General features: G+C 42.5%; 4 protein-coding genes and 3 non-coding genes across 15 annotated transcripts; 2 read left to right on the forward strand and 5 right to left on the reverse strand.

The window, feature by feature from the left end:
- Positions 1–5,347: 5,347 nt before the first annotated feature.
- plekhg5b (pleckstrin homology domain containing, family G (with RhoGef domain) member 5b) lies at positions 5,348–70,399 on the reverse strand. 4 transcript variants are annotated; one of them, XM_046397460.1, is made up of 22 exons: positions 70,157–70,399; positions 69,282–70,014; positions 53,824–53,900; positions 30,769–30,910; positions 29,703–29,802; positions 29,406–29,466; positions 28,757–28,848; positions 28,531–28,667; positions 26,598–26,764; positions 14,512–14,703; positions 12,829–12,999; positions 11,530–11,625; positions 11,112–11,312; positions 10,580–10,690; positions 10,316–10,465; positions 10,089–10,226; positions 9,856–9,975; positions 9,563–9,695; positions 9,199–9,314; positions 8,921–9,081; positions 7,241–8,302; positions 5,348–7,012 (listed from the first exon to the last, which is right to left on the reverse strand). In XM_046397460.1, exons 2-22 carry the CDS (start codon positions 69,361–69,363, stop codon positions 7,003–7,005), a joined length of 3,519 nt encoding a protein of 1,172 aa, XP_046253416.1. In that variant the 5' UTR covers positions 69,364–70,014; positions 70,157–70,399; the 3' UTR covers positions 5,348–7,002. The 4 variants fall into 4 exon arrangements, with proteins under 4 accessions (XP_046253416.1, XP_046253415.1, XP_046253417.1 ...); XM_046397459.1 differs by lacking the exon at positions 70,157–70,399 and having other exon boundaries at positions 69,282–70,062; XM_046397461.1 differs by lacking the exons at positions 53,824–53,900; positions 69,282–70,014; positions 70,157–70,399 and adding exons at positions 40,870–40,970; positions 41,552–41,829.
- A 1,648-nt stretch (positions 70,400–72,047) lies between these two features.
- On the reverse strand, positions 72,048–78,138 carry nol9 (nucleolar protein 9). Of its 2 annotated transcripts, none has more exons than XM_046397466.1 (13): positions 77,969–78,138; positions 77,026–77,553; positions 76,710–76,920; positions 76,463–76,593; positions 76,221–76,356; positions 75,888–75,984; positions 75,654–75,751; positions 74,946–75,113; positions 74,597–74,849; positions 74,392–74,506; positions 73,851–74,025; positions 73,296–73,429; positions 72,048–73,198 (listed from the first exon to the last, which is right to left on the reverse strand). In XM_046397466.1, exons 2-13 carry the CDS (start codon positions 77,491–77,493, stop codon positions 73,082–73,084), a joined length of 2,103 nt encoding a protein of 700 aa, XP_046253422.1. In that variant the 5' UTR covers positions 77,494–77,553; positions 77,969–78,138; the 3' UTR covers positions 72,048–73,081. The 2 variants fall into 2 exon arrangements, with proteins under 2 accessions (XP_046253422.1, XP_046253423.1); XM_046397467.1 differs by having other exon boundaries at positions 77,026–77,550; positions 77,967–78,138.
- A 129-nt stretch (positions 78,139–78,267) lies between these two features.
- zbtb48 (zinc finger and BTB domain containing 48) lies at positions 78,268–84,661 on the forward strand. 2 transcript variants are annotated; one of them, XM_046397464.1, is made up of 11 exons: positions 78,268–78,426; positions 79,560–80,302; positions 80,426–80,733; positions 80,804–80,909; positions 81,003–81,095; positions 81,207–81,293; positions 81,475–81,629; positions 81,747–81,883; positions 82,038–82,202; positions 82,297–82,385; positions 83,669–84,661. In XM_046397464.1, exons 1-11 carry the CDS (start codon positions 78,390–78,392, stop codon positions 84,098–84,100), a joined length of 2,352 nt encoding a protein of 783 aa, XP_046253420.1. In that variant the 5' UTR covers positions 78,268–78,389; the 3' UTR covers positions 84,101–84,661. The 2 variants fall into 2 exon arrangements, with proteins under 2 accessions (XP_046253420.1, XP_046253421.1); XM_046397465.1 differs by having other exon boundaries at positions 78,298–78,561.
- trnam-cau lies at positions 82,841–82,912 on the reverse strand. Its single transcript has one exon. It is a non-coding gene; the product is annotated as a tRNA-Met (tRNA).
- On the reverse strand, positions 83,247–83,319 carry trnar-ccu. The gene has a single exon. It is a non-coding gene; the product is annotated as a tRNA-Arg (tRNA).
- A 263-nt stretch (positions 84,662–84,924) lies between the features above and the next one.
- klhl21 (kelch-like family member 21) lies at positions 84,925–97,446 on the reverse strand. Of its 4 annotated transcripts, none has more exons than XM_046397468.1 (5): positions 97,290–97,446; positions 90,163–91,245; positions 88,907–89,312; positions 88,461–88,533; positions 84,925–87,435 (listed from the first exon to the last, which is right to left on the reverse strand). In XM_046397468.1, exons 2-5 carry the CDS (start codon positions 91,187–91,189, stop codon positions 87,100–87,102), a joined length of 1,842 nt encoding a protein of 613 aa, XP_046253424.1. In that variant the 5' UTR covers positions 91,190–91,245; positions 97,290–97,446; the 3' UTR covers positions 84,925–87,099. The 4 variants fall into 4 exon arrangements, with proteins under 4 accessions (XP_046253424.1, XP_046253427.1, XP_046253425.1 ...); XM_046397471.1 differs by lacking the exon at positions 97,290–97,446 and adding an exon at positions 94,272–94,296; XM_046397469.1 differs by lacking the exon at positions 97,290–97,446 and adding an exon at positions 92,368–92,478.
- Positions 97,447–98,904: 1,458 nt separating this feature from the next.
- On the forward strand, positions 98,905–98,976 carry trnad-guc. Its single transcript has one exon. It is a non-coding gene; the product is annotated as a tRNA-Asp (tRNA).
- Positions 98,977–111,970: the final 12,994 nt, after the last annotated feature.

Genomic DNA, 111,970 nt, shown 5'->3' on the forward strand with positions numbered 1-111,970 from the left:
TGGAGATGGTGATGGAAGTCAGACAGTTACAGAGTCTTCTTCTTCTTCTCTCCACCGTATGAAGGTGGTGGGTAATTTGATATCAATATTCCATCACGGTTATCTTCAGTACTTCTGACACATGTAATTGGAAACATTTAGTGCAGCCCCCTTTGGGGTCTTTTTTGCACTTCTGTGAACCACACAAGACTCAAACTGCTCTGAAAAGTGAACGTTGTTTCGGGTTTAAGTGCACATGTTCCGATGATGGCTTGCATTTGGATCACGGGCCTGTAAACGGGCCCTCACTGGACTCGGCACTGATGGAGGTGGAGGGCCAGTCAGTGCAGGTATTAGACACAGAACACATTGTCAGATTAATTGTGCGATTGTGCTGTAAATATTAAATGTGCCGGACTTACACGTTAATCCTTCTGTCCTCCTCTGGTATAGCTTCTCTTTGAACGAGTTTCCATTTAATTTAGAAATGGGTGATTTGTATTTCATGTTTTAGGCTGCTGCTCTGAGAAGACAATATTGTAATTACAGTAAGCTTCTTATGAGCTGATACAATTATTGAGGTGAGGAGTTTATATTGTCACGTGAAAGTGGGACCTTATGCTCTTTCAATTTAGAAAACAACACAACTTTTTCGAGGATCAAGAAATTTGATCCTCGAGCATATGCTACGTCTTTGTGGAATGAATTTATGCCAGACAGCAGCTGGTGATGCATTATCACCTTTCTGCTGCTGCCAGGGATTGTGTGGAAAGCATCATTCATTTTAGTCAAGGCATAAACACACACCTGTGTAAAAATGTAAAGTCAACATCCCGCATTTTAAAGCCTAAAAAGAAGTTTTATCAGCTAAATTTACCCAGGCTACTGCAAGCAACAGGACCAATTCTGCAGAAATTCATGTCCGATATGTTATTATACATTATATGGACAAAAGTATTGAAACCTCTGTATTATTGAATTCGGGTGTGCTATGGGGCCAAGACATACCAATCTTTATTGGTATGTCTACCACATTTTGGACAATGCTATGCTTCCAGCTTTGTGGCAACAGTTTGTTGAAGGCCCTTTTCTATTCCAGCATGACTGTGCCCCAGTGCACAAAGCAAAGCTCCATAAAGACATGTTGGATGAGTTTGGTGTGGAAGAACTTGACTGGCCCACACAGAGTCCTGACCTCAACCCCATCCAACACCTTTGGGATGAACTGGAACGGAGATTGTGAGCCAGGCCTTTTGGTCCAACATCAGTGTGTGACCTCACAAATGCTCTACTGCATGAATGGGCACAAATTCCCACAGAAACACTCCAACATGTTGTGGAAAGCCTTCACAGAAGAGTGGAAACTGCCACCAAAGTCCCCATTGATGTAATGGTCAGGTGTCCCAATACTTTTGTTTATACAGTGTATTACATTATTAGATAGATAGATAGATACTTTATTGATTCTGAAGGAAATTCAAGCATCCAGTAGCCCGTTACAGCAGTGCAGGTTAGTCAAAAAGTAAGCAAACAAACAAACAAGACCTAACTGTTAGTTGGAAAAATAGACTAAACATAAATGAACTAACATATGCTAGTCGCTACCCAAAAATGAGTTATAAATATACAGTTTATAGGTTGTTGATAATAATGTATCAAAACCATTTTGCTGTTGTAGTTGGCTGAGGTGGAGCTAGTGTTTCTGTTTTAGGTACAGTCAGATAGTTTAATGCCTTTTTTGTGAATTTCCCCAGTGTGGGACTAATAAAGGCCAATCTTTTGGCCCCTAAGCAGTTTATTAATTATTATTAATTAGACTGAGACCTTGTGTGGAGTTTAGAGGGTAAATGTCTCATGTTTGACTTTAACTACGTGGATATTCTGTATTGTTTTGCCGCCCCATGAATACGTCAACGCAAGATTCGTACTCATCATTGTTCTCGGTGTCACTGGTCGGATGGACTTCTTTAGAGTCGAGAAGAAAAAAAGTTGTTTCTCGTTATTTAAACAAATCTGAGAGATCCTTGTCAAGACTGTTAATTTACAGTTATCAGATTTACAAAAGTAAAAGTACTCCTGCAGCACGGCCTGCCTCAGGACCATGTGTGCTGTGACTGCTGGTGCATTAATGTGCACATGACTTGAACGTTGCAGTTGGTAAAAGTGGAACTGAGTTTAGTTACTGCATAAACTGCTGAAATGCTCTTCTTATTCCAACCCGTCATAAAACATTCTAATGTATTTGTTGATTGTAGTTGATGACCATAACTAATACAACTTCACCTGGAACTCTCCATCATCACCGCGTCAGTAAAGTTTTACAAATCCCTTGCTGATTGCGAGGCTAACTTGTGTGCTAAATGCTCCTGTCAGGGGTCCTCGGGAGCAGAGGGGGGCCAGATGTTGCTGTGCACCATGTGAAGGTCATGTGCTGATCGAGGGCAGATGTTCACAGGGTTATCCATTCCATATGGCTGCCACTTGTCCATGGACCTTTTCACAGCACAGCTCTTGTAAACACGCTTTAGTTCGCTGTTCTTTTTTTTTCCTGCCCCTGTAAAACATGTCCTAAATCCAATCACCTAGTCCCTCTAAAGGGGATGATGTTGATGAATGGGAATGTGTAGTGGTTGTAGTGACCTATAAGCCCCGACTGAGATTACAGGCAGGCGACCAGCCAGCCAGCCAGCCAGCCAGCCAGCCAGGCCCGTCCGGGGCACCAGGAAACGGCGAGAGCTTAAAGAGGGATTGTTTAGATAGACAATGGTGTCTACCTGGTTTTAATCCCCGCTCTAAAAGAGTACAGGGGATTGGCAGAGTTTAATAAATGAAAGTGCTCCTATAATCAGGATTTGCCAAAGTGCCCCTTTGTGTTAATCGGACATTTTTTACAGCATGGTTTTTGACATCTGCCACAGCAGGTGGTGTTAACCCCTCGGCTGCCCCAGCTGCATGTACGGTACGTTTCTCATGCAGAACATGTGACGTAAATGTCAACAGACCGTGTGCAAAGTGTGTACATTTTCGCATTTTACTTGTGCACACAAATCAAGCATTTCTGCACACTGAACTTTTGTAATTAAAATTACACTTTTGGGGTTAATTAAACATTTTTTGACATTTTGTTTTATTTGAGGGTCTGTATGGGAGGGAGAGCAAGGAGTGCTGAAACGCACCAGCCTGCTCTGCCTCATCATAACATCACATGAAATAAGCGACGGGATGCAGTCGGCCTGCAGCCAGCGTGCAGCCTCACAACCTCATTACTCACTTAGTCAAGGCTAATAGTGCGACGACGTGTAATTACTTCATTGCTAAAATAGAAAGCTGCATTTTAATAATTAAAGTCCAGCGTATCAGCGATAAAGCATAATAAAATTGTTTCAGAATCAAGGATTACAAGAGTAAATCCTGACGGGCCAGATGTGAGCGCGGGAGGGGCCGCTACATTCTGGGACCAGATTAAACAGAAAATCCCACAGGACAGCACTGTCTTTTCTCTGCAGCTTAGAGGCTTGTGTGGACTCAACATGCTGTAATCCACCGATTAGCTGATATAATCACCTGTAAATACACCTTGGCCACGATGTTACTGCGGGACATCAGGCCCTGCTCTGCCCTGCATGTGTGCTGGACCCTTTGCTACCCAGGCGGGTCAGATCTGAGCCCAGACAGACAGCTGGACAAGATGTGTGATCTGACTGAGTTCCCAGAAACTAAACTGAACAGATGAATGCTGTTTAACTCCGAGTAACCCGAAATAATTCTGCCACGAGTGCTCTGAACTTGTAACAGAGTGCATTTTACAGTGTTGTACTTCTACATTTACTGAAGGATGTGAGTGCTTCCTTCACCACTACAGGATGGGACCCACAGTTGGAAGAAGATGCCAAAAGTATTGGGACACCTGGCCATCACACCAACAGGGACTTTCATGACAGCTTTGCAGCTGTAACAGCTTCCACTCTTCTGTGAAGGCTTTCCACATGATTTTGGAGTTTTTTCTGTGGGAATTTGTGCCCATTCATGCAGTAGAGCATTTGTGAGGTCACACACTGATGTTGGACCAAAAGGCCTGGCTCACAATCTCCGTTCCAGTTCATCCCAAAGGTGTTGGATGGGGTTGAGGTCAGGGCTCTGTGTGGGCCAGTCAAGTTCTTCCACACCAAACTCATCCAACCATGTCTTTATGGAGCTTTGCTTTGTGCACTGGGGCACAGTCATGCTGGAATAGAAAAGGGCCTTCAACAAACTGTTGCCACAAAGTTGGAAGCATAGCATTGTCCAAAATGTCTTGGTGTGCTGAAGCATTAAGATTTCCCTTCACTGGAAGTCAGGGGCCGAGCCCAAACCCAGAGAAACAGCTCCATCCCGATTTTTACCACTAAAATGTAAATTTGAAGTGATGGATGACAGATTAAGTTAAACTTGAAATGCAACTCAGTAAAAATACTCTGTTACTTGTCCTGCATTCGTAGTATGTAAGCTAAAGTATTAGCTATAAAATGTATGGCGAACGAATGTTACGGTGCAGAACAGATTATTTATCTGATCTTTTTCTCTGTACAAATGTGAACTGCAAAGTAACCAGTACAAGTTACAGTACAAAATACTGTAGAGGTATAAAGTAAAGGAGTATGAATTAAAATCTTCTCTCTCCAGATGCGAAAAGTATCCAAGTACATTTAGTCATCTACCATACATTACGCAGTACTTCTACTTTACTACTGTACTTTTCACTCCTTTACATTTATTTAACAGCTTTGTTATATTAAAGGTGAAGATTTTACAAACAAAACATAAGCTTCTAAAATATGATGCATTTAGGGGTTAAACTAAATATCAATCACTTTCTTAACTGATTGATAACTTGATCTATAAAATGTCAGAAAATTAATTCAATTCGGTTTAGAGACAAGCTGACAAATGACAATTAGTTTTCTGTTGTTCCTTCGACTAACTGATCAATCGATTATTTGTTCTCGAGATCCATTCATAGACTGAACTACATAAGAGTATGCGTTAAATATAAAATAAAATTAGCTCCATCTCAGTGATTTAAAAACATTAAAATGCTGCTCTTACAGCAGTCATCCAGCTGCCTAATGACTCATTTCATTTGTTCTGTTTTTTACACTCGCTGCTCAAAGCAACAGTTTCAGCTCGACATCCTGACTTAAAAAAAAAAGAGAGATGATGCAATGAATTACCGCCACACGCGGTCGCGACCTCCCTGCTGTAATTCTTCTTCGCCTTCGCCACCTGCCGTCTGACCAGTTCGTGTCGTTTTAATGCCCTGCCGTTCAGATTCAGCCTGTGCCCTCTGATCACCGCATTACGATGGATTAAACCATTAAAAGAGCGACCGTAAAGTAGTTCAGCATTTTTATTTTGTAAGACACTTTTAAATTCATTCCTGAAAGAGGAAACACATGATTTTGGTTCATAGCACATTCATGCCTGGCAAGTTGAAATTATTAAGACTACATCCACAAAAAGAAATTTACAAATCATGGCGGCAAACAATATAAACAATATCTTATATATATAAAACATAGCAAGCATAATAAATATTACACATAAACAAAAAAAAAAACCCTAAAAGTAAACAGAGTTAACCTATTTGGTTCGGGTGACGTTTGGAATAAATCACTGATCTGAAAAGCTGAACGTGAGTGTGAACGTTAAGTTTCTGTGGTGGTCAATGCTTTTTTTTTTTTTTTTTTTCTGCTTTGTTTTTTCCTTAATGTTAAAAAATCTTCTGGAACAAAGTGTTTAATTAAAGCAAACTCTGCAGGTTCACTCAGGACAGAAAATCCAACCCAAACTTTTTCTTCAGTCTTGTTATTCGTGTTACCATCACCAAGAAACGCATGACGGGTCACGAGGAAAAAGCTGCTCCAACGCGGGCAGACTTCTTCTGTTCTTTTTTTCCTATGACCGCCATCTTTCTTGTGCACTCGTGTTTCTGCTTCTGATACATTTAGGGCCTCAAGGACGAGCGGACACTCAAGACATAACCTAAACAGTGCAGGGAATTCCTCTAAACACCTTAAATCAGCCATATTCAGTCACGGTTGCTTTAGGAAAACATCTCGCCTTCTCATTGGTTCCACACACCGAATGGCAGCCGTTCGAAGACGGAAGTCCATCTGTGACGCAGCTGTGTTATGTATGAACACACTATTGGCTGGATTGGACCTTCGCGTGCACCTTTTTGTAGGGAATCTACCGGCTACTCGGGTCTTCCATCTTTGGACAATTTAGCGTATTCACAGGAAGTTGGGAATCAGTCAGAAATTGAGAACCGTGTATCATTCAAGCACACACATTCATTCATATCCACACACACACACACACACACACACACACACACCTGTACACGAGCAGACACAAACAGCAAACAATAAATTCAGATTCACTGTGTGACTGTTAATGTAAATTCACTCCTTAGTGATTCTTATACTTAACATACATAACTGTGCAATTTTCATCTTTTTTTTTTATATTGTTGAAGCAAACCAGGAGTAGTACAAATCTTAGGAGGACGTCCCAGGTGCTGTTTTTTTTTTTGAACCACGTGACTTAGTGTCCCTCTTTTGTACTCAACAGAGATGGAGGAGATTCAGGATTCAGCTTGGCCTCCTCTCCGGTGCATTGGTGGGGTCGTAAACCCTCAGCCTGGATGTCTGGTCTCTCTGCAGGAGCAGCACTTCCACGTCTTACAGTCCACCTCAAGGTCCCGGCCGCCCCCGTTATGCTACTTCTGTTGCAAAGTGCAAGCAGTTAACGTGTCTCTCTGCCTCCCCCTTCCACGCGAGAAAATTCAGAAACCAAAGGGGAGGGGAAAAAAGGGACTGTTATTGTTCCAATGGAAAACTGGTACGATCAGTGTCCAACAGGAAGGGAGGGGGGCAGAAAGAGAGAGTGCATTTGTGTCTCAAGAAGTTCAGTCCATCGAAACAAAACAAGAGTTGTTCCTTATCATGCCCACATGCCACCGGTCAGCTGTTTGAAGAGTGGTTATACCTCCCTGCAAATGAAAAGAAAGACAAAAAAACAACATTAAAAGATCCCCGTGTTTCAGTGTTAATGCTAAGCTATTAAGAGTTGCTTCGTACTTCCTGTACAGACATGAGAGTGGTGCCGATCTCCTCATCTAATGTGGCAACAAAACTAACGACTCTATTCTCAAAGTATGGAACTGCTCCTTTAAAATGTCACGAAGCTGTAAAGTGGTACTGCAGAAGTAACGACTTACGATGCAGTGAGGGTGGAGTTGAGGACGAGAGTGGTGCGTATCCTGTACAGCTGGGCGAGCGTCAGCTTCTTGTGCTGCTGGGCTGGTGATTTCCTCTTCTTGGGTGACACTTCCCCTCGACCACCGGTGGCTGCTGACTCGTTTTTCTCGCCTACGCAGGCAGATGGGGCCGTTTCCCCGTCCGAGCCGTTGCTCTGAGACTCACTGCTCTCCACAGCGGGCGCCTTGTGGCCGTGCCTGGCCTCCGCCCTCCTCAGGGTGGCACAGAGTTTGTCAGCGGGCATGCTCATGCTCAAGCAGTCGTCGGACTGGTCGAGGTCACTGGAAAACAGCTCCAGGCCGTTTTGTCCCAGCTCTGATAGGCTTCTACTGTGTGCCAGCGGCGATGTGTCCACGTCCCCACATTTTGACTGGTCCTGCATCTCAGAGCTGAGAGAGTGCGTGTGGGTTATGGGCGTTTTTCCGTGGAAGCGCTGCAGCAGATTGTCCTCAGAGCGAGATAAGGTCAGACTGGACAGCCTCTGGAGGCAGTGGGGTCGTGGCTGAACGTGAGGCCGCCGGCGAGGTTTAGAGGACTGGACTACTGATAGCTGGGACCCCAGTGAGGCAGCATCCTCCTCCTCCCCTTCCTCCGCCTCCTCCTCCTCCTCCTCTCCTTCCTCCTCTATTCTTTCCTCTTCTTGTTCCACCTCCTCGCCCTCCCTGTCTCCCTCTTCCTCCTCGGTCTCCTCTCCTTCACTTTGGCCGGGCTGTGGCTGAAGTTCTCTCATGAGGGACTCAGGTGAGAGGGTACCGTAGGCGCTGTCCATGGAGAGAGAGCGACTCTGGGGGTCCAGCTCCTCGCCATCAGGCCCTGTCTCCTGATCGCACTCAGAGTAAACACCGGTTTGAACTCTGCAGGGTCTCGTGGACTGAAACTGCTGACCCTCAGACCTTTCAGCCAATTCAGGGTCTTTTTTAGTGATTCCCTCGAGGTTCGTGTTGGGTGCAAGAGGCTCCTGGCGATCACCTGGTTCATCAATGTCCATCACTGACAGGGTCTCAGTGGAACCATCTGATTGACTGAGAGGAAAAGTTTTTGGTTTAGGTTTTAAACCACAACAACTTGGAGCTCACAAGAAAGTGTGTAAGAATTAAACATTCATACATTCAAATATGATTTGAATGAGGTTAACATATCTGAAAGTATGTGTGCAGCCCAAGCCCTGCAATTCGCGGTTTTCTGATACGAATGCTGAGCTTAGATTTACAACTGCTGGCATGTACTTTTCTTCATCGAAGGCATAGTTCGACCTTTTGGGAGATATGGGCAGATATGAAGCTACAAGCAGCAGTCAGTTAGCTTAGCTTAGCATAAAGACTGGAAACAGTAAGCCTGATGTGTCCCACTACAGGCTGCTTTTATCATTTCTTGTCCAGGAGCAGGATACCCTTCAGTATTGTCATCACCATGAAGTAAACCAGATGTTCTCATCTCAACTCCAAAATGTTGAACTACTCCTTTATGTTAACGTGGATTTTAATCTTTTAATCAGAACATGACTCCAATCGTATCTAAAACAAGTAAGTGGTTGTAATTATTCTATTTTTTAAATTGATACTGTCGCATTTACAACAGCACTCTTCACTTTTGTCTTATTTAAATCAGTAATTTATTAGAATTACTCTGAACTGTAGTACCTTGAGTTCTGCTGGTCTTTGTGCCTCAGGCCTGGGGAACTTGTGGTGGAGTTGCTGCTCTCATCCTCCTCCTCCTCCTCTTCTTCCTCACCTTGCGTACATCTCTTCAGGCTGTTCTGCTGCCGGAGGACCTCCTCAGTGCGGAGCCTCTGCAGCTGGTTCTGCAGTGTAATCACGCAGCCACATTAAGTACGCAAAACACCAACTTCTGTCTAACAATCTCATTTCCCAGCTTCCACGAGTTGCACATTTAATAAGGAAAGGACAAGCTCTCCAACCTGCACGTTGCAGATTGCATCGATCCAGCTTCGCCCCTGGGCGGCGCTGTTGGCTTGGAAAGTGTAGGCTGCCACTGCACTCTTAAACTCGTTGAGGTAGATGAGGATGAACGAGCCTACAGAGACAAAGAGCACAACAGTCAGCACTGCCTAAAGGAAAACCACCTCTGATTAATCCAGTTTCATGTCTGCAGTCGAATCTCTGCAGCAGATAATAATAATAATAATAATAATAATAATAATAATGATAATGATAATGATAATGATAATAAACACATCACAGATTTATTTCTCTAAATGTATCAAATGTGTGCCTCAATTATGAAACTGATCATCAGCTGCTTCCTCTTCGTCATTCACTCACCGGGGTCCTTGAGCTCCTTACAGACGACGTTGTGAATGAGGAGAGGCTGCCGGATGATTTTGACTTTCTCCACTCTTTTCACCGGCTTGGTAATTAGCAGCAGGTCAGTGAACAGGACACAATAGACATCCATCTACAGAGCAAATGAAGTCGTCTTAGGCGTGACAGAAACACATTTCGTTTGGAATGTACACCACTTCATGTGAAACGTTTGGCGACCGCAGAGCAAACCCGAGAAACAAGATGTCGAACTTGAAGATAAGAGCTCATCGTGTGTTTACAGGCAGTCTTACCCTACTGTCTTTGCCTTCTTTCATCCTCAAAGCTCCCTCCAGATGCAGCTGTCGAGTCTCCTCTGGTGATGTTCCCCTCATGGGAGCCATCAGGTCAAAGCGGTTGTACTCCTTGAGGATCTGAAAAGGAAAAGAAAGACGAAAGGCTGAAGCCAAAGCTGACTTGAAGTCTCGTATCTGATGGCTTTTTGAAGACGTGGGAAAGCACTGGAGCCCAGTAAATCGTTTCTTACCTTCTCCACTTCTTCACTGCTGCCCTCCACGGCCTCGTAGGAGTCTATACGGGCAGAAATGGTGGCCAGCTTCTGTTGTTCCTGACGCTGTCGCATCTGGGAGTCCACGCTGTTGATGAAGCCCTCCACTGCGGCCACCTTGAGGAGACAGAACACAGACTTACCACTCATGTCCGGCCATCTTTCTGCCTGTCAGAAAAGCAGCATATATTTTTCTACATCCTTACCATGTTGTTGAGCATGTCGCGGGCCGACGGCTCATCCGTCTTCTTGAGAACGCTCTTCAGTAGGAGTGGATATTTGGTCAGTCTCTGGTGGGGCTTCGCCAACATGTCGGCCAGCTTCAGACGGTTACACTGCTTATGCGTCTCTCCCCACTGCATGGAGCCAGACAAAGACAGGAAGTGAAACATTTAATGAGCCCGAGCAGTGTATCGGCACAGGGTGTAACTGTAGTTGTCTGGGATGAGGTTTCAGGCGAGGAGACTGACCGTGACGTAGGTCCTGAAGAGCTCATTGTCCCTGAGAAGCGTGCGCATGTACTCCATGCAGCCCTCCTCCTCCATGCAGTAATGGATGTAGGGCTGGAACCTGGAGCCAAACTGAACACACAAGCACAAAGGGCAAGTGTCAGAGATCTGACTAGGAGATCTAGGAGTAAACATGTTTCCTTCTGTTTCAGTCTAAAGCCAACACTGAATTGCATGCATTTACATGCACACACTGTACTCCAGATACTGAATATGAAGGTGCACAGTTTGGTTTATGCACTCAATTTTAATTATTTCACTAAATGTATTATTTATGATATATATATTTGTGACTTGTCTGATGCTGGCTTTGGGGCTCCATATTCAATGTTAAATGAATTATTAGTGTGGATATTTGGTTAACAACGCCAGAAACTAATCAGTATTTGTGGTTAAGTCCACGGCTGTAGGTGGGGGTCACAGTTTCTTAATCATTTTTTTATAGCGTTTGTGGAGATGACATTACAACGATTACAATGTGACCACAACTGACCGTTGTGAAGCCATCGTGCAGGTCAGTGGGGTTGAGCAGAGCCCGGGCCTGCCTGGCCTTATCCAGGACAGGAAGCATGACTTGGTTCCACAGGGATGTGTGGAGGCGCACAATCTCCTGGATGTTGCTGAACAGTTTGGCCGGCTCCACCTCGGTCAGCAGGCCGCTCTCCTGCAGGTTCAGCAGCCCACACAGGAACAGCTGTAGATGGAGGCAGACGAGAACGTGAGCTTGTCAACTGTTTTATCCTAACAGCAGTGAGACACGAGGTTCACGTAAAGCCTTAGAGGTTCAGCGTGCAGCTCACTGGGTGGTGATAAAGGCTTCAGTGGGAGGTTCGCCGTGTTTCTATACACACAGAAGCCAATTCATCTTTGCGTGTGTGTCAGCAGACTCCAGTAGTTCTCTTGGCACTTACATCAGTGATGACTCTGAGTTTCTTGATGTAGGTCGCCTCGGTGTGCAGCAGCTCCCATATCGCCTCCTGCTGGTGGAACTGTCGCCTCGTCAACGTCTACATACACACAGAGTTCATCTTATTAAATACAACAAATATATTCTTTTTAAATTATTATAGGATTCCAGCAGTTCTTTGTTTCATTCTCAACAGCAAAAAACAGGAAGAAACAAAACTTATTTTATTCTCTACTGTCTGTTTTGTCATAATTTGTGGTAAACATTATTTAAAAAAACTCCATGTTCATTTTGATTTGATTAGGACTGAGGATGCAGATTTAATTAAATATTTCTTTGTTTAAAGGCTATAGTTTCCATTGTTGGAGGCAATCTTGAACATTACACTCGACGCTGGGTATTCATATTTGCATGAGGTCACTACATTTTTCTATTAGAGGCTGGTGGTTTGGTTTGTTGTTGATGAATGTCTGTGAATGATGCCATCAGGGACACAATCACGTTCTCAAACATGAGGTTAACCTCTGATATATTCCAGTAACTCATATTATCACCATGATCACTGGAAATCTTCTGGAAATCACCCGAATCGTCACGAGTCAATGTGCCAGAATCTGTACTGAAGAACAGGTGGAAGAGAGCGCTGGTGTGTGGTGGGTGTAAAAATTACAGACAGTAAAGTGTTTTGTAAGCATCATTCTGGGAAAACAGAAATCAGGGCAAGTCTGACAAATATCACAGACAAGGAAGTAACACACACCAGGAAGCAGGATGCCAGTATGTGTGCACTGCAGGCAATCAGCTGTCCATAAATGTTTATCAGTGTAAGCATTGATAAGGGCCTGTATGAAAATTATCAGAGGGGGAGAAGGTTGGTCTGAACAGGAGAGGATCCTATAAGTTTGCTTCACCACAGATTTATATTTTATATTAAATTTTCCCAGTATGTTTTAATCTGATTTTAGTTTACAGTGTGTGTAAACACTATTGTTCTGAATCAGTGTGTTTAAAGCAATGCAAGATAAGAGCAGGGCAGACTATGAACTTCTACAAACCTTCCTTACAAAGTCTCAAAATGATCTACCCGCAAAACTAACTGCGATGGAAACAAAAGGGCAGCGCAACGAATGTTACAGAAATCAGCTAAACTGCTTTGCTATTTATGCAAAAAGAAATGAAGACAGGCAGGAACCACAATCTGACACACACACACACACACACACACACACACACACACACACACACACACACACACACACACACACACACACACACACACAAGATCTGTCTGTGTTTGCTGTACCTCTGAGTTGTCCAGCAGCATCTGCCAGCTGTCCTCCATGGCCAGGTTGGTCTCCTCCCCGTCCCCCTCCCAGGAGTCCTGGTGGAAGGAGAGCTGTCGTGGCACCTTGGGCAGCCCGAACAACACGTAGGAGTGGAGTTTGCTCTGGAGCTGCTCCAGACGGTCCAACTCCTGCAGAGACAGGACTGATTTAGGAAAAACACACGTCTAATTGGTTTGAACAAGGTTAAGAGCGTGACAGCTAGAAGTGATGTGAAAACAATTGCTCATTTCTGTCCTTTCTGTGTCAATTTATTGTTACATTCAAACTGTTAGTAAAGATGAGTTCAGGCATTAGCATAGAAATCCTGTCCTTACTGGCGCCTTAATTCTTAAATACAACAGTAGCTGCTGTTCAGCCCTTTGTTCAGCCTGGCAGGTCTTATGTAGTTATGAAAATGAGCTCAGAGCATTGAGACCACTTTAACAATAGCAGACTGGGGAGTGGGGGGGGGCAAAAGCCGCAGCATGGGGTGGGGGTTTGGGGGAGTGGGGGGTTCATGGTTCATGAATCCTTTCCAATAAGTTCAGTTCTACATTCATTAATAGTGGCACGTTGTACAACGGACTGAGGAGTACAAGTGATCAGTGGCCATCCCCTCTACTCCTTTTCAAAGTTTTGTGAACAGAGGGACTGACAGTGGTTCATCCCTACAATATGGAGGGTGCAAGAGGTCCAGGTCCTGGTGAAGGATCTCTGGCCCTGGAGGGGTTGAGGGGGACACTCAGGGTGAATAGAGATGAGCCGGGCAGTGACAGGTGACTGACAGATGCTGTCTCTATCTGACATCTGCTACTGTGCAGGGTGTGACCTCAGCGGTGTACATTTTGGGATGTCACTTTTGTTTTAATTAGTGAGCTTTAGCGTTGCCTGGAGTCAGTTTTTGTTGCTGTAAAACAGGGCGAGGCTAGCTGTTCCCTCCTGTTTGCAGGCTTACGCTAAGCTAAAGCCTTTTTACATCAAAATCAGCACATTTTTTAAGTTTTGCCTTTTTTAGGGTGTGATGCATTCAAATCATGAAGCAACAGAACATTAGAAAGCAACACGGAAGGGTCACAACGGTTACTTTTTCATATCGTTCACTCAATACTTTCATGTTACCATCATTGCTGATAGATATCTGTGATTACTGCAGAGGGATTCGACCCGGGAATGAATGCCAACTGTACCCTTTCCCACCGAAGACAACGGCCACATATCAGTGTGTTTTTGTCCTGTGTAAAAGGTATAAGTTAGCCGACTGCTGGCTGGGGGTATCAAATGTCTTATCCAACTCTACAAATAAGCATATTTCCAAAAATGTCAAAATATTCCTTCAAGTTTTTTTGTTTCAAAATCCTGATTGGATTGAACTGAGTGCAGCTCTTCCTCCACCTACTCGTTTCCAGAGCTGCTGAGAGGAAAGCATGTGAGCCAACAAGTCAGGAGACGCTGAAGGGAAATTACCTCATCAGGACTCGGGGGATATGGCCTTTCCGACCTCCTCCCACTGCAGCTTGCTACTGTTCTGTTTGCTTCTTAGTGGTATTTTTTTTTTTTTTTTTTTTTAATCTGAGACATGAGACTGCTTTTAAAATTGCTAACTCACAGCCAAGAGAACGGGCACCACTTTCATGTGATCACCAGTGCCTGATCAGTGTTACCTTGCCGAAGGGTCCTGCTCCAGCGTTGGAGCTGAAGAATCCACTGAAGCGGCTGGCAGCGCGGTTCTTCCAGCTGTCAGGCCCGGCCCCAACGCTGGGCAGGGAGCCACCGATTTGTCCCAGAGCATCCGGGGTAGGAATATTCGCCTCCCCGAGGAACTCTGTCATGTTCTTCCTCCGTCTCGCCTGACCCTGCGAAGCAGAGAGCAAAATTTACACAGTGTTAAAGAAATGACAAACAGAAAATGAAAGAAGACAAGACTGGCACTAGAGATTGTGTCAGGGCAAGAGGAATGACAAAAGTTTCCAGTCAAACGGATGAAAAGAGACAATGAAGGAAAGAGAGAAATACACAGAGACAGGATAAACAGGAAATCAGAGGGGAATTCTGTGCGAGGGATGACATCAGCGGGACCGTTAAAGCCACCCTAATGATCAGACACAAACAGGAGAGGGAAGGACTGCCACTTCCTCACACTGAATGCTCATTACATCACAAGGAGCAGGAGGGAGGTTGTTCCATAAGAACAGACGGGCCTGGGTCTGGCCATTGTTCCCCCTCCATTGTCACCCTGTCAGCAGGCCCTGCCACGTACCTTCACTCAGGCAATCTCTGTCCACTTTATGAGCAAGCAGCAAAGCAAACAAACAGGGGCCACCTCAGTATCTGAGGAAGCGGTTGTTTTTGCCGTTAGAGTGAGGAATCTGCTGGTGGGGAGTCGGTCAGAGTCAGGACAGAGTCAGGTCACTGACCCCCCCCTCCTGAAAAAAACAGTGACAAGGAACTTGCATTCCAGGACACTGACACTGCCACCATTCCAGGAGAAATTCTTTTACTGACCACCCCCCACCACACAAACAAAATACACACACACACACTTACACACAAATATGCCCAAAGCTGCTAGGCTGATGGACATCACAGACACAAAGGTGTAGGGTTTGTTTTCAGAAATGGTCCTCAAACCCCTCAACTAACAAACAGTTCTAACCGTGCTTAGCATCAAAAAACTGGCTCCAGGGTTGTGAGCTAATGAAATAATATGAAATGTTATGCACCATATTATTAATTTACACCTAAAAGGTAATGTTCCTCTTTAACATCACATTTGGTTTATGCCGATAGAGACCCCATACTATCACTTAACAATGTACTTGTATCTTCACTGAAGAGTCTCCTTTACTGCCTTAACTGTGTTCGACTGGTCAATGCTAGCATCTTTTTAGCAGAAAATATATTATTTCAAAGCCAAAAAAACAAAAACAAACATTCAGTCAAGTTTTTTCCAATCCTGTTCTCAGACTTTTATCCACCTCTCTTCTCCATCATCATGAGTTATAGCGGAAGGATAGAAACAAGACTTTTTATAGAGTTAACTAACTCTAACTAACTAAGAAAATCAAATTGAAACCTTAAATGTAAAAGAGACAAAAACAGGAGCAGGGACAGTCAAACTTTGAATAAATGGAGACAAGCTGCAGGAGCAAGCAGACTGGATACAAGAAACCTTTTCATTACACTACAGATAAGACCTATCGCAGTGTATACAGTAGGTTTATAACATGTATATGTAAGAAAATGAAATGTAAATATTATGAATGAATATCTCTAGTCAAATTGTTTTGCATCACACGGGTTCCCATTTTAGGAAGAATGTCCTCAGGTCTTTGTGAAAACACTTAAAAGGCACTCAAGTGGCCTGTACAGACTTACATAACACGATAGTAAATCTGAGTGGGGGGTCCTGCGGGTTTTCAAACAGAGTTTTACTCCTTTTATCTTTTTTAAATGATTACCACAGCGGAGAGTGACTTAACTGCAAACACACACAGTGGCTTTAAAACAAAAACTAAAGAGTCGCTTTAGTGAAAGGGAAACAAGTCTGGACCCATTTAGGGATTTTTTTTTTTTTTAGTGGGAAAATCTGGGCCAACTGGTCAAGGACACAGGTGTCAGGAAGCGTTCAGTCTCCATGGACAAACAGGGAAAGCCTGGACACTACTGGGCAAATCGAAACCCAGTTAGTTCAGTCTGAGTTGGTGGTACGCTTCAACGCTCAGACTTTTACCTCTTGAAACAGGTGTGACAAAGAGCTTTTCTAATAAGATGCTTCAATAGAAAGAAGACATATTTTAAATATAAATATCACTTTAACATGAAAGTTAGTTTCTCAAAGACAAAGACAAGGCCAGAAAGTTGTAATTCAGTACAAGGACACAGGGGCAGAGGCTAGCAGCAGCTTCCCACCATATTAACAGTGCTCACCATTGAAGCCAGAGGCATGTCAAAAGTAACAAAAACCATCCTAATCCTTCAATTGGATTCATGGATCGCAGCCCATTCTGGAGCCAGCTGCTGCACTCTCTCAACGTCTAGCCTCCCCTCTCTCTCCTCTTCCACCGCGAAACAAACACATCCACGCCGTCCAGTCGTGACGCCGAATCAGTCCGAGAAGCCGAGTGACAACTCTAAAGCTGCCGCGTTACTCCTCCATTAAGAGACTCGCGTTGAACTTCATTCGGTCTTGAAACGTCCCGTTCCAGCCGGCGGGGTCCCGGGTGCTCACCGAGCGTGGTGTCTGGGTGCCGCGTCCTGCCGTGCCTGACAGCAGCTTCTCTTTGAACCGGGACGTATCTTCTGTCTTGTCCTGCTGTCCAAACAGTCAGTGGCTGCATTTCATACAGACACTGGCCTGAAGTCATAGCAACCAGGAGGATCCTGCCTTATTGTGTTGAGCAGGAAAGAGGAGGCAGGGCCGGGCAAAAAAAAAAAGCAAAAAGGGAAGGCCGATGTGAATATTTGGAGGTGGAGTCAGGGTGACAGCTTGGAGGGAGCTCCCCAGTCCAAACACACATCCTGGTGCTTGATAGCTATCAAATGCTCTTTTGGTCAGTCTCAACTAGGCTGCTAAGAAGCAGAAATAAACTAACCACTCACCCCTTGTGTGAGTGCCTTTTCACTTGTATCAGCCATCAAGATTAGCATTCATTTCATGTGAATAAAACCAATACAGTTATATGGTGACTGCACACACAGGGGACACTTCATTCTTTAGTCTTTTTTTGAAGTTGGTCCACTATTCTTTGTGCTATCTCAAATCACTGCTTTGCCCGGAGACTTTAACACAATGCCATGCTAGCTGGCCAAAACAAGGAAAGAGAGTGCCCCGATAATGGCCAAACAGGAAATCCCCTTTGTTTACTTGCATGTTTCAGCACATTTAATAGGCTGCTTATGCCACATTAGATAAGCACAGGCACACCACCTCCTTCAGGAGCAGCATAAAAGTCTGAAAACTTTGGAGAGCTGAACAATTTATTAACATGCAGATATTTTGATAATCTGTTAATCATTTTGGTTCCTTCTCTGATTCTCTGATTTCAGCTGTTTCCATCAATCTCATATCTTTGTAATCTGAATGCCTTTTGGTTCTGGACTGCTAAAACAAAAGGAATTTGAAGACATCTCCTTGTGCTCTCAGACAGGCTTTTGGAAAAATAATTAGCAGATTAACAGATAATGAAATTAACTGTTAACTGCAGCCCTAAAACATTATTTTAATCAGAGCTGGTTGTATTCCTGCAGGTATTAACATTGCAACAATTTACTTAAGCTCAAACAAATAAAACCTTGCAGTAAACACTAAGCCCCTCAAGTCACGTCTGCCTAACTAATTATGTTTACAAGGTTTTCCCTGCGCCCCCTGTGTAAACCTGTCAGTCAAAGCGGAGGGCAGCGAGATCCTGAGCTCTCTTTACAAAGCTCCTCGCTCTGGCAAGTGCGACTGCTCGGGTTAACGATATCAAGCCTTGGGTCGCCTCACAGCCTTATCTTATCACTGTGGTTTGTGGCATTAACCTTGGCCTGGAAAGAGGAAAATCTTTAAATGGAAAGGGACTGTATTAAAATAAGTGGTGACAAAGAAAAAGCAGCAGAGCAAAGAAACCCCCCCTCCCTTGTCTTTCTGCCTCCTGCTACTGCCTTTATGTTAGTCAACTGATAACAACTCCCCTTGATCAGGTGGGCTGATTAACGATGGGAAAACAGTCTGACACTGACCTTCCTGAAAGCCTGGACACACACACACACACAACCAGGAAATAGAAACTACAAGAAACCCCCAGCAGCCAACACATGCTGCACGTTTCAAAGCCACTTCAGCTCCAATAATAATCAAGAACTGATGGCGGCCACAATAGCAACACCAACTGAGGCTTTCAGCCTGAGGTGAGAGATGAGAGTTGTCAAAACTGTGCTCCTGTTATTCACCCCCAGCCACCATTACACCTCAGCCAATACACACACTCACCCGCGCCAACCGAAACATTTGAACTCTGATGTTTCGCAGAGCAGATGAGATTAATGAAAACAACTTTTTTGTATAGGACATTAAATTCAGGTGAACGTCGATTAGAGACACAAGTAACAAAAGTTTTCATTGTGGATTAATGTGAACTATTAATTATGGCTTATTTTCTGTCTGAATCGCTAAATTGTTTCTGTATCCTTCAATGTCTGACCAAAACCCAAATGAATTACATTTACCATCACATGAGACAAAGAAAAGCTCAAAGCTCATCACATTTGGAAAGCTGGGACCAAGAAATGTTTGAAATTGCTTCAGATTCGTGTTATGATGGTCATTAATCAGCGAAGAATTACTGAAATGCCACTGCAGCCAGAAGAAAGAAATGACACCTGAACCGCCGTTCACACAGACGTGTCAGCAAACGCCTCACCTGACAGTCACTTGATGTTGGCCTCGTGTCAGGAAGAGGTGACTCGGGAATCTCCGAGTCCACTTCCAGCAGGTCCCAGCTGCGCCAGGATGTCAGACGACCAAAACGAACCATTTTTTCCACAGACAGTCAAAAAAAATCTGCGCCCCCTCCTCCACAAAAAAACCTCAGATCACAAAAAGGTCTGAGTCAACAAAAAGCACAGGCACAGATGTGATACCAAAAGTCAGGAAGAATCCATTTCCAGGAAAATCACAATCCAGACAGAAGTGCCGAGCAGAGTGAAGCATGGCAGCTACTCCCGTCATGTCTGACTGCATACATGATCCTGCTGCATGTTTACTGCAGGCCAACGGTCACACACAGAGCAGTCACAAAGGTGTGTGTTCACCCTGCAGTAATCTCCACCTTTAGGTATCAGGGGAAGTTCTTTGTCTTCCCAACACAGACACGCACACACACACACACACCTCTCCTTCTCGGCATGTAGCCCCTCCCACACCAAATGGGGAATAAATAACAGCCTCCCACCTTAAATAATTAGTTTAATTACAGAGTGTGTCACCAAAGGCAGCTAAATTCTGTACCGATGCACTGACTGGAAGAGCCGGATTCAGCAATGAGAAAGGAATGCTTTCTAAAATTATGTCAAAACTCCCACTCAGACAGGAGTACTGTTGGTTTAACAACAAATAATCATCATATTTCCCAAAATGAGTGATTAAGAAACACAGAGAAATAGAATTTACTGCTGCGACTGTTTTTTTTCCTCATCATCCATTAACCTGGCAATTATTTTTTCAATTAATCAGTTACATCTCAGAAAATACTGAAAACTGCCACAGTTCCCAGAGTTTAAAGTCTTCAAATGTCTGGTTTTGTCCAACCAATGATATCTGAGTGAATAAATAAATCATATCTCTGTCTGTTCACAAACTTTACAAACTACTGACATCCGGCATTAAGTTCAACTGAATGCACACTTCAGAACAAACTTCTCAGTCTCATACTCACACCAAAGATCTTATCAACTCAATCACTGACACTTGTCACTCTGTTAACAAACTCTACTGACTGCTGTATACAAACACCTCGTGTTTCAGTTCAGTTGTTTAGATCAAACGTGTCGATGAAGTCCCGTGTGACCGCTGCTCATTCGACCATTGTCATTCAAAGTGACTCTGTGTTAATCGCCAACTGTCCCCACTGTGAGCTATCAGAGAAGGAAGAGGTGGCTGTTGGGTGTGAGGAACAATGTCCACACATTAGCATCCCCGGCAGTGATGTGTGAAACGTTCCGTCTGAACCAGTTTGAAAAAGAGGAAATAAATAACAACTGCTTCTGCTGACGTCTTCCGCCTCCCTACACAGAACACACTGACTGCATTGTATGAGCCGAGTCCAACCACATGCATACAATATCATTTAACGCGCACTTAAATCCTTCAGTGGGGCAGAAAATACATGTGTCACTCTGTTTTGGTTTCAACAGAGAGACAAGACAGAGAAGACAAGACGCTTGCCACTCCTTTCACTGTCTCATCAGTGTAAATGTGGGCTCACTACGTCATCAGCGTCTTCAGCCCCAAAGGCTTTTTGGGGCTTTTGTCAGCTGCAGTATTTCCCAAGCACGAGTCCTTGTCTATTATGAAACAACACTATTTACCTCTCATGTCTACTAAATAAGAAGTTCTTCCACCCCTGAGGCAAAGCCAGCAGTCTCTGCCTCCTTCTGGATGTGTGAACCAGGCCTCCCGGCTGATGTTTATCTTCATTACTGATGCATCAGTTCATGATTTGTCTGAGAAATTTTCAGAAGATCTAAGTTTAAAAAAAAATCTAAGTTTGCTACAAACCCAAAGTTCAAACAACAGTTTAAGTATTTTGATTATTGCTAAGCAGTGAGTTCACCATTTTCACACTCTCTTAGCTTTTTACTCCAGTAAACAAACAAAATAAATCCACAAACTGTCAAGGAAGAGGCCAATAGTACATTTATTTTCCGTATTAAACAGAAAAATACAACCACAAATTTCCTTCATTTAATCTTACCAAACTAAGACTAACTTCAATGCTGTGTTAGCTCGGCGTGAAACACATTTCATTCAAACAAAAATGAAACTCCAGTCCTTCCACTGAAACAACAACAATCAAAACAACACAGTCCGGGCAGATTTGAATCAGCCCCCCCCCCAATGCTTCTTTGCATGAATTAAATTATCAATCCTAGCATATTTAACCATTTCAGCATTGAAGTCTGATATGCTGCCTTAGAACTGAGTGTCCAAGTTTTTCCCTGGTGTGATGAAAGAGTGCATTATGGGAGGCCTGAGCACTGACACAAATGTGGAGAATCCATTATGTGACACTGACCCTCTGGGAAAGCCAAAACCATCCAAGCTGCAAACTGGACAATATGATAGGAAGTCTTTCCTCCCTGTGGCTATCAAACTCCTCAACTCATCCCCTTTCTCCACACAGGACAAAATAATTTAACCTGCACTACAATTAACACTTTAAGATTGCCATTCTGCACCTTACCTGCCATTATCTATATCTCATGTATATACTCTGCTGTTTTTCTATATTACTCTGTTATTGTTTTATTATGTTATATTTTGTGTGTTTTGTTTTAGTTTTGTGTGATTACTCCTACTTTTGTTTGCTTCTTTGTACTGCAACCCTGGCACAACAATTTCCTGCGGGATCAACAAAGTTCTTATCTTATCTCTTATTATTTGCAATCTCTGGATCAAATAATCAGACTCTAAGTTCACCCGCTTTATGTTATTACCCTGTTTGACTCAGAGACTGTCAGCAGAGTGTGACTTTGTTACAGAGTGTCGTATTCATTATGCTATGGCAACTGATGGCCGTGTGTTACATAAAAATGGGCGAGTGACAGACAGTGAGGATCAATGTCCTGTATACACTTACTGGAAATCACAGTCCCAAACATTCTTATCTTTACAGCGACTGTAAACGCTGCAGTTTCTATTCTCAGGAAAAGGAATGGCAACCGGTGGCCTGAACTGTGTGTGTGTGTGTGTGTGTTCTCAAAAGCTGCTGTGATACTTTAAAAGCAAGGTCACTATTTCATATGAGTATAAAGTTTTGTTTTCATTTTTTTTTCTTTAAACTGATGTCATTTTGTGCTTCCAATGGACAGGAAACATCCTGAGCCCTGATCCTGGGGAGAAATGACTTCAATATGCCAGAGAGGTAAAAATGAATCACATCCACCACAATAGATACAGAGGGGGAATCCCAACTTTCAGATTTAGTTCCAGTTTTGTGAAGCTGTCTTGACTGCAGCTGGTCAAATGAACCCTGCAGCAAAACATCGACAGACCTCGCGGGAAGACAGAGGTAGCTGAATTTCTCTTCAGTGTCACGAATGCGTTTTTCTAATCGCACGCTGAGCCGCTGAGGTTAAAAGTTTAACTTATTTCAGATCAGACACTGCTGATAATGTCTGGGTGTAAAAGGATGCATTATTTGTGGATGGTGCAATAAATGCCAGGCACAGACGGGCAGCGCTGCTTGATAGGAGCTATCAGCATCGCAGGAATGCATCTTTGACCAATCAGAGAGCTTGGCCGAGGCGACCCCTTGTAAAATAATCAATCTGCATGATCGAAGCTCAGCACCGCAGCATACTGCCAGAGCCTATAAAATGCAACATGCATACAATAATAAACTTGAAATACAAAAGAGTAACTCTGTACAGAAAAGGGCAGGACTTGGCTGTGCCTGAAGCCTGGCACAAGCCGCTGCCATGCCAGGCTGTGAATCCGGTCAACAGGCAAATATCTACACTGCTCTGAGGAGAGCTCGATTCCATAAAAAGCAGGCACGCATGAGTTTTATGGTGAGTGCCAAGGCTGCTGCCCTGGAAACCCAAAGACCGCATTCAGTGCCCACATGTTCAAGTAGGGCTTTTGTCCTCCAGAAAGCGTTCATAAAATATGGGCTGGCACCTAAAGGGATCACAGGGTTTCTGCTTTTGAGTCCGGTAACAGAAGTATCAACAGACCTCACTGAGCTTGGGTTCTATGGCAAGAGACTCTTGTTCGGTTCCAAGAGCAAAATAATATGAGTCTTCTTTACAGTTTTAGACAAAGACAGAGAATATATTTTTTCCCCTCTGACCAATTCATTATGTGCGCTTTCCAACAGTCAAAAACTGTCTGTTTAGGAGTCTGCAAACAGGAAAACTAGATCTTCTGCACATGTTTTAAGACATATAAAATACTCTGCTTTGGGTAATAAACACCTTGTTAAATACTGTTAAAATGACGGCTACTGGTTCCCCTGCATTGAAAAGTCTAAAATCTATAGATCATATAATTCAACAATTGTTCAGTACAAAAGTTTAACTACTGGATGGAAGACGTCTCCTAAGTCATTAAAAACCTCATTCTCAGTGTATGTAGTATGTGTACTTCACGTTTCCACATCACAAGATGCATACTGGACCATCACATGAACACATTTTGAAGATGTAAGGGGCGCAAAGAGACACTTTGCCATGTCGGAAGAAAGTGTCTTTTCAAAGTCAAACTCTGCACAGGCTTCTTTCTGCATAGAGAAGCTCAAACATCCCAGTGAAGTAACAATAAGCTCAATAATAAGCTCAGTGTGTTTTCCAGACATCCAGTGGATGCAGCAGCTTTGGTCAGAGCATCAGGAGCAGCACGTTACTGCCCCCTTGAGGACTGCACTACAGCTGGTTTCATCACTCACATCCCTCTCTTCACGCTCACAGCCAATGAACCTGACAAGTCTTTACTTGCTGCGTGAGTACACTGAAATTCTCTGGCAAAAGTCCTTGAGAGGTTGATGACACAAACTGAAGAAAATAAGCAAACTGCACACAACAAATTGAAGTGAAATATGACTGTATGACTAAAATGCTGCTTTCCCCTGCAACCTCCAGTGTTTTTTTGTCTCTGCTTGATGACTAAACCTCAGTGACTTATCACCACAGATGGCACTGAAATGCTCTAACCGAGCCACGACCTGTTTCCCTGCCCAAAGCAACGATGACATCAAGAGCAGGCTGTTTACAGTGTGTGCACACAGACAATTAGTCTGTCACCTGTAATTGGGTCTAGATTTGCCTCAAGGGTTGTTAACAACCAATGACTTGTTTCCTGCACGTACCAGGGCAGCGCACAAGCTAACTGCTTAAATCTAAGTGAACGCCGAATGCCAAAAATAAGAATAAGCACCGACACAGACAGTGAAGAGACAAAGAGAGATGCTCTAGGTTTCAGGGTACGATTCCTTCTGTGTGGAGGTGACATATTTTTCTCTCTCACATGAAACCACACTAGCTGCTTTACCGCTGCTGATCCTGGCATTACGTGGTATCTGACTGAAACCCAACATTCCACCAGAGTGGTACTATCAGTACTTTGGGGATCAATCTGCCCACCATCAGCCTGAATCTTCCCAAGCAGGAAATGCACTTGATGCTACCAGAGGACACACTTACGACAGCATTATGATGATTCAAGTTTGAGCAATTGTTAAACATCTGGCTGTAATACACAGCAGTGACCGTTCATGTAAATATTATTGTGCTGAACAAAAGTCACTGCTCCTGCTGGAGCGGATGTTGCTAACCAACCCCCTCTGTTCAGCTCCTCTTCAGTGACAACACTGTCATGTAGAGGAAGCAATTTCAATTATTGATTTTTAAATAACAATGGTTATAAAATATTTAGCTGATGAATTGTGTTAACATTGCAGAGCAAGCCAAGCCAGCGAGCCAATCAACTGGTACTGTTATGTAGCTGTTGGAAATATCCCAACAGCGACTGTCCAATCATGGCTTAGCTGCACCTTCGTTAAAAAAAAAAAAAAGGCTGACTGGTTTATCCACTGTGTTAGAGTTCAACACTGTGTGAAAGCTGGTCCTGCATCCTATCAGAGTTTAAGCTAATAAACTAACACAATTGCTTCTGTGCTGCTCTTTATTGGATCTGAGGAAGTTTACAATGCAGCAACCCCAGGAAACGTTAGCCAAAGCAGGGCTACGTTTGTCAAACACACTGGTTGTCCGACCCAAAATCTTTTTCTGCTGTTATGTTAAAAGTTACAACACCTTGTTCTGTTTATTCCAGTTATATTGGAATGAAACAGTCTGATCTTAAGTTTTTCCTCATCAGACAGGACTACTGGTAATTGCAGTGTCTTTGTACTGTTTAGCTTTAGCTTCAGCACAGTATTATGTCTGTAGCCATGAATTGTCTATTGAAGACACCCCTCCTTCAGCTGGAGGCATTAAAACGTCTGCCAAAGATGTTATTTTCAACCAACTAGAAAAGACAAGCCTACTTTTCCCCCCAAGGGCCCATTGTTTCAAAACTTAAGAAACATTTCAGGTGGTAAATCTGTGTTATCGTCATAAACTAAACATCTGCTACGCAATAATGGAAATCTTGACACAAACAGCAACAGTAACTAAGGGGGGGGGGGGGGGTGGGAATTTGTCATGTTGGGCTCTGTAAACTCATGACTCATGATTGGTGGCATTTTATAGACTGAAAAAAGATCTACTATAAGAAACGATCAACATATAATATTAAAAAAAATAATATGAAGATAAATAATAATTGTCAGTTGCAGCTGGAGATTGGTCAATGTGTCTTACTGCTAAAACTAGTTCCAAGTGACCCGTAGCAAACAGCTTCATCATCTTCAAGAGCTCAGAGCTCAGGGCCCATGCCAGTACAACACAAACCCGATGACTGTCTGCTCTGTTTCCACGCTCCACGTCTGGCAGCCAAGTGGATCAGGATCCTGCAGGCCTCAGTCAGCCTCTCAGCACCTCTCATCAGTAACAAAACAGCCGCTTCCTGTGAGCTGCAGGAAGTGCTCAAGTTTTCCTGAGTGAATTCATCATCATCATATGAAATTCAAGGGATCAGTCAGCAGCACCGAGCGGGCTGGGGCACACACAGACGGGTGTTCGCACAAAGGCCAACACATGGCTGGCAGGACACTGAGGTGGAAATCCAAAAATACATTCCCAGGGTTCTGCTGGCCAGATAAAGGTAATGCAACACGATGAGGTCATGATGGGATTACCATGAGATACTACACTGTCCCAGGGCATGACGGGACTGAAGGAAGAGGAGGTGAAGTTATGGAAAATAGTGAAGGGTGTGGCAGAGCTATACGAGTCACTGGGTGTGTCTGTGTCTGTGTTTGGTTTTGAAGGGGTGGCGTGATGAGTCTGAGAGACAGTTTAGTGCGTTATGAGCTGAAGTGTCACACGAAATACAATCGGCGTCAATCACCGTCTGCTACGGCTTGTTTGGCCACATGCAACTCACCAACAGATCGACGCTTTCTCTGCGTCCCAGAGACCCGTGCTCCACCCTCTCGCTGCCTGGCGTGAGGATGTAGGGGCTCTGACCTGCAGAGGGCTTCATGTTGGGCAGACTGAGCGACCGCAAGTCCTTCACACCCTGCTCCACCTTCAGCTCATCACCGAGCCGTGCTAAATGGGGGAAAAAAACCAAAAAAAAAAGTTGAGCAGTCTGGCAAAAGGAGTCCTGTTAAACTGAAAGCCTGCACAGTCCTCATGTTACTCTTTGTTTATGTTTTTCAATGCAGAAGAAGCCATAAAAGTGAATGCTGATGTGCCAGTTCACTTTTCTTTTTTTTCTGCTTTGAGTCATTTTGAACTGAGCACCACACCCAGAGTATTACACTCATTGTTTTTTCATGAAGTTAAATCCTTTAACGGGCTCTTGTAAACACTGCAGAGGGAATAATACCAACAAAAGCAGGACAAACTTGGGGCTTCAATTAAGCCTGTTATGACCACTTCAGGGCAACTGTGTTGTGGACATTAACATATTATCAGTTTTTAAGTTAAAATTGCATACTTATTATCAATTAGACATCAAGCAGATGCAGAAAAATGTACATGTAATCACATTCATTCTGAATCATGTTTCTGGCCATCTTCGAAAACATTTTTGCTTAGAAAACCAGAGATTTGATGGAAAATATTCTCAGTCGTCGTCCTCATGAAGACTTCCTACCCCTCGTGCCATGTGACTAAACAGCTGTGGGCTGTTTGCCCTTGACCTCTGTGTTTCAGACTGCGTGTAACTTGTGGTCAAGAGGTGCGAGTCGGGATGGTTTCAAAAGAACAGCAATTAGTCCTGACATCGGATCTCTTTTATGGAAGGCTTAAGTTTTGATCTAGATAACTGCAGCAAGTGTAACTGCAGAAAAGAGGCACCATTCCCAGTTTCCACTGAGGCACCAAGTGAAAGAAAGCTGGCAGAGTCATCGTGCTGCTGCTGCGTTATTAAGATACATGAGAATCTTAGGTGCAATCTCCTGGTGCAAGACTGAGCAGAACAGTTACAAGTTTTCCCTTGTATTCCTGATCACTTTTAAGAATGCAGTCCACTCCTTTTTCCTCTTAGTCAGAAACACGGGTGAGGAGAGGAAACCGGCCCACGCCATCTGTCCTGCTCAGTCATTGTTTAAGGCACACAGATAAGAAGAGTGTGATGTCTAAAATACAGCAAGACCGAAAGGCTTCCCGCTTTCTGTTGTTGCTCTTGTAATTTATTTTACAAGTCCATGGCGTCAATGTTTGCCCATATTCCTGTCACAAGTGTCCAACACGAGAAAATGCCAACGTGACTCATCTGCTACCAGCAGTGTTGTTAGAAATCACTCACCAGCAGATAACACTTTACTTTTATTTAAACTATTACGTGTCTCATGGCAGGAAATAGATTTTGTGTGGGCTTGTTAGGGATAATTACTATGACTGCCAATTTAACCTCAAGAATGCAACATTTTGCATCACCACAGTTTTTTGTAGTGAGATTAAAATGTAAATGAAGCGAGCCACTGTTCATCTGATTTACATCGACGCGCAGCAAAATGAGATCTGATGCCGGGCTGTCACAGCACATCAGAATAAAAGCAGGGCAAAAGAGAGTTTTCTGCTGCTGCACCTGCTGTATTCGTTGAATAGATGCCACTGGCTGTATCTGAGGAAATATTAGCTACCAGCCTAATTGGCCTAACTGCATGAATTTTCATTCCTGATCCTCCCATGTTTTAAGGAAGGCTTTAAAATACATAGTGAAGGAGCACAAACTGCGCTGTGCTGCTTTCCTTTCCTTTTACCAGAACAAAACCTTACTGCAGGCTCGGGCAGAGGATATAGCACTGATTCGAGTTGGGGTTCAGTGTGTGCTCAAACTCATAGACGAGTCATGCGGTGGTTTTTACCCTTGACTTTGAGGTAGTGTCCTCCAAAACGGTAGGCCTCGAAGTTGAGGGACAGCGGCGTGTTGGACTGATCCAAGAACAAGTCGACCCGAGACAGCTCAATGCCGTTCCTCTCAAAGACCGGAGCCAGTACCTCTCTGGTAGCATGCAGACAAACAAGAAGCTGTTAAGTATAGTTCAAACTCCTGCAACACATTTTGCGTGGCCGCACCTCCTTCTCTCTCACCTCAGGGTTTTCTTTTTCATTGCAGGCACAATTTCTGTGTTTATGTCCACATTGAGATCAAACTTTAGACTGAAACACTCCTTACTGGGGTCCTGCAGGGGGAACAGACACACTGTTAGTTTTTACAAAGGTGGGGATTGCAGCTCTGCTGGCCCACCCGGGCTTGTGTTGTATGTGAGCTCTCAGCAGATCCACAGGGGGGCTCCTTCTCACTGCACTGCCCGACTCAGACAAAGAGCAGCCTGGGAGATACCACTATGTTATATCGCTGCTGCAGAGGAAAATGGTGGCTGCTTTCACACTGCACAACTCTCTGCTTGTATCATACACACAAATAACCGAGTTGCAATTAAGGGAAAGATACGCGAAGAGTAATTTTCAGAACTGATGAAGCTGCTTGGATTAGCAGCGAAACGTCTTCAAGCCTATCTACACAGTCCAGACGCCTTGCTTTAACTCTTTGCGTGAATATGACCTGGATGACGGAGAATCTCCACAGATATAAGGGAAAGATACAGTTTATTTCCCACAAAAAATCTTATGAAAAGCAGTGAAGACACTGTAGACTCCTCCTTCCACTCAAACTGTGGTTTCTTGGGGGGCTTTTATTGTTGCACACTGCAGCCCACATGTTGCCGTGATTACTTACATCAGTGTGTCGTCTCCGTGGCTTCTTTTTCACCAACTTCATTCCTCCTGTTTTACGCTCCCTGCAAAACAGTTACAGACACATTACCATTCGTTTACACCAGTTCTGCAGAAGAACCCAACACATGGCCAGTTTAATGTGACCTTGTGAAGTGAAGTGAAGAAGAAGTGATCAAAATCTCTGAGAGGAGACACACATTTCATGGCTGTAATTTATCCCACGATGTGAAAAGGCAAGAGCTCTACTGACAGGCTGGAATACATGAACGCCAGCATGACACAACGGAGGGTTACTAACCCGCGGTCGTTGCCCCCCTCATCCTCTTCCTCCAGGTCGGAGGGGGGGCTGGTGCGCGGGGGACAGGAGCGTGTGGACACGTTCCGAGCCAGGATGGAGGCTGAAGGTCAAGAAAACACAGCAAGTCAGTCCTTCAACTGGATTTCAACTAGGAAAACACAACATATCAAGCTTTTAATGCTCAGCTCAACCAAATTAAGAAGCAACAGATTTTCTCCCCTGTCTCTTGTGGCATCTAAGCAAGCAGATATTTTTGCCTTGATTTGTCGAGGTTTTGATAGATTTGTCTCTGAGATTTCTTTCTTTCCAGAATCAGCTCTCAATCAGAGGTTTATTATGATGATTGTTTATATTTAATACATCATTAAGTCTGCTTAAAAAAACAAAAATAAAACAAAAAATGACTCTCCTTGAACTTTCCTTAGCATCTTCATGTTTTTAAGTTTTCATCAGTATCGAATTAATTTAGTGATAGTTGCCTAGCCATGAGTATCCTGCAAACAGGACCTACTAATAACTAATTCAACATAGTTTTAACTTTGTCAAATGCAGATAAAAATACAGGTTAAAAGGCAGTGCTCAGGTTATAACCTGCGACCCACAGTGTCAGACAACTTGCCTTTAATGTGTTGGGAGAAAGACAGACATCTCAGGGATGGCTATCACAAGGCTTACTAATCGAACAATCTAAAATACTCTGCAGGACTCCTCATACTTGTCGTTGTAAGACATGTTCATTCTAATTGCTCCTAAAAAAATGCTTTTTTAGCCTTCATGTGAATGGAAATCACATCAACAGGATGCATAAGTCACCTGCTACTGATGCAAGAAACTGACCAACATGAACGTGATATTAAGCTGAATGAAAGAGCTAAAACCCACAAGAAACATGTGGGAAAGGGAGATCTTTTGTTTTGCCTTATGTGGACAACACCTCAACTCAGTGTCCTTAATATTTACACAATGAAATCCTGTGATAAGGCAATGTGTGCACTCTGTGTGTGTGTGTGTGTGTGTGTGTGTGTGTGGCGGGGGGGTACCAAATAAAGAAATATCACAAGTCTACCTTGCGGTTGTAAGTCAAATCGGGGGTGCCGGTCAAAGTGCATGTTGTCCGTGTTCTCTGAATGGCAGCGTGAGTCACATGACTCACACAGGTGAAGGGGGCTTTTGCTATTCAGGTCTAGGCAGTCTGGGTGGTGGCAAACCTAAAAGAAGCAGAAACAGAGAATTTAAGATACAGAAGGGAAAATAGGACAAGAGAAAACCAGATCACATGACTGCCAAGCACACAAGATCCTGCATTAAAATACAAAAAGATTTTACAAGACTGAACCCAAGCGAAAAGGGTAAAACAGTCTCACACATTTAGAATAAACAGCTCCTTGCCTGACTATTGTTTCTGCCACAATTTAATGACCACAGAGGCTGCCATGGGCATTCCTGAGGTTTGGTGACTCCCACCTTCCCACCATCTGTCCCCCTCTGTAGGATGACAACTAAATGACTTACAGTCAGTTTTTCACCTTGTGTGCTGATCTGGAACCAGCTTACCCTTACATAACCCAAATCCTATCCAGAGAGGTGAAACAATGAAACCGACCACAGGTCAGCAAATGGGAGACGTCCAAGCCGCAGAGCTCCCAAAGCAGCAGAAGGCTGCAGGATTAAGGATCTCTCTGTCGCGACCCAGACAGACCAGACCCCCCACCCCTACTATTTTTTGCCTCAACTCAGCAGTGGCCGGGTGGCACCAGAGGGCTCTTCCACGTCTCCTCACTCCGCCCTGCCCCCTCCCCATCCACACCCACCTCAGGAAGCGAGGATGTATGGGGAGATACAATGACGTCTCGCTAATGTACTTCCTGTCATTGTTCCCACGTACTCAGGAGGAGCCATGTGTCTATGTATGTGAGTGTGTGTGTAAATATGTGTGTATGTGCACAACATGAATTTGAAGGTTAGCTAGGCAACGTAGTTTATATGGAAACACAATAGCCAAAAATATGCAAGAGGCAGATGCCATCCCTTGACAAAATGCTGTTAGGTAGGCCTACACTGATTAGCTATATTGTTATAACATGCATATGCAATGCCACATGCACTAGTTACACATAACAGAGTTTAAGTGCGATCAATAGATAACTCAGATTCCAATACAAACGTCTCTGCCTCTCCCCTGGTACTCTACCGTCATACTCTGCAGACTGGAGCAGGAGTCTCCCCCACGCCTGAAATTCGGCTCCATATTCACGCCAGCAGGCACCCTGGACCCAAATAAACATCCAACTTGCCACCTCGTTGGCCTGCTAATTCACCCTGCAGTGTTCTCCTGTCAAGCCACACTGACGAGCTGCCTTATTAATCCACTCCTCTCAATGTCTAGCCAAGTATAATCACAGATTTTAAGGAGCAGGTCGCAGGGCTCTAAAGAGGACAGAAGGAGGGAGGGAAACGGGCGGGTGGGGGGATAAGGTTATAGGAGGGTGAGGAGTCCTAGTAAAAATATAAACCCAAGTCAGGAAGGAAGAAAAAAAAGGTTCATCCAGAAGCTTTTCAGAAGTACAAAGCCCCCCTAATCTCGCAGCCTAATTGGTGCCTGCGCTCTGTCAAAGCCATCTGACGGTCCTGCAGAGATTAAACAGCCCCGCTCTGAGCTCGGCAAACCAGGCCCGGCTCCTCTTTTTCCTCTCTCCCTTTCTTCTCTGTCCTCTGCCACCACCAGCACCGACTCCTCCCTTCCTCTCATACACCCAGGGTCATTACCCAGGCAGAGCCCCCAACCAAAGAGAAGTTTTAAATAGAAGGAGACTGAGACAACAGTCAGTGAGGCTAGAAGAACGGACTTGTTTATTGTGGTGGTGAACACAACATGCAAAGACTGCATTAAAGGATAATTCTAGTTCATTACAACTTTGGTCTTATTTTCATAGTTTTGACTCATTTTTATCAGTTATGGTGATATGCTAAATTCACTGAAGATGACATCCTACAGTCAAATCATTCTGGTATTATGTTATTTGATAACTGTATTATTCCTAACAGTAATAGGAATAAGAGCCAAATACATGAAAATGAGATCTATAAGATCCACTAAACCAGTATTACCCCATAAAGCAGCTATAACATGTAGTTCTATATGAACAATAGATAACCAACAGTCAGTAGGATTTATCTTGGCCATGAAATGCCTGTGCAAAAATGTCATGGCAATCTATCCAACACTTTCTGAGATGTCTGAAGCAGTCTGTGGTCCTGTTCAGCCCTGTGCTCTCTGTGCGGTTGCTACAGGACTGTTCAGGCTACGACGTTTCTCAACAGTTGCAGCTGATGACGTTCGACAAGTTGCAGGTACAGGGGAGCGAATTGTCTCACCTCGGACTGAGTCACTGGCCTCAACTTCCCACTTGTCGACCACAGAGACAGCTTCACGGCAGAGGCAAACAAGTCGCAGAAATCTGTTACAACATCACCCACTTATGCTTCTCTGAAGTCAGCGTCAACGCATGCGCGCACATTTTCGTGCAGCAGAGTCAAATGTCCCATCGCACAGAGGTGGTATGTTCTCCATGAGGTGCGGAGACAGATGGCCGGGCCAAAGAAATATGAGCAAATCAGATGCCATATTTAGACAATAGACCTGATAGGTAGGCCTTTCTCACTATCAAGTTGAGGCAGCCACATTCCTGGTGCAACGAAAGCAGCTGAAAATATCTGAAGCTTTCGCCAAGACAAACGAGTACATCATGAGATGAAGAAAAGGCTCTGCGAGTGGACCAAACGGAAAAAACCCAAACCTCATAAGCTTGTAATCTTACATTCAAGTCAGTTACCCGAAGACAGACGCCTAAATACCTGAGCTCAGGATATGTCTGTCAGGAATTTTTGCAATACTGAACATTCCTATCAATGAGAAGGGTGATTGATACTCAGATGCGGGGGTGACCAGACCTTCATTATCCAGCCTGGATCTGGATCAGTTTTCTCAACACAATGAGGAGGAGGAGGAGGAGGAGGAGGAGTGTGTAAGGGAAGCTGAGTGCAGGAGAATGTGATCGTGCCGAACAGCTGACAGCAGGCCATGCGTGCCTCACACCGCGAGTGTGCATGAATGCGTGTGAGACAACATTTGTCATGTGAGAGTGTGTCGTGTGTGTCCCCCACATGCCTGCCTTCAGATCTTGCTGGATTAGTTGGGAGGTTTGGGAGAGCATGAGTGACTGTAATTGAAACACTGCAATGCGCTCGCACACACACAACTTCATCCGCCTTCTCCAACAGCTGAGAACACACACAGGCCCCGCCGCAGCGGCCTTCATCTCGGCTTAACACATCCAACGGCACGTGGCATCTGCTTATGCGCCCTTGTTTCCACACATCCTGCAAAGAAGGCAACACTCCCACACACACACACACATATACATACATGGCCTTACAAACACAGGCACGCCTGCTCCGAGGCTGTGTCATCAACGAACAGCACACATCCTCGCTCATCTGTGATAAAGCCGTGCTTGTTTGGAAGACGATGCCTGGAATCTTGTGACGTGAATCAGGATTATTACCTTAACACTTAATCCTGCAAACGCTGGCACGCGACACATGAAGGCCAGGCCAACACGCTTCAACACTTGTTGTATCCACTCAAGTAAATTATGATCATCTTATGGCACAAAGAAATGGCTTTAGAGAGCACAAGCACTAAACACTAAAGGCCTTAAAATAAGGAATATTTACACTGACTTTAGATTCAAATGTCTTAAAGATGATTTATAATAAGGATGGAACTTGTGGGTTTTAGGCAACAGCCTGGCAGTTCAGTTTGGCTGCAATCGCCTCACTGCCATTACAATTTTGGCTCCTGAGGACAATTTTAAAGACATTTGGATGGCTTGCCACATCCTCGCAAGCTGGAAAATCTGCGGGCAATCAGTCTTTGTGCATGGAATTATGTGACGCACAGAGGGAAAGGCCGCAGGAAAATTCAAACCGAGATTACAGATCTGACTCAGTGTGATACGAGGCCCATCCATCACAGGACTGAGACAGAGAATCTGCTCCGTAATGATCTCCACAGCCCTTCTGTTAGCAACCTCACTGCGTTTCCCCAACTCCAACCTCACTCAGACCTCCTCCGGAACAGCTTGTCCTGCCAGGGCACACCTAGCACTTATGTAATCGCATGCATCACCGTTTGCACGTGTGTGTTTGAGGAGTAAAAAAGGGTATGCGAGCCGGAGGCTATAATTTCTTTCACAGCCGATTATCACGGTGCATTTTCAGAGAGATAATAGGCTTCCATTTTCCAGTTTTGTTGCGTAAAGCTTGGTAGAGTTTGATAGCATAGTTAGTCATAAAGAACTAAAACTCAAGCCAAATCTGGATCACCCTTTGTTGGCTTTAAAAACTACAGGTTTTAGTGAAAATAAGATGGGCAGCACAATGTATGAAATACTGTTAACACATACTGGGACACTTGAGTTACTTCTTCTAAATCCTGAAGGTCCCAATGGGGAACTGTTGAGTTGATAAGCTTCATATATTGATATGATGGGATTCTCCTGATACTGACATGACGCAGTCAGTGAGCCACCACGCTGTTTGTTTATTGAGCCACAAAAGCACACAGTTCAGATACAGTTGGTGGTAACATAGAGTGATGTTTATATTCAATCACAAACTTTGGCTTAGAGTTCTCTTCCACTGTGAGCGAGACGGTCCCAGATAGTTTTTTTTATTTATACTACAGTAAAAATACTTGTAAACAGTTTCATTTCAGCTACAGCTAATATAGCTTAATTAGCTACCGTCAGCAGTAGAAAAGAGAAAAGTGGATATAAAACTAGTTTCAAAATGGAAAAGGAGATTAACATTAGGGCTGCACAAAATTAAAAAAAAGGTTTTAAAAAAATGTTTTCCTTTTTTATAAAGCAGCAAAAAAGTTGTAACATGTAACATTTTTTTGGTTGATTTGCCTTACTTGACACTGCCTATTTTGTGACGTGGCGATTGCCAATTGAATATTTTTACGGTCCTAATTAAAACAAATCCTAAATGTGGATAAATTAATGTCAACATAAGAATGTGACTTGCTAGTCAGATGTACTGTTGAGAATTAAACAGGCTTGTAGAAAACACACTCCAGCTCTAGCTTTTAAAAACACTTTTACTATGTTATGTTTACTACTGTGTGTGTGTGTGTGTGTGTGTGTATGTGTCAGACTGTATGAGTGTGTGGAATTGTGGGACTGGGTTCAAGGTTAATGTACAACCTGTAAATTTACTGCGTTTAAAAGAAAAACATGCTGCGATAAAAATAAAAAAAAAAATCTTATCTTTTATTGACATATTGTGAAAACACGAGTTCCCACACATTTATTACTCTGTAACACAAACACACACACATATAGCTGTTTGTCATGGTTGTGCCCACACCCATAGAGCAAACTCAATTCCCTGTCATTGTTCCAAGCAGCCATCATCAACCTTTACTCCACACACACACACACACACTATAGAAAACATGAAATCAAAGCCAAGCTGAATCAACACAAAGCACAACAGCTTAACACTACAGTCAGGGACAATGGAGAATACTGTTAGGTTATGCTGAGCTCAAGCCGTATTGTTTGGGCCAGACTTCTGCCCGACACCCAAAGGTCTCAGTGCACTTTGGTCTTTGTTGAGACTGCAGGTGACATGCAGGTACACTATGTTTAATTACACAGACCAACTTTCATGCTTACCATCACTCCACTCCCACAGAAAGGGCTGCTTGAAGGTCCTGTGCTAACATGAAAGTCATCACTGATTTGGCAACGGGTTGAGATTCTCCGCAGCAGTGAGTTATGTTAGCATTAACGTGGCTGATCATCAGTCATGAGGGGCTGGAGACGTCAGCTCACGGTAGCTTCATGTCAACATTCTCGCCCTCTTTCGTTTCTTTCCAAAACCCACCTTGGCTTTGGCATTTCTCTCGTTCTTACACAAAACACACACTCCGAAAAGCTCCAGTGCATCCCAATAAACACACCCACGCACGCTAACGACTGGTTAGCACTAGACGAGGCACGTTCATGCACGGTCTTGTTCAAATAGTACGACTGCAGCAAAGTCAGTCAAACATCCAGACAGACTTTGGTCAAACCAGCTCATACAGTCTACACCATCAAACTAATCAAAGATAACCCAAAAGTCAGACACAGATACACGTCATCAGTGGTTCATAGTCTGCGACTCAAAGACAGACAACCACTGTCTCATTCTCACAGTCAAATACACTGATGCGCTGACCTCTGACCCCACCATGCATCAGTACAGTACAGTGCACAGACCACACAAACACGTGTGACTTTAATGCAAAGAACTTGCAAATATTTCTCAACTGCAAACTCCTTTTAGATTGTAGTTAATGTGAAAATGGATAACAGATGGTATTTTTTGATGTAATTTGCCTTGAATGCTTGAACAACAATTTTACATAATTAAAAACTTTCTCTCCAGCCACTTGCCTTCCTGCAAACAACTCTGCTGTCAAGAGATGCATTAGTTGTTAGCTGCAGCTAACAATATAATATCTGCAACAGCATTAAGAATGACTGACCATCCCTGTTTAAAGAGCTTAACGTGTTTTTCGTCAAACTGAGACTCTTACAGGTCAAACTCTTTTGTTACCTTTTTCTAAGCGCAGATTTTCATTGCCGTACTGGGAGCAGAGCACACAACCCCATAGGGCCTCCTTATGTACCCTGGAGAGGACCTGATTTCCTAAACATTACACAGAGTTGCCATTAGCTGTGGCCCAGTAGGTGGGATTGAAAACAGCACCTAGTATGGCTGCAGGAGATCAAAGGGGGAGCCTGGGCAGGCCTGGCCCAAGTCTGATTTATTTTTCAATAAATACGCGATGCATTTGTTGAGGAGTGGCATGAGAGACAGCGCCGCTGCCGCTCGCTTTCCTCTGCCGCCATCTGTCCCTCTGGCTCAGCGAGGAGGCGGAGGAGGAGAGCCAGGGTCTGCTTCTTTTTTCTTTTTTAATGCGGCTGTTATGCAACAATACTGCCTGCCTGTCTGCAAGCCTGTTCCCTATTAACCGACTCTCCCTCATTCTGGTACTGTACAGTCCTGACGCCTTGCACACATATGGATTTAGTTAAACAGAGGCACTTGTTGTGCTTCCTCCTCTGAGGAGAGAGAGAGAAATGTGTGTGTATGTGTGTTTAAGTACGTTCATCAAAGGACCCGCAGTGGTAAATTATGGTGAGTATTCATTCACTAACAGACATCAATAGTTGGATGAGGAGGGATGTTTAACAGGGGATGATGTCATTGAAAGCTAATAAAAGCAAATGAACATAAAACAGTGAAAGCAGGTGTATATAATAATCCCCATAAGTCACATTGTACATTTAAACACACGTAACTGATACGTCAAACGATCACTTCTGCTTGTTAAAACTTGACCTGGGAATACAGTACCTCAATATGTTAACTCTGAGAAACCAGGAAGGATATGAATATATGCTTAAAAGCTTCATGCATGCTCTAATTCTTCAAGAAGGCTGAGAGTAAGGCTGAATATCCTAAACAGAAAGTTAGCATCCTGACCCACTAATGACCATTGCTGGAGCCATTATACACCCATTAGCCACAACATTAAAAGCACTGACAGGTGAAGTGAAAAACATTAATGATCTGTTTACACTGCAACCTTGGGTTCTGTCAATCATGTGGATGTTCACTGACACACACCACCCACCTAAACACCGCAGACCAAATACAGCCCCCCCTCCCCATGGCAACAGCTCTTCCTGACAACAGCAGCTATACCTGGATGAGCAACAAAAAGTAGGTTTAAACTTTAATGCTGGGTTTTTCAAATGGTACATTTCATGCAGCAGAAAAACATTTGAATGTGAGGACTGAAGGATTAGTTTGTAAAATGTATCGTAAAGATACCCTGTATAACAGGTTTGGCTGAAGCTGCTGGAGTATAAATTCCCCTAAAGCATATAAAGAGCTGCACACAGTCGTTAACATTAGCCAAAACCCTGATATAGTGGCATCTCGCCTCCCACACAGTTCATGTTAAGGTCCTGAACCGGGCTTCTTCTGACACAACCTGAAACTCCAGTCAGTTAATGAAATGATGCATGGCTGTGACAGTAATGCTAAGCTAAGGTAAGCTAGTCAGCTGGGTGTGCTAACATTCGCAGGGCTCACCGGACCCTCTAACCCCCTCTTGCTGCTGTAGTTTGGGTTGTTAAAAGGCCAAAAAGCACTGGGCCACTTTAACACAAGAAGAAATCCAAAGTCAGTTAAGTCAGCTAAGCCCAGTTGTTAATCTATGATGGGACAATCACTGTTCAGGAAGCAATAGCATAGCACAGCTCAGTTCACCTTGACCCTGCTTGCTCTTCTTTGGGTTCCCCTTGTCAAAAGTTGTGGCACCTGGTCCCTTTTTCTTAGTATCAGTGAGCTGAGCTTATACTTGATGTTGAAGGGAAAACACTGCAGACCACTGACTGCTCAGAGAAAACTGTCACTGGAATCATCACCTGTGCAATAAGGACATCCTGCACAACAACATTAAATGCAACTGTAATTTCTTTATTCACTAGACCCAGATTTTAAGTAATGGCAGTCCACAAAGCCATACCATGGTCAGCTGACCAAGACGCCCCTCTGTTTGGTAGCCGATGAAAGAATCTCAGAAGGAAAGTAAATCGTCCTTGTTCCTATGTGTTTGTGTTGCTTTGAACATGGCGTCACAGCAGTCTCATGCAGTGTCGCAACAATAATCAGCTAAGAATCTCGCCAACCAGCTTTAGTGGAAAATGAGATCAAGAAAAGTGACTGATACCAAAAGTGAGTTGAGTGAGTAGAGCCGGACTGCCCCATGCGGGTGGAAATGTGGCTTTAACAAGCCAACACTATCATCAGTTCACCTAAATCACTTTACTTGTGGCTTCTTTGTATGTCACGGCTTCGCCAGATCTCAGCAACTTGGTGCGTGCAAATACCAACAGCAAAAGTGTTCAAAACTCAGACGGTGAAATCAAAGTCGTGACAAGTTGGAATTACAAACTGCAATAAATCTCCAAAAGAACAAATCATAACCAGTAAATGAAGCACACAAAAGACTCAGGATCAGTTTGTGTGACTCGTTTTCTTGTCTGATGGTATTTGGATATTAGATTACAAACTGTTTATCAGTACACAGCATCTCATATTGTCATCCTCCTCTGCACTGTGACAGAGTGGTTTTTTCCCAGATTACAGACATTTAGGAGAAATGGGCTGATTTTGTTCCATTTACGCACTGATATCCGTTTCATGTTTATGTTGCAACACCGCAGAAGTCGATATCCCCAGAGTATGCTACGAAGCATTTCTCTTCTGGTAGGCAATATGCAAATTACAGGTGTATTGAATCCAAATATTCATGAACTCACCAGTAAATGACTGCCCAAATGATGCATCAACAACATCCGTCAAATCTCCGTTATCTCTTTTCTTATGTCGCTATCACATACAGCAGAGTACTGTGCAAATACACTAAAGATGAAATCAGACGCTGCCCAAAGGTCCATCTGACAGCCCACAGGCGGTTTGAGCATTTGGCACAGAGTACAACTAACAAACATGCTTTCAGGAAATGCTGGAACTCCTTGTTTGTGAAGCATTCCAGTGAAAGGTATGTTTCAACATGCATAGGGAATCAAGGAGGTACAGAAAAACATTACCTCCTCATTCTCCTATCAGACAATCGGATGTGGCCCCTTTTTTCAGCTGATTTCAAACTCAAACAATAACTGGAAAGAGAAAATTCTTAGAAAATAAATAAAATTTTTAATGTATTTGTGGGTTGCATTTGGATGAACTCTAAAGCAAAAGCGAAACAGACTTCGATTTTTTTCATTGTTTTTAGATCTACTTCAGCTGAAATACATACGACCCCAACCTCCACAGCACAGTCAAATATTTACATGACACCCAGATGACACATGCCACTGTCACAGTGTTGTCACTGAGGAAACACACACTCAAGCTGCCTCTTCAGGAGAGAAACACCACTAAATCCTCTTAGAAGTGAGCAACTAAACACAGCCAAGCTCAACACTGTTCAGCATGATCAATACAAGTATAGGAGAAAAGCACCACTCACCAGCAGCTGGTCTTTCTCTGCTCTAACAAAGTCAAGTGTACTGACTGCTGTCTCGGGCAACGTTGACTGGACTATGACGCAACCAGACTTCCTATCCATAGCTTCAGGGCAGGAGAAGAAAGAGAGATAGACAGGAGGGCGGTGAACAAGACCAAAAAAGGAGGAAGTGGGGAGGGGGGGAAAACGACAGTGTATTCCAAGTTAAATTAGAACTGTGATTTGGACACAAGTTGCTCCAAATATGACATTGAAATTGATTGCTCGGAATCCGCCTCCAGCTTGGTCTAAAAGAATATGGAGAGCAGGGGGTACACTGGTCTGTTGATATAAGAAGCAGATGTGAAATATGCACACATAGGAGGAAAAACAGACCAGTGACAGATGTGAATCGTGCCACATTCACAGCTTCACAAAGACCAAAAACAACAACAACAACAACAACAACAAAAAAAACTAATTATTTTACAACAACACAATAACAGCCAATGAAGATCTGTGCTGAGTGTTTAGGTCAGAGCGCAGATTAACTGCCCTGCTTTGGCTCTGCAATCATTTTTTAGAGGAAATAAATGAAGACTGCAACAACACAAAGTTAATCCAGAGTCTAGTTCTACCTGCAGACACTTTCATCATATTTATTTGTTAAGAAACAAAGTTTGGTCTTTATAAAATATTCACCCACCATAGAAAAACTTCACTTCCCAGGAAAGGAAACCCCTTTGAGTTTCAGCGGAAGAACCAGTCAATATGTCCAAGGTCCAATAGACAGCAGGTGGTCAAAGTTTTAGTCCCAAACTGAATCGAACTGCTCTGTAGTCCCTCAGAGGAGCATGCGACTGCGTCAGTGCGTTAAAAATAATCCCGCTCTTCAGGGTGAAAACACCAGACAAAGTCGATCTGATCGACACAACGTGACAGAGATGTGAAGCTCACACTGTTTACTACAGCACTCAGACACACCGACACACACAGAAAATTAACCCCGCCCAGCTTCTCAATCACACCCCCACAAGCTTACACACATCCTGGCTGAGTCATGTAAACTTCCACTGGAATTGATCCCTTTTCTTCTGAGAGGCACCATTTTCCCACTGATGAACAGATTTGGGATCACACTGCCGATCCTGACGTAACTTAAACTAAAATTCAGTGAAACGTTTTTTCTTTCTCATGTCTGTGTCGAACTCTCCTGGTCAATTTAGTTCTTCATTTGGACTTTGAGCTTGAGGTGAAAGGAGGCTAAATTATTGGATTTGTGACCAGCGGCAGAGTGGGAAACACAACCAACAGACCAACACCCTACACACACTCATTACCACATTAAGTGTACCGTCTGTTCAGTCTGGATTGAAAAGAAAGTTTAATATCACTCAATCAGTCACTTAAAATCAAATGTGGAATAGTTAAAACACCTTTGGTGTAGTGTAGTGCTGAAACCACTGGTCAGTTAGCTGATCACATTACGTTTGAAAATCTGTTAGTTGAGTCATTTTTTAAAAGGGTAAACCCATAAATTGTATGTGTCATTTTAGCTGTCACAAGAAACCAGTTGTGTATTGTTGTCTATAACTCTTGAGAAGCTTTGTCATGTACAAAAAAGTAAGTGGAATGACGTTACTGTGATGACGCTTGGAGATAACCCTGAGGCAAACTTCCCAGTTCAACAGAAAGTGTCAGCTTGGAGCTGCAACCACTGGTCGAGTATTTGATTAGCAGACTGAAAATGTTTGGGATTAAAACTATATAGATATCTCTGACAGTTAGGGATCTCACAGGTCCCCTCCCAGCTCTATGGAGATGAGGTCCTCAATCACCAGAGTCAGCAAACCCTTCTCTGGATCCAGAGTCTTAAATATGAGGATTTGCTGTTTTTCTCTGTTTTACATTGAATATTGTAAACTGAATATTTTTGGATTTTTATTGCTCAGATAGCAGATGAAGTGACCTTATGCTCTGGGTAACAAATAATCAATTAATCTAAAACGGAATCATCATAAACTGAAAAGTAAACCACTAGCCAGTTGCTGTAGCCCTGTGTGTGTGGGAGAGGACTGTGTTGAGTGCTGTGTGGTGTAAGAGCTAAGTATGATTTATAGCTTAATGTCATGTTAGAGTGTGTTGTGCTGACCGCAAACACTCAGCCCACTTCTCTCCGTTCTTTTGTCATTCAGTTTAATCCAAGATGAACCGAATTTAAATCCTCCGCAATTAGCTAGCTCACAAAAACAATACAAAGCCCCCAGGCTGGGGGGGGGGGGCGTACGTGTTTAGAGCAGGGAAAAGAGGTGGCGGGGAGACTGAGGGAGTGGGTAGGTTTTAATGGCCAGACCCCACCTCTTCTTGTCCTGTGTCTTCAAAACAAAGCGACCTGTTGAATCCATGTCTGTCCCGCCACCCCCCACCGTCAGCCTTAATTAGGGGAGGTTATATTTAAAAGAGTGGACAGCAGCGATGCAATTACCCTGAGGGATTAGACTCCACTGGCACTGCAATTGTTGGAGGAAGAGATAGGGTGGCTGAACACCATTGACCTTCCCTTGACGCTTGACCTTGGCATTAACCCCTCAATAACCATAAGCTCCAAATTCTTTCAAGTCTTCAAGGGGAGGAGTTAAATACGGGGAAAAAACAAAGGGAAACCTGAGCGTGATGATAACAAGGATGAGCAAGCCGGTGTGAGAAAAAGAAGTGTAGAAAAAGTGAAAGGATTAGAGCCAAATATTTCAGCTGTGATGCTGCCTGAAGTTCCATGGTTTCGTGGCTGGATTCAGTTAAGAGCGATTTAGAGAGCAAGTGCTTCCACAGTCATAATAACAAGTTCTGAATTGGAGATTTTTCAAAGCTTATTATCGCCCCTCTAACTAAGCTGCGCAGACTGCCATTCTCACAGCATTTCATTAAGGAGCGGCTGTTTACATTCTCAAAACACTCAGAGCAAACCAACAATTAGTGGGGTTTGCCATGAGGAGACTCTTCGCATGCAAGGGATTTAGGGGGGTTGTTTCCCAATCCATCTCCTCACTGGGGGCCTTCTCTTAAGTCTTTGAACCCTGGCTATATTGGTCGACCCACACAAGGTCGTTTCCATTGGAGCATCAGTCAGGTACCCTCTTCCTGTTATTCCCCTGTCTGCCGCGATGTTGGTTCCTGACTTCGATGCTCCTGTGGGGTTGGACTGGCGTCACTGGTACACCCCCCATCTCAACTGTTTGTTCTTCCCTGACGAGACATAGCATGGATGGACACACATAAGTCAGTGACCAGCTTGTTTGTTATTGCTGGATGCCTGTCAAACAGATTGTTTTTCCACTAACCCCGATGGGCAGCATCAGCTTTTTCCACATTTCAGTGGCATTACATCATTATTTTGGGTCAGTATTTGATCTTGAAGCTCAGTGCGGCGTCTCAGGACCAAGAAAGATAAGCTGTATTTTTTTGCATGCTGAACAGGATTCAAAGGCAGACTATGTAACTTTTGCTGAATAACAGTCACTAATGGCTTAAGGTCACAATTAGAGGATGTTATAATTTCCCACAATTCTTTTTAGTCAGCTGCTTTAAAGCTACTCTAATCAATAGTTCAATGTTAACAATGGATGAACAATATGAAAAGGTTCACTTGTAGTGACAAATCAACAGGAAATTATCAACCGATGCAGAATGCTGCCACCTGCAGGTATGTAGAGGTACTTCCTCTCACACAGACATGGAACTCGTGTTAGTTGGTGCTCAAGTGCAACTCTATGGCTAAGACAGAGGATGCTGATTTGGTGTGTCTGAGGCTTCGAATGTTTACCACATCTACTTAACATAAGGTTAATATGTCAATCTTATGTTTACATCTTGTACCCGACTGAACAAAGTGAGTCCTCACTGTTTTATTTTTGTGATGAAATCACTGAAATGAGTATGTGTGACACATGAGCAACAATGTGTAATTTCCTCTATGAAAAAGAGGTCCTGTGGTCTCATTTTAAAACCTCGCCGTTTTATTCCTTTGTTGCAAAGCGGTTAAGCATGTGGTTTAGTCAAACACAGCTCAACAGAATCAACAGGTGTTGGTGAAAGTGACCAAAACACATTTTCCAAGGTACTAAAAACTATGCACATTAATAGTACGGAAACTGAACTGAACCATCTTCACACAGTCACGTCTCTGTTAAGACTGTGGTCTGACGTAACATGAGTCACTGTCTCATAGTCATTGGCTTCTCCTTGTGGATTATCACATCAGATAGAACTGGAAAAGTACAGCTGGGCAGAAGACACTCCGATTGGTTCACAGCTGATGTGAAGTCCTTGTGTGTCTGTACAAGAGGGAGCTGCCGGCCTGTTGTAGCCTGCTGGGATGGCTGGGATCCAGTTTTACTCCACTGAAGAGAAATGTCACATAAACACATAAACATGAGAATATAATGTCTTAGGTATTTGTCTTTGAGTGGATAAGCATATGGTGTTACATGTACTTAATAAGAAAACGTTATCATCAGCTGACGGGTACAGTACGAGGCCAGATGGGACTCGACATAAAGGCTTACCTTTAAGCGAGACTGATGATCAGTTCATTTTTCATATAAATGGGTGGTCAGTAAACTCAAAGCTGCTTATTGTGTGAAAAATATAAGGTAAACAAATGAGTTAAATCGTGAATGTTTTTCAGGTTGACCACAAAACAAACTGGATCCTAACAGGCAGGTGAACAGTGTTGAATGTGAGCGACAGCCAGTCAGTCTGATCCAGAGATTGTTTATCCACCAAATGAAACACTCTTAGGTTCACCTACGAAGTGTCTGAGGCTACTTTTCCTTGATGTACCAACTAACAGTAATACATTTCAAATGATTTTTGAATTTATATCAGCTTGAGAGGATAGTTTACAGTTTAATTAAAGCCTGTTTCAGCGTAGGCTCCTCAGCCAACTGGACCATGAAACGCTGACTCAATCTGGCACGTGTATCCAGATCCTAATGTTGGATGTTGGTCAGCCATTTTGATCCAAATTGAAATATATCATTAACAGCCACATTCACTGCACAAACAGTGATGGTCTCTGGACAGCGTAGCCAGCTCACTTTAGTGAAGCCCTGACATTTGTGGCTTTGAGTGAGCAGTTTCGGCAACTGAGCGTGTTAGCATGCTAATGCACATACAGCCTCACGGATCCTTTGCCATGTTTTGCTTGAAGAAATAACCAAGTTCATTCTTGAGTATTATTTTTTCCAGTAAATAAACATAAATCTACCAATATGTATACATTTTGAAAACTGTAAAAAAAATCATTAGCTCCAACATCCCGACCGAGTCTCACCAAACTGGGCAAGTACTGAGCACTGAGTGAACTAACATGAACAAATCTTAGCACAAAGCTACTTTTATCACACTGTATTCAAATGAGGATTTCAAGAATCCTGTACAAAACTGTGTTAGTAACAACTCTGAAAATAATGAAACCAATAGAATCAGATCATACATGTCATACCGTGTAGCGCGAGTACTCTCACTATCACTTCACAAAATAAACGGATTAAGTAAAACAGGGGTCATAATCTACAAGGGCCAGTATTATGCGAGTATGAACAGACTCTGCTGGTCAACCAATAATAATAATAAAGTTCAAAAGTTCACTAGGCAATGCTCTCAGACCTCCACCTCAACACAAAACTGACAGTTAAAGTAAAAAAGAAACAGCTGGCCAACATAAATAAACCTCAATGACACCTCTTGCATCTGATAGACAAGCTTACTGATTCTCTGACAACTCCAGAGTCACCTCCCGTAGTCCGGACCGTGGGCTGCTGTCAGGTCCAGAGAACAGTCAGACTAGGAGGTGGTGGTCCAATGAGAACAGAGGAATAAGTTGGAGAATGAACTGTACAGCAGGTGAACGACAAATTACAGACTTTTTGGCTCGTTGCCAGAGGATGATAAGCTAAATGATGGACTGACCCACTATCGCTGGTTAGTGAAAGACTGCAGTGTGTAGTACTTGCCGTTTCAGCGGGTCTGCACGTCCTACTGGAGTCTCGACAATTTAGCGTACAGAGTACAGTTTGAGGTCTCCTCTAATTTTGTCATCATCGCTTATCCTAAAATGTCTCCAAACTGCTGACACTGCTTCTCCTCCGCCTAGTTGCTAAGCTCAACTGACAAGAGGTTAAAGTCACGCTTCCCGTGAAGTGGTATCGGGTGCGGTTGTATCAGAGTAGTTTTATGATTATAAGTATGAAATGCTGGAAAAGAGCATGTACACTCTCCCATCCCTTCATAAACAAATTAACACCTATAAGACTACCTCAATGGTTATTTTCCAGTTGAAAACTGATTAGGTAACTTTTCCTCAGCTCCTCTGATGTCCAAGTGACTCCAGAGTCTTAAGAGTGCTGCAAATTATTTCCATTAGTGGGCTTGTATTACTTCATAAAGTAAACTTTCCATGAACTTTACAGTTAGAGCTGAGGTCACATCCTCATTTTATGTTTCTCTTCCCAAAACCAACTTAAAGACTGTAGTCTGCAGTCGCTCAAGTTACTCAAGTACAATACAAGCTGTGAGGAATACATGTGGCTAGCAATCAAGCAAAACTGATGAGTATGATGTATTTTCCTTTTCTGGATAGATCAACTGCGACAGCTTACTTATGAAGATGGAAATATTTACAGAGAGAGAAAACGTCAAAGAAAGAAACCATATGAAGAAAAAAACAAAACTCCTGTCGGGACCTCTTTAAAATATAAAGAGAAAAGGTGTCAAAAGGACCAAAGAACAAGAAGGATGAGGAGGAGAGGCAGGTAAACTAAGAGGATACACACATATGTTGAAAATATTTCTATGGTCCATGCATGCCAAGAGACTGCCTGCTTCCAGCTTGCAGAAGAAGCGAATCCCTGCAGGCTAAAGGACGGATGGGAGGGTGTTGGTGTAACTGCACGACACCCAGGACTTAATCCATCTCTAGGAGTAAACGACACATAATACCATCGGCACCCTTGAGCCTCTTGACACATACAGAAAGTGGGCATCCAGCCCAATGAGAGAGTTTAATTAGCAGCCTCAGCAGCTTCCCCTCAGCGTTGCTTAAGTGAGATTTTTTTTGGCCAAGCAGGTCTGCAGAACAGAATTGATGTATTTGAATGTATTTGTTAAAAAAAAAACGACAAAAAAAACAAAATAGAGTCAAATGTGACAACTACGTAAAACAGAGAACCGTTAAAGGTTAAATGATTCAGTCAGTAGTAATAAGGTGATTGTGCGCGAGACACATCACAGGGGTGGGTCTGTGCTTGTCTGAATAATATGATATTACTTCCCCTAAAACATCAGCAAGGGATTACTCAGAATATGTGACTGAAAGGATGGATATAAAGACAAAAGAGAAAATGGAAGCCGACCGAAAACAAAACAGGGGCGAGTAACGGCATGAGACACACAAGGCGGCTTTCCATAGAAATGTTACGTAAACCGTAACCTTCCAAGAATTTCCAGAAAAACGAAGATGGAAATTAATGCGCATTTCAGTCACTATAGTTATATATAGCTCTAAATGTTTAGAGGTGTGTACACTGAGATACACAGTTGGTGGAGTTAACTGTTGACTCATAGCGATATTAACATCAGTATATTAGTCTGTTAATATATTTATTAACAGACTATTACAGAAGAAGAAAACACAAAAAAGAATTAAAAGAGCGTCAGTCAAACATCACATGATAGAAAACATAATGGAGATATGGAATTTTAGTTATGAATGTTAACAGTCTCCTCAGCGGTCCACACAGATCTGAGGTGGAGGAGAAGCCAAGTCCAAACACCTTTTTGTGACGTTTCAACTTTATTTCAACTTACTGCAGTTTCCATTCCAGTTTTAATTATGCATGAAACTGAAAATGTAGGTAAAAACGCGGGGGTAGAAATGAGACAGAGAAAGAGAGAAAACAAAAGTCAAAGCCAGCTGACTGAACCTTTTCTTCATTCCTCGGGTCTCCGTCAAACCCAGGCTCTCTTGGTATTATCCCTGTGCCTCCAGCTGTTTGGGCTGGGAGGGGCCCGTTGCCATGGCAAACCACACCTTATGAGTTGTCTTGTCTGGTCCTGTCTTGTCAAAGGAAGGGAGGGAGGGAGCAAAGGAGAGAGAGAAATAAAAAAGAGAAAAGGATAGAAGCAAAGAGGAGGGAGGAGGGACAAGCGATCGGGGATAATAAACCCTTCCATGTGGATCCAGAGAGCAAGCTCAGACTAGCACTGAGCGCTAACCAGCATAATCTGAAATAAATCCCACCAACTCAACCCAGAGTTGGACACCTGCAGGCTGACTGCTGATCCCACCAGCTGGTAGAAACCCACAGCAGAGAATCCAAATACACCAGCAAGCCCTCTTGGAAACACATGTGTCAGGCCATCTAAAAGCCTTCTAATAGCCTGTTGTGTAATGTGGTGGAAACACTGAGCTACGGCAGCACACGTACAGAGGCTGACACCTGGTGCGATTTCAGTAAATTATGGTGCAGGTGAACTCATTCAGTTCCAGGCCAGTCATGCTGAGACTGGAAGAGACGCAGCCTCGTCGCGAGCTGATATATGGCAGCGTGAGACCAAATGCAGGCCTGTCTGGGAGTAAAATGGTTTAAAGGCAGTGCAGGAGGACCGGCCTAAGAGTCTCCCTCTCTCTGTCTGTCTGTCTGTGTTTGTGTCTGCTCTGTGTCCTGCTGCCAAGCTGCCGGCATATCAAAGAGGCTATTCGGAGTAGTCTGGTGAAAAACCTCTTAAAATGAAATTTAAAAGTTTAATGTTTTTCATTTTCTGAGCAAAAATGCCTTCTTTGATGCGTCTAAATCCATTTAGTGGGTGGAGTAAGCAAAAGTCAAGGGATATATTTATGTCCCCCGTTCTTCCAAGAAATGTGCCTCTCACTTGGGAAGCAGATGCAGAGCAAGCGAGCTCTGGAGGAAGATAAGCAACAGAGTGAGCCCCGTAAGTCAGGGCTGTCAAGACATCGCCCCCTGCTGTTTAAAGCATGTTACAGGAAACACACGTGTTAGTCCTGAGCTAAATGAGAAACTCGTTGTCAAGAATGATTACACTGTGCAATGAATTTCATTTTTTAAAGCCTGGAAATGCCCAAACTATCTTGACTCACCTCTTCACTGTTCTTACTCCACACGCCAAGCTACTAAAACCACACAAAATATGAGAAACTGTGACATTCTGAAATATCCCCTCATTACCAGGACAGAACAGATCATTGTGAGGTGAAGCAAGGGAGAGTAAACGATGAAACAAAATAAAATAAAATAAAAATACACATATGCATCACAATGCAATAATCTGAGGCCTGAAAGCCAAAATCTAAATACGTGATAGCTTCCTTTCATTCATCACCGCTTACTGGCCACGCAGCTAAGAAACTGTGAAACAGCCGTGGTTTCGAGTGTCCGAATTTAGACACGGTTTGTAACTTCAGTATTTTGCTGAAATAAATCGGAGGAAAGATTGAATCTTACAGTGCAGATTAAAAAGTATTCACCTCCCTGGAAGTTTTGTATTGCTTTACAACATTAAATCAGAGAAGTTGTAATAAACTTATCAAAACAGATCTCTACGAAGTGACTTCAATTTTTTACAAATATAAAATACTTGTTTGTGGTACAAGTACACCTGTATCCTATGGACACAGTAAGCTGAGGTGCTGGAATTTGAGTCTAAAATGTGACCTTGAAAATAAGTCCCTCTTTCAAGTCAGTGCAGTAAAACGTTTAAAGCTGTCACAGTAAATGTTTTTAACAGTGTTTTTAAACGGAACAAATAAATACTTGCATGTAAAAGGGGTCACAGAGAATCATCGCCCTCAGCTCGATGGAGCTTTACAGTGGCTTTCAGCTCATTGTTTGGCCTTTATGGCGTGCTACTTTAGTGTTTTCAGCTCGAGCCGACGGAGCTTCTGTTGATAAACCCATTGTACGTTACCTGTCCAGCAGCAGACAGCAGACAGACAAAGTTAGTAACCAGCTGATGAACATTTAGCGACTACATTCACCAGATGGTCAGAGACATGACTCCAAATGAATGTTGCTCTTCGTCTGCTGGATGTAGTAACAGGAAAATATTTACTCATGACTTCACCATCTCATCTTTATCAGGTGATAATCAGCCAATGCTGTGTTTGCAGTTTGCTTTGCTGCTACCAAGAGGCCAAAAGCATCAATGAAGTCAAATTAAATTATCTGGTGACTGAAAGACATTATTTGCGAGGCAACTTAGTACATTTGAAGAGCCATTACACAAAATTCAATCATCACTAGAAATAAAATTAATAATGTCATTGATAATAATTGGTATCAAGGAGACAAATAACTGATATTTGGATATACATTTGCTGGTTATATAAAAATGTTACTGTCAAAATTTAGAATAACTAGTGAAGAAACGGACCATAACTAAGTGCAATTTACTCATGTATTATACTTAAGTACAATTTTGAGGTACCTGTACTTCACTTGAGTATTTCCATTTTCTGCTACTTTAAGCTTCCACTCCATTACGTTTTGGAGGCAAACATTCTACTTTTGACATTTATTTGATAACTGTAGTTATTAGTTACTTTACTTGATGTTATTAATACAAAACATAAATATTGCTATGTATGTCATTTACTACAACTACTACATTTTGTGATTATTTTATCAGCAACCGGACAAAAAAATGATCAGAACAGATACTTGAAAAAAAGCTGAATTTCTGATCCAATTATCACCCACTATTTTTCTGAACAATTATTTAATAATTGTTAAAATAGTCTTTGTCTTTTTTGTCCACTCCATATCTGCTGTCAACCTGTCCTCCTCCACCTCTCTGTCTGCGTATCCCAGTCCACACTGGGACTGGGATACTAATCTCCTTACGTAACAACCTCAACCCTGACCCTTGACCGCGGAGAATAGTGGTGTCAGCCATGCTGTGTCCACACTGCCTGCCCTCTGTGCAACAGCAGGTCAAATAAACACAACACAGCCCATGAGTTCACATTGTGCTTCATTCACAACTTTGCAAACACAACTTAAAAAAAAAAAAGAAAAACAACACAAAACAGGATGGACCCTGTAACGTGACAAGAGGCCCGGAAAAGATGGGGTTGGGAATCTCAATAAGATGAGGAGAAGGGAAAGAGGCAGCGAGGATAGCTCAGGCTAAGCTCTTTGGCTCTTTCTTCTTCTCCCACCTTATTATTCTCAGTTGCCATGGAGAAAAACTATATATAACCATCCTCCTCTCTACACGTGCTGACTGAATTCACCATCTTTTCTTTCGTTTTCCCTTTCTACCGTTTCTGCAGAGACGACAGTGAGAAAACAACATATTGAATCAATGGGAAACTCTGTCTAATGCTCAGCTCTTGTGGCGGGAGAGAGCTGATGGACCAAAAGCAGTCGAGAGGCCGACAGGCAGAGCAGACACTATGTCGGTTTGCCGTGGTCTTCTGGACAGACTCCCATTTTCAGAAACCAGCGGCTTCAAAGGAATAATTCATTTCACAGTCTAGTGGCTAGACACAGAGGCCCGATACTCATGCCCCTTTTAACACCTGAGAGAAGAAAAGCAGCTTTGCCACTCACTGCTTCACCTTCACTGTGCCACAATGCAACACAAGCGAGAAGCGATAACCTCGGGGGACATCTGACGAGGGCCAAAACCTCAGGGAGACCATCGGAACAGGGACAAAGCCTTCCATTCAAAGCTGTTTCACATTTAGTTCCTGTTTTGAGACAGTAAGAGGCAAGTCTTGAGGTGTGCTGGTGGCTTAGGGGTTTAACGTACTGATCTTAAAATAGCACAACAGGTCCTGAAAATTACTACAATGAATGTAATTGCTCTCAAAAAGGCAAGTATAAGCATTTTCTGATCTGATCTGACTTCTGATGACTTTATTTGTCAGCGGCTACACAAACCACTGCAAATCACAGCTGCATTTTAAGGTAAAGTTCAGTTAGTTTTGAGCGCAAAAACATCTCAGTTAGGGTTAAGGAAAGCTCATGGTTTTTGGCTAAAATAACCACTTGGTTAAGATCAGGGGACGTCTGTCATCATGGTGACAATAATAACAACTTGGTTAAGATTCAAGAATGAGTGCGGTCATGTTTAAAGAAACCAAAGTTGCCTGTTTTATAGGAAACAGGAAACGAACAGCAGTGTCCCATGGAAAAGTCTGACATTTTGTTAACCTATTCAACCTCCCTGAACTCCTCCTCCTCTCTGCTCACCTTGTGGCTCTAAAACAACATCAAACCACTTCCTCCCTTGCTTCTGAAAAACAACACTCATAATTCCTATGGCCTTGAAAGGTTTCTGTCACTTAAACGTCAACATGTCATTTTTGGGCCTCTGCCAAAATAAGAGAGAACAGTCGCGAGCTGTTTCGCGTCTGGCTGGGGACCCTTGTCACATGTCGTCCCCCATCTTCTCTCATGATTCTCATTTAGTCTCATTCATCTGCTATCCAATATCTAATAAATGTACTAAATACCAAACTTGAATTTTTTTTTACTGTGACTTAAACATAAAATATAAGAGTTTTGTGTCTCCAGTGAAAATCGAGCCATCACAACCGTCAGAATTCAAAAAACAGCTCTTACAGTAACTGCAATAGTTACACAAAAGAAAAATGTAAATATATATGAGGTCTTGTTCAGGGGATATAGTTAACCAGCTACTGTAGCTTTATATTTACTGTACTAACATGAGAGTGATACTGATCTTTTCACTTAACTCTCTGCAAGAAAGCAAATCAGCATATTTATCCCAGAAATGCCAGACTGTTCTTTCAAGTGAGACATAAAGTGAAGAAAATAAGACTTAAGACAATTCAAACTTTTCCAGGACACAAAGACACTCTGAAGATAGGCCTGTCGTGCTTGTCCCTGCATAAAGGACTTTTCGTTGACCTGGCAGGTTTAAGAGTCTTACCTTAGAGGCCCTCCGGCGCTCAGGACACTCAGGGTGCTGGCACACCACCCAGTCCTCCTCCTGGACGGGCTTGTCGTCTGAAACAGAAGACGTATGTCAGTTTGACGTCTCTCTTTATCACTAAAGCACCAAGCCAGCCACCCAGCCAGCTACACATCCATTAACACACCTTTCTTGGTAAAGCTGTAAAAACATATTGTAGACCCAAAGACTGAAGTCACTGCCTGTGTTTATGTAAGGACAGAGTGAGAAAGAGGCGGGGGGGGGGGGCGACTATGAGCAGAAAAAACACTCTCACACTGTAACAGAGGACCAAGAAGCCGTGCCACAGAATGAAAAAGACAACTCTGGTTAAAGAGATTTCTTGAGCGAAAAGGTAAACAGAGACGGGGGGGCAGGGTGCTGCTGGGAAAAGATCAGAGAGAAATAAGTAGACGACCGAAGAGACAGGAAGAAAATGGAACAAATGAAAGCAGCCCTAATTCTGGTTTTTGTAAGAAAGTGCACTCATCATGGATAAGCTATTCCACTCCACAGTAACAAATCACCATTGTCAAATAAACCTCTAAAAACTTCTCGACTAGCTGGCCAACGTTGCACTGAGGGGATGATAAAAGGCAATGTTTACATGTCCATCTTCTACATGTACACACGCGATAACGATATCATAACAGAGACCCTGAGCGCACCAATATTTATCTGTGTTCCTAATGAGAAAAACAGAGAATACACGTGCAGGGAGGAGAAAGTAAGAGCAGGGAAAGGAAGCAGACAGAGCTGAAGGGGGGGAGTTAGGACAGATAAATGGACAGATGGTAAAGGGCTAGTCCCAAGAAGTCTCCAGTTTCTGGACACGACAGGACTTTATAGTAAAACCTTTCCTTGTGAGATCAGATAACCTTGTTTGTTGTGGTGTCACCTCTCCTCTAAACTCTATAGGGTCGAGCCAAACATGTAATATCATTAACTTAATCAGTAATAGAGATGAACTGCCGCTAGAAAATGAAGTCACGAGGTGGCTGAACCGAAGGCCAAATTCAAACGATTATTTCTCAGCAGTAAAGAAACAGTAAAACAGCAGAGGCTCTTCTCTGAGCTGTACAGAACAAGTCACCTTGAGTCATCCACTCGGCTACAGCTACACTCACAGGTCACGGCTGCTTGGTGGGAAGAGGGGAAAAACACTGTAATTGGTGCATACCACGGAGCATAAGGCTTCCCCACTGGGAAGAAAAGAATAGAAGAAAACAAAAGAAAAGCCAGATCACCAAAGTCAGTAGGATTTATCCTCTGTGGATTATGAATGTCTGTCCAAATTTCATTCCAGTCAATGACTGACATCACCCTTGAGCCACACCATTAGCATAGCTAAAAAGTCCACTCTGAACACCTTTCAACAATTCCTCTGAGGCAGAGTACATTTCGTCAAACTTCGACCACCTTCTGGGAAAACTCTGGGCTGTGCTGGGAGCAGGACGAGATGTGGCCTCTGCCAAGCGGGCCTCAAGCTAATGGCTCCCTCAGGGTTTACAAGCAGCAGGCTGCAGAGGGAGCCTCCAGCTTTTATGGAGTGTTTCCCAAAGAAGCAGAACTTTCTTTACCACAGCCAGACTTCACACACCACTTACATTTACCAGGTGGAAAGAAAGAAATCTGTGCTAATGTTAGTCTGCATAAGCTGGATGTGTAAATGAATGACTGTTCGCTAATAAGCTAGCCATAAGTGATAACATGATGATGTTTCTACAGCTTGTTTCCGCTGCCCCCAAATTCAGTTATTGCAGGTTAAAGAGCTCACAACTCACAGACTAAGATTCAAAAACATAAAAGCTGAACCGTATCACCGGGTGTTACTACACATATATTACTGCAGTATTACTTATAAATGAACCGTCAAAGTTTAGGTCAGCTTGATTAAGTTTTCATCTGTAGTACAACCACACGGATTGGCAAAAACTGGACGTTCCAACCATTTATTACTTATCTTTAATTAATAATTTCAATAAGGTTGCCATTACTTTGAGTAACTATTTCATCTCATCTGCTTGCTTGTTAACTTGCTTTAAGGTACTCCTTATCATTTTAAACACCTAAAGTAATTGTAACAGCTTACTCAAAAGGTGGATCTATTTTTGGAAATCAAACCTTTAATTATTTTTTTAAAAATAGCTTAATAACTATTATGAGGATAAATTACATTTGCTATTAAACTAAATGAGTAGACTGATATTTTTGTATCAATACACAAATCTGCATACTTGGAACTACAACCTTGACAACAGACCCAAAAAAACAGTTTTTAAAACCCAATCCAGACTGTCACTTTTTATTGAAAATTCTAACTACTGAAAAGTGTAATAAAAAGGTGACAAAAGTTGCAGCAGAGTCACCACAAATGAACATGACTACAATGGATACATGGGTATTACTGCTCAACTCAAGCTTGACTTTGAATGAAGGACTAACACTAATGGAGCCTCGTAACCTCTAATCCACTCTAAGCTCAAACTTGCACCTTTGACTACCTTACCATCCTGTTGTATCGTAAAATCACTGTGTTATCTGCTGAAACTCCATCTTCTCCCTTACTTGCTCATATCTTGCTGACTCTCCCCGTTTCTCTCTCTCTCTCTCTGATGAACTGGAATTCCTGAACTCAGCAGTGCTGATTAAGCCAAAAGCAAACACAAGCACACACTATACAGGAACACACGTGACAGCGGACAATGAGCTTGCACACTAAAGAGACAGTGGAGCATCACGTCTACACAGCTCTCTGCTGGCTTGTTCACCACAGAGAGACACTGCCTGGGGCAAAGACCCATTAGGCGCCCATAAATAAGCCACAGCAGCGGGTGGGAAGTTAGAAGCGATGCACACTTGAACACGCAAGATGTACTAAGTAATCCAACTTGTCAGTCTCCACTTCCTCAGTTTGTAACCACAACGCAACTACGAAGGTGGTCTGAAGTCAGAACTTATTTAGGCTTCTTATAATTTCTTTTAATGATGAGGATTAATGCAAGATAAACTTGTGAGCCAGACAATTTGTCCAAGAAGATATGTGCACAGTGTAGTGAATTAAACAACATTTCATTTATCAAGCCAAAAATGTTGGAAATGCGTGGCTTAAAACTTCTTTCTTCTTCTTTTTTTTATCTGTTTTGTATTATTTTAAATTGAATACCTTTAAGTTTTGGTTTACCATTAAGAAAAAAAACAAGAAATTTAAAGATATCACCTCAACGTTTGGTCGTTTGTTTTTTCTATCTCTGACAGAAAAAGAACAGCACAATAAACATGCTATTACATTGTACAGATTAAGTCACTAATTGTTTCTTTAAAGCATTAGTTATCTAAGTGTGCATGTTCATTTCTTTTTAAACAACAGCTTATAAAATTGTACAGCTGATAAAATCTGCCAGTAAAAGCAACAACAAAACTGACTGCTGCTGACATAAGAGGCATACTGTTTCAAATATTTGAATCTGAGAGGGGAGTCTGTCCGTGTAATCACTGTAAACTGCACACATCCATTGCTATACAGGAAAGCAACTAAGGCAGTAAGAACTCGGCGAGCAGTCGACTGCACCTGCACACCTGAGATGCCCACTCTCTGGGGATCTCTAAAGATGCAATCCTATATCAAACTCCCAGAAAGCCAAGTCGCCTTGCTGGCCTCACTGGTCGTACTCTTCATCTCCTCTCACACCACGGCCTCCCTCAGTGTCTTACCAGTGTGCCCGGGTGAGGCCTAGCCTCGCCTCGTACATGCTTAGCCATGAGCCTCACACACGTTTTTATGAGGAATGTCAAGACTGCTCCACTGTGCCTTCTACTTGGTGAGATCGCATCACGGCACATGAAAAGAGGGTGAGATTATTCTTTTGTCTGCTCAGGCTTCGACTTCACTCTTCATTTTCACATCATGTTCTTAAGAGCCCCTCCACCTTGTATGTAATGTTACATGCACCTCCTTGCCAGGACATAGTTATGAAAAGACTCCAGAGAGATGAACCCAGATGGCAGGCAGGCGGGATGGCACACGAACTGGGAAACCTGGCAAAGAGGCAGCCATATCAGCACATGCCACGTAGCAACCAGACAGAAAGGTGAGACCACACATTACACAAATGTGGAATGAGTACACAAGAAGGTAAGGAAGCTGTGCAGGACAAAATGGCAGGTTGGGATGTTTGGCTAAAAGATGGACTGAGCTTTGGGCCTGAGCAAGAGGGGAGGAAAAAAAGTTTAATTTGGAAATTTTTTGCTGTGCAAAATGTTTCTTGCACAGTACTGTGCTTAGCATAAAGACTAGCAGCGGGGGGAAACAGCTAGTCTGGCTCTGCCCAAGGGTCACACAAGAGTTAAAATCAAGTTCATGTTTTGAGGGGGGTTATGTGCTGGACTATTTCTTGGGCCAGAGCAGTGGCTTTGTGCAGTCTTGTCGTCAGCCAAGAAACCAGCAGGACACTAACCCCCCCCCCACCACCAAGAAATACTCCTTTGCTAAGCTAAGCATTTCCGATCTACAGCCCCATAGTCAATAGACAGATATGAGAGTGGTATTCATTTTCTAATTTAATAGCAAGTTACAGGTAAGTCAAATGATTTGTTCTGTTTGTTCACCCATGTGACAATCGGAGGAAAGTTTAGTTACCAAATTTTGATGACAGAACTGTGTCAAACAAGAACTTTGACAAAACTGTGTATTCCTTCATGGTGATCTTTCTGGAAAAGTAACCTCTTGTGTTACAATTAAAGCTACATTTCAAACATTCGCACTTGGTGAAAGCTAACACCTAAAAGGCTCTTTTCAGCGAGTAACAGCAAGTAAACCTCCCAATACTCCTGTACAGGTGAATGAGGCTTAGTGAGCAGAAGTTCAAACATGAGCAGGTTGCAGCTGTTTCTAATGCTGAGGGTTCAGTGGCAGCGGGGGCAGGACGCAGCCCCCCTGCTTAATGTTGTTTTACCCCCATAGTGGTTAAATCACACACATGTGCATCACACACTCTCCTACCCCCTCCCTCCATCCTTCTCCCTCCTCCACCACATCTGAGCAAACCCACGGTCCCCATGTATAAAAATGAAAACCACAGAACAACAAGTGTAAACTGTTCCAGAGAAGGGTGGAGGAGCAGTCAACAATTTTCATTTTACAAGATGGAGAAAAACAAATAACCGATTTATTCTCCTGACTCATTTTGGAATCATCCAAAGACTGTGACAAAAATAGTGTTTCTCCATGCATATCTGGGCTCTGCATGACTGGTACATTACAGAAGAATATTAGCCGAATACTTAATACCCTGTTACCATATTTAAGAGGCGTCATGAGGGGATTACTACATATCTTGAATTTTTTAGGGCATTTATGTCAGAAGGTACAGTAATTGGTCAAGTACAAGCTGATTATTATATAACAGTGAGGCCTTTTCGTGTCACGCTGCTCATTTTTGGACTTTATTGGAATTAACTCCAAGCAAAACAGAAGCATGTTCTGTTGTTACTGGAACCCATGGCTGACTACGACCTGAGGAATGCCAATACGTGCTTGCACACTGAGATTCTGGACTGGTCAACGTAGTGCATGGCAGTCCACATCCAGTCTCCAGTCAATGTACAAACTCAGGTTTTAGTCAATCTTTATGGTAGGAAGAAATTCTGCTGCTTCGATATCAAAGTCAACAGTATGTAAAATGAACAACAACAACATTTTGGCAGTGAGCTCTGGTTATTCTTTGGGTCTGATTCTGTTCTCATTTGGAGAAAGCAAAAGTACCTTCAAGCTGGGAAGCTCAAACAGCATTGGGAAATGTTTTCAGTAAAAGCCCAAGGCTTAATTACAGAGATGGTGAAAAGGTAAGGATCAAAGCCTCACTGTTCCCTCTGTGGCATTCCTCTCTTTGTCTCTGCCAAACAGGTCTGCCTCAGCAGGCACCGTCCTTAAGCTGACCAGAAAGTAGCCGGATTTCCAAGAGTCTGGCTGGCAGAGAGCAGAGGATGAAGAACATTCCACCCATCCCTGTGTTATCACTTCCCCTTCACTAATGGCATAAATAGGGCAGCACAGCAGAAAGCAAGCGCCCCTGTGCCACATCAAAAAAGCACTAAGAGGAGACATGGAGCCATTTCAGTTCAGCTATGCACTTCTTCTGTGGTAAATATTTCATCTGTGGAGCTGGTCTCATCCACTCTTTCCCTCTCCTCTCCCTCATATGAGGTTGTCTTCATGCCAGGTCGCTGAGTGCTTTCCACGGAAGAACAGAGCAATGGAAAAAAAAAACAAACCTTTCCATTATGGTGCCTAAATCTTTTGCTCAAAAGTGCAAGTGAAACAGATCATCTGCTTTCAGAGAAGTTGCATATAACAGTGTGAAGTAATGTCTGATCCATGTTAAATGTCACACATTATCACCAAGCAGCAACCTCCGGGTCTGGAGGATGAAGCCAATGTGGAAGTGCCAAAAACTGCAGTTACTCAAATGGCCACTACAGCGAATGAATCCCCATAGACCCCCATGTTAAAATGTCAAATTTAACAGCAGATAAACATTTTTACACAGTTCACTAGTTTAAAATGAATTAAGGTTTGAAGTCATGCATAGTTAGGGGTGTGGCTGCTTTCAGAGGCCGCTAGCCGTCTGCTTGGCATCACTTCAGGTGATCATGGAGATCACATATATGATAATCACCCATGTCATGTTAGATGAATAAGGATGAGACACTGTGAAGCAGCTCTGAACCACACACAATGTTTCTAATCCCTTTTCCAGTATGAGAAACTTGATATCAAACTGTACCAAGGTTATAGCTTGTTACTCCTTGAAAACCAGACCAAGAGTCAACAGCTGAGCTAAGTGCTCTCTGTGCAGAGGAGCTCTGAGCTAAATGCTAAAACAGTCACAGTGACAATGCTAACATGTTGATGTTTTACAGATGTGATGTTTATTTTTTATTTATTTTTTTACCATATCAGTTCAGTGTGTTTTAGCATTTGCTAACTTTCACTAAGCACAACGTACAGTTGAGGCTAATTGGATGTCCTTATTTGCAAAGGCAAACATTATAAGAGGAAAAGAGGAAAAAAAATCTATTTGTCATTACAGAAAAACTTATTGTGGTTGATGATGAGCAGGTTAGCAGGCATGCATATCAAATTCTAAGTTAATAAAATTATCCTACATGCGTGAGAAATGGGATTTGTTAATTCAGAAAAAAACAAATTTACATTTTAATATCTTATCTAATATCTAAACAAATGAGAAGCAATGTACTACTTAGCCCCTCTCTCTCTTTCTCTCTCTCACACACACACACACACACCTCCTGGTTCCCCAGCTTACCACACAGATCATGGATGACGTCCAGGGACGAGGACCAGGAGAAGCGCTCTATTCCTGCTTGGCTGAGAGAGGATGGCAGTGCCTCCAGCTCATACACTCCACGCTTCTTCCAGTACAGGAACATTGTGACTTCTTCCACCAGCTAACGCTATATAATAACTGCCTCACTGTTCAAATCATTGCCCTCAAACTTAAATCACCCCACAGTCTAACTCGTGGAACTGATACGCCTAAACAACTCCCGACCCACCCACCAAAAAATAATAATCTGAACTTCTGCAGACAATCAATACACCCCTCTCATCAACCATCTTTATAAAATAAACCCTGCCAGCCCAACTCAACTTTAAACTCTGCCAACTGCCAGCACCTGCACAATTACCTCATCCAGCTAAGCTTCAAAACACTTTGCTTTGAACCCTCTGTCCAAGTTTGACATTACTTTAAGGCCAGTCCAAGTGAGCAAACAGACATCCCTGAGGAACAATCCATTACATCTCCAGGGGACCACATTATTCATTCTAAACCTGGGATAAACTTTACCGCTGCAATCCAGGTTTAAACGTGGTAATAGGTGATAAAATCGACCACACTTCTTTCCACAAAGCAAAAGACTAGTACATGCTCGTTATCCTTAATTTCAATGCTTCTCCCTATTGATTCTGTAGATTTATCAGTCTTTCACTAATCATCCACTGAAAGCCACCCACCAAGTGATGTCAAGCACCAAATGCTACCTTCTTCTAATCCATTTAAGTGATCTATTCCTGACTAAATTACAGACAACCAGCTGCTAAAAGGTGTTGCAAACTTATCTCCACCAGCAAGTAGTATCCTCTGCTGTCGCCTTCCCTGAGCCTTGACTTCATCTATGGCAAAGTACTGTACAAATGTACAAAACTGGTGTGTGAGGCAAGGCATGCTCGTGTTAAATCCCTGTGTAGGATCTCCTGGCGATGGGGGGGCTTTCTGCCCACTCCATCAGACAAGTGTTGTATTCATGAAGAGGTGAGTTGCATGCTGGGGCAGGCAATCTGGGCCAATGGCTTTTGGACTGGGTGACACAAAGATCTCTTTTAAACCTCCTCCTACATCCAGAGCGGACTTTCTTTATGTTTTGCGCAAACTGTAAAAGGCTGACATTTTTCTGCATTAATTAGTGCCCGCGCCCTTTATGTCTTCTGAAAGATTTATTCCTCTTTATGAATACACCAGGTCTGTGGTGACAGAGCCCAGTTATTTCTGTGGAGGCACAATGCATACATTGGCCTCTTGGAGATGAGAAACATCAAGTGAAACACCAAAAGGAGTCCAATCATAAGATGCTTATCTGAGACAATGCACTCCACATTTCTAATATATCATGAAAATCAACTCAAGGGTTAAAACAACATGGAGTTAGATATCACAAGTCAAGGCATAATATTTTCCCCAATGTCACTTAAAGACTGATGCACTGCTATTATGCATCTAAAATGGGAGAAGAAATACTGTGAGAATGTACTGCACCAGCCGGGGTAAGGGAGGGACGTTGTCACACACAACGACCCACATGTCCAATTTTGGGATAAGAAATTAGAGGGTAGGATGGAAGCCGGGTTGCTGCTCAGCTCTGGGCTTTGCAGACATATGGTAATAATCTGAAGCAGCTTTGAGCATGCGGCTTCCCTTTTAATGAAGAGAGCAGCCGTCCAGCATGAGAACTGGGTTGCAAATACAAGGGCCAATTTCCACCTAGTGCAGAAATAAAGAGGGAAGCCGAGGAGGTATTAGAAAGCCTCGCTTTCATCAACATCCATCAGATCACCTTTTAATAAAAAGATGCTGTTTTTAGCCATTGCAAGGCCAGAAGTTACTTGCTTCCATTATGGTACATTTAAATGCCTTTTGATCTGATCTCATGCCAAAACTATTTGGGTTATGAAAAAAAAAGTATTATGTTAATTCAGGAATGGACTCAATGAAAACACCTGTAGATATTCTTTCCACGGCGAGGAGCTCTGGCAGCTGTGTGCGGGTACACATAATTTAGGTCCAGTCATCCGTCACAGAGCAGAAGTCTAGTAATAATGACGATAAGGATGTGAGCCAATGTACTTGTACACCACCAAATCATATCCCGGAGTTAAATGTTTGTCTACTCGAGCAATGTAGTTTAGTTTTGTGCGTTAATATGTGAAAGACAGATATTGTACGTTTACTCATTATTCCAAATTTAAGGGCCTTATTAGAAATGTGGTTAAGGCTGCATGAAATTGCAGGCAGCATTTCAGTTTTTTTAATTAGACCCTTCCTAAAAGCCCCCATCTTTCAAACCCGTCAACACCAGTTTCAGACTGTCTCATATAAATCTTCAGTGTCAAGTGCAAGCTGATAAGACATCATTATGACATGAGAGTTTTCAGGGTTATTTTCAAAGTTCCTTCAGGGGCACAGAAGACTTTAGTCTTCACATGCTGCAAAGCACTCCTCCCAAAGCGTAAGCCAAACGCCTTACAGAGAATCAGCAACATGTGCCTGTAAATCACTCGGCAAATCATTTACAATCACACCTGTGTCCGACATTGTTGTCCCTTGAAAAATGTAAGAAAAAAATTCAAAAAGCATGACTTAAGATTCAGGATCATCTGCTTTTGACTTAGATCATCTAGAAGAACGAGAACAGATAACAGAATTAACTTTTCCCCCCCAAATGTGGCTGTCTAGCAGTGCAACTTGATGAAGGATAAAAAGTTGGCCTGGTTCTGTCCAAAGCAAGCACAGCGGCACCTCTAGAGCTCCCTGTATAACATGTTATATCTTAAAAATGATAAGCTGCAGTTTTACTAAGGGCTATGTGCTGAATTATGTCTTGACGGGGTGCAGCAACTGTAAAAATGTGACATAATTTTTACCCTCGTGTTTTTATGCAAAAACAAACAAAACAAACCAGTGACATGTCAATTAAATTATTCGACTTTTTTGACAATGTTTTCAATTCACTCTGAGCATAATTACGACAGAATCGAACGCTGAATCAAGTAGCTCTTGTTCTAGAGTGAAACAAAAATAGCCAGCAAAACCTCCTAGTGTGCCGAGCATGAATGAACTGGCTTCTCACTAAAGTATTAATGGTGTGCTGAGAAATGAGTGTGTGAGCGGGTGCAGTACGACAAGACTGTAAATGAGACTGCAGGAGTGTGTGCGCTGTGGGGAAAAAAGTGTTTTGAGCCAGAGTGCTGACAGAGGGAGTGCAGTTGAAGGCTTGTGCGTGCCCATGTGGAGGAGGTTTTGGGTTATATTTAGCAAGGTGGCCCATCAAACAAGCCGAGGTTAACCCTTCACCGTCAGGCTAAGACGAGGAGAACTTCGAGACTTCTTTGTGTGAATCCTCTGAAGGGATATGAATACAAACAGATAAAGATCCAAGTCCAGAAACCTGTTCCAGCCCCACTGTGTGCATCTCAGACGCAGAGAGTGAAAGTACTGCCTGTGCCTGGTCATTTATTCATCTGCATAACTAACAACTTGCTGCTAATAAGACGAGGAGTCCACTCGCTGCTAGCACGTGAGTACGGCCTCACACATCTGCAGCCGCGAGTCATTTAAGTCAGATTTCAAGCAAAAATGCCAAACAGCAGCATCCTCAAGCTCCTCCAATGTGGTGATCGGTTAATTTTCTCAGTTTTATATCACTGTACACTGAGTATTTTGTTTGAGTTTTGCACTATATGTGGAACAAAACACAACACATGAAGATGTCATCTTGGGCTTTAAGAAATTCTGACTGGGAAAATTTACAATTTTTTTCACTAATTTATGACATTTTATAGGCCAAACTATTCATCAGAAAAATAATCAGCAGATAATTCCACAGTGAAAATAATCACTAATTGCAGCTCAACATATTGTGTTTAAAAACTGTTGTAGGTTTTTTGGTCAACCCTCTTCAAGTATGCCATCTTAGTGCAGAATTAGCATGCTAACGTTTGCTAATTACCACTAAACACAAAACTGAATCCAACGAGATCATGATTAGTTTTGTGGGTAATTAGTTATCAGTTAAGGTACTGAACAAATTATGTTGACCAGATGATGGATGTTGATAAAAATGAACAGATTACTAAAGCTAGGGACATGAATGTATGTATGAATTATTTTTGAGAATCCAGACAGCAGTTGTTGCAATATTTCAGCCATGCTTCAAGTGGAAAGATTATAACCACAGCTAAATGCAAGAAGGAATTGGAAAGCTAAATTTAAAATACAACCTCAGAAAAGGGTCGATTTTAACCATTATCAGTAGCTTTACTCTTATATTGCCTTTTGATGATAACCTAAAGGATGATCTATCAACCACAAGAACCTTGCTGAAAGAAGAGGGTGTGCAGGACCGTCCCCACTGAGCGAACTACGCTAGGACGTCATGTAATTTAACTGTCCGTCCTTAAACCAGCTGTTCACAGGGACAAGCAACCACTCTTCAACTTGTTGATATGAATAATCCCATAATTGAAACAATCTGGTTAAAATTGCAGTGGGGGCTCTCCTTGAAAAGCCAATAACAGAGTCAACAGGAATCAAAAACACTTATTCCCTAAAAGTACAGTTATTGTCATGTGGAAGGCAGCAATAAGCATAAACAGTGATTTAGCAAGGGTGGAGGTTATGAATGGGGAAAGATACATTCAGAGATAAACATTTGTCATTATGTTTCTCGAGTTAAAGAAGGTGCATGTGTGTGTGTGACCTGAACGTAGCCCCTGTAATTATCTGCTGCACAGCATGAAGAGGAGCAGCTCACGCCTCGTCTGTTTAGCACATGGAGCCTTAAGGGTGACGACAAAGTGCAGGGTTTTTTCCCCTTGTGATATTAAATGCAAAGATAAACACAGACCAATGACCACAAGTATAAGTCGTGACTCCGTTAATTCTCATTTGATCTGCCATATGCAAATGAAATGAAAATGCAAAGCAGAGCGCATCACTTTGTTCTCTATCTCATGATGCAAAACAGCAGAGGACAATGACAGGACAGGAGCCCTCAGGGACAAAAAAGTGCATCATCTGAAATTTGAATCTAAGAAACACGTCTACTGTTATGAAGCAATGCCCCACAAAAACGAGAATAACATCTATACAAAGTGCTGGGAATGAGGGTAATAAGAGTCGAAGAGTAGAAGAGTAGTATGACAGTTTCAGCTTCTGTTTTCCATCAACCATTTTCCAAGTGTTGTGGGAGCCCATGGAGAAAGGGATGATGAGAAAAGATATGAGGGAGAGGGCGTGGGGGCCTCCAGCTACGAGCGTGTTTTGACTCCATCTGTGACTGAAAACAGCAAAACTGACACTGTAATGAAGTGTAGAAGGCCACAACACCTGATATGTCTGTGCACGGTGGCGTTCGCCAGTGCGCACTGAGCCACATTAAAGGAACAGTTGCACATTTAAGGAAATACTTAAATAAGCTTTTTTAGCTGAGAGATGCATGAGAAGACTGTCACCACTAAGCCAGGTGCCAATTAAATAAATACTGGAAGCAATTAGCGTAGGTCTGTCCAAACCTCAAAAATGTTCCCACTTGTATTAAAAGGTTATTTATTAACATCTCATTTGTCTAAATTGCTCACAAAACATTGTGGTTTTAAGGGAAGTTACTTGTAATAATTTCTGCAGGTGCAATGACTTCCTGGTATCTTCAGTCTTAAGCTAATTGCCTGTTTGCTCTATCTTTGTATTTACACATTATTTCACACACTGGAGTTCCATCTTTTAAACAAGCTAAAAATTTCTATGACCCGCAGTTTTTAAAAGTCTTTTATAAGCCCATGGGATAAACTTATAAACTATATGTATGGTGATCAAAGTGCAAAACACCATATCTAGTCTTTGCTGCAGTAAAATCCACATACAGGAAGTACTGTACAGAAAGGATGAAATGTGAGGAAGCAAGTGTCAGACTGCCAGACACCAGCAAGAGGATCAGAGAGTCACTGCATCAGTGCTTGGTTTGTTTTCCATTATAGTCTGTGGAAAAAACAACAAGTTGTATTGCAAAGTGGACCATCTGTACTGTGGCACAAGAAAAGACAAACCTGCAGTCTCAAAGCCCTTTTAAAGACCACGAGTACAACCAAAATTAGCACTAGCCATGAAAATGTTATTATAGAGCCTGGCGTGGCAGCAGCAACAAATGCAGTGCAGAGCCTTCATAAAACAAATAAAGCTCGTCAGGCAAAAGCATTAATAGGAGTTGCAACATCGCACATGAAGCTTGGATAATTATTCTTGAGCAGTTGGATAGAAGAAAGAGAAACAAAAAAGCAGAGCTAACTGTGACCCGGAGCACCATCAGGAAAAGGCAGAAGTGCAAAGAGCGGAAAAGAGAAAGGAAATTACTGCACAGAACAATGGAAAGAGAGTCTGAAAAAGGAAGTTTAAACTGTAACAAGCCACGAGCCAGGCCGAAATCACTAACACAAGCACACTATGGCATATTCACCCAGACTACACCAGTCTAGGCAGGACAGGATCGAGCACTGCAGAAAAGACTAAAGACAAATGTTCCCTCAGATTAAAAAAAAATACACTGAATGAAGTTGTTTCAACCACAAGGATGGACCTTAGTTAGTTGTTGTTCTGGAGATTTCGATCATATTGCATGAGCATCATCGGCGGATGGGATTGCGCCCATTTGTGACGAATCTATATATGTTCAAATTTCCATTTTCTTTTAGCACTTTCTGAGCTACTGAAGGTGCCTATTGCGGTTATCTCAACTGCTGTGCCAAAATGAATGACATCTTGAATGCCAACATGAACCGGAATTTTTCAACATGCCAAGAAAAAAAAAAAGGGAAATTTGAACATCTACAATTTCATGTAACTCACTGATGAAGATCACAGAATATGAAAGCTACAGAACTGCTACCTAATGGGCCTTGCAGACAACAGTAACCGTCCAACACAGACATATTGGTGCATCAACCGACAAAAATAAATTTAAGCATCATGTAGGCTTTCTACAGGACGTCTTTTTCTCTGATGGCCGACATTCTTACCACCCTAACAGTTCATCAAACAGTAAGAGCTGAGATTTCTAGCCAATGTTTTTGTTTTTTGGTGGTGGACAGAGACCAGACAAGACATCTGGTCCCAGATTAGACCCGTGTGTTTAAGACAGGCTTAAGACTCCGATGGCCTGGAACACTGAAGGGTTCCAGACTCAACCAATTAAGGCTGCTAAACTTTAACTCCAGGCTTAGTGTATGAACCCATGAACTGCCAGCACTGCATACATCACACATGTAAAGCCTGCGGAACAGAGCTTAAAGTGTGGGCATGCTGGGTGTGAAACGATTCGTCCAGTAAGCGATTAGTGGACAAACAGAATATGAACAGGCATCCACTTTGATAATTCTTCGATCATTCAGTTAGTTTTGCAAGCAAGCATGAGAAAACCCAACTGGTTCCAACTTCCTAAATGTGAATATGTACTTTCTTAGTCTCCTATTGTTGTTAATTCAGTCCCTTGAGCTGTGGGAAATTGCAATGGGCATTTTTCACAATTTTCTGATTGCAGATCATAAGAAAGTAATAGTTGCAACCCTAGAAGAGTAAAAATTAAATTTCTGACTTTGATCTGAATTATGAGCTGGAAGAGAGAGGGGAGCACAGATGGCAGGTCCAGAAGGAAAAACACAATAAATACTGCTGGCTGCAGATTTACAAGTAATATCTATCATCTGAGTTTATGCTGAATTGTCGGAAGGCCCTTCATCATGAAGAGAACTTCAGATCAGTGTGTGCTGACTAAAATACCCCAGCCTCCAGCTGGGATAACCGCTCAGGTCATTTGCCAAATTCAGCCATTAACTTTGATGACTAGAGGAAAGCATGTAACAAAGATCTGCTGCCTGAGGATCAAAGTCATCAGAGCTCCCCTGTTCCCCTTCCTATCTGCCTTCTTAAGGAGCAACTCAGTGCACAGACTGAAACACACAATGTGTTCGTCAAAGAACAAAGCATTCAGGTGACTCATTTTAAGATGCTGACTTCTCCGACAGCTGCTGGTGGTAGCATGAACATGGAAAGGCTGATCAGTAGATGACTTCATGAATTTTTACTTACTGAGTCGTAATCTGAGACCAAGCCAGCTCCTTGGTGGCGATTTGTGCAGAACTGAATTCATGGTCCACTTGTTTGGCACCATCTATGCATGCAATGCTTCTTGATGAAGCCCCCGTACCAACAGCAGCTCCTCGCAGGTTCGTCTGTCGGGATGGCAGGCTCAGTGCTAATTAACCAGCAGTGTTTAATTCGCAGTCTTCTCTATGGCATTCTCATATTCTTCCCATTTCTGCCGTCGCCCTCCTCTAAAACGCAGTGCTCTCAGCCTGTAGGATCTGGCCGGTGGCGAGCAAAAAGCTGCAACTCACATCACGGTGAATGCACGGAGAAGAGTGGCATAAAAACATCCCTCGGTTTCAACCACCGAAAAGTTAGCACAGGTCTAATAACCACGGAGGTACGGCTGCAAGTTGGACGCCGTGCTAAGCTGTAAATAACCTGTTGCTGGCTGCACACATGAGAAAAAGAAATCTACTCGACGTCCAGCGAAAACGTCTGTTGGTGGAGCTCGGTCGGTGGATGACGGGGTGGGAAACCCTTCAAAGTAGATGATCCACGGATGGTCTATCCTCTGTTAACTTTACACAGCGCGTTGCTGAAGTTGAACACATTTTGTCCGCTGCTTCGTCTCGCCGCCCTCTCGGATCAACCGTCGGCTCTCCTCCATTCATTCAGGCAGCCTGGATCGACAAAGACCCAGTGCAGCTCTCTGTCAAGTGGCGCAGCGTTTCAGCTAGAGGCGCCAGAGACACCAAGAAAACATCCAGTGAACAGCCCACAGTGCAGACGTGCATACACCAAAAACATTGTGCTGCCTGTCCATGGTGTCGAGATGAAATTCTAAAACACATGAACACAGTATGAAAAACACCCACCTTTATTCTTTCCAGCCTTAATGGCGAGAGATCAGATATTAAACTAAAAGTCTTAGCAGTTTGTTACTAAGTTATTGGCTGACCATGCTAGCAGGTTTTAGCCGAGGTAAGCTAGTGTAAGCTAACGCTAGCGCGGAAAAACTAGCAAAAACTTGGTGACTTGATTGAAAACCAAGTGCAGCTGACGCTTTGAAGTTTCTAACGGGCTCGTTTTCAATCTAAAGCAAGTATAAACATGCAAATTATACCAACAAACATCATATAAAGTTAAAAATGAAAACAAAGAGACTTGAGCAAAGTCAGTAAGATGTGGGGATAAAGAAGCTACCCAGTGGGAAAAAAGTACTGAACAATACTGGGACAAGCAAAAGATTAAATTTATGCTTTAGTGTTTGTGTTTTCAAACAATATATGCCACTTGTACAAGAGAAAAGGATTTAAGAACGAAGAATAACCACAAATGCAGCACTATGTAACACAATCTTGGCTGGAGTTGATGGAGTGTAAGGTAAACTTCCCCAAACCAAAATAAAGAGCAGGACATATAACATTATTTTAAACCCTGATGTTTTACAGATAATTTTCTGACATTCATCTTGCCTTTGAAAACGTTGGCAGTAGATTGGGAACCTGGGAGCATACACCGCTAATGTTCAATATCAACTGACATTTGGGGCCTTTACTTACTCGACTCCTTCTTTATTGCCTTATGTGAGGCCCTGACTTGAAGAGGGGCCCTGAGTCAAAATCTAATTTTAAAAGCTTTATTAAAGTCAGAAAATAAGATTACTGTACAGCAAAACTGTGCTTGTACATGATACACAAAATGGAAGAAATGGAGGGTTAAGAGGGGCCCAGCAGCCCATGGTGACATTTCATTATTTTAAGCTCAAACTGTATCATGGAATAGCTGTATCATATCTGTATCACGATAAATCTGTCTAAATCTCCCATGTATTTTGGAACTGAACAGGGGAGAACTGAGCATTGTTACTGTACTCAGCCAACAGGTGCACCATGGGAGGATATCCCCAAATTTGGCATAAATCAAGGGTTTCTTACTAACACAAGGCTTGTGGATAAAATAGAGCTTCACAAACAAGACTTCTGCTGGACTTCACCTGTTGGCTGATGTATAATACTTTTCTGGATTTATGGATCCTGTTTAGGAAAAACAGCAACTCTGCACTATAGAGAAGCTGGAAGCTAGTGACCTTTTTGGTGTTTTTATTTTATTTATTTTAATCCTGTTTCTGAATAGTGCTAACAGTTTATGCTCTATTTGATTTACATACAGGATTTCCGTTTCCAAATTTCATGCCAGGTAAGAACAGAAGGTTCGACTTACACGAAGCTTTCCTTTGAGGTTTGCAAACAACAAAGGAACTGCATCTTTCACTAAAAAGGTTTTGACTTGGGTGGGTGTTAAAAAAAATATACATTCAATTTGTATTCTGCATCGAAGTGCATTTCATAAATGAGCCGTTTCAGATCATTAGGTTCATGTGGACAGTCTAGTGGCACCTCTACAGTTGGATTTGCCTTTGGTTTGAGGACTATGGGAAAACATCTGACCTGACAAAGCCAAAACAATGACTCTGCCAAAATGTAGCTGTGTTGTGTTTGTCTGCTCCCATCCTCAATGAAGAGGCGGGGAACAGCGAACAAAGAAAAGCAGAGTGGGCAGAGTGGGGATGTTAAAACAGCCCACTTTACAAATTAGCAATTCTTCACTGCGTGGGTGGGTGTTTACAACCACGTCCTCCTTTAATTCTTCGGGTCAGATAATTTTAATGTGAGACTATATGCACCTAAAAGTTTTTCAGATGAGGTTAGTAATTTTTTTTACTGTTGGATCTGAAGCATTGTGAAACATTAAAGTTAATCAGCATTACAAGCCAGGTCTTGATAGTTTATTGCAGTTTTCTTGCCCTTGAGACTTTTTCTAAGTGAACATCTGCTGTCATTCAGAGAAAAATCTCAAATACATTTACTGCCCCCTTGAGGTCCAAAAGGTAGCACCAAGAAACAAAACAGTGTTAAATGTTGTCTTTTATGTCCTACAAAGGCTGAGAGAAATCGTAAACATGTTGCATTTACAAAACATCTTGAGTGACCTGCAAATGCAGGAGCACTACTGTGTCCCTTTAACACATTACCAAATGTACAACAGTAAATGCAGAACGAGCCAACAATAAAAATAGAGCAGTTTCAGTAAAACATTTGACTGACAGAAAAACACAATACTGACAAAATGGGTTTCTTTCTTTTGTAAATCCAACAGACTGGCTGTCATTTGAAAATCCCTCATTAACTCAGTCCTTCTTCTTTACTTGAATGTTGTATGAACACATCAACACAAAAAGCTGGCAGTGGAAATTTTCTCCAATAATACAATCTGAAGCAGGGCCTGCACTGCATACTGTGATACACTGACATTAAATGGTATTGAAATCTACATGGATGTATAAAATTTAACAAATGAACAAGGAATACATGAAAGCAAGAACATCTGAGCAAAAGTTGTTTTTCCTTTAATCTGTCAGGTTTTTGTATTCATTTGCAGCTGGAATTTCACCCATAAAAGATGATACACCAAACAAGAGTTTCAACTACAAAGTGTGATATTATGGTCCTTGTTGCAGAAAACACAGAAACTCAAAACTCCTTCACAGCAGCATGACATATGTGAACAGTCGAATGTTGTAGGACCTGGTGAGAACACCAAGGAGGTTCAGAGAGTAAGTCAGCCATCTCCTCCTGCAGTCTATGATCCTGGCTGCTGTCAGACTGACTCTCGAAATGAAAAGCAGTCTGGTTCAACCTCCGCTCTGTACATTCAAAGGCCAACGCTGACTGGTTCAAAATGAGACACGAGTCAAGAAGTGTAAAAGACAATAAACCGACGGGGTGCAGGAAATGTCTTTACATCCCCATCTGACTGGGTCTCGTCATTCCCTTGAAGACTCGCAGCTTTCCTGCACCAGTGAGATCAAAACTGTAGTCTGTGGTGACATAGGGCATCTCTCCTTCAAAGCCAGGCTGAAACAGAGACGAAAGTCAGTCATGGGAAAAAAAATAAGCTTTGAACAGATGTATGAGGTGCGTTGTGTAGAAATGAACAGAGCGGCCGTCTGACCTGTGACGTGAGGATGCAGGAAGGCAGCGATATTGCTCCCAGGAGGAGACAGTTGACCTTACGAAGGATGGAGGGATCAACAGGAGTCAGCAGGAAGTACAGACCTCGGTCCATATCGACGCCTCGAAGCACACCTGCAATACATGTGCATGTATTCACACTGCATTCTGATCGTTCGATCTAAGAACCAAGAGCACCCATTTCAGGCCTAATGTTCTGTCTGAGGAGAGGCCAGGCCCACTTCAAACATACTTAACATTGTTTAATCAGCTTAATACATCATGACATTTGCCAGTTTTACAAAAATGTTCTATCAACACGACTATATAAGGTAACATACCATTGCTTTGTGAATGGCTTTTTGGCAGACTTTTTGTTTGGTGTAATCAGAACACTTTGAGGTCATATGGTACATACTGTGTCACCTTCATGAAACGTGGCAAAGAAAAGAGTTAACACGTTGTTGTTTTTGTACATATCGACATAAGATCAGAGAAAAATTACAAGGAAGTGAAGCAAAAGCTAACAAAACATACTGATATGACTGTTACATACCGAAACCCACACATGGGCAGATGGGTGCCTGCGACAGCAGGACTGGGCCTCCTCTGCTTGTTACTTTCTCTGCCAGGCAGCAGAGTCCCACCAGACTGGCATTGGCAGCATAAAACATGTGACTGGGCTCAACCTCACAATGGATCACACCTAAAGCCACTGCTGAATGGGGCACCTACGAGCCAGAGGGAGAACGGTTAGGTACCAATTAACACTTTATTTCTCAGCTGCTTAATTTGTGTGCAAACAGAAACATAAAAACAACAATTTGTGGTTTTACAGGGAAGCTTTATGCTGAAACTATTTCTTAGCCTGGAGCAGCGAAAAGTAACAAGACACGTGCTACAAGGTGAACTGCTTTTGTTAAAAAACATAAAAAGTGGATGTATATATCAAAATATATTTACATCCACAAATCACTCCAACCTCCTAAATTTTGATGAATAATTCAGATAACTTTATGTTATGGACAATTTTCCAAGATATGAAAAGAAAAAAAAACTGACTCCTGAAGAACTGCAGCATCATGATTCTCATGTACCTGGTACGGGGTGAGGCTGTGTAACGGTCTAACTGGTCCCGGGTCAGGAGACTGCAGCTGACTCAAGTAGGCCAGCAATGACAGCTCTCTGTGCTCATTACTGCGCTGGTGTTTCCTGTGGAACACGATGCACCCACAGAAGATGATGGAATGATTCAGGGTTTTAGCTGTTAATGTCCACACAGGGTGAATAAGCAGCACTTACGATGTTCCTTGACGGCCCACTCCCCGAAACTCTGCCTGTACATTAAGGTGAGCGTAGCTTCTGGGTGGACTGTGGCTCTCGGTGAACTCATCCAGAGCGGTCTGGGCAGGTGGGTGCGTCTGGTAGCCCTGCGCTGTCCTCAGATACTCTGCAGTGAGTGCGGCACACTGGGTGATGCCACTATGACTCAGCTGGATGACATGTGAGACTGGGAAGAAGCGGATCATGTCCACCAGCAGCTGAAATCCAAATCCTGCGATCAGCACAGAAAAACACACGTCAAACACAGTTTAAAACATATATATTTAAAGCTTCTGATTTTGTTTCACAGAGTGTAGCCTGAGCTGACCTTTGACCCAGCCCATAGTGTTGATAATTACGGGGGTCTCCCTGCTCAGGGGGCGCCTGCGCCACAAGGACTTAAGGGATTCTAGGTAGCGGTCCAAGTCCGGCTCGCATGACGTCTGACCATAATAGATCATGTGCTCTGGTGTGCACTGATGTGTGAAAGGAGGACCTGAAAGATAACTCAACATAAGTCTACAAATCCAGTCTCACAAAATTCTTCAGGAATAACACATTGGAAAAAAACGAAAACAAAAAACATTTCAGATAAATTTTGAAGGAGCAGATTTAGGAGACATATCTATTTGCTTTTTTTTCACAGTGTAAGATGAGAGAATCGTCCCCACTCTTGTCTGTACGGCAAATCTAACAAGAAATATATAACACGTCAGTGAGCTTTATAAGTCCTGCTAAGCTGGCTTTGTTATGGTTAAACAGCCAGGCTGGCCTCTTCCTTCTGTTCCTCTGCAAGGACCACGAATAAGTGTCGAACTATTCCTTTAACACTTAACACACTTATTAATACCTAATGAAAGGCTGCTGTAAGCCATGTATGTTTGACGTAGCTTTTCAAGGAGCTTTACCAATGCAATTATTACAAATATTACACTCGCATTAAAAAAAGATAAAGGGAATGCAACAAAAATTGATGCAAGAATGAGGAGAAAGATGTGTAGAAGTAATATGAAGTAACATGAGGATAAAAACATACCCAGAAGCGGTTCTGTGACAGTCAACAAAGACAAGCAACCAGCAGGGGTGAACTCTGTTTGCCCGAGGTCGCCTTCGAAATAATCTACACTAGTTGTGCTGCAGATACACAAAAAAAAACATATGCATTTAGTTTCCTAGAGTTTTTCATACCTATATGTCAGTTTTTTTCCAATATTGCGCAGCCAGACAAAATGTCCCTAGATATTTAATATATATAAAGATGAGAACTTACTGGTTCAGTAAAGTATTGATGAGGACCCGGATAAAAGTCGACTTGCCCACGTTCTTGGTACCACATACGAAGATAACTGGACAGCCATCCATGTCCCCTATGAATGAAAGACGCATCCAATAATTTTCCAGGGCAGAATCAAAGGTGAGAAATATACTGTGTTGTACTATCAGCAATTTAATGAGCTTTCTGAGAAATACCACAGTGATCATAATCAGACAAACAAGATGTGTTTAATGTCTCTCTGTGTATTTAACCTCTTAAAGACATCAGAAAACATGCAAAGCTGCCGCTACATTTATGTAAGAAGGTGCATGTCTAAAAGGAACTTACCTCTGCAGGCACCAACCACCGCATTGAGAGCATCTCTGTAACTTTTTGACATATTCAGGCCCTCCACGGTGCTGACTAGGGGAATCATACCCAGACCATTAAGTGGAGTGTCAAGAACAGCTGACATGAGTTCACTCTACAAACAAGCAGGGGGGGAAAACAGTTCTGTCAGAAGTTCAGAGTAGTTAAATGTATTGTGTACGCACTTGTAATTCTTAATGAATAAATATCAGTCAGCGTACCATCGGAGGGCTGAACAGTTCACTGAGATCAGTGAAGCTTGACAGAAACCGTGTCAGAGGCGTCTCCATGGGCTCCAGCAGGATGATGGACGAGTCTGACATAATGTTTTTAACCAACCTCTTCCTTGATGCTTCAAAAAGCACATTCAAAGAGATTTGAGTACAGGAAGCAATAGTCCATGTAACAGTACAACATAAAATAACCTCAAATACTTTATAAAGAATGCACAACAATTATATCACTCACCCGAGGTCAGATACTTTTGCAGGATGGGTGAAGCCTCCGTTCTTGCATCTCTGGTGCGATCAGAGCTTTCCAGTGCCCTAATGGTCAGCGGACAGTGTGAGGCTGGGGAAAAGAGTGGATATGACTCCTGGCCTTCTTCAATGGTGAAGCCCATCACTTCTACCCGACCATACAGACAGGTCAAAAAGCACTTTCCACGGAAACACAGGGACTGCAGGAGATGAGGAGTCAAGTGATTCTCAGTCATAGAAATGAAATAAATCAGATAAATGTTTTAACTGTAGCCAGAGGTTTACCAAAATATCCTGGACCATACCTGATTCTTCTGCATGACAAGTACTGCATGGTTTTGTTGATCATTTCTCTCTGCACAGTGATGGAGGGACTTTCCCTCCAGTCTACCTGGCCTTACATCTTCCATGTCACCTGAGGTTTCCATTCCGTTCCCAAGGACGGACTTTGAATATTCCCTCCATTCCTCCAAGTCATCTGATTCACTGTCTACCGTAAACGCTGAACTTCCATTAGCCTGCGTGTGAGACTTCTTCAGTTCAGGCTGAGGAGTTTTCTTGGAGTCAGAGACCAGCTTTGCCTTATTCTTCAATCTCTTGACGGTGGGTTTTTTCTTCACGGACACCTGGTGCTCTTTGATCACCCTGGCCATGACAGGACTTGAGTTGAGCTCTGAGGAATTGATGGGAGGCCTGCACCGTTTTCCCCTGACATCCTTCCACTTCTGAGATTTAGCATGGCCCTTGACCTTTGAGGGTTTCTTCACCTTCATGATTCTGTGATCAATAGTTATTCATGTGGGTGGCGATGACAAACAAAGGGGGGGGGGGACCTGCATAGAAAGAAGTAAGGCAATTAGCATCTGACAGGACAGGTGTTGCCGCTAAGCTAGCTCTGTGAACAAACCAGGGCAACAAATTCCCAATCATTAATTAAGTCAGCGATAACGACATTTATTTTGTAAACACAGGTGGTTTCATTTCGCAAGACAAGTCGGTAACAGCGGAAAGCTAAGCTAACCTCAAACTAGCTAATATATATTAATTACAGTCTAGGTGCCCAAAGGGCGCCGCTGGGCAACATTAAATGCATACAATACCAAAAGGAACCAGCTGCCTAGACAGCGACGCAACATGAATTTCAAACTTGACGTGAAGCCACCAGGACTAACGCAACCTAGAACAGCTCTAAAAGAACTATCGGCTAACTAGCTAGCTAGTTTATGTTGTTGAATCAGCTCGACTTACCCCCCGCTTCTGAGTAAATAATGTGGAACTGTAGAGATTTAGATAATACTGTAGATTATAAATTTACTGAAAGAACTGTGCTTATAATTGACTAAAGTGAGTCCAGGGAACAGATCAACTGTTAATACTCCCGTGCTAGCAGGCTAGCTAACATGTGTGAGCCACAAACAGACGCCGCTTGCAGATGGCCAACTAAGATTTTACCCGGAGTGTTTTTATTTACTACGAAGTCAGTGTACAAAACTCATACACTTTTGTGAACTGCACACAAAATACTAAAATACAAAAAGCAACGTAGACAAAAATACTAATATTTTATGAGTATTTTATCATTACTGTTATGCATGTTGATGTTTAATAATGGACCAGACACATTTATCCCGGAGTTCGGTCGCGTAAATAGCGTCACATCCTCTTCCTTATGCAGTTTTTAGGGGCCTACAAGAAACGAAAAGAAGGTACATGTAGCGTCTTTGTCGCGTTTTCAACCTATTTACAGTAAACCTGAAGCTGTTGCAGCTACTCAACAAATAAGAGCAAATAATCGGTTTTCATCGATACTGCAGACGCGAATCTCAAAATGCAGCTGTCCGGTGCGTACTTATCACGCTAAGGGAGCGTCTTAAAATATGTACTAGGAAATAAACGTTGAGGTGCTAGGTAGCTAGGGGTTTGCAAAAATTATAAGAAAAGCAGTTTCAACTGTTGAAATATGAGCAATCCCGAACGTATACTGGAAAATGTTTAGACCTTTATTGTAATAATCAGCATGTTTAATGCAGTTGCTATAACTGACACGGATCTAATTCAGCTGGCAAATTTTTCAATAAGTTGATTATGTGAGTGATACCAAGCTCGATTGAGAAGTCTGTCCCAATTTAAAGTTTTGTGTATGCCATTTCTTGAAATGAACTATGAAAAATATACTTGCAGCCACATAGCATTGAAACTGTCAGAATGAGCTTTATTGGGCAAATATATATAAATATCCTGTGCAAGTGACTGTGACTCATTATGCATACCTGCAAATGTACAGGAAGCTCTAATGCTGCAGTCTGACAATTAGTTTTTGATTAATCATTTTGACCGAAAATGCCAGAAAGCGTTGAAACATGCACATCACAATCTCGTAAAGCTAAATGTGGCTCAAATTGTTTAATTCGTCCAAAACCCAGAGATATTCAGATATCTGTTACATAAGAAAACTAAAAGCTGCAGATCCTCATATCTGAGTAGCTATTTTGACTAGAAAATGTCTTCAACAATTAAATTTTCTGTTGTTAGACTAATCAGTTAATCTGAGACAATACAGCACAGATAATAATACAGACTGGTGGGTTAAAAAAAAGACACAGATACATACTGTACATATAATTAACAGTAAAGTACAACAATATACAACCTCAGCGTTGGAGTTGAAAGATTGGGTGATAATCAAACAATTTAGCTTTCTTTGGCTTTTGAACTCATGATAAAATAAAACAAGGAATGGGAGTGCAAAGGGTTTTTTTTAAAAATAATAAATATCACATGGGTAATGCAATAAGTTGCTTCATTTACATACAGTCTAATGTCCCTGTGTGTCATGCAGCAGCAGCAGCCGCAGCCCACAGTGAAACCAGAGAGATGCCTGCAGCAGAGAACAGTCATGCACAGCGTGTTCTGTCCACCCTGAACCAGCAGAGGGCAGTAGGGAGGTTTTGTGATGCAGCGTTGAATGTGGGAGGTGGGGTGGTCTACCTGGCCCATCGCAACATCCTGGCCTGTTTCAGTGAACTGTTCCAACAGTCCAACATGCTCACTGCACCATGCATGGAGTTCTGCCTTCAGGAGTGTCCTAATGATGGCCTGGAGCTGCTCCTGAACTTTGTCTACACTGGAGAGCTGAAGCTGGACCCTGACAACTTGGATAAGGTGCAGCACGCAGCAGCCAGCCTCGGCGTACCGGAAGCACTCACCCTCTGTCAGCAGTTCAAGGAAAACTCTGAGGTTCCTGCACCTTTCAAGCGTAAAAGAGGCAGACCTAGAAAGGCTGCATCAGATACAACATCTCCTTATTCAGTCAAGGAGGAAAGCTTGCCTGCAGTCACAAGAGGTGAGTCCAGCTGTGATACGGCCGCTGCCAGTATTAGCATGGCCGCCACCACTGCCTCTACCACCACCCGCTCTGGTCGTGTTGTGAAGGGTCCCAGACGACTGGTGACTGATGAGAGCCCAACCACTGATTGTACAGCTGAAAAATCCAACAAGAGGCCTCTGCTTATTCCCACGGAGAGAGAAAGTGGTGATGTTGCCAAGGACCAAAACACAGATCAGCCAACTAGTCAAACTAAGGTAGAAAACATGAGCACATGTCATAATTTTTTTTACAGCAACTGTCAATTTGCTATAATGAACTATGGTGATTTTAAAGATGGATGTGGTGGTTAGCAGTTACCTCTCTTGTGCCATTTGCAGGAAACTGAGTTGCAGACTGATGTAAATGACCATAATGTTAGCCAGGTAACTGAGCGGGCGCAAGAAGACGATGACGTGGGGGATTTTGAGGGGATCTCTGAAGACACAGATGAGGAGTATGTGCCTGTTGCCCAGCCCAGCTCCTTCTCGCCGTCAGCATCAACAGCACGGAAGCGCAAGGCCCAGTGCAAAACAGACAAGAACGAGAACGGTGAGGCTGTGGAAGGAGACTCCAAAAAGGACTCAGTGCAGTGTCCCATCTGTCGCAAATCCTTCAAGAGCAAATACTACCTCAAGGTCCACAACAGGTACACGTCTTCAGTGTTTTCCCTTGGAATTAGCGTTGAACGAACAGCCACTGATGTGTCTTTTTCTCAGGCGGCACACGGGAGAGAGGCCCTTTGGTTGCCTCAAATGTGGAAAGAGGTACTTCAGGAAGGAGAATCTTTTGATACATGAGATTAGGGACTGCGCCAGAGTCCAGGTGAGAGACAGACCGTGTCTTCAAGTCTCTTAACTGAAATCTGTCTCCAGTCTCACGTAAAACGCTAGTGTTTTTGCTGTGTTAAACCTACAGACGTACGCCTGCACGACATGCTCCTTGACGTTTAATGGAAAAGAAGAGCTTCGACTGCACGTTGTCTCCCACACAGGAGATATGCCCCACAAGGTACAGCCTACACCCACTGAACACAGAACAGAGCATACGATGTGTGATCACAAATCTGTCATTAGCTTCACAAACATATCTTCATTGACATGGCATCATCATTTTTTTCAGTGTTCAACGTGTAGCGAACAGTTTATGCACAAGAAGAACTTGACGCTGCACATGATGAAGGTCCATGGTTACCCCAAACCACATGCAGTAAGTTTTCTTTCAGTGAGGCTTCGACTTGCGGGTGGCGTACCTTCAGTAAATCGTGTTTTTATGCTTTAATTTGTGTTGCCAAACTTTAGGTTTCACACAGTCACTTTTGCATCCAATCTAAGTCTGTAGTTTTGCATCTGTTAGGACATTTTTTGGTATATTTTTGGATTTTTTTTAGTGTGCCGAGTGCCCCAAAACCTTCTTAACTCGGACAGAGCTGCGTGTGCACGAAGCAGCCAAACATCGAGGCGAAAAGCCGTTTGTGTGCGAGGAGTGTGGCCATCGAGCTTCTAGTCGAAATGGCCTGCAGATGCATATCAAAGCCATCCACAGGTAGCAGAGCGTGTTCCTCTTTCTGACCAGTCCTGGTTTGATCAGACTAAATGTGCCGGTTAAATAATGTGGATGCGTGTGTGCAGATTGTCGGAGTATTTTCTTTCTGCTTTACAGAAACGAGCGGCCTTTTGTATGTAACTTGTGCGGCCATGCGTTCTCCCAGAAGAACAACTTAAACATGCACCTGCGCATACACAGCGGCGAGAGGCCGTACCAGTGTCACCTCTGTGGCAAAACCTTCAGGACCCAAGGTAACAGATATCCTCCATCTTCACCTCTGTGATCGCTGCTCCACTCAGTCGATGAGATCAGAGGCGGCAAAGTGAATATTCTGAGCATCGTTTCTTGAACACAGTTTCGACACGGCGCGTCTCACCGTATTAACGACTGTCTTTTTAAAACCAGCCAGTCTAGATAAACACAACCGGACACACACCGGTGAGCGTCCTTTTAGCTGCGATGTTTGTGAGCAGCGCTTCACGGAGAAAGGCGCCCTCGTTCGCCACAAGGCCAGCAAACACGAGGAAGGCCGTCCCCACTGCTGTCACATATGTGGCAAAACCTTCAAAGGTAAGATACACCATGCTAAGGTAAGGCACGCACACACAGTACGAGAACCCAGCTCACTTTTCATTGATGCGATTGTTCTTTTGGTCTTCACCAGCGAGGGAGCAACTTCGCGTTCATCTGCGTCGCCATAAGGGCATGAGGAAGTTTGAGTGTATAGACTGCGGCTACAAGTTCACTCGACAGGTAGGCTCACGGGTCCTCCTGCAACTACGAGATTTTTACGTTGCCAGTTAGTCTGCCTGTTCCTCTCCAAATGAACCGGTAGCTAAGCTCTGATAGCTGCTTTATGAGCACTGTGCAGATCAGCATGCAGTTTCACCACCTCCATCCCATGGGGAGCTGGCTAACCCTCTCTGCCCCTGTGGCATCACAACACTGCTAACTAATGAGGCGATGAAGAGATTGACTGTTTGAACTACATTAAGTGCAACCTTACATAGAACTGTAGCAGATGAGTAGTTGAGGCTAAACGTCCTGCATATGACTTTGTCAGTGCTAGAAATTTAACGTGCAGATTACTTCCTTGATCACTTGGCACATTTGGTCTGTACAACGAGTTAGAGAAAAGTCAAACTTGCCCATTATAGTTTTCCTGAGCCCAAGGCAACCTTTAAAGCTATTCAGTGAAACTGCTAACATAGCAGAGGATGGTTTCGATCCATCGACCTCTGGGTTATGGGCCCAGCACGCTTCCGCTGCGCCACTCTGCTACAGACCTCAAATGGGACTCAAACCCATGATCTCCGGCATTAGGCCACTGAAGCTGCTGCAGTATAAACTCAGTGGTGTTGTTATCGTCAGGCCCGTGTTCAGCTCACTTTAATTAGTACGTTTTCTTCTTAATTATCTGTATAACATCAAAGAAAGAAAAAAGGCTGTTAGAGTTTGTCAGAGTCCAGATCAATCATCTTATTTTGTCTGGTCAAACATCCTCCAGATATTCAAACTTCTTTGTGAAAACCCTGACAAAACAAAGGCTGGTTCCAGTTTATTGTTTTCTGGGTTTAAAAGCCCAGTACACTTTCAGGGAGGGTCCCTGCTGTACACCTCAGATGGGACTCAAACCCACAATCCCTGGCTTAGGAGGCCAGTGCCTTATCCATTAGGCCACTGAGGCAGCTGCAGGTGATATGGAGCTAATGTTTGTTCACACTATAATCCTATTTGAGTCATGTTTCTATGGACAGGGAAGGTGTTTTTTGTGAAGCGCCTGAATGTGTTTAGGGCCCAGGTGATGCTGTTCATTGTGTCCAACAGTGCAGACTTCGACACAAAAAGGTGGAAAATACCTGTTAAATCCTCACATTTGAGAAGGTTTTGTGTTTTTTCTTGAAAAATAATTTTAGCAATTATCAAAAGGTCAACTAATGGACTAAATGCTTTAACTCCACTCAGGCCGAATGAAGTCTTAGCTTAGCTCATTTCACTCACCCAACCCTCACATCTCTGCGTGTTTTCTCTTCCAGGCTCACTTGCGACGACACATTCAAATCCACAAACGCACGGAGAACTACAACCCCCGGCAGAGAAAACTAAGGAACGTGATCGTGCAGGATATGGACAGAAATCCTGGTGAGAACAAAGCAGCAGAAGCCTCGCTGATAGCAGGGGAGACAGATTACGTCCCGGAGCCCGCCGATGTCCAGGAATCGACACACCCGGAGCCTGACTCCGGGACAGGCCTCAGCTCTGGCTGCATAGTGAGGGTGGTGATCGAGTCGAGCGGCGCAATGATGGAAGAGGTGGCGTCCAACCAAAACCTGGGACACATCGAGGCAGCAGCACAGAGATTCTCTGTGCCAGAAGTGTTGCAGCAAACAGGGCTGGTCACTGAGGCATACGAGACCTCGATGGATATGGAGGGAATCGTCGCAAATATATCAGAGAGAAAGACCTGAGGACCGAAATACACTTTGTGCAACCCACTCAGAATTCAGTTCACTTCGCGAAGACCGCTTCGTATGCGAGAAGACGGAGGGTGAAGAAGGAACCGAAAAGCGAGCACCTGTTTTCTAGACACGAGAGAAGAGCAGCAAATGAATGTCGTTAGCATAGCAAGTGAACTGCATGGAGGCCACTCTTTTAGCTTGTCCTGTTCAGCCTCTTCAGTTTCAAAGAGTCGGTTGCCTGCCACTGTCGCATGTTGGCACTGCTTTTTGTTTGGATTACAGGGACAGGCCATATTTTGCAAGCTTCTTCCCCGTTTCCGGGCTTTGTGTTAAACCAAGCCAGCCGTCTGCTGGCTATGAGCCCATTTTTACCATACTGATGTGATCGTGGTATCAGTCATGTCATCTCTCTGCAAAACAGCTAATAAGCATATTTCATAAAATGTCAAACTTGACACCCATTCTCGGGCTCATATCAGGGCAAATTATGCTGAATCTTTTCTATGTAAAAGCCCTTGTTTAGACTTGAACATATATCAGTACAATAAAAACTGCCTAAAATGACAGAAACCATCTTTTGAAAAAATTTATTTGACGTATCCTTTGAATTTTTAAGTTTGGCCCATGTCCCAGCTGCAGTTTTGAATTTCCCTCTGGATCAATAAAGTATCTATCTGTCTAATGCACCAGTACTGCTCTGAAGGGATTATGACAAGTACTGCAGCCAGCCTCCAGGGGGCGATCCATATGTTTTGGCTTCATTTTTGGGCGGACTCTCATGTTGTCCATCTTTGTATACAGATTCACACTGTTTAGACATCAGAAAACCCTTATTTGTAATTAAGATATTACACACTTTAATTGTTTTATGTTAAAATATTCAGCTTTGTAAGTGAACACATTAGTTTACTCTCGCTATTTATAAAAAAATGCGCTTGTCTTCATGCTCAGCTTCAACTACTGTCCATTGTTTCTAAGAAATATATTAGCAAAATGCTTGAAGCTCATCAGATGTGCCTGAGCAGAATAAACTCTCAGATCTGCCTGCAGTTTCGTTCACGATCACCACACTGTAAACATTATACAAACACAGCACATAAGATTAAGAATAGACTGTATTTACAAAACTGATTCAACCTCAAAAACTTGTATGAAAACTAAGAAAACAAGGATGCATTAACATTACCATAAAACACTCAAAAATACTAACACCATTAAAGCACAAATAATTTTACATGAGAACAAACTGAGATTGTTTAGCACTTCCAGTTATGACTGGCGTCCCATCACCAACATTCACCAAGTGCTTCTGTGTTGCAACTGACAGGTCAGAACATCTTAAGCAACCACAGCACAAATATATCCATAAATAAACATACAAAACATTCATAAATACAACTATTAAAGAAAATTCTTCATGCACATTTGACTGGTGGTTATAGAGGCTGGTGGAGCCCAGTTTAAGGGTCTGGAGTGACACGAGGAGATGCACTGCAGCGTAACTATCACATGAGCAACAGATTATCAACCCACTAAGTTAACATCACCATGCAATCATCCTGAAATTCCACTGTGATGACACAAGATTTCTCAGCACACCTTCTGAGTACAAGACATTTCAACCCATCTTATTCAGTGACATGTCTATTTAGTGCTAAATGTCAATTATGATCGCTGTCATTTTTGGAATGTAAATAGATTATTGTTTCTTTTTTAATGGCCGAATATTTGTCTGTCTATTTGACTACCCCACTTCTTAAGAATTACACTCCTGAAACACTGAACGATTCAAGATGGGCAATTTAAAAAAAGAAAAAAAGGGGATCAAAATCACAGCAGCAACAGGAGATTGTTGTTTGTCTTTCACTTTTCCTCATGGTCAAAACTTCATACCTACTTTACCCATATTGCAATGGTAGCCAATAACCTATTAACATACTTTGATGTTTAAAACCGGTGAGGTTTCCCTCGAAACATTTTAAATTCAAATTTGTACAAAAACAATACCACTGTGACTCAACATAGAGATGCCCATACACAGAAACAAGTGTGGGCTGTTTCTTCCACCGTGTCCACAGTCATGGATGGCTCACAAAGAAAAGCTCAAGGAAGCAGCCGTCTTTTTTCTTGAAACACCAAAACCCACCAGGTGTAAAGCAATATGAAGAGCAAGTCTCACCTTTGCGTCACTTTTCCATTTTCTGTTTAGAATAGGTTTGTTGCTGCCCTTTGAGGCTAATGGAAAACACCACCACAACTGTGGTTTCCTGTTCTCTGGCCTCCAGGGGGAGTAACAGGCCCCGTGTCACTGCTTCATGCACCAGAATGAGGCAAAGAAGATGCTCAACTACAAAATCCTACAACGACACAAAGATGACATGTATGCTTTCTCAAAAATGTGGTCAAACAAGAGAAGAAAAGTGAGAGATGAAGCTGCCGGTGTGCTTCTTCACATAATTTCTGTTACTTCTCAACAACCCAGTGGGACAGTACGAATGGCTGTCCGAAAATGTGCACCGTTATCCCCTTATGTAAATATCACACCACCCCCTTTTGAAGGCCAGCTTTTCTCTCTGCTTTTGTGTAGCCAGTCAGAACAGTCGGACAGCTGATTTCCAATGTGACTGGACAACATATTGTGCAAATCAGTTACGATCGAGCATAACCCGGTTTTGGTTTTAACTTCCCCACCCCTTAACTAAGAGCATGAAAGGCAACCGCTTCCCTAAATGTATCTGTGAGATCCATCCAATACCGTCTCCCACACAGTGAGACCAGATGAGGTTAAGAAAGTCCAGGTCATTTTCCAATTCATCTGATCAACAGACTTGGTAACTGTCAGTATAACAGCTTGGCAGTCAAGTGTATTCAAAGGAGCTCAGACTACTTTGTACCTGCTAAGTCTTCTCTCCTGCCTTTAACAACAAAGCACTGTGATGAGGTAAACTACTCTTAGAACAATGAGGGAGAAGAGACTGAAAAGGTAGCAGGGATTTCTAGGTCTAATCTCAGTGCGCTGGGTTCACATCCTGGTTCTGGTTTTGGTTCAGATTGTTGTTGAGATTGTGGAGCGCTTGGTGACGTTGGTGCCGGTGCAAGTGAATGGCGTTTGACTCAGGTATGTCAGTAGGTTCGAACGCACTGGACACCAGGGGCATGAACTGGCGGAATATGCTGACGCTGCCATGCCAGAAGGTTGGCTGAGGTAGTCGTCCAGCCAGGCTCCACGCGCGGGTGGTCGGGTCGTACGCTTCCACCACATCTGACAGCTCAAACGTGTTGTCATATCCGCCAGACACATATAATTTACCGCCCAGGACTGCCACACTGCCTCCAACGTGGACCTGGTTCAAAGAAATGAGATTAAGATCATTTGCTTTAGGTTCTGTTACACACACAAATACATTACAAGAGATATGAATGTGCTGTGTGTAGTAAGACAAAAAATCTAGTCAACACGTAACACAGGTAATTAATTAAAATGGACTGTAGAAACATTAAGCTTCATACTTTGCACACACACGTTGTGATACACATACATGAGATGTGCACCTCATGATACACTATATGGACCAAAGTATTGGGACACCTGACCATTAAACCAACAGGATCTTAATGACATCCCATTCATGCAGTGGAGCATTTGTGAGGTCACACACTGATGTTGGACTAAAAGGCCTGGCTCACAATCTCCGTTCCAATTCATCCCAAAGGTGTTGGATGGGGTTGAGGTCAGGACTCTGTGTGGGCCAGTCAAGTTCTTCCACACCAAACTCATCCAACCATGTCTTTATGGAGCTTTGCTTTGTGCACTGGGGCACAGTCATGCTGGAATAGAAAAGGGCCTTCAACAAACTGTTGCCACAAAGTTGGAAGCATAGCATTGTCCAAAATGTCTTGGTGTGCTGAAGCATTAAGATTTCCCTTCACTGGAAGTCAGGGGCCGAGCTCAACCCTTGAAAAACAGCTCCTCCCAATACTTTTGTCTATACAGTGTACAAGTGCAAAGTATTGATGTTTTGTGTTAAAGAATTTATTTATATATGCTTTATATTTCTCTATACACTCCATTTTAATTATTCAATAGCATTTATTGACATTTTACTTTTATGACTATTTATATTCTGATAATCTTAAACTGCCTTTCACTCGTGGCTATTAAGTTCATGTCATATCACTACAGGCAGTAGTCAGTTACATGTCCTGTCAACAGTGCTTTTTCATCCATCACCTTTACTGTATCCAGTAAAATCAGCTCGTGACAAACCACAGTAGTAAAAACCAGTTTTTATGATCATGTTTGGATTCACTGCGGCCTCATTTCTGATAAACCGTCCTAGCAGACAAGCGTCAGCTGTGAAATACAAACCTGGGTCATCGGAGTGATTTTGTCCCACTCGTTCTTTTGAGGGTTATAAACATCGACCTCAGCTGAGTCGTCCCTGCAAACAGAAATACATCAAAGTCAAGCCCTCTTTATGCCCTGTCAAGAATAATCTAAGAACAAACTGACGGATCCAAGAACCAAACCGTGTAAAGCTTTAAAAATAAATATATGAAGAGATTGAATTTAACTGTATTTAACTTGCCTGTAACCATCACATTGTATACTCACATTTCCATCACATGTTTAACATATTCTGTAAGCTGATTTTGTATTTTACAAAAGCACCACATTTGACAAGAACTCAGTAATTCTCTGTTAGGGATCTTGTTTTGTCCTTTCGCACAGCAGGAAGCTGTGCAGAAAAGAGAACATGTGCGCTCTGGCGCACTCATGTGGTGGAACAACGGAATGATCATTTACTAACTCGCCTCACAAAGTAGATGAGGCCTTTGAGGGTCACAGTTTTCGGTGTGAAGGACCACGGCGGCAGCTGCCCACAGCTGACCACGCTCCAGCGGTTGGTGTCTGCGTCGTAGCTCTGGATGGCCATGGTGTCCTCCCCAGTCAGCGAGCCGATGGCGTACAGGCGCCCACCGCATGTGGTGGTGGAGCAGTTGTCCATGGGGTGCAGCATGGGCGCCAAGGCCTCCCAGCAGTCCAGAGTGTGATCGTAGCGTTCTGTGCTCTCCGACGCCACCACATAGAGCTGACCTTTCAGCACGCAAGAGCTGTGGTACTCACGGGGCTTCAGCATGGGCGACACCTCCGTCCACTCATTGACGCTGGAATTGTAGCGCCACACGCCGTCGTAGAGGCGAGAGCCGTCAGATCCACCTGGAGGACACAGACACGTCGTCTCAGTGTTGTGTTTCACCGCCATAATCACACTTAATGTTTTTTTAAGATGTCAACACAGAAACAAATTCTCTTCCCACTGAAGAATGAACATTTTATTTAGTGTTTTTTTTAACCTTTTTTTTTGTTTGTACAAATGATTTTTATCAATCAAAATGTTATCATGGATACTTTTTACATGAATTGTCATATAGTGAACCAAATTTACACAAAATATTCAAAATAATAAAAATAAAACCAAAGCTTTGGATTATTAATAAGGGTAGATTTCAATTTATTTATTTAATTTATTTGAAAGAAATTCAGTCCGGAGATATAAAAACTGATCCGTCTGTCAACATTATGCAATCACATGCTGCTGTTATTTCTGTCATTGAAAGAGTGAGCTAACACGGCTAAATTTACGACCCACCATCAAAGTCTCACAGGAGACTCTGAGTGAAGGTCTGGGATGATTTTCTCAAGGGGAAAAACCCTGCAGACCAGTCCACTGGTAACGAAGAAGACTACGATGTGATAATGACACTATTGCTGTCCTGGCAGCACACCGTGTCCTGCCTCACTTTCCCTTGTTCACACACAGAGCCACTTGCCAAGGAGCCTGCAGTTTATTTATAAGCACAGCCTGACGGCCATTTCATAAGAGTGGAAACCTACTGACTGCAGTTCTCACACTACAGTGAATCTAATACAGACAGCAACTGTGACCACTGCGCATCACCTGCGGCTTGTCCTTCTGTGAGACACCACATAAGAATTAACCCCAACTTGAAGATGATGGAGTATGTTAGGCTCCGTGCTACATTTATACATAAATTAAATCACTTACCTGAGACATACATATCATTTCCAAGGGCAGCTATGCTGTAGCCTCCTCCCAGGTGGTCGGGGAACTCAGCCAGGTAACGCCACTGTCCAGTCTGGGGGTTGTAACAGTCCACTGTGACCAGCTCATCACAGTCCTGGTCGCAGCCGCCTACCACCACCAGGATTTCTGCCAATCCCGTGGATGGCCGTGGACGCATACGATGGCAAGGCCTGTCATGGCGGTCATACTCACAGGACTGGAAGCTACGAGCTTCGTTCACCATGCGGAGGCAGGTGGGTGAAAGGTAGACGAGTGGGTCGCTCTCTACATGGGCCAACAGAAAAAACCTCCTGACGAAGGGGAGTCGGACCTGCTGGAGCAGCTCGGGCCAGTAGTGCAGCCTCCGCTGCAGATCAGCCTTCACCCAACGCACTGCAATTTGATAAACTGTCTCCTCCTTGTCCACGCAAAGCTCATCGTCTGACACAAACTCAAGGAGGCGCTTCCATGGCAACCGCTCAAAATCCGTCCCTTTAGCCAACTCCATTATGTTTTTTAGAACAAAGCGGCGAGCACTGGCCGCCAACTCTCTGCAAGCGTAGGCCTCTGCAAAGTCCTGGATCTCTAAACAGTTAGACACATCCAGCCGCTGCTCGAGAAAGGCACAGCAGGCCTCTTTGACAGAGGGGAACTGAAACAGATCGGCCGTCTTCAGCAGGACGTCCACATTGTCCTGAGTGACCGTGACCCGCCCCGTGTAGCAGAAGTCTACCAGAAGGCCTAAAAGCTCGGCCGACACCTCGTGCAGAACCACCCGGTCCATGACGCTCTCCCTCAAAGTACCTGCAAACATAGCCCGGAAGTAAGTGCTGGCAGCGGCCAACACTGTGCGGTGACAGTGGAACTCGCGGCCCTCAGCACACAGAGTCACATCAAAAAACTTTCGTTCTGCGCGGAGTTCATGGATTCCCCGCAGCAGGTTGAAGGCGTGGGCCGTGTCAAAAAAAGGCAGGGTGGATGGTTGTGTCTGCAAGACTGGCTTTTCCATCACTCCTCTCTCGGTGTCTCAGTTTCAGGCGGTTGTTCTCAGAACGCTGTTTTCATCTGGAACAGACATATACCAGAAGCATACATCAAAGTCCAGCCCTGCATATGTAACATACCTTTACATGTTAGATACCATGTAGGGCTGTAACTGAAGACTATTAGTCTATCTTGATTAACGGAATAAATTAAAAAAAAAAAATACTTGGTGTGGATCTGAGTCATGGGGTAGATACATAAATTATTTGCAAAAGGAGACGAGCAGAGGGAGTCGAGTGAGCTAGATGGTAAATGAAGAGAGGGAGCAGCGTGAACAACAAAGCAGTGAATCACAGACATCACAAGTTATTTTCTGATGTCTCATGACGTTCTAAAGTACATATAAACACGCACACACCTCAGCATTATGCCGCAAGAAGGTGCCACATTACGGGATTTTGTGTCAGTTCAGATGACGCACACATCACACACACACACACACACCTGCAACTCTTAATACATCGATGACACAGACAGAGCAGAGGAGAGAGACGGAGACATCCTGGTCGTTAAGTCTTTAACCAACAGTCCCACTACCCAAAGGCTGACACTCAGAAACATCTCCAACACAAAATAGTAAAAATAATAATAATAAAACCTGCGCACACTGCATCTCTGTAGATATCACCCAGCCACACACTTCCGCTGGGTCATGCACAAGCAAAAATACTTTGGGAAATATATATATATATATATATATATATATATATATATATATATATATATATATGTGTGTGTGTGTGTGTGTGTGTGTGTGTGTGTGTGTGTGTGTGTGTGTGTGTGTGTCAGGTCGCTGACAATTACAAAGCTGGGGAACATTGAAAAATTAAATGAAAATGAAAAATTACTCAAAGGATTAATAAGGTTGTTTTCTTTATTTTCTGTCCTTTAACTGACTAATGGCAGCTCTTATAGTCTACATACCACTGACAAACTTTAATCTTTACACAGCATAAAAAGAATTGAGAAATGACTATGATGACATTTAAAACACCTAAAAGCAACCAAACAATTTCATTTCCATCAGTTAAATTCACCATTTTAGATGCAACGCAACCAAACATGTAAGCAATATAACAGGCCACTGACTCTAATAAATCAACACATTTGAAATAAACAAAGCTAACCTTTTCTTTCCCCTACCTGACGAGCCGTTCCAGGCACGTTTCCTAACCGTCTAGAACATACGAGAGCGACGCTCAGTGCGACTCTGGAGGATACGACCGAGCTCCTTACTCCTGTTTAAGAAAAGAGCTCACTTGTGCTCAGGGGCTATAAATACACCAGCAGTGTCCATTTCCAGGCAAGTGTGTGTGTGTGTGTGTGCATGTGTGTGTGTGTGTGGGGGGGGGGGGGTTCAGGGAGAACACCTAACATGCCGTGGGCTGCCTCCATGGGGAGAGTATGAACCCCCTCCACTGGTATGTCTCTGTGGTCAGTCAGCATAAGTAAATGGAGCCAACTGAGCCCAGGCCTCCTCACCATCAGAACAGCAACAAAACACGGCGCTTCCTGCCACAACACTCTGCTTACCAAAGCACCACAGTCCTGCTCTCATCATAGCCGACAAGCAAGAACTGGGGAGGCTCAAAACATACTCCTAAACTGCATGTTAAAAATTAATCATACACATTTGGCTATGAGCTTCAACACACTAGGACATTGAACACAGAATGAATGCAGTTTCTGTTCTCAAACATCACAGCGTTGGCCAGTCTGTAGACACACTAAGATATCTCAGCAACTATTGGATGAATTGCCATGAATCCACGCCAGGGATTTGATGCTTTGACGCCATACTGGGTATTTTCAGTTTCCCTACTGCTGACTCAACGAAACATTTGCAACCGTCAACTGTGGAAACTGAAATGGGGCATTTCATCCTATTTTCTCACATTTCATGGACATAATCAAATAACTGATGAATTGAGGAAACAAAAAAAATAATCATCAATTATACAACTGGTTGCCGCCCTTAACTGAGCATCTTTGAGTTTTGGACTGTTGGTCAGACCAAAAAGGCAATCTGAGTGCAAACTGTGACAGCTATTTTTATTTACAAGGTGCACTTGAATGCACCATGAAGTCTTTGTTGGCAGCCAAACCTATTCTACATGAAGTGATGTACATTTCAGAGCAAACAAGGACCAAGAAGAAGAAGAAACATAAGGTGATATTATTTTAGGGTCACTTTGCCCACCCCTAAGTTTTGAAACAACTGCTCCAGAAATGTTAACTGTATTACATATAATCCTGAAAATCATTCAGACATTGAATCAGACAGATATTACACTTTCGTTATTCACTCGAGTTAAATCAGGTGGTGAAAAAGAAGACGCTGTAATACTCAATAAAACACTTGAACACGCTTAAAAACACAGCTCGATTTTGACTTAGTAGGACCCTGCATTAACAGCCTATCCGAGATTCTTGTCGGTATTGGGAGATTATAGTTCCTTCTCAAAATACACAGGTATCTTCTTACAGAGATTTGTTTGAAGGTTGCAATAAAGCCCCCGGTTCCCTGGCCAAAGGACTTAGCACACATTCCTCACAAAGGTTCAACAATGCAGCAGCGCACATAGCTCTGTGAGGCATCAAACTGCTCTGCTGAAGGGCACACAGACCTGCACAGTAAAAACACATCCTCCTAACCTCTGTGGAAGAGATCTTCTTTATGTTAGAAGGGATAATGGCATTTCCTTACACAGACATGACGCACTTTCCTTTCTCTCAGTCCTGTATGCGATTTCTTACTCCCACTCCCCTGTTACAAGAACTGAAAATATCCTATCGCAAAAGTTTAACAGTTAACTTTTATATGTGTTCTTTACCTTTTAATAAACGTTAGCACAAAGAGCTTTCCTTAGACTCTTCCAGAAGCTTTAATGCTCCGACAGTCTGAGCAAGTGTTGAGCAACCTACAATCATATTGTTTACCAACCAGCTCTGAGAATAGCTGACAGAAATTTATATTCTTCAAGGAAGGGAGGGGGAGAGAGAGGAGGTGAGTGGGGAAACAGTAGAGGTAATGAAAACAATCTTACGGCTGGTGAGTGAGGAACACAGAGAGACCAGTGTAACAGCCTGTATATGACCTACGCAGTCTGACTATAAGGGTGAAAGTGACCCTATTTCATCACATGCTGTAAGAGTGTAAGCCTGTCTGAGCACATGACCCACAGTCATATGCAGGGCAAAAACACAGAGAGGTGCAATGCTGTAGAAAACTCCAGAGGATTGGTGGTGTATGTTATGTACCATTCCCAAAATGTTCCCACAATAGTTGATGAGAGGGTCTATTCCTGTGTTTGGGAACCATGCTACCAATGTATCTGTAGACTGACAATCAGAACTACTGTAAATAGAAGCTCTGCAATTACTTCGACTGAATCAGAGCTTAAACATCCAAGAACATGAGAGTCAACAATCGTGCGAGCAGCTCTGTGAGATTATACTTGAGCACAGTGGAGGTTCATTCTAATGGCTAACAAGCTTTCCGTGTTCATTATGCTGACGTTTGCAAGGATTAACGCAAGAAAAACCTGTGAGCCTGAAAGGAAATGTGTACAATGTATTGAATTAAATATGACATGGATTAAAAGTGCTCTATGTCTAAAATCAGGCATGTTGTTTGAGAAATTCAAGCCTTATGTTTAGCTGTTAAAATGTTTACCATTTTTACTATCTAAGTTTAGCGCATCAGCATGCTGATGTTTGGCAATCAGAAGCAAACACAAAGTACAGCTGAGGCCGCAATAGTTGTTGAGTTGTTTAACAATAAGGAGCCAAACTCAATTAGCCACAGAAGTCTTCTTGGGACAGTAATTAAAACCAGTAAAAATACTGAATAAAACCAGTTTCAAGTTAAAAATCAGCATTTCCCTGACACTCTTTGGCAGACACAGGACTTCAGCAGGGGCTGCGAGCTGGGGGTGAATCTGGACTAAAGTTGACATTCCTTGAGTGAAATAAAAAATTCTAAAGCAAGAAATCAGAAGGCTGGAGACTCAAGGGAAACACATAATACAAAAACAATCAAAGCATCATCTAATAACAGCCAACTTGAAATATTTAAACCTAGAAAGAGTTTGATTTATTCGCTGCAAGACACAGCTTCATAAAACTAACTCCAACTGGAGCTGTTCTGAGCATGTGAACAGGGTAAATCAAAAACAGGCTCAGCGTTCATGTCCTCTGTGTCTTGATTTGAAAATTAGTGCTGAAAGTTAGTGTTGCCCCTTGCTGGTGCAATCCCGCAGCTGCTACCAAAGAAACTTTTGCACACAGGCTGCAACACTGTTTTGCATTTTTGCCATCTCAGTATCGATAACCATGTCAGCAGGACAGCTCTGCAGTCTGCAGAATTCCCGTCTTTCCCATCACATGTAGTATTTTAGTTAGCAAATGCTAACCATTGGCTACTTTGACTATCAAAAATCAGATATCATATCATCAAGATGTTGGCCCATTCTTAAGTGTAATAGTGCACAGTTTCCTGCAGTCCAAAACAGCACCTGGCAGGGTAACAACCACACGAAGACAGCTGCTCTCTGTGCTGTCCCTCCATGCTGCTGGGGCCAAGGCAGCCATCAGACCAGAGTCGGTCTCCACAGCTGAGCCTGGCCTGGCCATAAAAAGGCAACCAAACCGCACTCATGTCATCCCCCCCAGAGGAGGACGAGCACGAGGCCATGAGCACCACAAACACTCAGATAAGGGGACGGCGTGAGAATGGACGTATTCTGGGCACAATGATACCTCATCAGTGGGGCACTTTTGGTGAAACCTACATGCAATCACGTATGGCGAGACACTAACTGAAGGAGGGCTATTCTTATAATGGCCTCAATCACTGCGGAAAAACATCAACTGCCCACATTCAAGCAGGGACTCAACAAGCATCTGCCCAGCCAAGAGTGGTACTATTACAGAAGTACTGTAATTTGATGTTATGTGATACTACTCCACTACATTACAGAAGGTAAAGATGTATTTTTACTCCACCGCATTTATTTCACAGGAGGTTCTCGTCATCGTAAGGCTTCAACATGTGACACATGACAAACTAATAAAATATGATGAATTCCTATAGATTGAACAACCCAACATTGACACAAAACTTTGCTTACAAGATAACTGATCAGTAATATTCTAATAGTTTTCAACAATATACTGTATATTGTAAATATGACACCCTGAGTCGTGCTTTAGCACAGTGTTATGTCTACTTTTTACATCAATGTGACCTGCTGTAGTGTGCTTGAGAGTCAGTGAACCATGTTAAGTCCAACTTCAGTGACTGAGCCTACAGTCTGGATGCTGTAGCAAATTATTCACTGGTCTTGTATTAGGAATGCAGAGCAGTTTACATTTTAGTGCCAGCAAGAGGGTTTGTTTCATGTCATGTGTCAGGTGTTACCGCCAAGGATAAATTCAGATACAAAGCAATGTGCTCGTTCATCTAACCCTGCATTCCTTTAATTCCTGCTCCTGTGACAAAACTTACAGTGACAAGTTATAATAAGCATTTGCATTATTCAGGCCATAAATGCAAAGTATAGCGAAGCTCCAGTCCGAAACCGCTTTGGGGGGAAAAAAAGTCATTTCCATAAGCATGTTTGGTCCATGATAAAATTCAAAAGTAGAAGCTAATGCTTGATCATAGCTCAAACACAATGCAGGGCCCAAAGCTCAACAGTCAAGCGTTACTATATGCTAAAGCCTGATTATTATGCTAAAGACACAACAACACTGCATGGTGCACAAATGTTTAGCAACTTCTGTCGAGCTAGCTAAATCAACTTTCAACATAACGGCACGACTCAATTTCAAAAGGGCCGTTCGAGAGTTTATTAATGTTAGCGATAGCGTCTCGCATGATAGCATGATTTTGGAGCGCTTCATATCACCGCCAAAAGCATAAAAGTAATGTCATGTCATGTTTATACGACATTCGTAACGTTATTTTTCTGACGGACATAAGGTTTACCTGTCCTTTTAATGGGGGGAAAAAAACCCCAACGAGCTTCGAAAACAGGCCAAATTAGTTATAGTCAACTTACCAGCAATTCTTTTCATCGGGTGTTGTAGCTTTTATAGAGTATTAGGCGGCAATACCGCAGAAATCGAGCTGAAATTAAAGTTTGATGCCGCAAAACGAATCGGCCTCCTCTGCGCCATGACACCCTGCACTGTAATAGCTGTTGCCTTCAAGGGCTGTCGTGAATATCAGACTCAACAAGCAGACAAGTCCACGCTTCACAGTCCTTGGTCAGGAATACTTGGCAGTGCTGTAAGAGGTAGTCACACCTAAAAGCAGCAATGTAAGGAAATAAAATCCAGCATTCAAAATTTTATTAACGTACGCTAAAGATGCATTAAATATACTCCAACTACCAAATGTTTACTCCATTACATTTCTCTGACATTGAGATTTTCCACACCATACAGTCTGTCCACTTACAGAGACACACTTCATCCAGTAAGTGAGTTTTAAGTCATACCAGCTTTTCATGAAAATTGTTAGAAAGATGTAAGAGATTTCCATGAATACTTTTCATCTAGAATTTTGACATTTGACAAAAGTTTATGTTTTTCTGCAAAACATCATGAGGCACGACAACAACATAATTAATTCAGATTTATCAAATGTCCTCGTGTCATGGGGCAGTAATTTGGTGAGAAACAGTTCAGTGAAAAAGAAAACCTCTCTGAACACAAACATCGTGGTGATGTTTTAGAGATTTTAGCTGACTGTAATAAAAAGGATCATTTCTGTTTTCTTATGAGGAACTGTCATTCAGCAGACAAACACACCTGATGAAGCAGCCTGGATAAAGACTTGTATATCAAGCTAATCTTTAAGAGCAATGCTGTTACTGCCAACAGAGCAGTATGATCAGTGAGACAGCTCATATTTCAAAATTCTTCCTTATACCACATATATACACATATACATATGCCCTATGCATTTTTATGTCGTCTATCAGCCACTTTGCATCAATTTTAACCAGCAGAAGAGGGAATATCCTCTAAGGCTATGAATGTTTAATTCAGTAAGTTGCTTAAAATTCAGTCCATGGAGGACGCATGTACTTCTGTACCTTTGCTGCTCATCCCTTCGAGGGGAATAACGAGGAGGCAAAAAAGAGATGAAGGCCTGGAGTGCCGAATAAAGAGTAAAATACACATTTTCAGTGTAATTATGAGTGACCTGCTGATGAACTTTGTCTTTCCTCACTGTCCCTCAGGCAGCGACGCTGTGGGAACTGCTGACAGAGAACTTCCACAGGGGTCGCAGTCACTTTGCACAAAAGCTGCCAAATTAGGGCGTCCTAACGGCTGATGCTGACATTTTACATCACTTGTTTAATAATTAAATACTGTCTATGACACTTGGGTTATTTTCCACACAGGGAACAGGGGTGGAGTCACGCCTTTAGCACAAACATGCACTTGTAAGAGATGTAGTTTTACAGACATAATCTGACATTTTTGGTATTTGCCGTTTTTGAGTTAGATGAGAAGACCAATAAGACGCTCCTAACGATAGGAAGAGAAAGTATCTAGAGCCAGATTAGCTTAGTTTAGCATGAAGACTGAAAGCAACAGTTAGCCTGACTCTGTTAACCAAATCCTCCTAGCACCTTTGAAATTCATTAACACTTTCCGTACCTCTCCTCGTTAGTATAGTGGACAGTATCTCCGCCTGTCACGCGGAAGACCGGGGTTCGATTCCCCGACGGGGAGTATTTTTAACACAGTTAGCTCTGTCATCTGTCTGCAGTCACCATGTGTAATGCTTTTAGTCACTTCCTGTTAGTCACTCACTGTACATAAGACATTAGAGCTTTGCAGTTGAGTTCCAGATACGTAGGTGCTATTTTATGTTTATGTTTATTTTTATATTTCTTATATTTTTTGATTAATTAACTCCCATTCTACTGCTGTTCTTGTACCCTGCTGTTGTAACACTGCAATTTCCCCGTTGTGGGACAAATAAAGGTTTTCTTATTCTTATTTTTATTTCTTCTCGTTAAATCACAAGAGAAACAAAAGCATGGAGAAAGTTCTTGTTATGGAGGTGTTGAAATTAATTATCAAATTATTTCATGGCCAGGAAAAGAAGAAGAAGAAGAAGGTGAGTGAGTTTATTTCCCAAGATGTTGTAACCATTCCTTAAATTCAAACCTGCATTAAGATATTTTTAGGCTAAATGAGGGCAAACATTTGCTTGTTTATCCAACGGAAGCTAAGCCACATTCATTTGTAAAAAAAATAATTAACATAGCAGCTTTAAGGTAAAAAATGTAAATCATTAATTCACCAAAGCAGTGATACAGTCATACATGATAACCAAACTGCTTGTGTGTGATCCTGCAGTCAGAACAGAATCTCATTTCTCCTCATTTGGGGTCCCACCTGAGGCTACAAATAAAACTTTGAAAAAATAATACATATACTGTCAGGTGAAGATTTCAGCATCCCTGTGAGAGATCCATGTTGCCGCGGTGCTGCAGCAACACCCAAATAAGACATGAACACTAGGCCTGTTTTATTTACACCAGTCTGGTCACTAGATGGAGACATTTTATAGTTTTTGTGTTGCAGCCAGACTCACATCTGTTGACCAACAGCTTTCAGGTCAAAACTAATATCTCCCTCATTGATTTGTGATGGAATAAAGACCGTCTCCCTGTAGTGCTCCTGCGTATCCCTGACTAAATTGTGACTGAAGTGAGCCCACGGACAGCTGAAGATTTGCAAAGTGAGAGCACAGATTTACATGTGACTTTTTGTTTTCTCGCCTGACACCGAGGGAGCTCTGCTAAATTACATTATTTTTGTGAAAAATAACTTTTAATCTTGCGTGTTCACTTCATTATTAACCAGGTCAGGTCTACAATTCAATTCACAATTCATCTCTTTCACTGTTCAGCTTTAAGCAAGCTAACGTCTGTTCTCTTAGCTGCTCAACACCGCGGCCAACTGTAGCCTTGCAGAACAAAAACATGTGCGTTAGCCCTGCCAAATACTTGTCTTGTTATCAATAGGACTGGAATGTATTCTTGATTCACTCAAAATTTGGAAATGAACAACAATTATGAATTTGCACACTAACAAAAGAAAACTAATGTATGTAAATAATTCTTATGGAATAATAGCCATCACCTTCAAGCACTGCATGAAAGTCAACTCATTTCCATATTACTGGTTGCCATGAGCATAAAAGCAGGCAAACATCAAGCTTCTAAAACCCTCTAATGGTGCAGCAGTACACTGACTGGACATTAGTTACACCTGTAACACTGATACATCATGAACATTTGTAGTTGTGTGATCTATTGTATACTTAAGGGCACATCAGAGCCAGCGAGTAAATTATTGATAAGACAGACTGCATCTTTGAATGTCAATCCAGCTTCCTGAGTGAGATACAACACAATGTCACAAAGGTACACGAAAACTGTTGAATTGCAGAAGTTTGAGCGCGTTCAGTCCCAAATATACCACTTTGCATTGTGCATCCAGGTACAAATGTTGTACCTGGACACAGCTATATAACAGAAGATAATAAGCACCTTCTCATGATGTGCTACGGTATCAAAGGTCAAGATGTGCTTTGGTAAATTGAATTCCAAATTTATTGTTGCGCCGCGGTGCCTCTCCATGTGGCGACAGCTTTGAAGAGCTCGATAATAAGGCACTCTGGGCTTGTTGAATGAATATGTTATTATTTGTCATATTATTTGTGGATCTGGGCGTCGGGGAAAAGCAAAACACTTGGGAGCAGCATAAAATATTAAACAAACTCCTCTTTATTGTACTTATGTATCACATTTAGAGGCAGGGTGCGGCTAAGGCTTGGTCAGCAAAGCCTTCCCTGGACAAACACAGGTTTCAAAACTTTTTCATATGGATTCTTTTTAAAGTAATTATTATTCATGTATTCAAAACTGCATTATTATATATTATTTTTGCATGCAGGGTCATTTATGACTGTCTACAATACTTGCAAAATACAGATGAGGGTAGACTTATTTCACATGAGATACTGAATATTTGCATTCAGCAAGCACAAGTAGTTCAGGATGTTGGGAGCCCACAATCAGCTTATTTATCTGTGATAATTAGTTTGATTTATGTGGAGCAGGAGGTGTATCTTAGGACAACAGCTAAATTCCTTTCCTTCAGACTCCCTCAAGAAAAGTCACAGCATCAGTACTTTGCTTAAATGTTACTTCACGACTCCCCATTTCAGTCTCATATTTCAGAGTTTGTGTTTACGACCGAACGTCTTGCAGCTGCCGTAATGTTTATCATGTAGTGATGGAGACACGGTAGAGCGGCGTAATGGGCTCCCCTGTGCTCAAAGGTGATTCACACGAGCCACATTTTATTTGTTGTTCCACGTTGCGAGAGCCCAGCCACACTGTTTGTGTGTGCTGTCAGCCATGTCATAAAGACCATCTTTCAATCAGGCGTCGCTGTGTGTGTGCATTAGAATCCCAGCACAGACTGAAAATCCCCTGTTCAACATTTGGTTGTCACTATTATTTCCAAGAGTCACATGTAATACACGGTTAATGCCAAATTACACATCGAGGCCACCTCCGTCTTCTTAAAGCGTTTTATCTTCTCATCCAGTCAGTGTTCACATGCCACGCTGAGATCACAAAAATATTGGAAAAGTAGAACATCGCCATTCACGCTCAGTCATCTGTGAGCCTTCATCATTATCGACTGTCGTCTCTCTCTTTGCTGAGCGATTCTGCCCTGTGGATTGCAGAGGAAGACGCAATTGCACAGCAGGATAATAAAACCTGTCAGTTGTCAGTGATGAGATTGAAATGCAGATGATTGAAATGTGTTTCTTTTTGCCTTTGGTTCCCGTAAATTGCACTGTGCATCCAAGGAACTCATAACCACGCACCCAGTCTGCACTCACTCACTGGTCTTGGTTTTGTGCTGTGCTTGCAGTTGCATATTTTAGTTTATCTTACACGTAAGGCTGTTTTTTTTTCCTTTCAGGGACAAAAACACTTGGTTTATTGTGATTAATAATTCCTGAAGGCAGGGTTTTCTGCCTGCCTGGTGCTCGCAGCCTACATGATCATCTGCAGTCTAATCCAATCAGCGACCGATGAGTGGGACACTACTTGCAGATATTACCTCTGCTGGCTGCTTTTGCTGAGTGCACACTTGGAGAAATACAGTTGGAATCTGCAAGATCTCCTCTATTCTCTCTGCATTTGCAGTAAAACTGCCCGACGTTCCCTTCTCAGTCTCTCAAACTGAATGTGACCATGATGGTTTATGTTGCCATTACAGAGGCCATCAAAGTGCCTAAATGGAAGATTAGAAGTCATTTATCCTCCTGAAAAATATATTGTTTGCAGATTCTTAAACAGCATTTTTCTAAGACATCAGCAAAACGTTTCCGTGGTTTCATTTATCATTATACCAGTCTCCTAAACATAAACAGTTACTTCTCCCCCCCAACCTCTGAGAACTCCTCACATATCCATCTGCCGGTTTAGTTTACACCCCCACCCCGAACTCGACACAATTAATCATGCTGTCACACTATCTATGCAAGGGCCCAGGGCTACAGAGTGACACAGTCAAACAAATACACTCTCTTATGTGCAAAAACTGATTTCCATTATCACTGTGACCATGCGGGACTTTAAGTATAAGGGTGTGCATTAGTCATCTTGCCTTCACATAATTATTTTGTACACTCAGAGTCCGCTTTAATCAGTCAGTCAGCTGTTCTCAAAAGATGTCGTGCTCTTTCAGTGAGCCAACCCGAAAAAAAATCTCCGTATGAATGAATATGAAGGAAATTGTTCATCCCACCAATTATTCTGTTACTGTGCTCATTACCAGCAGTTAATCTGGTCTCCAGGACTAATATGAGTCATCCTGTTGAAAAGAAACAAACTAATATAAAAGTGTGTTAATCAGAAATTCAGTAAGTGTTAGAACTGTACAGAGCCACGGATGTGACAGCACCTGAAAGGAATAATTGGATGATGATGCTATATTTGGCTTTATGTAAGTGTATTCCAGTCCTCAGCCTTATTTAATCTTCAGTACAAGACATGTCCCTTACCAGCGCCCTCACAAATAATCTTCAGATGTAAGATGCCAAGCAAATGAACAGCTAATAAGGAAAAAGCTGGTTTCTCCAGTTTCCATCATTTGTCAGCCTGCTGCCTCCTCTCACAGTGTGCTCAGAGGAAGTGACACTAACTTTGCAGCGTCCCTGCTGACAAAACTGTTCATTTTGGTTCTGTCTGTGGAAAATAATAAGACATTAAACCCTGGGAGGGCTGAAGAGCCTTATGTTCCTCGCAGTCTGTCTTCGACGAACGGCTTTGCCTCCTTTTTTACCAAAGGCGCTTAGATTTGGGGGCTCCTGCCTCCTGCCACGTCTCTGAGGCAGCTGGGTTATTATGGATGGAGATTACTGAGTGTTGGTGGGCAGAACACAACCTCAACTGATTATTAGGGAAACAAAGAGCACTGCCTGCAAAGGATGGCCTGCTGGATGGCTGTTTTAACACAATCATGCTGCACTTTTAAAAATTCTCTCATAAAATGGGGCCCCAGGGTCTCCCAAATCAAAGAACCTTTTGCCACACAAAGGTTCAATATTAGATTTAAAAAGAAAATAAGAGCTTTTATGTGAGTGGGGTTCTTTGACAGAAGAAGGAGAACACTGTGTTGAAGCGGGTCTGTGGTAACCCGTTACAGAGTTCAAGTGAAGTTTTACTTCAGAAGTGAGAAAACCTCATTAAAAATCCCACTGACATTTGGAAAAATGAAAATAACTAAAAATTCAGCTGTCAAACCTCACCTTTCTCATCAATATAGGGTGTGGTTAACCCCACATGTTTAGATAAGGACTTATTTATTTATTTATTTTTTAAAAAATCTAATGCTGTTGTTCATTCAATATTTGTTTCTTGGTTCTCTTTAATGAATGCCATTTCAAACAAGCCTTAGACCACTGCTGATTAATAACAAATGTCAAATGTCTTAAAAGATAAAAGTGACACCAAAAGTCACTTTATGGTCTGAAAATCCACTAGGTCTGTACGCCAAAAGATTTGTGATAAATCTATAATGTACACCAGGACACATGCCCACACTCTGCTCAAGGCGACATCACGTCTCAATATTCTGGACAATATGGAGTACAAAAGACTTTCATGCTATTGTACCGTAAGTATAAAAATGACAAGCAGATTCTGCATGTTTGTTGTTCCCGATGAAGTCGGTAAAAAGTTTCCTAAGCTGAAGGTGAAGTCATATTCAGGGACAAATACAGGATTTTGCACAGAATGTTTACTTTGAAAACATTAATTATACCAATTAAAAACGTTTGTAGCCAAGCTTATTGCTGTATACCTCATTCCTCATTTTCAGTTTTTAACAATTTGCACAATTTTAGTAAAAAACTACAGTATGCAAATGTTGACTAAACAAAGAGTTCTTCTCTGTGTGTTGCTATGATTGTCTGACTATTCTTTTAATAAAGGGTATTATTTGACATCAAAACAAAAATCTTTATCCATATCTTTAAGCCTGACAGCAAAGATATCTGAGGCAATTAGACGAGTTGCTGAACCTGTTTGCTCCGTGTGTGATTATTTTCTGCCTTGTACACTTTGAAATTGGAATAGAAATTGTTCTCAAATGCTGAGACAACAGGCAAGGCTGTGTTTATCTGCAGAGAAACAAATCTCACGCTACTCCTCCATAGCCAAACATCCTATCATTCTGCCTGAATAATTTCACGCTCGGGGAAGCTGAGGTTAGGCTGAATATGTTAGGTAGGAAGGGATGGAAAGATTGGGAACCCCTGCTAACCACAGACAAACTGATTTGCTTTGCCAACGTTTTGCAGGTGTGCTGTGTTTTTATTGCTTAGAGGGCTGCTTGATCTCAAATTGTTCTTATAGCATATGCGTGAAGGGATTCAGGAGCGATTTGGTTCATTCGCTCAGACATTCTGTATTTTTAAAAATTGACGTGTGGATGCCTGCATTTTATGAAATGTCTGAGGAATCTGACATTTTTCATGTTTCTGAATCATTTCTAATCAAATATTAAAGTTTTTATCCTTTTCACTTATGTGACGCTTTAACTATAATTATTAATCTTAAGTCTGCATGCATCTCTGGGTTCAGCTGCTGCGGTGATTAGATCACATTTTCTCCTGTAGAATGAAAACAAGCTAATTTAGTCTGTGATCTCTGAGCTCTGTGTTTCTGCACCTGCTCAGTATAATGCTATTAGTCTTAAATTACTAGCACACCTATCACATCACTAATAAGAGACAGGGAGCAGCACATCCTTATGTGGGCTTTTGTTGCTCAGGAAGAGGAAAAAGTCTCCATATCAGCAGTTAAGATATCAAGTGGTTATGAATACTGAAACAAGGTTAATACCCAGCATATGTGTCAGGATAAAACAAAATAAAGAATAATATTATTATATTCAGTTTATGGAAAACTTGCAGTGTCTTTAAGACAGGTGTTTGGTGAAAAAACATCTAATTTTGTGGAAATAAATGTTACGGTATTTTGCTGGACAAGTGACAAGGCCGACCTGCTGCAAACTAAAAACGCAAAAGCTTAAATAGCTAGTAGTTGTGCTAGATGAAAGGCCAGGGGATAACCAGAGTCAGTAATCTTCTCTGGGCACCATGAATGTCTGCATTTCATGCTGATGCATCAAAAAGGTGTTCAGATGCTTCACTCTGGGTCAAAATGGTCAACCAACAGACTGACATTGTCATTCTAAGAGCCACACCACTGAAAAATTATATAAATGCAATCTTCCATTCTTCAGTTAATCAATCTACTTATTCATTCCTCCACCAGACACTCACCGGGTACATTTTCCTACAGAATCAGTCTGGCAGCCTCCTCTCTAGAACTCCACCTGATGGTTAACAGTCGACCAGACACCCACCTCCCAGCAGGAATGATTCACAGTGAGGATTCAGTTATTTCTGTGGTACTGAGCACTTTGTGGCTGAAAGTGGCTTGTAAACCCACTGCAGGTGCCAGAACAGCACAAAGTGGAAACAGCTGCAGCTCCCAAACCTCCAGCTGGAAGGGTAAACCAGCATGAGTGAGAAGATGATGTATGGCCAAACTATACAGCTGAAATATATTTCTAAAATGTCCAAAATATTTTTAGTTATCCATTACATCTAAGCCAACTCTAAACTACTGAAATACAGCAACAGGGTTATCACATTACAACCATAAATGCAAGACAAAGAGGCTACATCCATGATAGCAGACAATGCTAGCATGCTGACGTTCAGCAGGTCAAATGTCTTATTATGTTACAGTGCTAGCATGCTAACATTTGCTAATCAACAACAGTACAACAGAGCAGGCGTGAGTCAACATCATCATTTCACCAGGGGTTATGATAAATGATCTTTATTTGATTTCTTTTGTTTAATTTTGCAGAGGTAATGTTGTTATGCAATTAGGCTATCAAAACATCATGTGACAGAGTCTATACTTTACTGATACTGTCTAAAAATATTGACATGATTCAAAGTCCTTTAAAGGTGTGACGCTCAAACAAATTTATCTAAAAGAAAAGACTGAAAAGATGATTTAGTACATTTCACATAAAAAGACAAATCAAAGTAAACATTAAAATGCCTCTTATACACCTCACTGTCTTTCAGCTTCAAACTTTCAAAGCAGATCCTTTCTTCTGTCTCTCCCAAAAACCCAGAAAATAGAATGGAGAATGTGCTGCTATAGTTACTGTAATCAGCCTGTGAGAATCTGTTTTGTTTTCAATGATAAAAGACAATGCTGATTTGGAATAATGGTTCAATGGGCAAGGTGACACCAGAGATATGTTATCATCTCTGGTTCATAGCTGTTTACTGAGCAAGATACAGAAATTAAACTACAAGCAGCAAGGGTATAGCTTATCTTAGCATAAAGACTGGGAGCAAGCAACCTCCAACAGCCTGCCTCCAACAGAAATTCAAAAACAAGCTTTGGTTTTATGGAAAATTATGTATGTAACTATTTCTTGGTGAAGGAAGCCACTGGGCATGGACATTGTATGAAAAGAAGTACTTCTGGAACTTAAGCCTCTGTTCCACCAGAAGGTTGTTTTCACACTTCTGTTTGTGTACAGATTAAAACACAACACGGTGAGTTAATTAGGGAGTTTTAGAGATGTTGATAGGCGTGTTTTTGTCTTCTAAATGAAAGTGCTTTCATTGATGTTTTACCTTGTTGGTTTACATATGACACTTAAATGACATCATAGGTTATAAACTACATGTTCACATTTCTTCATGTTTAGCAAGTTAAACTGTTTTCCTTTAGCAAATCCAGAATAAAAAGTGTGATAAGGTGTCAGTATGGGATGAGCAGGCATTGGCTACACACAGGCAGGCAGGCAGGCAGGCTGAGCAGAGGCACACAGGGAAAAGATGAAACCTGCACTTTGACTGTATTCAAATGAAAATGAGTGTGTGGAGGTGTGGCTTTGTTTATTTGAGGTTTTGAACAGAAATACTATGAAACAATGATAAAATAACATTTTATGTCTCTGATTCACTGCTCCGTTCATGCAAATTGCGGCTCTTTTGATTTGTTTAGCCCACTCGACCACTGTTGCTCTCTCTCTCTGACCATTAAACTGCAGACGAGCGTCCAGCTTTGAAATGTGTGTTTATAAACATCAACAGCAATATTCTGCATATTATGTCTTTAATATTTTCCCTTGTCCATTGTAACCAGTAATGCTAGTTGCAAAATGTTTCTATATCTGATCACAGGCTGTGACGAGACATTAAATACCTACAAACTAAAAATGGGAGCTGACACAGTGACTCATTATGGGCTAGTGTCAATTTTAGCAAAAACTTAAATGAACTTATAATGAACTGTAAATGAATCCATGATTTTAATTGGTTAATGCATCAGTTCTCCAGCTTATCCAGGTCCATTTTGCATTAATTGAACTGAATTTATCATTAGGAATCATTGTTATGTACTGCTGGGAAGTACTAAAAAAATGTGATATAGTAATATGTGTGATATAAGCCCTGTAATTCTGAGCTTTCTTGAAAGGTGTTGACCTGTAACACAATCAGGAGAATATTTAATGGGAAGAAGCTGATAGTATTTACATGCCTTGGGATTGATATGCATGACAGTGGGCGCTGAGACTCGACTCCTCTCCACTCTATCACTCTTCTGGGCCCTGCTGACAGGACCTCAATTAAAGTACTCGTTACAGTGACATTCAGGACATGCTTGGATGAGATAGCACTCTGTGCACATTTTACCTGGACACAGAATAATCACGCTGATCCTTATCCATACCACAGATAACATCATTCATGCTCATCTTTGTGTTGTGTGCTCAGTGTGATAGAAAAACACTGTGCCATAAGTACTTTCATCCCCTTTTGGGGGCCTAACAGAAATAGCATGTGTGTATTTCATCGTAAATCCTACAGGCTCTTGTGTAACATTCAGTGGCAGATCTATTTGTTCACAGCTCATCGCTTCATCTGTTGTATTGTAGCTTCAGAGCACCGATCAAATCCTGCTTACACAATTTCAGACTGTTACTAATGAGCTTAAGTCAAAATAGAAATATTTTTCTTGTTGCCCCACAGCTGAGAAGAGAATCTTTGATTAACACGTCGTGACACTGAAGCACACACACACACTAGCATACACCTATACACACTGACTATATACTGTAGAAATTCTGCCATCGTGGCCCTCAGGAGCGGTTTGGAAGTGCTGATGTTGATTAGCATAGCTTTGAGTGAGCCAACCCTTTGTCATGCGTTTGCCACAGTGAATCAAGTTCAACATCTGCAGCCACCGGGCTGTCACCACTGAAAGATTTGCCACAGATGAAGTTGATTTGCATATCAAACCGAGGACCTCGTATGCCACAACCAACTCATTTGCTGTGAAAAATATGCCCGCACCTTCTACAAAATTATCAGTGTGACCATCACAGCCCACCTCATTTGTTTGTGGCTTATAGGAAGATCCCTAATGACAGCAGACAGAAATGTTTAAAATGTGTTAGATTATCAGTAAATGTTACCTGAAATGAGCTCCCTCAGCAGTAGTCTTGATTATTGCACTTCTTGTTGTTGCAGAACACTAAATTATTTAGAGATGGAAGGACTTTTATTCGAGACACACTGTTTTGTGTTCTAACTGTGCATCATGAATAATTAACAGTGAGGGTAAAATGTACAGCGCAGTTAATCTGAGCCGTTTAATCACTGTTTTATTGTTTAACTTACTGTCAGCGAACACATTAACCATCATCTGATCCCCATTGAAGATCTCTTCTTTGATTTGATGCTGCTGTGATTTTTTCAGCTTCTTCTGTTGCATTTCACTGTGTGTTTTATCTATCTACTACATTATATACTTACACTCATATGCATTTTAGTTAATTTACTTCAAACTGTAGTTTATAGATAGGATTACTATTAATGTGAAAAGGAGGGAAGATGCTGGAGGCTTTTCATGGTAATGGTGCATCATTTTTTTGATGGAGGTTATTTCCCAGCTGACTCAAAATGAGAGAATACAAGTTAACAAAGAACCATTAGAGGCAGTAGAATTATTTGTCTGACATACTGAACATCTTTGGACAGTACGCTCTAAATAATGTAATGGCACAAGTAAGACCCAAGGTCTATTTTCTTCCACCGCTAAAGCTGTTTTATTGGTAGTGTTAACAGCACTGGAGGCAATTATTGAGTCGTTTTGTTTTGACATCAACGCACTAGACTATATTGTGAATGCAAACACAGGTAGCAGTGAGCCTGTATGCATTAATACAACCACTGGGCAAATGAAGGGGGGCAAGTCAGTATCAGCCACAGCAGATGCTGAGAGGTAATTGACTCTTTTGAAGACCTGCAGCCAGAAACAATTTGTTATTTGTTTGTTAATCAGGGTTGCCTTAGAAGTGAAGATTCAATCTTCAGTAACAGGAAGCACAGGAGACCCGAGATGCAAACTTTGAGGGAAGCAGGCGGGTGAGGGTTGAGATAAGCTCCCAATTAGCTATCTGGGAACAGTAACCCACCAACGTGGACAGCGTTGCCTTTACACCCTGGTTTAAACTCAATTAAGGGAGGGAGTCAAGCAAGATCTGGTTAAACTCAATATCACTTTGTAATTAGATAGGCATGAAATCCTTTTTCTGATGCCTTATTCGTCACAGGGTTTATTGAGTTACTTTGATTAATGGTTAAGTTGGTAAGAACATAATTAAGGAATGAGGTCAAGTGAGTTCACATATAGTTTAATATAATATAGCAGAAAAGTCAAGTCAATTAGGTTTTATTTTCTCGCTTAGGGTTTTTGGCCAATCTTCACAGCCCTGATTAGAAAATAAATACATTTTAATGTTCACTTATTGTAATGATCAGATATGAAAAATTAATTTGAAGAGAATCCTCAGAGGATAAGCTACCAGAGATGTATTTGCTTTTATTGGGCTTCATTAGCTCCCAACAGATACATTAAAGCAATTTCACATCCCAGTTCGCACTCATTTAAATCTACACACAATTCAACACAGCCGCAAGTTTAGAAACCGCACTGAAAATAAACATGCACACGTTCACGTTGTGTGCATCCCCACACACTGAGTTTCTCTTTCTCACTCGGACAAACACAGCCCTCATCATCACAGGTCGTAAACAGTCAGGGATCACAATCAGAGCTATGGGGGATTGTCGGCGGGAGAGGTGCCACCTGGCAGTCACAGGAGATTCAGCTCGGGGGACACTTACCCCAGGAGACACTCTGACCTGCAGGGACCCGACGTGCTACTCAAACCTGAGAAAAACAAGCCCAGTGGTTGTTATTATTTTCGTTTGTGCACACTCAGAGCTGGGGTGGTGGTGACATTACCGGCAGATAAGGGGTGGGGGTGTGAGGGAGCGATGTGCAAAGGGAGCAAGAGAGGGGAGGTAAGGGAGGGGAGTCGCTAGGCTCCGGTGCTTGTTGGCGTATTGAGTATTTCTCATGATTGTTTTTGACTTGCATCTTCAGCACATATAGATGTGATGCAATACTTCTATTCGTACATAACCTTGGGGGCAAATGTGATTCATTAAGTCTCTCATTAATGCACACACACAAACACTCATTTATGTCATAGCACACATACAGCATGTTCCTGCACTTAACAGTCTTGGCCCTGCTTGCACACATCAGCACACAAACCGAAGCACACGCACACACTCACACAGACATGCACATGCACTCAAGTGAGTTTGTGTGTAAACACACTCGAGAGACTGAGGAAGACGGAGAAGAATCAGACGAGGATCGAGAGAAGTTGCATTTATCTTCTGCATGCAAGGCTGCTGCCTGTGTGTGTGTGTGGGTGTGTTAGTCCCCTTGGATGAGCACACACGGCTGAGGATGCTGCTGGGAGCATGAGTTCTGACCGAGAGGAGTATGACATGGTCTGTCAGAAAGCTGTGACCCTAATTGTTGACCTTTGCCTCCATAACAGCACACTGTTGGATCAGGACACCTGTCAGGATTACCTCTTCCTGTTGTCCAGCCAGAGCTCTGACCACAAAGAAGCGGGTAAGGACTATAATTACCTCCTGATCTACACTCGCTGTAAGCCAGTGGCTCTCCTCATGTCTTCATGTCTCTTGCTCAGTTTT

The sequence above is a fragment of the Scatophagus argus genome, chromosome 8 (assembly GCF_020382885.2).
Source record: "Scatophagus argus isolate fScaArg1 chromosome 8, fScaArg1.pri, whole genome shotgun sequence".
In the NCBI taxonomy this organism is placed as follows: domain Eukaryota; kingdom Metazoa; phylum Chordata; class Actinopteri; family Scatophagidae; genus Scatophagus; species Scatophagus argus.

Bases quoted from the DNA above. Each gene is read 5' to 3' on its own strand.
- plekhg5b (XM_046397460.1), bottom strand. From the start codon at position 69,363: ATGGTGCCAAACAAGTGGACCATGAATTCAGTTCTGCACAAATCGCCA. The intron at 11,626-12,828 runs GTACAGCAAACA...GTGTGTATGTAG, and splicing joins TGCTGCTGGACAACTCAGAG to ACGTTGACGAGGCGACAGTT. The intron at 9,082-9,198 runs GTTGGAGAGCTT...ATTACACTGCAG, and splicing joins ATGCAATCTGCAACGTGCAG to AACCAGCTGCAGAGGCTCCG.
- nol9 (XM_046397466.1), bottom strand. From the start codon at position 77,493: ATGAAGGTGAAGAAACCCTCAAAGGTCAAGGGCCATGCTAAATCTCAG. The intron at 76,594-76,709 runs GTGAGTGATATA...TGCTTTTTGAAG, and splicing joins GCAAAAGTATCTGACCTCGG to CATCAAGGAAGAGGTTGGTT. The intron at 74,507-74,596 runs GTAAGTGCTGCT...CGTGTTCCACAG, and splicing joins GTGGGCCGTCAAGGAACATC to GAAACACCAGCGCAGTAATG.
- zbtb48 (XM_046397464.1), top strand. From the start codon at position 78,390: ATGCAGTTTTTAGGGGCCTACAAGAAACGAAAAGAAG. The intron at 80,734-80,803 runs GTACACGTCTTC...TCTTTTTCTCAG, and splicing joins TACCTCAAGGTCCACAACAG to GCGGCACACGGGAGAGAGGC. The intron at 81,096-81,206 runs GTACAGCCTACA...CATTTTTTTCAG, and splicing joins CAGGAGATATGCCCCACAAG to TGTTCAACGTGTAGCGAACA.
- klhl21 (XM_046397468.1), bottom strand. From the start codon at position 91,189: ATGGAAAAGCCAGTCTTGCAGACACAACCATCCACCCTGCCTTTTTTT. The intron at 89,313-90,162 runs GTAAGTGATTTA...TGTGTCCTCCAG, and splicing joins AAATGATATGTATGTCTCAG to GTGGATCTGACGGCTCTCGC. The intron at 87,436-88,460 runs GTTTGTATTTCA...TCTTTGAACCAG, and splicing joins AAATCACTCCGATGACCCAG to GTCCACGTTGGAGGCAGTGT.